We start from the raw sequence: 144,179 nt of genomic DNA, 5'->3' as shown, positions 1-144,179 counted from the left end.
TGGAGTTGTACCAGGATCCTTACCCAGCCGGGATGCCAGGAGGATAGAGGAAGACAAGCTCTTCAGGTCATTGTCTTCTCCAACACGCTAGGTGGCAGCCTCCTGGTGTTATGGGGCACATTGGGAGCTGTAGTTCTTTGGGTCAGCCCTGTTGGATTCCGTGGGTGCCTCCAGGGGGCGCTGTGGGGATTAATGAGCCCAGCTTTGTGGGGTTCCAAATGTCCCCAGAAGTACCAACAGGACACTGAAAGTGCATGACAGCCTGCCTCAATACTCAGAGCTGAAGCTGGAAGGAGGAAGATGAAGGTTGCCTGGAGGACTGCTGAGTGTTTAGCTTGTGTGTCTGGAAGCATGGTGTGCAAGGTTTGAAAAAGATTCAACTTTTAAAGCACGCTGCAACTGGTTTTTCTGTCAAGTTTTTGGGGGAAGCTGCAACGCACCCTGGTGGTCATATTGTGTAATTCTACCAAAATAACATCAAGTCGAGTTTTCAAAGCTCCCTAAAGTCTTCCTGTCCACCACAATATTTGGTCACTTATTCCATGTCTGTAGTTCTCTGTGTGAAGAAAACTTCCTAATATTTCTGTGAAATTCACTCTTAACAAGTTTCCAACTGTGTCCCCGTGTTCTCGATGAACTCATTTTAAAGTCACCGTCTCGGTCCACTGGACTAACTCCCTTCATAATTTTGAACACTTCAATCAGGTCTCCTCATCAGATCAGATATCTGAAATATGGAAATATGTGATTCAATTTAAATGTTGAACGTCTAAATATTCTCAGTTTTAATAGACACCCTCTGATAGCTCCATAGAGGGCTACATCCCTAGTAAAATCACACAGTCCCTTGTGGTTCATTGAATTCGCTAGGTGGTTGGTGAGTTCTCTTGTCTTCTTCCTTTTTTTGATTACTTTGTGATTATTAGATTTTTTTAGTTTGTTTTGACCTCTGTGTTTCGTGTTCTGCCAATTCTTTAGATTCGTGTTTTGGGACTTTCTTTGTCTTGGACCGCCTTTAATGTTTCTGGAAAATTCTTTGGATTTTAGTGCTCCTCGAAGCTTATTTTGTGTTCCAGAGCTTTTTTTTTTTCTTTTGTATAAAAAATATATTTTTTATAAAGATTCTTCATTGCCCTTTTTTGACTAGGCAGGGTTTGACAGTTTTCCCCCTCTGGTGGGCATTTTTAGGATTTTTTTTTTCGGGACTTTGAGCTTGGGACTTCTCTGGTTCTTAACAGAATGGGTGTGAGGCCTTCAAAGCACAGGCCAGGACCTTCACTGATATTTGAAAAGAGGCTCACCTTAACTCGGACAGACCCAAACACTACCTGCTGCCTTCAGCCTGAGTTGGCAAAACAACACAAAATATCCACAGTTTTATCCAAAAAGGCTCCGAAGAGAGAGGATTAACCATCAGCCCCCAAGTTGTGAACACAAAGAGCAACAAGGAATCTTTATAAATACAAAATACAAAAAAAAACACAGGAAAATGTTCAACATAGCAAAAAAGGTCCAAAAGGTCCAAAAAGGCAGTCCTCAGCAAACAAGTCCCAATACGCAATCCTTAGGCACAATCCAAGAAAACACAAAAACCCGAAAATCCAAACAGAAGGCCATACTTACATGAAACTCTAGAATAAACAGAATGATCTCCAACTCCTGGGCCTTCTCAGCTGACTTAACCCTTTAACCGCCAACTCCCTAAATATTCCCCATGCCAGGAGAAATCTGAACAATTTTCATTTTTTTACTTTACATTTATTCAAGCAGTATTTACCTGCTGAAATACCTGCTGAAATGTTTCAAATAAATGGTCAATCAAAGGACGTAGCTTGAACATGCAGTCACGGTTTGGATCATTCTTATCTGGCTCAGATAACGGGCAGCAGTCCCGTTGAGATGCTGGTGATACACCCACTCATCGCCTTCATCCGATACGTCGTCATTCACAGTATCATGCAGAGCACGTTGCTGATCATCATTGTCGCTAAAATCATCTTCAGAACTGCTACAATCATGATCAGAATTATTGTCCAAAATCGCCTTCAAAACCTCACTTGAAGTCAGTTTACGTTTCGCCATATTCACAGCTTTCACTTTCGAATCACGTCAAGTGAGCGGCCAATACAACCGCAGAGTTGTCGAAATACAACGTAGTAATAATACCCACGCCAAACTGTCAGTTATACTACGCGCCAGGCATTCATATAACCACAGGCAAATGTGCCGGATAATTCCGGCAGTAAGGCGTTAGCAATAACGCAACGATGCCGGATATATCCAGCAGAGGGCGGTTAAGGGGTTAAAGAGCCTGAAGGAGGAGGGGGTAACATCAGAGTTACCCTGCCTCCTGGGGCTCCACCCCTAAACAGCCTAAATAGATAGTACACACTTGACCAATAATAAAGAAAATTGACAGAAATAACATAAAAATATGAAATATAAAAATACACAGGAAACAAAAACACCACTTAAACACTAAACCATTATTTCATAATGATGCTCTATAAGTGAACGTACTGCTGAAACACTCAAAAGACTCCTGGGCACTGAAAGAAGTGTACCGCCATCTTATATAGGTGTAATACAATGAGATGATTACACGACATGACTCCTTTGCCGCCATCTTATATAGGTGTAATACAATGAGATGATTACATGACATGACTCCTTTGCCGCCATCTTATATAGGTGTAATACAATGAGATGATTACATGATATGACTCCTTTGCCGCCATCTTATATAGGTGTAATACAATGAGATGATTACATGACATGACTTCTTTGCCGCCATCTTATATAGGTGTAATACAGTGAGATGATTACATGACATGACTCCTTTGCCGCCATCTTATATAGGTGTAATACAGTGAGATGATTACATGACATGACTCCTTTGTCATTTAGCTGGTAACTGGTATAGCGACTGTAAACAGTATTGCCACAGCTGTATAAATGCACTACCCCACACTTTGATTCCGACTGGGTATTTGATTACATTTAGTTTTGACACGAGGAAAGTGTAGTCTCAATTCAACATGCAGTACACATAGAGCTGCCGCTAAGAGAAATGCTGTACTTTTGCTTTTAGTTATGACTAATGAAAGGTAGCTGATTGTTTGCTTGATATGTTTTTTTATTATGACATGATAAAATTGTGCCAAAATTAAATAGCCCTATTGCATATGTATTGCTTTTCAGCGTAGTTAACGTGTTTGATTGAAGTTCATTTCAGCACGAATGATCTTCCATAGCCTCCTCTGCACTTTTTGACTACCACTAATGGCCGACGGACCGGCACTACCTGCTGTGAAGACATCATTAATATTTTTTCAAATACTTCTTGTGGTTGAAGACAACCCTTAGAAATCTCCTTACATCTTTCCCTGCCCTGTGTGTTTCTGAATCGATCGCATTTGACTGAGCAACCACAGCAAAACTGACCAATCAGATTGCTGTAAGGGAACAGACACACACACACAAACTTTTAGCATTTTATTATTTTAATGTCTGCCGCCACTGTCTAATCTCAAGGTGGACAATGGGTGTCACTATCATAAACAACATTGTGGGACCTGTGATAAATAGAAATAAAAATTTAAGGCAATGAAAATGACCACAGTAATAATTCTAAGGACTATACCAAATGAATGAGAAGTTCTCCAATGAAACCCTGAGAATGACAGCATAAAAACAATTCAGAATTTCCTCTAGTTTGTAGCAGCGGTATTGCCTACAAGTCCCAGAAGCCCCTGCAGTTGTATGCCATTGAACAGATTCAGAGGGTGCAGAGGTTGCTGGGAAGAAGCAGAAAATTTAAAAGGAAACCAAAAAAAACGACGCCGAGGGCGATCATCATGCAAATTTGTTCCTATACATTACTTGCTATTGGATTACAATTACATTCTGAATTTAGGTGTATGGTTGTCCATTTCGTTGGAGTTGTTTAAACCTCTTTGTCCGAGGAGCGCCACTCCCATCTTCTACAGATCTTCACAAAACAGCTGGACGTGCGGTAGGACAAATCTTTTATAGCATCGAGGAAATCGTTCATTCGCCATCTCAGGTCATTTTCTCCATTATCCGCACCTGTCGTACCGGACTGAGTTTTGAAGTGTCCTAAGTGCTGAGTGTTTTCAACCAATGCGATGTGAGAGCTTCCCAGGTGTGTCCTGGTAATAATAGTGTAGCGGACCTGCACCCAAACCTGAGAGGCACAAGCTCTTTGGGTGGTCGTGTCCTGCCAGAGGAGAACAGAACTACCTGAGCAGCGGCCATAAGCGCAAATCCACGATCGCTATGGAGCAGACACCCTGCCTGGAGTTACTTCGGGAGCGTCTTCTGGCTGCTAGGGTCCACCTGGCTGGGGGTGTGTGGTCACCAGCGAGATTCACAGGGCAGGTGGGTAGTGGGGCATACGAGGCAAAGAGGGGCGGGAAAAGAGACGAAGCAGCTGGGAGATGCGAGCCGAGTCCTCACTTAGTGCCAAGTCTGCGATCGCTGATCACGGAGCTGCGTTTTTTCTTTTCTATTACCGTGTTCGCCGGTAGTCCGGAGCACGTGTTTGTGATATGAGGTGTTTGTGGTCCGTAGAACAGGACTGTGCCTTGGTTACAAGAGGTGGGCCACCATAGATAAAAAGGTTTGGGATGACGCTGGTGTGTCGTTTAGTGCTTCGTGTCTCGTTAGGTTTAGTGATGGGAACTTATTATCACCGCCAGTGGAACTGGGGAGGGCTTTCATGTTCACGTTGTTTAATGGTTTACTTAGTATATACTTTTTGATATCTTTTATTATTGATGGATGCATTGATCTTCTTTATCATTGTCTCCGTGTGTGCGTTCCGGGTCAAGGCTGGGTGTGTTACTGGCAGTAAAATAAATCAATCGTTGTCTGCGGACTGTGGTGAATCTTGGCATCCTCGCGAGCCCCACAAGTTTAATTCTGATAATATCGATTAAATAAATATTTTTTTTCCCTTATATGGTGCATTTCACAGCCATCATTTGTGTGTGTATATTTGTATATATATCTAGACTTCAAGTTTTCACCCTCCTCAAACATGAGGGTCCCATTAAAGGTCACCTGTTAAGAAAGCCCACTCCAGTGCATCACCAAGGCAGGTACAGTTCACATCTTACAACGACTCGCGCTCACTGCACAGATGCGTCACGTCACATATTTTTGTGCTTAATATTTCCTGTTGCTTAAGTTGAATGAATAAGCAACATCTGTAGCAATGAATCATATGACATAAAACTTTTTGCTACATTTATTTATCAAATTCCCAGTTTGTCTACCATATGGGCTTGCTTTACTTGCTTTGTTTAGGACTTTGCATTTTTTTTATACATTTTGTAATTACAGCAGCATTACAGACTAATTTAGCTATTACCTGTACATAGTAACTGTCTGTTGGTTGTATAGTGCCTTTCACACTCTTTCTCTATCTGTTATATAACACCTTTCACACTATCTCTCTTTCTTATATAGTGCCTTTCACACTATCTGTCTCTCCCTCTTTCTTATGTAGTGCCTTTCACACACTCTCTCTCTATCTCTTATACAGAACCTTTCACAATATCTCTCTCTATCTGTTATATAGCGCCTTTCACACTATATGTCTCTCCCCTATTTGTTATATAGTACCTTTCACACTCTTTCTCTATGTGTTATATAGCACCTTTCACACTATCTCTTTCTTATATAGTGCCTTTCACACTATTTGTCTCTCCCTCTTTCTTATGTAGTAACTTTCACACTCTCTCTCTCTATCTCTTATATAGAACCTTTCACACTATCTCTCTCTCCCCCTATTTGTTATAGTGCCTTTCACACTATCTCCCTCTCTCTCTCTCTATCTGTTATATAGCGCCTTTCACACACTCTCTCTCTTTCTGTTATATAGCACCTTTCACACTCTCTCTCTCTATCTGTTATATAGCACCTTTCACACTCTCTCTCTATCTCTTATATAGAACCTTTCACAATCTCTCTCTCTCTTTCTGTTATGTAGCACCTTTCACACTATCTCTCTCTCCCCCTATTTGTTATATAGTGCCTTTCACACTATCTCTCTCTCACATATCAATGTAGTATGACTAAGGGGTGTGAAGTGTTCTTTAATTGCCTTTGCATGGTCTTTGATTTTTAGCGGCTCAGATGCACTCCCTGTAACGTTCTGCTCGCCGTCTCCTCGTTTCTCCTCTGTAGATGGCTCATCACTTACTACCACTAATGCAGTAAATTATTTTTTTTTGTTTGACTGGCTGGAGGTCCGTTGTTTTAATATTAAATTCACCTGAGGACCAGACACAAAGGGATTATCAGTGACACGATAGCAAGTGACACAGTGGCTCCTGTTGTAGCTCAGAGTACCCGGAGAGTGAAGTGAGCTGCAGATGGCAAGTTTGCATTTGATTAGCTGGTCGACGGGAGGAGATCAAGGGAGGGTTAGGGGGACCGAGGATCAGCCTGCAAAATGAGGGAAGTTTAATCTGATGACCTGTGAGAGAAAGGCAATGTGTTTGAAGTCCAGCAAAACTGTTAGAAAGACTGACACCTACAAATGGTAGAGTTGTGGTGGAAATGTCAACTGTAAACGCGATGGCTGAATGGAACCACATCAAGTCATTCATGAATTCCTGTAGCTGGAATCTGGGTCATGAGGTGGTGTCCACACATTCATCTCTCGTACAGATCCGATATAAAGCCACAGTAGGAAGAAAGGAAATGCTCTTCTGTCCAGCCAGTGAAGATGTTGTTGTTGTTTATTCACCTTAAACAATTTCTTGTATTAGGAATTTGTTATTTTTCGTAGACCCCTAGGGGTCAGAGCACAGGGGCAGCCATTGTACAGCACCCCCGGAGCCATTGCAGGTTAAGGGCCTGGTTCAGGGGTCCAGCAGAGTAGAGCAGAGCAGAGCAGCTGGCAGTAACGGGATTGAAACTGAAGATGATTGGCCTCAGAGCCTCCACTCTGCCTGTTGGCATAGCTGGGTCCCATTCTAGTTAGCCATTGCAGCTCCACTTGCCTGGTGAATAAAGTTCTGAACATCGAAATGCGTTAAGGGCAAGAAGCAGTTCTGCCAGTCTGATGAGGGCATTCTGGACTGGATGCCTTCCTTGCGAGGAGGTGAAGTCCACAGTGAAGCTGTCAGACAACTGGAGAGTATGGTCAGGGACCTTCATCCAGTGGTCTCAGAAGAATATCTAATAAATCTGAAATATGAGAAGTGGGAGAGATCTATGCAGAAACAAAATGGTGTCCAGGACAGTCTGATTTGTGATTTTGAGGAGAAGCTAAAACTGAGATATCTGTGGGTTTTTAACAATGAGGTGCTCATCATTGGCAGGCAGTTCCTTTCATGTCCTATCATATCACCTCTTCGACTCAGACTGGCCGGCCTTCACCACTGGTCACAGTCCCTAACCCCCCCACCCAGGCCTCTTCCACCTCAGCCCCACGGTGTGACCCTACCAGAGTCACTTCTTACGTGTGATCTGTTCTTGTGATGTGCCTCAAGCTGGTGCACTCTACGGAAAAGGCGCTATAAAAACATCAAGGTTCTGTCTTTGTTCTTCACACAAAAGGCCGCCAAGTGGGCTGAGGGCTGGTGGTCCGTGGGGGGATTTGGTAGCCATGGCTGAGTAGGGACGGCAAGCTCTTTACCTTTAAATCAAACAGTTGGTTTAACTCACAGAGGGCCTCGTCCTCGGAGCTTCGAGGAGCAGCAAGACATTACATTATATATTTGTGTAACGCTTTATGAGGGATTTATGTTCATTATCTTAAGTAAACAGCTGCATGCCCCCGAAATGACATTAATCTGTAAGAAAATAAACGACTTATTTTTTTTCTTCATCTACATTTTTTTCTCAACTATTTCTTTTGGCTGGAGACATTTTCTTTCTCAGCGGCTTAGGCTTTGTGTCGGTTATCTAGATTTAATAAGGTGATAGCGCTCCAAAAAAACAGAAGCTGCTGCAGCAGTTGCAAGATACGGCCGCACTGTCATCACACGCATCGACTATTGAAATCCTACCCACAATGCAGTGGGTGAAAAGTTCTGCAGCAAGCCGCTGTAGAGCAGAGTGACAAAATCTGCGCCCGCTATCGGGATGGGAGTCAAATCAAATAGGTCTGTGTACCGAAAAAGTTCGAGTTACCGAGTCACACGTGACAAGCACGTCTCATTAGCTGCCATTCTCATTTACTGAACACATCAATAAATCAATACAATAAAATAAAGTAAATAAATAAATACAAGATCCTTCAGCCTGCGTGGAGTTTGCATGTTCTCCCCGTGTCTGCGTGGGTTTCCTCCCACAGTCCAAAGACATGCAGGTTAGGTGGATTGGCGATTCTAAATTGGCCCTAGTGTGTGCTTGGTGTGTGGGTGTGTTTGTGTGTGTCCTGCGGTGGGTTGGCACCCTGCCCGGGATTGGTTCCTGCCTTGAGCCCTGTGTTGGGTGGGATTGGCTCCAGCAGACCTCCGTGACCCTGTGTTCGGATTCAGCGGGTTGGATAATGGATGGATGGAAGATCCTTCAGCTACTTAATTGCTTATTAGCTGGCTAATATATAAATATGGCGCAGGCTGCCAACAGAAACAGCGTCGCTTCCGCGTAAGCTGGACGGCCCTCCGGAGAACGGGGCCTCGAACTGCAGGGTTGGTGGCTTCGACGGGCACCTCAGCCAGTAGTTTCGGTTTATACTTATATAGCGCCCCTCCTTTTAGGTAGGCTTATACAGGTAGGACTTTCTGAGGGCTTCTTGGAACTGCCAGAGGGGATGCCATGCTCGGGTTACCCCCAGGTGGCATTACCTGCTTGAACCTGAGCCATCGATACTCCTCGATGAAGAATGGACTACTGTGCATGAGGTCACACAACCAACAAGACTGGTGCAAATCGAGTGCATTGTGCTTTTATTTCGAACCAAGTGTCCAAACAAATAAAGCATGGTCTCTTTTTTTAAATACATTAACGTTCCAATAAAAACAGTGCATTTCTGAGGATAAAAAAATGACAAATAAGTTCAAATTCAGCAGTTAGACATCAAGTCCCTAATCTCATACCAGTCAAGTGTGTCTGTCTGTCTGTCTCGACTCCCCTATCACCCTTGTCAGAGACCCCCCCACACCTCAGCTGGCCAATACTGGGTTGCTCAGGCCCAGACCTCCATCATCCTACCTCCAATCCATACCCTTGGTGCACCCTTGGTGCCATCGATCGCTGCCTGAATCTGTGAAATGCTCAGTGAGTGCGATTCGCCCCTGGGGTGCTCTTCTTCAGTCACAGAGCCATCGGCTGGTCTGCCTCCATCTCACCACACTGGCCACTTTTCTTCTCTCAGTATAAAGTGTTGTTCTTTTCCAAATTCACCTTTACCCATCCTGTCCAGACTCTTTATAATACCTCTGGGCATACAGCTCTCTACTTACAACCCACAGGGTGCCCATGAGCTGATTGTGCTTGCATGTTAACAATCAACCAGCTCACCTCCACACCGAACACCCGCGACCACACAGCTCCGCAGCCACACACACCCACAGAGCCCCTGTGCTGCCATAGAGCCCCAGTACACAACACTGCAAATATCTGATGCGCCATCTGTTGAAATGACAAATGCAATGCATTTTATTATTATTATTATTATTATTCAACTCACTATGAACTCTGACCTTGCACAGAAGCTGCTGAAGGATGACCTAACAGATGACTTTCCCTCAACAAAATATAGATGTGCGACAAAAAGACTGAAGAAAGTCCCAAACATTCACTTTTAAGTTTTGATTATTTTAAAAAAAAATGACATTAACTTTGTGATGTGTGCTTTTTGTTTATTGATTTGTTTGTTGTTCCAATTAAAGCTCTTGCAAGAAATATTAAAATATAGTGGATTCAGGGGGCGGCGTGTTGGGGAATTTGGGTAGGGGGGCCCAAGGTAAAGATTCTTCTTAGGGCCCCAGTTTGGCTGGAGGTAGCACTGACTTCCAATGTCACAATCCTGACCCTGCCAAAACTCCATCCCCTAGCCCCCCGCCACCCCCCCCCCCCCCCCCCCCCCGACCGCTCAGGGGCTAATTTAAGAGACGACGTGGCCGGAAGCCCGTTGTCATTCCCTGCCCGGCTGTCGAGGAGAACGCTGCCTTCAAGAAGAAGGATAATACTAAGACCCCCCCAGCCCAATATTATTGTTCTAGTCAGCACCCGGCGGGGGGTGTCGTCTGAGGATCCTGTCTGAAGTCAGGTGAGCCAGTAACAGCCATGGCCCGCCTGAGTAGCAGCTTATGGAGGCTTCATGCTATCTTGTCATGGAGGAAAGTCCATTTCACAACAGCCATTGTATCTTTAAGGTGAAACTTTGGTTGACTTTTGTGGATTTCATTAGTAAATGGTTTTATGTCCCCCCACCCCCAGATGCGACTGTTATGTGTTTACGCTTGGATTCCTAATTTCAGTTTATTTTCTCCATCATTTTTGTTCTTTATTTTTCAATCCGTGTCATTGGTTTACAGTTGTTTCTTTTAATATTGATTGTTCTGTCCATTTATTTATCTCCGGGTGTACTTTGTGTTCATTTCGTTCAGTTTATTTATGATTTAGTTTCTAAATGTGTTATCGCATTGCGCTGCGTTCGTCATCTTTTGTGAGTGGATCCCCAAGAGGCGGGACCACCCATACCACACTACTAAGGATCCGCCCATCCCCGCCATCCTTTAATGGCTGGCTGGCAACGCGACTTCCTTGGCGGTTCATTGGCTGTTTGTCATTTAGAGAAGTTTGAGTTCAGTGTGTGACGTGTTTCGCCTTTCAATTACTTTGCTGCATTTCTGAATATTTTCTTCTGTCTTTTTGGTTTTCTATTTCTGGATTTCTTTTTGGACTTAGTCATTTTAGATTACCCCTTAGCTAATCCCTTTCGCCTCCTTTTTGTTTTATTTTTTTTTTTGCTAATAAATCCTCCTTTCAGAGAGCCTTTTTGCCCTGCTCTTTACTGTACAAGCCAGGGGTTTATGGTTATCCCCTCTTTTGAGGGTCATTTTTTGATGCACTTGGGGCCTTTCTGTATATTTTAAACTTTAAACACCTGTTCCCCATTTCTGAGGCCTTGATAGGCCAGAAGCCTGGCTGTCCAGCTGCCTCAGTGAAGCCTTTTCTGGGCTGGCCAGGGTGGGTGCTGACTTATTTATGAGTGTTTTTTAGTTTTGTTTTTTCTCTGTTCACCTGGTTTTGGACTCCTGGTCATGAAAATTACCCTTTTAGTCAAGCCGAGTGACTTTTTATTGTCATACCATCCATACACCATATTGCAACATACATACGCGTGAAATAATGTTCCCCCAGGACTGTGGGAGCTGTGAAGAAGTGTTGTTATCCACTGAGCCACTGTATTACCCACAATGCTTCATCTTTTATTCTACTGACAGGGATTGGCTCCAGCAACGTTATTTTATTACTTTCATTTTACTCCCTGGCAAACAGATAATGGATACCTTCACTTTTCAGATTTGAGGTGTGCTTTGCACACCGCTGGCAGTTCCATCCTAAACAGATTCTGCATTCAGTCCGCTTGACTGTCAAATAAAGCCTCATTTGAACCATAAAAACACTTCGTAAATGTGAAACAGAAAGCCACCTAAGCCATGGGCTGCTGGGGTCAGACAGGCGTGGCGGGAGGTCACCCAGGGGGATGTCTGACACTCCACAGCTGGACTCGTCATCTGGACGTATTTCACAATAAAACTTGATGGAGCATTGAGGCACCCAGCTGTTTTTATCCACTAAAACACCTCCGACCCCCTTTGGTGGTCCTCCATATTCTTCGCCCGTGAGCTGCGGCGCTTTGTGCTTTGGTGCTCGTCAGTGAACCTTTCAGTTACAGGCTGCAGTCGCGATGGGGACATCTGTCCATCTCCCATCTGGGGGGCGTTGGGTCTGTAAGGCCGGTCTTTGAATTCATGGCTCTGTGAACTTGTAAAAACACTTCTTCAAATATAAAGAATAATCTGAATGGAGCGGCAGATGGGGCTGTGGACTCGTGGCCCCCGAGTTTAAGTGCACTTTGAATGTTCTTCAGACCTGTAAGTGGCCCAAAGATGTGCAGATGAGGGTTAATTGTGGTTTGTTTTTAAGTCCATTTTGTTTTAGAGGTCTCTTTACCATTTTTTTTTTTCTAAATTACCGGACTTCCCTGTCTTTCCTTTTAAGAATATTTTTTTGTATTATTTGCAGTTTTTTCCCCAATCCCTTTTCCCAGAATCCGTGGTGTGTGTTGTGAATTTAAGGCGCTTGTTGCCACGGCGTAGTCGTGGTGGCATTTGTGCACATTTTGGACTTTTGTCTCCTTGCAGAGTTCTTCCTTGATTGTTGCTCTAAGATATTCAATATTTTCAAGGTTCATTTTGTCATCACGTCGGCTTTTTCGTGAAGAGTTGTGTCTCACAATTGTAAAATGGTGCACTCAGCACATTTTAGCGCCAAACTTCACTAAACTGAAGGTTAAACAAAACTTGGTCGGCTTTCTCAGCGTGTCTTCTTAGCATGTTTTTTGTTATTGAATTTATTTTATCAAATATTCATTTGTTTTGTGTAAACGTTTCAATTGGAGCCCACATTTTAAAATTTCAAATATCTGACGCAACTCTCATTGTTTCTTGTGTACAGAAGCAGAGAGAGGATGTGCAATATCATTATTTTTTAGAATTGTCTCCTCGAGATAACGGAATAATTTTATCAAGATCTCGAGAAAATGAACTTTGTTCTCTCAAGAAAACGTAATAATTTTATCAAGATCTCGAGAAAACGAAGTTTATTTTCTCAAGAAAACGTAATAATTTTATCAAGACCTCGAGAAAATTAACTTTGTTTTCTCAAGAAAACGTAATAATTTTATCAAGACCTCGAGAAAATTAGCTTTGTTTTCTCAAGAAAACGTAATAATTTTATCAAGACCTTAAGAAAATTAACTTTGTTTTCTCAAGAAAACGTAATAATTTTATCAAGACCTCGAGAAAACGAAGTTTATTTTCTCGAGAAAACGTAATAATTTTATCAAGATGTCAAGAAAACTAACTTCGTTTTCTTGAGAAAATGGAATCATTTTATCGCAATCTCAAGAAAACGAAACTTAACCTTTGCTCCTGGCATCAGGCTCGCTTAGATTGTGACGCCTATACAGCCAAAGCCTTGCTAACCGTCTTCTTAAATGACGGACACTAACGTTATTATTTTCTACACTAAGGCTTAAAGACATTTCAGCCTGCGTTAGCCCTTGATTGAACAAAAATGTGACGCACTGATTAATACAGTTCTGCTCTTCTGCCATTTCAAACAGGACGTGGCTTCAGATAAACATTAAACATTAGATACAATTATTTCATTATTTCCTGAAAACAATATCTTTTGTTTTCTCGAGATCTCGATAAAATTATTCCGTTATCTCGAGGAAACAATTTAAAAACTAACGATATTGCACGTCCTCTCTCAGCTCCTTACCTGTTTCCTTCTACCTCTTGAAGTAAACCCTTACATTTCCAAAGAATGTCCCGAATTAGGGCAGCTTATGCTAATTGGGACTTTATATTATTACGTTTATTTGATCGCATTTAAATTTGTTAATTTTCTTTATACTTTAAATGTATTACTTGTGTTAGTAGCATTTTCAGGAAAAATTGTGCTGCATTTTGTCAACAAATCACCTTTTGTTTCTGAAAAGCGACTTTATTTGTAGATTACACTTCAGCATTCTTGTAATAAACTTGTAAAAGTTTTCACTGACAGCGTTTAGTCCTAATGGCAAAGCTTATTATGATTATTTTATTTTTGTCTGAGTTGGTCTAAAATGAGCAGTGAGCATTTTGCAGTGGAACTCTTATCAGTTTATCTGATTAATTCTCAAAATAATAGAAAAACAAAATTGAAAGGGTTGAATCCTTGCAATCTGCAAATGAAGAAGCCACCCTCACCGTTTTATCGCCGATGTTCTCAGTAAAAACTCTCCCTTAACCTCCGCAGAGACAGACGGACAGACGACGGCCTCCTCGTCTTTCCTCAGATGTTCCCACTCTGTTTACAGCTTTTTCACGTTTCTTCTTCACCTTTTTTCCTTGTTTATTTCAAAGAGAGTCGCCTCCTCAGAGAATGTTAAACATCGTTTGATAAGCAAGATAATGGCAAGACCCCTAAATCTCCACTTGAAGCCGTTTTTATAAGAACACTTCGCTGGGTCTCCTCGCTGCTTCGAGAATACAAAACGGACAGCTTACTGTCAGAGTCATTCAGAAATGTCACCGCTTCATCAGAATTATCTCAATCGTCTTTAGAGCTCGTTTCTATTTTCTGTTGACGTTTCTCCCTTAGACAGTTTTCTTCATTGCCAGCTTCATAAATGGAGTAAAAAAGGAGCTTATATGTGGTACTGGTTTAAAAAGTGTTTGTTTTTTTGATAGAACTTGATACCTTTTCTTTATCGAGATGCCGTTAAATTGATTTATTTGTCATTACAAGTGCATATAAGCGCATCAAATTGCTCAAGATGGTCCGTCATGTGGTATTTACATTTCTTTATGCGTCTTTATGAGCAAATTTTGGGTTTTCATACTTGCAGAACTGAACTCTATCGTTATGCTTTTTCAGTTAAGAAGGTCGTTCTTATTATCTCGATTTTCATTTTTTACATGACGAGTCTTGTCGATTACATGACGACATCGTGTATGCCTGTGACATCGTGGGATATGATGTACAAATATTGCGACATTCGCACTTTATTATCCCTAATTCTCCTTCGTGTTCAAATTCAAGTAGACTTACCGTCAGGATTGTGTCTTTAGTTTCATCTACGATACTCTGGTTACTCATTCTCATTTTGTTTCCTCCTGGTATTTTGACTCCCACTATTTCTTTCTTGACTTCAGTTCTCCAGTTCTAAAATAACATTAGAACAATCTGGATGAGAACAGGCCCCTCAGCCCAACCAAGCTCGCCAGTCCCATCCACTTCATTCTTCCAAAATGACGTCAAGTCCAGTTCTGAAGGTCCCTAAAGTCCTACCACACTACATGGTCACTTAGTCCACTTGTCTGTTTCTCTTCCTAATGTTTGTGTGAAATTCACCCTTCACAAGTTTACAACCATGTCCCTGTGTCCCTGCGTCATTGTTGTACTGAACATAAATGGTGTGGTAGACAGGAGGATTTTTGGGACCTTCAAAACCTGACTTGATTCAGCCATTCAGCCCAATTGTCCTATCTACTTAATTCTCCTAAAATTACATCAACTCAGATCTTGAAAGTCCCACTGTTTCTTTTTGACTTCAGTTCTCCAGTTCTAAAATAACATTAGAACAATTGGGACGAGAGTAGGCCATTCAGCCCAACACCGCTTGCCCGTCCTACCTGCTTAATTCTCCTAAAATGAAATCAACTCAAGTCTTGAAAGTCCCTAAAGTCTTCCTGTCCACCCCACTGCTTGTGTCTGTGGCTCTGTGCGTGACGTCCTAACGTTTGTGTGAAGTTTACCCTTAACAAAATTTCCAACTGTGTCTCCATTCACTCATTTTAAAGTCCCCGTCACATTCCAGTGGACTAATTCCCGTCATCTTTTTAAACACTTCAGTCGTGTCTCATCTTCCTCTTTGAAAAGGCTCAACTCTTCTAATCTTTCCTGTAGCCCTGGCCTCAGCCTAGACTTGTCAATCGTCCTCCAGTAATAAACCTCAAATTTAAGGCCAGCTGGCAGGTGGGTTTCTCATTGGCGTCCTGCATATCCCCCCTCTAATTAGAGGAGTTCAAGGAGCTCACCAGTCCAGGTCCAGGTCAGTGTTGTGCGTGTTCACCTTCTCCTTCACAAGCCCTTTAAAGCAACACTCGGCACATTTCAAGGAGTTTATCTCATCGCTGAGTGTTCACGCTGCCAGCTTATCACGGCTTTACAAGACCTCTCACAAACAAACCCGCCTGTCCCGCTCTCCTCCTTGTTTGTTGTTGAGCACTTGAGGACGTATCTGCTTTACGTGTAACACGGGGGCGGTGGAGGACTGCGGAGTGGCACGGGGTCCATTCGCTGCTAACAACTGTCAGTGTGGGTCATGAAAAAAAAAAAATCAATGGATTCTGCAATGGCCGCCTGCTGCATTCACTTAGGAACCTGACGCTTCCAGTGTCTTTAGGCTTTGAACATCACTGAGGACTATTTATGCCAAATTTTAACAACATAAAAAGGCAAATAAATAACACCAGTCAACTACAATTTACCCCCCCCATGGGTTGTCATGGCTGTTCTAAGCACGGTTTACAAGGCTTGGCCTGCTCTATAAAAAGCAACTTGAGCTCGAGAGACGCACAATGTCTGAGCTAACTTATCTGGAAAGTCTACTCCATCACAAGGTGAACCCTGGAGACACTGGGGGCTGTGGTGGGGAAAAGGGGAGGGTGGCAAAATTGGATGCCGTCATGAAACATCCCCTCCAGGGGGCGCTGTCTTGGAGCACTTTAAGCCACAGGCTCATTCCAACATGGTGTGTTAAGTAGCCACTCTGGGGGTCTTTTCTGCCCCCTGCTATGAGATAATTCAATGCTTCCTCCTGACACCCCAAACTAAATGCCGATACTCTTCAAGTTTATTTTGTAATTTTAAATTCATTTTGCAATATCTGCCTGCACAAATAGACATTATTGATTGATTGATTGATTGATTGTATTACTTGCCCTGTGAGTCTGCATCCTTGTTTTTTATGTTTCTGCTACTGTATGCCTCTAAATTTCCCCTTGGGATTAATAAAGTTTATCTAATCTAATAAAACACTTAGATGTGTGAGTGTCCAGTTCTGATTGGACAGCTGGGCTTTGGTGAGGCAATCGAAAGTGGAAGTGTGAGTGGGAGACACACAAGGAGGAGTAAAGAGGTAGGAGGCACGCTGAGAGTCGCCTTCAAAGAACGGAAAGTATAAAAGCAGACAGGAGGCACCTCAAAAATGAAAGTCTGAGGAGCAGGTTTTATGGGAAGGGAAGCGCCGGTTAGGAGAGATTCAGACAGGCGAGGTTTTGCCGAGGACAGGCACTGGCAGTACACATATATCCATTTTTAATGTATTCTGTTACCTGTCTCTCGGGCTGCCAGATTTCCAAAAATCACAGATTCGGGCTGCCACCATTTTGAGCGACCGAAAAAAGATATTAAGGATCTAAGGAAGACAAAAAAATAGATCACTTTAATTAAATATACATAGATAAATATAAGGCAGCACGGTGGCGCAGTGGTAGCGTGGAGTTTGCATGTTCTCCCCGTGTCTGCGTGGGTTTCCTCCGGGCACTCCGGTTTCCTCCCACAGTCCAAAGACATGCAGGTTAGCTGGACTGGTGATTCTAAATTGGCCCTAGTGTGTGCTTGGTGTGTGGCTGTGTTTTTGTGTATCCTGCGGTGGGTTGGCACCCTGCCCGGGATTGGTTCCTGCCTTGTGCCCTGTGTTGGCTGGGATTGGCTCCAGCAGACCCCCGTGACCCTGTGTTCGGATTCAGCGGGTTGGAAAATGGATGGATGGATGGATGGATGAGGGTGCCTGGGGGAAGAGAGACAATGCAGTGAGACAGCCGCGACAGACACGGTCTTTTAAATGTCCGAAGCCCCCCACGAGATGCGGATCACACGGCACGGCAGCAAGCAGCTGATCTCGCAAAGAGGAGATGAAAAGCTCTGTCTGATTCCCATTGAAATGCTGTTTAAGAAGGCGTTTCGGAGGAGCAACCAAGTCCCCTTGGGCCGCGTTCACTGCATTCACAATATATATATATATATATATATATATATATATATATATATATATATATATATGTGTGTGTGTTTGTATATACTATATACAGTATATATGTGTGTGTATATATATATATATATATATATATATATTGTAAAAAAGACACAAAGAATCGATAAAGGTTTGGGGTTTTCCAGCCCCGTATACTGTGGGAAAAGTGCACGTTGATAATATTTGGTTTACAATTATCATAACACCGTTCGCCATCATGGCGGACGGGGGGAACATTTATGAGGGAGGGACCGGAAATGGATGAAGCGCTGCTGGGAAGGAACCGAGATGGATGATGGGACTGCTGACGTCATTGGGCTGCGGACAGAGGGAAGGCGGAAGTGGCGTGTTGAGAGTCCATGTTCAGACGTTCATGGCGGTGTTGTGTCTTTCTTTCTGTTTGGAAATAAATAGAGAAAGGTTAGTACTCCGCCATTCCCGTCTGGTATATGTCTTCGCGCAACAGTTTAGGTCGTTCCGCGGCTCCCTAATCGCGCGTGCGTGACATGACCCCCCCCTCAGCCCAGACCCATCGGGTCGGGCGGACCGAACCGAGAGGTCGTGAACCCGGGGAGAGGGCATCAGCATTGGCCTGAAGGGGACCCCGGCGATAAGTAACGGTGAACTTGTATGGCTGCAGGTCCAAAAACCACCTGGTGACACGAGGGTTCGACTCCTTGTGCAGGGCCATCCACTGCAGGGCGGCATGGTCCGTTACCAGAGCGAACTCACGACCCAGCAGGTAGTACCGCAGATGAGTCACCGCCCACTTAATGGCCAAGGCTTCCCTCTCAACCGCCGCGTACCGGGTCTCTCGGTCCAACAGTTTCCGGCTCAGGTAAAACACGGGGTGTTCGGCACCGTCGACGCTTTGGCTCAACACTGCACCCAGGCCTGTGTCCGAAGCGTCGGTCTGGAGAAGAAAAGGTAAAGAGAAGTTAGGGGTGTGTAATATAGGTGCCGACGTCAGGGCCGTTTTCAAGTCACTGAATGCCCGTTCCGCTTTCTGGTTCCATACCACATAGACAGGAGACCCTTTCTTTGTCAGGTCAGTCAAGGGTGCTGCCTTTTCAGAGAAACGGGGAACAAACCGGCGGTAATACCCCGCTAACCCTAAGAAAGCCTGCACCTGTTTCTTGGTCATCGGACGGGGCCATTCTAAGATGTCTTTTATTTTGGAGCATTGGGGTTTCACCTGTCCCCGCCCAACTAGGTAGCCTAAATATTTGGCCTCCCTTAAGCCAAAGTAACACTTACGGGGGTTAATGCGGAGGCCGGCTTTCGCTAGTGTGGCAAGAACAGCATACACCTGCAGTATATGTTCCTCCCAGGTGCCAGAATAAATGACTACGTCATCCAAGTAGGCGGCACAATAGGATTGATGGGGTCGTAGCACTCTGTCCACCAGACGCTGGAACGTAGCAGGTGCCCCGTGCAACCCGAATGGGAGGACCTTATACTGCCAATGTCCACTAGGGGTACTGAATGCTGTTTTCTCTCTGGCGGATGCCGTTAGGGGAATTTGCCAGTACCCTTTTGTCATGTCTAAGGTAGTCAAGTATTGTGCCCTCCCTAGGCGCTCCAAGAGCTCGTCCACTCGGGGCATAGGGTAGGCATCGAACTTAGAGACTTGGTTCAGACGCCTGAAGTCATTGCAGAACCTCCAGGACCCGTCTGGCTTAGATACGAGGACGATAGGACTGGACCAGGGACTATAGCTTTCCTCAATAATATTCATGTCCAACATCCTTTGGATTTCTAATTCCACTTCCGTCCTCTTTGCTTCCGGGAGGCGATAGGGTCTCTCCCTGACTATCACCCCCGGGTCTGTAACAATATCGTGCTCAATCAAGGAAGTACGGCCAGGTACTTCGCTAACCACTTCGGGGACGGCATGGATAGCATGTTCCAGCTCCAGCCGTTGTAATGGGGTTAAGTCTGGTCCGAGGTTAAGTGTGAGTTTACGTGCGCAAAGGGAGAGGGCAGTACCGGAGGGTGGAGCCTCGTCCCTATCTCTCCACGGCTTCAACACGTTCACGTGGTACACTCTCTCGGCCGGTCTACGATTCGGTTGTTTCACCAAATAATCCACCAGCCCTTTCCGCTCCTTAACCTCATAGGGGCCCTGCCAATGGGCCAGCAATTTGGAATGGGATGTGGGTACGAGCACCATTACGCGGTCTCCGGGGTGAAATTCCCGGAGAACAGCATTTTTTATTATAGGACCGGGCTTGCGTTGCTTGAGCACGGGTCATGTGATCTTTTAGGATGGGTCGGATTTTGTTCATTCTATCGCGCATTTGCGCGATGTACTCCAAAACATTACAGCCAGGCAGAGCCTCCTCCTCCCAGCCTTCTTTTAATATATCTAAAAGCCCCCGGGGCTGACGTCCATATAAGAGTTCAAAGGGGGAGAAACCCGTGGAGGCCTGTGGGACTTCCCGGTAAGCAAAGAGCACGAAGGGCAAAAGCTCGTCCCAGTTCCGACCGTCCGCGCTGACTACCTTACGTAACATCTGCTTAAGTGTCTGGTTAAATCGCTCCACTAAGCCATCGGTTTGCGGGTGATAAACCGACGTCCTCAGATGTTTGATTTTCAGTAACTTAGCAACCTCCCTGAACGTATCCGAAGTAAAGGGAGTACCTTGGTCCGTGAGGACTTCTTTAGGTATTCCCACTCGGGCAAAGAGCCTGACTAATTCCCGTGCGATATTCTTGGAAGTAGCGGACCGTAAGGGTACCGCTTCTGGGTATCGAGTGGCGTAATCTACCATGACCAATATGTATTTTTGGCCACGGGTCGAAGGTTCCAGGGGACCTACAAGATCAATACCGATCCTCTCGAAGGGAACATCAATAAGGGGAATAGGAACTAAAGGAGCGCGGTCCCTCCTAGGAATCTGACGGATCTGACACTCCGGGCAGGATTGACAGAAACGTCGGACCTCCTCATTTATTCCTGGCCAATAAAACCGCTGTTTAATTCTTTCCAGCGTTTTTTCGGCTCCCAAATGGGCGCCCAGGAGGTGGGAGTGAGCCAGTTCGCAAACCTCCCGCCGGAAGGTTCGCGGCACTAACAATAACTTCCGCGCTCCACCTTCGTGACTCGCAACTCGATACAACAGATCATGTTCTAATACAAAGTAGGGCTCCGGTGGTAAGGAACCATCAGGCAAATGGCCATTTATTGAAACGATTGCATTCCGGGCGTTTTTTTAGGGAATCATCATTCCATTGCTCCCTTTTAAATGACGCGGGGGGTAGACCGGAACTGATTGACCATAGAGTCTATTGGGTCCGCATATACGGGAGCTCTGCAGACTCTTTGACTCGTGCCCTCGCCCGGATCATCTTCCGGGTCGGGGTCCGACGCTAGAGACTCTTCCCCCCGGTCACTGTTATTTACGGCGATTGCCCGTGTGCACGGCCTGGGAGCCGCGGGGGGTAGTGCTTCGCGTACCCATAAACAAGACCCAACTTAGCCCTAGGAGTGGTTAATTGTTTCCCGCTGTTGCTATTGGACCAGTCGTGTCCCAAAATGACAGGAAAAGGTGGCTCGGGTAACACTGCGACTGTTAATCGGGACAAGCCACCATTCCATGCCAGAAAACACTTTGCGGACTTATAAGACTTGGTCTCCCCATGTACACAAGTTACACTGACGTACTGGTATCGCCATTGTTGCGGTAAAACATAACGGCGAGCAACAATGGTAATGTTACTGCCGGAATCAAACAATGCAAGCACAGAATGACCATTTACTAAAACCACTCCCGTATTCGGAATAGCCAGAGGGTTCGACAGAGCACAGTACCTTTCGGTGGTGGCCCAAGTGCAGTCCATTGGCTCCTGGAGTGGCTGATATAACGGGCAGGCAGACAACAGGTGACCGAGGTCCCCGCACTTGAAACAGCGCGGTGGCCCGGGTCTGTCCTTGGTCTTCAGCGGTGCTTCCGCCACGCGACGTGTGGGCTCGGAGTGACTGGACCGTCCCTGTCGGGCGCCACGAGCCGGCTTTTCTGATCCCCCGGCTCGGTGAACCGCAAGTTGACGCTCCAGGACCTCCAAGAGTCCTTTCATATCTTTATAAGGATGTCTACGGACCTGCTGGGCGAGATATCCTGGCATAGCATTTACTAAGCCCTCACAAGCCACCTGCTCTACTACTTTACGCGCTTGGGGACCTTCTGGTCTTAACCAACGCCCCATCTTGCTCCAGAACTCGAAAGCCTGGGCTCGGGCAGGGTGGTCGGGGTTGAACTGCCAGGTTCGCCACTCACTCGCCTGCTGGTCCGTAGTGATGCCGTAGCGACTAAGGATCTCTGGTTTTAGGAGGTCGTAATCTGCGGCCTCCTCCTCAGGGAGATCATAATAGGCCCGCTGCGCAGCACCCTTCAGGTACGGAGCCAAAATGGACGCCCACTCCGCCCGCGGCCACTGGTTGCGAGAGGCGGTCCTCTCAAATATGCCGAGGTATGATTCTATGTCGTCAGCATCTGACAACGGTACCATCGGAGGAGGCGGTGGTCTGGAGGGCTCCGGTCTTACCGCTTCTGCCGTTGTCAGCCTTGCCTTAGTTGCTTCCAGCTCCCTCGTTGTTTCTGCGTGTGCGATCCGAAGATTCTGAATTTGGGCAGCCATCCCGGTCAACACTTCGTTCAGGTCCTGTCCTTCTGTCATGTTCGGACAAGCTTTCTATCCTGCCGACTACGCCACTGTAAAAAAGACACAAAGAATCGATAAAGGTTTGGGGTTTTCCGGCCCCGTATACTGTGGGAAAAGTGCACGTTGATAATATTTGGTTTACAATTATCATAACACCGTTCGCCATCATGGCGGACGGGGGGAACATTTATGAGGGAGGGACCGGAAATGGATGAAGCGCTGCTGGGAAGGAACCGAGATGGATGATGGGACTGCTGACGTCATTGGGCTGCGACAGAGGGAAGGCGGAAGTGGCGTGTTGAGAGTCCATGTTCAGACGTTCATGGCGGTGTTGTGTCTTTCTTTCTGTTTGGAAATAAATAGAGAAAGGTTAGTACTCCGCCATTCCCGTCTGGTATATGTCTTCGCGCAACAGTTTAGGTCGTTCCGCGGCTCCCTAATCGCGCGTGCGTGACAATATATATATATATGTGTGTGTGTGTGTTTGTATGTATGTATGTAAATATGGATGTACAGGGTGAGGCAGAAAGGTCGGACGTTTTTTACAAAATCACAAAATTGTTAATTTTTTCTTACAAAGAAATTTATTGAAAGATTTGAGTTCATATTGAAATAGCATTTGACAAAATCAAGTGAGGAAAACAACATCTCCCATGTGGTGTCCGTTATCACTGATGCATTTCTGAAGTCGTTCATGGACGTTGGCCTCCACTCTTTTCAACATCACTCTGTCGATTTGGGCGACTTCCACGCGAATGGCTTCCTTCAGTTCCTCCAATGTACGGGGCTTATGCTCGTATACATGTGCCTTGAGGTGACCCCACAAGAAATAATCACACATGGATAAGTCAGGGGACTGAGGAGGCCAATAAATGTCACCAAACCTGGAAATGAGGTGACCAGGGAAGAGAGGGCGAATACCATCCACTGATGCTCTAGCTGTGTTGGCTGTCTCCCCATCCTGTTGAAACCACACACGCCGGATGGGAATACGTTTTCATCGTAATTCAGGTAAAAAGAAGTTGTTTATCATCTCGATATAGCGCTCTGAACGATTACTGAGGCCAAGTTCAGAAGAATGCTTCTGAGCAGATCGACTTGGACTGTGCAGCAGGGCTAGTCGTACTCTTTCCACATTTTCAGGGTTACGTGCCGATCGTGTAGCACCTGGCGGTCTTTTGTTCATTAGTGTACCTCATTTACGAAGTGCTTTAACCCAACATAAGATAGTGTTACGAGCGGGAACAGCTTTATTTCTGTGGATATTGAAATGGCAACGAAACTCACGCTGAACTGCGGTAATAGATTGGATGTTCTTGACAAAACAGTTGTACGCAAAAATGCAGTGTTCTATCGTCCACAGCTCCATGGCTTCAACTAAAAAGAAAATAAAAAAATGCTAAAGACTTCACGAACCTAACGCCACATTTGTCACTCCACCTAGTGGTGAGTTCTAACCATTTCAAAGACGTCCGTCCTTTCTGCTTCACCCTGTATATATGTATGTATATATATGTATGTATGTGTATTGTAAAAAAGGCGCTATATAGGCGCCCAACATGATACAGACTGACTCGGAGGCACGTATAAACACAAAGAGTTTTATTTTTCTTCACCTGTGGGGCACCTCTTCCCTGTGGACCCCCACAGGCACAACACAGTCCCAAAAACAGACCAAAACACCCCAACGCACTCTTCTTCAGCACCACCACTGCTCCGTAAGCTTCGTCCTCCTCCTCCCGACTCTGGCCTTTGAGTGGTGGTTGCTGGCCCCTTTTATAGTCCTCCCGGAAGTGCTCCAGGTGGTTGACTGCCGAATTCCGGCTGCACTTCCGGGTGTGGCGAATAAACTGCCCATAAGGGCTCAGGAGTCCCAGCTGCAGCACCCCCTTGGCAGTGCCTGTGGGACCCAACAGGGCTGTACCAACTCCAACTCCCATGGAGCCCTGCGGGAAACTGAGGCACTGCTCCAACCCAGGGAGGCTGCCATCTAGTGTCCGGGGGGAGCTATTGCACAGTTCATGGCTGCTCCCCTTGAACCCTGGCGTCCGCCACAGTGTGTATGTGTATATATTGCCTTTGATTCTTGTAAGTCTAAGCATTATCCTCTGATGAAGACCCCTGATAGGGGTTGAAAGCTCAGGAATAAAACTATTTTATGATACGTGATTAGTTTTTTTCTCCCTTCGTGGATCTCCAACTGCAAATGTATATATATGTATATGTATGTATGTATGTGTGTATGTGTGTGTGTATGTATGTGTGTATGTGTGTATGTGTGTATGTTCTAAACATATAAGTGTATGAAAATAAGTATAGGGTGTCCCACTCAGGAGTACAACTTTAAAAATGCGAATTACTCTGCAACGCGTGCATGTATCATCATGCAACAAGGTTCAAAATATTCCTTATTTAATGAAGAATTGATTCTGTGTCATAAAGAGGCGGGCACTATAGCGGGCGCCGCTACGGGGAAACAAGACGGGGCAACGTGCAATACCTCTCATGCCAGTATGGAAGAGATCCGATCGTTTTTTGCAGACGGGGTGATCTCGAAAGGTTTGTGGCCACCTCGATCGCCCGATTTAACTCCCCCAGATTTTTTTCTATGGGGATATTTAAAGGGCAAGGTTTATGCAAGCAAACCTAGGACCATCGAACAACTGAAATTGCGTGAAATTGTTTCCAGTACAGTACAGTGACATGTTGCTGAGGACATTCTCAAATATGGAGCGTCGCATTTCCTTGTGCGTGGACGTTGGGGGAGGACATTTTCAGCACCTTTTGTAATGTGGACTTGTTTCCAACTAAATACAGGTATGTTCAGTTCTTACAGCTCACCTTTACGTTCACACGTTCGCAAGTAATTTGCATTTTTAAAGTTGTTCTCCCGAGTGGGACACCCTGTACTTATTGTAAAAAGACAAAGAAGTAGGTTTTGGGGGTCCACCCCAGCGAGTAATCATCAAAGACTGAGTGATAAACAGGACTGAGTTGGTAAGCAGAGTGCTCTGGCTTTTTAAATGCTGGGCAGGAAGAGGTGGGATTTGGCCAGAAGTGAGGTCTGCAGGAGGGTGTGGTCTGGCAGAGGAAGTGGGTGGAGCTTTAGTTGGTTTTCCCTTCAGGATGTCTGTGGTAGAGGGAGAAAAGGCATCAATGCAGCTCATCAACCCCTTGACCCTGCATCTTACATTCAGTGAAGCCCTTAGACTGCCTGCCATGCACGCGTGTGACAATATATAGAAGAGAACATATATAAAATAGTCACAGAATAATCACAATAAATTAAACAAGAGCATGAGCGAGGAACATGCAACGTTCACAGACAAGCACAGACAATTAAAGCGCTCAGATTCAGCAGACAGTTACAAATTTTAGTAGTAGTAGTAAGTTGTGAACTCAGGACAGTCAGCTCAAATCGGGATGTTTGGCCACCCTGCCTGGTCTCTGACAATTAGCGCGGCTAATCCAAATATAAAGTCAGACAGTTTCCATCAGGCTTAGTTTTCTTGTGACATCACCTTCCTATTTGTATCATTTAGAACCATCACTGGATAAAAATATGAATATATTTTTTCCAATTATGAATCAGGATTACGGTACCTTAAAAAAATAATTGGCCTATGGAGACCCGTGTCCATAAACAGAATGCCCTTCTCTATCACAAGAATTAAAATGCCCTTCTGCAGCTCAAGCACCGGCTACTGACCCCCAAAGAATCGTCCGAAAATCTTCAACATCGGGCATGGAAGTGGACTGTCCGTTTGAGATGGCGGAACGACTGTACGTTTGTTTGGCTTGCGGTTCGGTGACACCAGATCCTGTTGTTTTCTCATGTGTGCAGGAGAGCAGGAACCAGAAGAACCACCATGTTCAGAAAGAGGGGCCAACACACTTCCATGTTTGTTCCAGGAAAGACAAAGAAGGAGGATGTGGTGAAGGGTCCAGAAATGAAATGGCCTTGTAGGTCTTTCAAGGTGGAACCAGAGACTTGAGTGCATTATGAACTCCAGCAGCCATCCGTCCAGCACACACCAAGGAGCAGTGATTAATGTACTTGTATGGAATTAAATCAAATAAACTTGCGTGATTAATACCCGATGACACGCTTGGCTCCCCTTTGCCCTTTAACCTCTAAATGGCCTTTCACTCAGGCCCAGCTCAGTGACACTGACGTGTAACACGTGTGAAGTCACGTTAAACCAGACTGGAGTGTTTAGACGTGTGTATAAATGTAAGCACAATCTTTTTCAGACACTGCGTATCTTCTAACAGTTGTCCATCTCTGATCTCCGGGCATTTTTTGTTTGAAAATCCAGAAAATGTCCAGATCTTCCAATAATTGCCAGCATGAAGAATCATTCACTGAGACTGGCAGCCCGGAGGAGAGTTTAGGATATGCCAGCCAGACAAAAGTGCAGAGCCATTACTTGGGTGGGGAATCATGGAGATCAGACACAACGAGCCCTGAAGAGACATGTCACCTTCTAGGTGCTCATTCTTGACTAATGCAGAGGAAGGTGTGGTCTGTCTGGCGGCCCACCCAAGGTATTTGTAAATTCTTTTTCCAGATTTGGACCCAAAAGAGTGGAGGCGCACTGGGGGCACTCTGTTTACATCTCAGAAACTGTCATGAATTGAGTCCTGCAGGGCTGCTTGGCAAATGTAACTCAAGTCAGAAGTCTTGTTGGGGGGGGGGGCGGCTCCCATGGTATACCTGTCACGTACCGGACGCATTCCCAGATCTTTAAGAGAAGTCTTTCCACCTCAGCCAGTTGAGTCAGAAGTCGGTCTTTCATCTCTTCCATTGGCAGAGATGAACACTGTGATAAAGGCGCTATATATGCGCCCGCCCAACCCAACCCGACACAGACTGGACACAGAGGCACACATATAAAATAAACTTTTATTTTTCTTCAGCTGGAGGGCACGTCGTCCCTGTGCCCCCCAGCCACAACACAGTCCCAAAGCACCAACACACAAAGTAACGCACTCTTCTTCTGCACCTCCACTCCTCTTCTAAGCCTCGTCCTCACCCACCCGACTCTGGCCAATGAGTGGTGGTCGCTGGCTCCTTTATTGGGCACCCAGAAGTGCTCCAGGTGCTTGATTGCCGACATCGGGCATCGACTTCCGGGTGTGGCGAAACCTGTGCCCAGAAGGGCCCAGCAGCTCTGCTGCAGCACCCCCTGGTGGCGCCTGCGGAACCAAACAGGGCTGCACAACACTCCAACCCCCATGAAGTCCTGGGGGAGTCCGAGGCAATGCTGCAACCCAGGGAGGCTGCCATCTAGCATCCATGCCATGCTTGCTCCTCTGGAACATACAGTATGCTGCATTCATCACAACACCTAAGATTATACTCCCCTGGCAGCAGTGTTTATTTATTTATTTATTATTGAAATATCGTCTGTTTTACTAATTTAAGTAGAACTGATCCAAAGGATAAAACGTTGGGAGAGAAAGAGACCCCAAAGAAAGTGGGTGGCGGGGGACACAAAGATCCTTCAGTGTTAAGTTCACAGTCGAGCTCACAGTACAGCCTGACACAAGTTGAGGAAGAGGGGAAAAACAAAAACGCCAGTCAGCTGGGATGTGCCAGTGAAGCATCTGGTCCAGACCCCGTGCACGTGCAGGAGTGAAGCTGGCACTGCAAACGCATCACTTCCGAGTAGCAGAACCCAAGCCTTCAGTTACTCGTCTCCACCAGCCATCGTTACAAAATGCCACCGTAGTCCACCAGCCGTGACATTGTGGGGGAAGATGGCCCCGATGAGGCTACCGAGGTGACATCATTGATGACCAAACTCTAAAGTGGAATAGACAGGAGAACTGAGCCAGGGTAAGACCCCAGACTGATACTGAAACACTGCTGATAAAAGAAACACTACCTTGGAATCTGAATGTAACGTGGCTCGTGATGATAAACTCATTGAAACGCCCCATAAGTGCAGAATCCTCTGAGGACTGGTGACAAGTGACATGGCCTTGTGGTATAGCAGGTCCGCAGCTTCACATTTTAGTGGCCCATTTCTAAATAAATAGAAAATTGAATGGCCGGCTCGATCTCCGTGGGTGTGTGTGCTCACGCAGCTGTGGGAGGTTGGTGAGGTGACTGAGGTGAGACGCACCTTTACGTAAGGGTGAGGTTTGTCTCCATTGCTCCATCAGCCTTCTGCGGTGGGTGATTGAGGCGCTGAGCCCAGAGGCATATAAGGGGGAGCCGGCATGAGAAAAAGGGGGGGGGGGACAGAGCATCATGGGGGATGAAGCAGGACAAGCCAGCCAGTGCGGTGAAGTGCAGTGCAGACGTGATTCCCTCAAAGGATGGGCACTCTAGGGGGGGATCGTCCCTGCTGAACATTGGTGAGGAGTGGGTGCGATCGAGAGGGGAGCAGGGAAGGACGAGAGGACAACCGACCCCGAGCGTCCTGGCCAGCGCCATTTCAGGCAGGTAAGACGGGGGGGGGGGTCGTAAGGTCAGGACCCCCACAGCTTCTAGCGAGCAATTTGGTGATCTAGGGAGACGAAGAGGGAGTTGTACTGGGCTCGTCTGATACAGCACGAGGGACACGTTGTCTATTGGTTTACTCTCATTTTTAATTTTGATTTTTAATCTCACAGACTGTCACCTGTTTTTTTTTTTTTTAAGGATTATTTATTTATTGAATACTTTATGGACACTTTTTTTTTTTTTGACTGGTTTAAATAAAAGCACGATGTTCACTTTTTTCATCCACCCCTTGTTTTGAGCGAGTGTCCTCAATTGCTGGCTCATCCCTCACCTACGTTATCGGCGGTCCCGGGTTCAAGATGCTCCCGGGATGCAACCAGTAGCGTGGAGCTGCTGTTGTATTTCTAGTCCGAGGTTCACAGAGTGAAGAGTAAAACAAGCAGGCAGGCAGGCAGGCGGGCAGGCCTGGTCCTTGTGCTGCTCCAGTGTTGCTCACACAGCCCTTGAGTCTCACGTACGGTGGTCTTCTGGACAGATAGCCCATCATCCAGGGCATCACAGGCTCATCCACCTGCAGATCTCTGAGCTGACCCTTTAACTGAGATGGCTGGATGGCCTTGAAGGTGCTGGGGAAATCCAAACATCATCTTCACAGTGCGGCCAGCCATCCCAGGGGTGGGGGCTCCCATGTTCATAATTTCTGGGGTCTTATCACTGCACTGTACTCTGAGATGACCATCTTGGTGTGCCTAAAGTCATAATAATAAAATAAATGTGTCAATAAACAACTGTAGTCTGCAACGGCTGTTTCTCCATTACAATTACTTAGAATATTGCAAAATTACATCTGAAAGTGATTCCACGTACTTTCGATGTTTTGCAACAGCTGGTAGTTTATTGCTGGAGAATTTTCTAATGGCAGTTTTATTACCTTCCAGCCAGCGGCTATCAGATCTGAGAACTGAAACAAAGTTGATCTTAACCAGCAGCCAGCAAGGAGAAAGGCACTTAAGGAGAGGTCCGCACACAGCCGCGTCCTCTGGCCGACGCCACCACACTGAAGACGGTCCTAAAGCGTCACAGGTACACAACTGGGCCTGTCAACGTGTAGTGAGACTCTACGTGAGCCCTCGGCGTCCCATCCAGGTGCGGCCCCTTGCTTTATGATGCCAGCATAACCTCTGCATACCCCCGCCACCTTCCCCTGGGGTTATGCGAGATCAGGATGGCTGAGCGAGAGAACCAAACAGATCAAAATCTACCCAAATTATTTACTTTCCAAACGGCAAACCAAACTATGCAAGGCAGGTGAGGTCACAAAAATGAAGAAAAATGACACAAAAATAAAAAAAGAAAACCAGCACAGGGCTGGTGCAGTTGGACAGGCCAAAAATCACCACAGAGCCCACCCGTCAAATGACCCCCCCTAAGTACCCTTCACTTGTCTGTCTGACTATTTATTATATGGTGCCTTTCCTGTCTGTCTGGCCGTCGTGGTTTTCACATCTCCTGTACATACCCCTTATGTAGGGCCAGTCACGTCTGTCTTACATAGCACCTTTCAAATCTGTCCGGCAATTGACTTTATAGCGCCTTTCACACAAATCTATGCACAATGATTTGTCTCTCTATGTATTTTATATCATCATTTACAACTACAGTGCATCCAGAAAGTATTCCCAGCGCATCACTTTTTCCACATTTTGTTATGTCACAGCCTTATTCCAAAATGGATTACATTAATTTTTTCCCTCGGAATTCTACACACAACACCCCATAATGACAATGTGAAAAAAGTTTACTTGAGGTTTTTGCAAATTTATTAAAAATAAAAAACTTGAGAAAGCACATGTCCATAAGTATTCACAGCCTTTGTCATGAAGCTCAAAATTGAGCTCAGGTGCATCCTGTTTCCCCTGATCATCCTTGAGATGTTTCTGCAGCTTCACTGGAGTCCACCTGTGGTAAATTCAGTTGACTGGACCCGATTTGGAAAGGCACACACCTGTCTATAGAAGGTCCCACAGTTGACAGTTCATGTCAGAGCACAAACCAAGCATGAAGTCAAAGGAATTGTCTGTAGACCTCCGAGACAGGATTGTCTCGAGGCGCAAATCTGGGGAAGGTTACAGAAAAATTTCTGCTGCTTTGAAGGTCCCAATGAGCACAGTGGCCTCCATCATCCGTAAGTGGAAGAAGTTCGAAACCACCAGGACTCTTCCTAGAGCTGGCCGGCCATCTAAACTGAGCGATTGGGGGAGAAGGGCCTTAGTCAGGGAGGTGACCAAGAACCTGATGGTCACTCTGTCAGAGCTCCAGAGGTCCTCTGTGGAGAGAGGAGAACCTTGTAGAAGGACAACCATCTCTGCAGCAATCCACCAATCAGGCCTGTATGGTAGAGTGGCCAGACGGAAGCCACTCCTTAGTAAAAGGCACATGGCAGCCCGCCTGGAGTTTGCCAAAAGGCACCTGAAGGACTCTCAGACCACGAGAAAGAAAATTCTCTGGTCTGATGAGACAAAGATTGAACTCTTTGGTGTGAATGCCAGGTGTCACGTTTGGAGGAAACCAGGCACCACTCATCACCAGGCCAATACCATCCCTACAGTGAAGCATGGTGGTGGCAGCATCATGCTGTGGGGATGTTTTTCAGTGGCAGGGAATGGGAGACTAGTCAGGATAAAGGGAGAGATGACTGCAGCAATGTACAGAGACATCCTGGATGAAAACCTGCTCCAGAGCGCTCTTGACCTCAGACTGGAGCAACGGTTCATCTTTCAGCAGGACAACGATCCTAAGCACACAGCCAAGATATCAAAGGAGTGGCTTCAGGACAACTCTGTGAATGTCTTTGAGTGGCCCAGCCAGAGCCCAGACTTGAATCCGATTGAACATCTCTGGAGAGATCTTAAAATGGCTGTGCACCGACGCTTCCCATCCAACCTGATGGAGCCTGAGAGGTGCTGCAAAGAGGAATGGGCGAAACTGGCCAAGAATAGGTGTGCCAAGCTTGTGGCATCATATTCAACAAGACTTGAGGCTGGAATTGCTGCCAAAGGGGCATCGACAAAGTATTGAGCAAAGGCTGTGAATACTTATGGACATGGGATTTCTCAGTTTTTTTATTTTTAATAAATTTGCAAAAACCTCAAGTAAACTTTTTTCACGTTGTCATTATGGGGTGTTGTGTGTAGAATTCTGAGGAAAAAAATGAATTTAATCCATTTTAGAATAAGGCTGTAACATAACAAAATGTGGAAAGAGTGATGCGCTGTGAATACTTTCCAGATGCACTGTAGTGCCTTTCACATGCATCTATGTATTTATCACTCTATACATTTATTTTTAGTGCCTTTCAAATCCACCTTTCTACCTTTTTATTGTGTGTTTTCATATTTATCTGTATATTTTTGTAGTGCCCTTCACGTCATTATACCCGTTTTATAATTCTTCTCACATCTATTGTTTAGTGCCTTTCCATTCTATTTAGCAATCTATGTTCAGTTATCTATGTAGGCATTTATTTTATAATGACTTTCTGTTCTCTCTATCCATGCATCTCTCTCTTATATGGTGTCATTCACAAGTATCTGCCATATAGTGCCTTTTACTTTTATGCAGCTGTCTCGTTTATAGTGTATTTCACATCTATTATTTTTATAGTGCCTTTCGCATCCATGTATTTATCGATCTATTCATTTGTTTTATACTTCCTTCCAAACCCACCTCCCTACCTTTTTTGATTGTGTGTTTTATATTTATCTATACCTTTTTCTAGTGCCTTTCACATCTATCTTTCTGTGCACTTACTTTATAGTGCCTTTCACACTCGTGGTACAATGGGCCCATGTCACACATTTCTCTTCCGTCTCATGACCGAGATGGCTCATTCTTCTACGTGTGTACATCATGTATACCAAGACCCTCTGGCCCGTCCTCTTTGCGTCCCTCTGCGTCGGACCCCCCTCACCCCCGACAGGTCGCTGATATATTCCAGCCTAGTGATGTTTGTGCTTATCGGTCAGTTTTATTTATTTTGAGACGTAGCAGTTTGTCTCATTATTTGTGTCTTTCTAACGCGGCCCTTTTTTCGTGGTGTCCTCCGTGTCACTCGCGGGCCCGCGTGCCCGTCTGCCGAGCGCTGTCGACGGTGACTTGCACGGCGCCTCTCCCCCACATTGTAACATGTCCAATCTGTCAAGTGAGCCTGACAGGGCTGAGGGCTGCTGGCTGCTCATCAGATAAGCGGGTTTGATGAATGGCACAGATTACTGGGCACAGAACCGGCCCCGGTGTGGTCCGAGTGCAAGTGCGACCACTCCAACGGCGACGTCTTTACATGTCAAGTTATAATACAAAGAACACCAACAGTGCGATATGGAAAATGCAATAATGTCATTTAAACCTTTAAATGGTTTTATTGTTCTTATGTTCTTTTCAGATTTTAATTGTTAGGAGGTAATGAATCTGTCTGACCTGACCTTGAGGCTCCGCACACTCATTTTTATTCATTGATAGCACATCTGAACAAATTCCTTGTTCTGTTTGTTTATTTTGTACCCTTTACTTCTTACTTTATTTAGGAATAAACAGTCAGCCAGTGTTTAGGGGGGGCGCATATCCCAGCCTTATTTTACATTTGACAACCCTGAAAAAAATCTGAGGAGAAGGGCAGAAAGAAAGAGAGAAGCAAGGAAGAAGGAGCAAATGTGTGTGGCAAAAACGCCTTGAAAACGGCCCTCGACTCTTCCAAGGCTTCCTCTTTACAAGAATTTTAATGGGAGCTATCCGATTTCTGCCTCACAAAGTTAATTAAGTTTTTCTTGTCAGCTCCCTGGCTCGTCAACACAAGAATATTTCAAGCGACTGCCAAAACAGGAGAGGCTACACAAATATTACCAGCCCTCTTGATGGAAAAACTGAGATGAAAAGCGGGGCGCGTTTTTACTTCATCTTACACCACCGGTTTCTTTTTTTTTTTCTTTTCAATCCCAAAAAATGTTCTTTTCCCACCAAACCAAACTTCCCCAAATTCTGGGACGCCAGTTAACCTTCATGTCAGCACTTACTAACCAAACCGCCTTTCTGGATGGACGCACAGCCGCATCTCCTGGGCTCCATTCACGAACGTCTCACTGCCTGTTATTTTTAACGGGCTTCACATTTTGCTTTCTCCTCTCGTTCCCACTCTTTGACCTTTCACTCCCCTCTAATATTTTCGTGTGTCCCAGTCAATTTACTTTTTATTTTAAAATGGCTTCTTAACCTGTAACATCACACTGCACTGTAATTACGCTGAGGTTACAAATCTCTGTATCTAAAATGCAAAGGTTGGTCTGTCTGTCACACTACTTCGCTACCACCCTCATCTTGGCCTCAACTGAAAGCTTAAGATTTTGTATTTTCTAGATGTTCTAAATGTTTCAGGTCACGGCAACCTGATGGCCATGATTTGTGGTCACGTGTTTATAGTAAGGTGATTGAGAAACCGAGTGATAACCACCATAATGGCGGAAAAAAAAACCTGCAGCAACATCTGCTTAACATCAAGCACATCACAAAAAGTGATTATTGTATATACTCGTTTTTAAGTTCTCCCGTGTATTAGTCTGGCTTGATTTTTCCGTATAATTTCCGATATTTTGTAATGTCGGTTGTATAAGTCGAATGCTGAAAACTCGCGCTATTGGACCAAGAGATTACGATATGCTAACGGAGCACACAGCCTTTTCTTTCTATATAATGCCCAAACTATTCCGAAGAGACGTTTGCACCGTTTTGTGTTTTGTGTCTCTCGCACCCTCATACACCTTTATCCTAAGAGCATCCCTTATCTACGATAGAGCGTTTGATCAGAAGAAAATATGAAGCTGGTTTTAAATTAAAATTAAATTAAATTAAAAGTGGCGAAAGAAACTGGTAACTGCACTGCTGCAACAAAATTTAATGTGTCTGAGAAACTGATGCGAGACTGGAGGAGGCAAGAAGATTTATTAAGAAAAATGCCTAAGACAAAGTGGCATTGCCTCATGTGTCGTATTTTTGAATGGGCGTATAAGTCGGGGTCTGATTTTTATGATCGATTTTTCGGGTTTCCCAACTTATACACAAGTATATATGGTAAACGGAAACAAATGGGCGGCATGGTGGTGCAGTTGTAGTACTGCTGGCTCACAGTAAGGAGACCTGGGTTCGCTTCCCGGGTCCTCCCTGCGTGGAGTTTGCATGCAGGTTAGGTGCATTGGCCATCCAAAATTGTCCCTAGTGTATGTGTTTGCCCTGCGGTGGGCTGGCGCCCTGTGTTGGCTAGGATTGGCTCCAGCAGACCCCCGTGACCCTGTAGTTAGGATATAGCGGGTTGGATAATGGATGGATGGATGGCAACGAATGAGAAAGAATAAGAAGATAAGGGTTAATACACATAAGAGAACACGTTAACAAATCAAACCAATAGGTTTTCATTCTCAATTTAGAAAGCGTAACGGAAGACGCTGATCTAACGATGACGACAGATGTTGTGTTCCCTAACTTTAGAACTTTTGTGTTTAGATGTGACTGTGGGACCACCAAGAGGAGCTGATCAGATAATCCAATTGTCAATATACAGGCATTGCATAAGGTGAGGACCATGCACGCACACCACACGGCGGCCGTTTAAATTGCTTTTTGAGTGTCTGGTTTGCCGTCCATACCGGCTATTTGTTGTGCTTTTTGAGTAAAATAAAGAATACAAAATATACCCGCTGAAAGGACCTCTCTCAAGATGAATCTGAAACCGCAGACTAATTTGATATTATTGATTTATTTATTTAGAGAGTACAAAACGTTTTCTCTGTTTTAAGGACAGGCGAGGCGTGAGTTGCTTAGAATGGATTCAATAACCCTAACCCTAACCCTAATCCTAATTTTAGCAACATCATATCTGGACTCCACAAAATGGCAGTGGAACAGAATTCAAAATGGCGTCCAAGAAGCAGTTCAGAATAGGGATAAATATTCTGGAATAATCATCTAGACTGGTAGTAACCACCAAGTTGAGTTCTGCAACCTCTAAAACGTTTTTAAATAAAAAGGAAAGGAAAAACGGGACTCAAACATGCACAAAAAAGTAAAATGATAAGACCAATTGTAACAATCCGGTCCTGGTGATTTGTTTGACTTCAATATATTTAATCTAAGCGGCACTTCTCCTTCTACAATTTCTAAAACACTAAGTAGCTCCTCAGTGGTCCCTGTTACGCCTGTGAGGTTATCGACTTGTTCACATGTATAAATTTACAGTAACATGCAAGTTTGAAGCCTTTGCTATTTCACTGTCTGTATATGGTAGCTCACCTTAACCGTTTCCCCACACTCTTCACCTCCTCCTTGTCTGTTCTTCTGTTACTAAAATATTGAAAGAATGGCTTTGGTTCAACTTCACCTTCAATTCAATATTTCTCTTCAACTGCCTTTTAGCCGTCCCAGCGTCCTTTTTAACAGCTGCTCTCATATGCCCTCCGGTTAGCTCTGAACTTCATAGTCTTGTATATTCTTTGTTGTTTGCTTTTCCCTTACTAACTTCCTTTGTGTTGCTCCTTATTTATCCACTACAGGGTTTTCTTTCATTCTCTTTCTGTTTCTAAATTTTGGATGAACCTGTCCTGCATTATATGTAGAACACTTTTACACCTGCCACACATCTCCTTAACAGTCCCCATACTTGTTCACGTTTATCATACGGAGACCTTGCCCCATCTACTCAAAGTCTGCCCTATGGAAATACAATTGTTTTAGTTTTAAGACGATGGACTCTGCCGAAACTGTGAAATCGATGATATTATGGTCACTTGTTCCTGAAGGTTCAATCAACTTTACCCCTTCATTTCTATCCTGGTTATCACAGAATACTAAGTCACTGATTACATCAACCAGCTCCCGTTCTTGTAAGACTAGCTAAGATAATACTAAAGCCCCCACCACGACTCTAATAGCCCACCTCTAAACTTCCATCCATCCATTTTCCAACCTGCTGAATCTGAACACAGGGTCATGGGGGTCTGCTGGAGCCAATCCCAGCCAACACAGGGCACAAGGCAGGAACCAATCCCGGGCAGGGTGCCAACCCACCGCTGCACCTCTAAACTTGCCTTTTCAATATCTTTCTATTATAAAAAAAATCTTGGCAGGAGACGAGACGTGATTTTCTCGGAGAGACACTTATACGTCCCGCGAGACGAGTCCACACCCGGGGCCAGAAATAAAGGACAAAGAGTAGATGACAAAGTAGAACGTCGTAAAAGATTCAAAAATGTTGGTGCGGTACACATGCAGAGCAGGTTGGAGATAATGGAAGTATGAAAATTCGAAAGTTTCTAAACAAAAACATAGGAAAGATCGCATTAGCACTAACAAATGGAAATTATTACTCGGTGAAATAACAGAACAGCGAAAAAAGATGGAATATTTTGTTTGGATTTAAACTTTAAGTCGGAGACTTGAAAATCGTGTAATTCATGTTGCCAGCGAGAATTAAAAGATTCCAAAAACGTTGGCGCGGTATGAAGTCCCGTGAGACGGAGACTTTTAACATGAGATTCTTTCAAGTCACGCCCTACTTACAACGATTTTCATCTAACCTCAGTCGTGTGAATGCTTTTGGCAGACACACTTCCTGCTCTCTCAGCTCTTATAAATTTTATCAGGACAATAATTTTATACGTTCAAAATGACCCTTCAATGACAAAACGAAGAAGAAAGAGCATGGACAAACATTCGAGAAAGGCGTTTTATTTATTAGAGAGAAAGAAACGATATTCACTCACAGGCAGTTATACGTTACGTTGTGACGATGTAAGTCCAAACACGGAATCAAAATTCAATGCAATCTTGAAAAAAACGTTAATTCCGAATGTTGTTTTTATTAAAGTTTTAAAGGAAAAGTGAAAATAATGCATATGTAACAATTCCCATGAAAATAACAATCTCTGTAAATTGTATATCCGGTTAACCAAACCCGGGGGTGGGCAGAGCCCCCTAGTTATTAAAAACATGTAACTTGGAAGTCTCGTCTATATTAAAAGAGAGAAGAACCCTGGCTGAGATATGACCTGTAGTCTGAGAGCCGTCCCTTGAAGGCCTCACCTCTTGGGGGACCACACACAAACCTCTCAGCACATAACCCAACATACACTTAAAAACTCAATGAACAACAATAACAGCATAAACAGAAGAATAAAAAATGGACAAAAGTCCTAAAGGATTGCAGACCCACCCAGGGAAGGAACCCTGGCTGAAACGTAACAACCAGCTAGTGGCTCAGCAAGTAACTGAAGTGATCAGGTGAAACATTCGAGGTCACACCTGAACTGAAAAGGGAATGGGACAAAACAACAACAACAAAATGTATTAGTATAACACATTATCATACGATGATGTAGCTCAAAGTGCTTTACAAGATGAAGAAAGAAAAAATAAAAAAAAATACATAAAAATTAGGCAATACTTATTAACAAAGAATAAAGTAAGGTCTGATGGCCAGGGAGGACAGAAAAAAAAAACAAAGAACAAAACTCCAGAGGCCTGGAGAAAAAAAACAAAATCTGCAGGGGGTCCAAGGCCACGAGACCACCTACTCCCCACTAGGCATTCTACCTCAGATCAATGACCTCAATCAGCCCTCATGGTTTTCAGGTTTCATGTGGAGGAATTCGTCGATGATGATGATGATGGTCATGTGGACCTCTGGCCTTCAAACCAGCAATGTAGGGACTGCACGGTGCCCTGATCAGGTGGTGGTGGTGCAGAAAAAAGTACAAACAATGTAATAAATGTAGACATGAGGCAAATAGGGGAGTGGGTGGGGTTACAAAAAACAAAACAAAAATATAATTTAAAGACAGAACCCTAATAATGTCAACCCTAATAGTGTCCTCTTGGAATTCAGGGCTATGTTTTTTGTAGACTTCAGATGTGTGACGTTTTCTGATTGCAGAGTGCGGTAATGAATTGTGCTCCCCACCGCTCTGTTGTTCTCGCCTTGTAATTCATGGATTCCTGTGAATAGCCCATTGAATATTTTTTTTTGAAATAGGTGGGGTAGCTTCCCGTTCCCTTCCTCACTGGTTGTGATTGGAGTTTTCCTCCATCTGCCCCATGTTGAAATGAGAATTTCCTTCTCCATGGTATATATTGGATCACAGCATCTTATTATTATTATAATAATAATCTTCTTCTTTCGGCTGCTCCCGTTAGGGGTCGCCACAGCGGTTCATCTTCTTCCATATCTTTCTGTCCTCGTCATTCTGTTACACCCATCACCTGCATGTCCTCTCTCACCACATCCATAAACCTTCTCTTAGGCCTTCCTCTTTTCCTCTTCCCTGGCAGCTCTATCCTTAGCATCCTTCTCCCAATATACCCCTCATCTCTCCTCTGCACATGTCCACACCAACACCATCTCGCCTCTCTGACTTTGTCTCCCAATCGTCCAACTTGAGCTGACCTTCTAATGTCCTCATTTCTAATCCTGTCCATCTTAGTCACACCCAATGCAAATCTTAGCATCTTTAACTCTGCCACCTCCAGCTCTGTCTCCTGTGCCACCGTCTCCAGCCCATAAAACACAGCTGGTCTCACTACCATCCTCTAGACCTTCCCTTTCACTCTCGCTGATACCTGTCTGTCACAAATCACTCCTGACACTCTTCTTCACCCACTCCACCCTGCCTGCACTTTCTTTTTCACTTCTCTTCCACACTCCCCATTACTCTGTACTGTTGATCCCAAGTATTTAAACTCATCCACCTTCGCCAACTCTACTCCTTCATCCTCACCATTCCACTGACCTCCCTGTCATTCACACACATGGATTCTGTCTTGTTCCTACTGACCTTCATTCCTCTCCTCTCATGTCTCTACCTCTCCAGGGTCTCCTCAGTCTGCTCCCTACTCTCACTACAAATCACAATGTCATCTGCAAACATCACAGTCCACAGGGACTCCTTCTGTCTAATCTCATCTGTCAACCTGCCCATCACCATTGCAAATAAAAAAGGGCTCAGAGCCGATCCCTGATGTAATCCCACCTTCGTCACTCCCACCGCAGACCTCACCACGGTCACACTTCCCTCGTACATATCCTGTACAACTCTTACGTACTTCTCTGCCACTCCCGACTTCCTCATACAATACCACAACTCCACTCGAGGCACCCTGTCATATGCTTTCTCCAGGTCCACAAAGATGCAATGCAACTCCTTCTGGCCTTCTCTAAACTTCTCCATCAACATCCTCAGAGCAAACATCACATCTGTGGTGCTCTTTCTTGGCATGAAACCATCCTGCTGCTCACTAATCATCACCTCACTTCTTAACTGAGCTTCCACTACTCTTTCCCATAACTTCATGCTGTGGCTCATCAATTTTATTCCCCTGTAATTATTGCAGTCCTGCACATCCCCCTTATTCTTAAATAACGGCACCAGTATATATAATACTAATAATAATAATAATAATAATTCTTCACATTTATATAGTGCTTTCCTCACTACTCAAAGCACTTAATATGGCGAGCGATGAGCCGCTTCATCCACCACTAATCTGCAGTACCCACCTGGATGATACGACGGCAGCCATTTTACGCCAGTACATTCGCCACACATGAGGTGTTAGGTGGTGAAGGGGCAAGAGATATTTAACTGATTTGAGACAGGAGATGACTGGGGGGCCAGAATGACCAGACCATGGTGGACAATTCGGGATACACCCTACTCTTTACAAAGGATGCCCAGGGGTCTTTTATGACCACAGAGTCAGGACCTTGATTTTATGTCCCCTCTGAAGGATGGTGCCATTTTTACAGCACGGTGTCCCCGTCACTGCTCTGGGGCATTGGGATCCACAGACACAGACCACATGGCCTCACCCATCCCATTTCCTGCAGCAACCCAAGCTTTTCCTGGTTGGCCTCCCATTCAAGTACAGGCCAGGCCTGCACATGCTTAGCTTCAGGTGGGCAACCTCTTCTGAAGATCCTTAGAAGGGTCTTCCACTATCCACCAAACAAAGGATGTGCCACATATGCTGCCATACCCCAGTGCATTAGACTGGAAGGTATTTTAGATGAAATAGTTTGGAAGAATTTGAAATGTGGCTATGGAGAAGGATGGATAAATCATCTAATAAAGTGCTGGAAAGAACTGGTGAAGAAACAGTGAGAAGAAGGCAGTAAAACTGAATGGGACTCAGAGGAGATGGACTCTTCAACACAAACTGGAGGGAAAGAAATCAAGAGGAAGGCAAGACATGTTATATTACCCGAAAGATGGTAAGCCATATCAAACAATGGAAAGAAGAGCAGATGACAGCATACAATGGAGGAACTGGTAATCAAAAGATCTGTCTTATGGCAGATAACCTAAGAAGAAGAAGAAGAAGATCTGTGACATGTCATGGCACCACTATATTCACTCCCTGATGCACAAGTGTGGTAATGAATTGAGCTGCACACCGCTCTGTTTTTCTAGCCTTGTAATTCATGGATTCCTGTGATAGCCCATTGCAGAATATCCTGATTTATAGTACATTCTTGTTATTTTCATTCAGCTTCTCCAGACTTGACAGCTGCCACCTGGCTCTTAGCACTGCATTACTTGTCCTATGACTTCACTGGTAAAAGTTCACGCAGAGGGCTGCCTGTTTGTGTCGTAGACATGGCTCTCGCGCTCCCTCTCTCCCCTACAGATTTACTCTATTTACCGATTCAGTCACAGCTAATTTAAGCCCAAGTCTGAACTTTTTTGACACTTCCCACCACCCGTTTCTCAAAGAATTCCGGCCTGATAGGCGTAACATAGTACAGCTCCTCGGCGGCTAACAGATTTCCACTGGCACCCAGGATCTTCTTTGTTCAGTAATGGAGACTATCTGGGGTTCTGGTAGGCAAAGTATTCCTGTCACTTTGCAGGCTGAAATGCAAGCATCATGTAAAATATTTTTAGATTGCTGACCTTTGCCACAGAACATTAAGCAGTCTAACAAACGGTGGAAATGATTAAGTTGTTTATTAAGAGTCGCGAGGTCTGGAGAATCTCATCGAATTCTTATTATAGGCTTTGTCCAGTAAGAATTGTACTTGGGGTCCTAAACAGCTCAGCCTTGGACAATTAGAAGATACTCTTTATGGATACTTGAATGCACTGCACTCTGCCATACCATTAATCAGCGCCACTCCATCTGTTTGAAATGTCAGGTCCACAAAATATTAAAAGCTTGCGAATTAATAATGAAGTCAGAGCCCTTGAATTACAAGACATACCCACAAAGCACCCTGTAGCTCCACATGGCTCCTGAGGCATGGCAGAAGAGTTTGTACAGGAGGGAAGGTTAGGAACAGCAAAACATGAGGATCCATCTCATTTTAACCTTCTGACCACTTGCACTTCCAGGAAACTGTAAAGTTCATAAGTTGTAACAGTCATGAGCTGTAGGGGGCGTAACGAGCCACACACACAACGTCACAAACATAAGTCCGGGAATCAAATATTTTTTTGTCTAACAAAGAACCTTCATATAGTCTTCTTCAAAATCAGCGCTAACTCAAACTTTTTCATCCTTCATCTCCTCTCCTCCACTCCACCCAGACGAGCGTTCTCCTCCTCCTCCTCCTCTTCCTCGTCCTCCTCTCCCAACTCCATGTTGCCTGAGTGGCTGCTCTAATGCTGGACCCAGGAGTACAGAACATCGCACTCAGGAAGGCCTTCCAGCTCAGGTAGATGTGCCATAAAACAAGGAGGTCCTCTCTTAATAGTACCCTCTGGGGGGCAGTCAGGGAAACCCAACAGGGCTGCTTTTTCGAACTATAAACCAGAACCATGCCAGAGTAGCACTGCCACCTATTGTACTGGTGGAACAGCTGTTCTCGATAGGTCTTCTCCATCTAAATTCTCCTCCCGACAGAGTATTGGAATGGGAACCATCCCTGCCAGGGTGTGCGTACATCCATTTTGACCTCCTGCCCGGGTAAATGGGGCACCCTTCATCCTAGTCATGATAAGAACCCATACATTACAATTACAGCACAGTGTCTCTGAAACTTATAACAGGAATGTTTGTGGTGATAATTCACTATAAGACTGTATTAGTGGCGTTCATTGCATGACTAGTGATACACCTCTCTCTTTTATTTACCGTTCTATTTATTTTATAACTATGCGATCTGAGATGTATCCCATAAAAAACACTGATGCATCACAGAGAGCTTTTGTTTCTATAATACGAAAATTTAATAAATTCTCCTCATGATACCACCGCCTCACACACAACCTGTGTAACAATCTGAGCGAGATGACTGACCAGCGTATCACGTATCGGAAAGGAGGAGACCGACAAGCTTATGAGGTGAAGGCCCTGCGGTGTCTAATGTCATATGTCGAAATGAAAATAAGGGGAGAGGCACAAGAATGTGGTGATTTTTGGGGTGTTATGGATGGGTGGGTGGGGGTATACATAGTGCCGTGGCTGCGTTGGATGCTGAATTTGGTTTTAGTGGAAAACAGAAAACTGGTCAGTAACCTCATCGTGGCTTACATTGAATCCAGATCTGCAAAGGAGATTTTACATTAAGTTTAACATGTTGACTTGTAAATGTGAGTTCATTTGTGGTAGGTGAACACCACCTAAACCGTCCTCGGGGCTGCAGCACCAAATACGAGCAAATTAGTAGGCAGCACATGTATGTGGTGGATAGTGGGCATCTAAAATATAAATTGAAAAATCTGTGCTTTTTCTAAGTCAAATTTTGAAAAATGTTTATATGTAGAACTGAAACCATCTAAATATGTCTCAACAATTAGTGTTTCATCACCACAAAAATGGAAACTGTGACCTAACTTGTTAGACCCAGCTGAATTATCGCACTGCTGGCGTTACACAAAGAGTTTTCTCTTCCACACAGTAACTACAAGATAACTCCATTTTTTGGAGAAAAATAAACTTTTATTGGGAGTTTTTCTTAATGTGTTTATATAGTCTACAGGCAGGCCCTGAGTAACGAGTGAGATCTGTTCCTAAGTCAAATTTGTAGGCAAGTCAGAACGGGTACATGCGGTTCTTATTTTTCTTGTTCCACCTGCATTTCAGAAGAGGTCATCCACCTGAAGCTACGCATGTTTGGGCACAGCCAGTACTTGGATGGGAGACCATCTAGGAACAGCTTGGCTTGCAGCTGGAAGAGGTGTTGGTAAGGCCACCAAGAGGGACGCTTCCCCTTTGGTCTGTGTGTGGATCAACTGTGCTGTGAAAATGGCATCGTTCTTGTGGATGAGACGTAAACCCAAAGTTCTGACTCTCTGTGGTCATTAAAGATCCCTGGTCATCCTTTGTGAGGAGCAGGGTGTATTCCGATGTCCAAGCTAAATTGCCCACAATGGCCTAGTCCAGCAGTTCTCCAACTGTGAAGTAACAAAAAAGGCGCGAATGTTGCTATATGTGCCGTAATTTCGCTATTCATAGGGAAATCTTAAACTTGTAGCGGTGTAACGGAAGCAGAAAATATAGGAATAAATTTTATTGGGGTTTCAAAAAAATGTTAGGGGGGCGCGATTAAAACTGTTATGAAAACTCCGGTCGCAAATACTTAAAGGTTGAGAAACGCTGCTGTATTCCATCGTGAGTTTTTACCTTTAAGTAAATCCATTTTGAAAAGATTATTTGTATTATCGAGAGGGTTTCTTTTAATTAAATACGAAGTATTTGCTTTCAATTCCAAATCAGCAAATTCTCTTGTAACTCAGCAAAAGCATCTTTTTGACAGGAGCAGTAGCATATATGCAGGATGAAGTCAACCCTGACTGGGTTCCTAACTTAAAACTAGGCTATGCTGATGATTCGCAAACAGCAATACTTAGTACAGTCAACCGATATAATCAATGCCCTACAACTAGTGATTCCAAAGAGAGAAAGGTAAATTTTTTTTTTGTTATTCTTGTGTGTAATTAGACTTTACTTGCAATACAGCATCGAACTTGCTGCATCTAACTGAGTGACGTCCATCTTCGACATTCCCTGGTAAAATGGCCGCTAATCACAAATTGTACTGTAATACAACCCATTCTGCTAGAACTTTCATTAAAACATTACAACAAGAAGAGGCCATTCAGCCCAATGAAGCTTGCCAGTTCTATTCACTTACCGTATATATTCACATTGAAACCCAAAAGATCAATCATAAAATAAGACCCGTTCAAAATGGCGACACTTAAATTTTCTTCTGGCTTCCTCTAATCTCACATCAGTTTCTCAGACGCATTGAATTTTGTTGCAGCAGCGCAGTTACCAATTTCTTTCGCCACTTCAACGACTTTAAATTTAAAACCAGCTTCATATTTTCTTCTGATCGAACACTCCATTGCAGATGAGGGATGCTCTTACGATAAAGGTGTATGAGGGTGTGAGATGCAAAAAACACTAAACAGTGCAAACGACGCTTCAGAATAGTTCAGGTATAACTGTCTGGTCACGTAGGCACAATACATAGGAAAAACAAAAGGCCGTGTGCCCCGTGGTTACTCTCTCACGTGGGCGTTAGCATATCATAATCTCTTGGACCAATAGCGTGAGTTTTCCGCCTTAGAATTATACGACCGACATTATAAAATCCCTTAAATTATACAGTAAAATCAAGCCCCGACTTATCCGCGGGAGAACTTAAATGCGAGTATATACGGTAATTCTTCTAAAATAACATCAAGTTGAGTTTTGAAGGTTCCTAAAGTCGTCCTGTCTAAACTACTAGGGGGGGTGCGATTAAAACTGTTATGTAAACTCGGGTCGCAAATACTTAAAGGTTGAGAAATGCTGGCCAAGTCATTCTCCCCCTGATCATCCCCTGTTTGTAACTGGCTATCTGATCTCACCCCTTCACCACCTAACAGCTCATGTGTGGTGAGTGTACTGGCACAAAATGGCTGCCGTCACATCATGCAGGTGGGTGCTACACATTAGTGGTGGCTGAACTGGCACCCCACTCACTGAAGCGCTTTGAGTGGTGAGAAAAAGTGCTATAAAAATGTAAAGAATTATTATTGTGATTATTTAGCGTCAGTTAGTCAAAGGTTTATCTTGGTACAGTATATAGTCCCTATTTCACCTTTCTCTGCATGCAAACACTTTAAGAAACTCTTCCAAATACACTGAAACAGTCAGTCAGTCATATCCTAGCACAGGGTCACAGGGGTCCGCTGGAGCCAATCCCAGCCAGTACAGGGCACAAGGCAGGAACAAACCCCAGGCAGGGTGCCAGCCCAACGCAGACTCTAAAACATCTTAAATTTAATAATAATAACTCGGTAATAATAAAAGTAGCTACATATGGTGCTGTACTGAAGAGCGAGAAATTCTTTATCTTTAAGATTGTTGCCATCGTCGACCAAATGAATCGAATCTTCCGCTAACCGACGGCGTGTCGCCTCTTTCCGATCGCTTTATTATTCTCACCTTCTTTCCAGTTCTGATCGTTTTCCTTTTCTTTGATGCATAACTAGCCCTTGCTTCAACTTTTTAAAGTGTCGAGTCTGTCCTGTCATGTCAACTCTGGGGGAACAAAATAATTTCAACCATAAGGAAAACACTTTCTATAAAAGTAGTATCAAAAACCAAAAACAATTTTCCACGCATTAAAAATGTATTCTCCATGCAGGAAAGATACAAAAAAGACACAAGAGAGACGGATCAGAAAAAATTTAAAAAGCAATTCAAATCATAGCAGAGGAGAGCACAGTCACTGGAAAAGGACTGAGAACACTAGATGTGTCACACCCTATCGTCTTCCTCTTTCAGGAGGTAAATTAGACAATACAAAGGCCTGGAATTTAATGGAAAGTTCCTCATAGCAGAGCCAACCCAGAAAAATCAGAAAATCAGGAAGAGGCCTAATCCATCCTGTCAAGGACCCCAGGAGGGTATAACGAGGTACCAGGAAAGATCAAATGCCTTAATCCACAAATATGCCTCCGTCTAGAAGTTAGTTTATTTACGACTGGGTAACCCTAAGCCTAACCCTAACCCAAAACTCCTGTTTCATCACCCAACTTTGTTATTCCAGATGCCAACATTAACTAAACTGTGGGGTAAAATCTGCCTAATAATAGAACTTGAAATCTTTGAAAAGGTTCCTGACGAGGTCTTCTGCATTTTAAAATGCCATGTGTTCACTTTCAGTTTACGGTGATGCCATTCGGGTTCACAAGAACTTTGCGAAGTTTTTAGAAATGACTCGATTTGGAAAATTGAAGGTCCGATGCTTCCTTCCTGGAGTGTAATTAGGTTCATTCATGTCCAAGTTACACTTCTCAATTCTTTATATGCCCTTCAACATGCAAGCTTGCCAATTAACAAACACAAAATACAGAATTTCTGAACAGGTCCTTTTGATGGATTGTTTTCAGCAGAGATAAAATGCACTTAAAATTTTGGAGTTGAAAAAGAGGAAGCAGTTAATCAGTAACCAGGCTTGTGAGATGAAGTAGCAGTTGGTTTCTTGGTTAAGTCTTGCTGGTTGATAGCATCAGTTTATACCTGTTTGTCCCACATTTCCAACGCCTTTAACGGTCAATTGAAGTTAAAAGAGACTTTCAAGCAACAAGGTTATGAAATTTTATATCAGTGATACCTGCAAAATGACACCAAAGGATGAGATGTTCGTTTATTTTGTGTAAATTGTTCTTGAAGAAGATTAGAATGGTAGAAGTTGAGAAGACCCCACTTTCTACTATTAAGTAAGAGCCTCAATTCCTCCATGCAGATCCGAATTACAGTCAAGGAATGGATTTGTTTCATATTGTCCTTGACTGTTATTCCAACATGTTGTGCCAGGTAGAACATAAGACATTTGACCAACGAGAGGAGACCATTCAGTCCATCAAGCTCAATTGCTTAACTAATAGTTAATCGGTCCCAACATCTCATCCAGATTCTTCTTAATGGTTGTCAACATGACCTGATAGTTTGTTTCAGATTCCCAAAACTATTTGAATTAAGAAGTGCTTCCTGGCTTCAATCTCAATTACACATCCCCTTCATTTTCCACAGGTAACACCACCGGGGCCATTCTGGGACATACTTGCCCGATGCCAAAACCTCCACATATGATTCGTCTTTATCCAGAGAAAGAGGGTCTCAATTGTAAAACTCTCCAGGGTCGCCATGCCATGTCACAGCGAGGGAGGTCACTGGTCTTTCAGAATTACAACATTGGTGCCATTTGTAATGTTGATCTCATTAAGGTGAATACCAAACGTTTGTGCCCATAGTTGAAGATGGGAAGTTGAGGGTTTTCTCCGTGGTCTTACCTTACGCTTTATCATCACTCTTCTGTATGTCATCTACAGTTATGAACTGTCGGAGATCGAAGGAATCAGTATGATCGTGAGATGGTATCGATAAAGCAGACAAAAGACAAAGAAGCAGGCAGCAGTCCTAAACAGGAGGACATGTGCTGACTGTCTAGAAACACAAACCAAAGCTGTACAGAAACAAACAGGTAGGGTCTTTGCACTAAGGTGGTCTTGGAGGTACCTCAACTTCTAAGGAAAATACATAAAAGCAGGACAAGATAGATACGGTTAGTGACTGCTTCCGTAAGCTGCTCTCGGTCACTGACTTCACCACTCTGGTCAGCCATGTAACTCTAAAGATCATTTTTTTTCTGCCACATCCACTACCTGCACATTCACGCTGCTGCTTCCACCTCACACCACTCAACTGAGGTCTGACACAACACAATCCCCACTCTATTTAAGCCAAAATCCTTCCCAAGGTTCATTGGCATCCACATACCGAGGCCAATGGATATAAACAGAGAAGTGGATCTCGTAAGTGCTGCTCTTTAAGTGTTTCATCATCTCTGTCACTCTGACTGTCCATCTCTCTTCCCCTCCTCACAGCTTTTCAAGATGGATCTGGTCCTTCTTAGCATATCTCTATCTCAGGTCCATGTGGCACCACCAGAATTTCAATTTCAAACCTTTCACTTCCCTCCACTTCTAAACCCCTGCCTTTAGTAGCCTAGACGTGATAATGTATAGCAGTGGGACAGTCTAGAAGACCCCTCTGCTGCCACCTATTGGACTGAGGACCAGCTTGTCAACCTGCCTGCAATTCACCAGTTTTTTGTTTATTTTTTCCTTATTTCTGAATCCCTGGAATTGCTATAGAGGTGTACTGCATAGTGGAATTTGTGGCATATTACACAATCACATTATTATTACCCACCCATCCATTATCCAACCCGCTATATCCTAGCTACAGGGTCACAGGTACATTATTGTTATTTCATTTTAATTATTTTTTAGAACCATATTGTTGAAGTCTGTGCAATGCCGCTGCTATGGGTGGTAACACACTCGGCTGTTCTTCATCCCAAAGGAAATACAGGAGAGAACAAATTCTCAAAGTGTCAGAGGAAGCCCCTAGCAGTTTGTCAGGGTCACTGAATTGTCAAGCCCACCTGCTCTTTTAAACCCACACTTCCCTGCTACAGAATGTCAGCAATGGGCTTTTGATTCATTTTTTTGTGTCCTTCTCTTTATCATATTTGTTGATTTGCCACTCATTTTGGACGTTTCCCTGGATCGATAATTCAAATCTGTTAAGTGTTTGACCTTTAATTTTGATTCTTTTTAATTATTTGCACTGTTTTGGCAACCATATCAGCCACCGCCATTCCGTCACCCCATCATTAGAGTAGTGATGGGTTGGCAAAATATGATAGGGTAGGGCTTATGGCCTCCAAATAATTATATGTAGGTAGCTCTGAAGAGAGGGAGCTCCGTACTGCTGGTTTGTCCTTTCCCAAATGAGACGTCACCTTCTGGGACCTTATAGTCCTTATACCAGAAGGGGTGGAGTTAATTGCCCTCATTGGATGTCTTCTCGTAGCTGAGGGTGGAGAAAGAGACCATAACGTTAGTGGCAGCACCCCCTTATGTCCGGATGTGGTAGTACTTACCTCTGAAGAGCCCAGAAGGTACATGCGCATGCGTGGCAGTATTTATTTCAAATCCGTTTATTGGTTTCTAATTCGTACCACAAACTACTTTTATGGATCATGTTTTGGAGAGTTTCACACTGCACAATCATTTTTTTAACCACTGATGTGCAATTTCAATAAACTCACCATGTCCTTTTGCCCCAGACTTTTTTGTTTGTGTCCTCTCTCATCCCAGTCTATCCTCGGTTTTGACTATCAACATCCCAGGAAAGAGAAGGAGCCAAAGGGTGCAGATACGCGGAGAGCATCACATTTTTTCACCTTCCCAGGTTTTGATCTCTTGCTCTCATTTTTGACGTATGAATTTTGATGATCATTACCGCTTGTTTGAAAGATGGGACTGACTTTTTGGCTCCGACCTCAGCTAAATTTTGAACTACATGTTTGTCCTGGTCCTTCACATAAAATATTACTGTCTGGAACACGACGAAAGGTCCCGCAACAAAAATAACATCCCACAAAAAAAAAAACAAGAACGGGCAGCGGCAGACAAAACACACCAGCGTTCACCCAACCACAAACCCGAAACTCAATCTGCCTACAGGTCAGTGCAGTATGTCCATCCCCTTGGATGAGCCACTTATGCACCATTGCTCACCACTTAGGTTTGTTATTCCTTACTACCCCTAGTGGTATAAATCGGTTTGCACCAATATGACAACACACAGTACAATCGTCAGCAAGTACTCGAGGGTCTTGAGGGGTACAGCAACTCAACTGCACTCCCACTCCTGACTGTCTCCTCAAGTCAGTCACTTTCTATCCCGTGGGGGTCTACTGGAGCCAATCCCAGTGAGCACAGGGCACAAGGCAAGGAACAAACCCTGGATAGGGTGCCAGTCCACCGCAGCCCTTTCCTCTATATCTCTAGCATGTCATTTAAAGCACACATTACAAAGTTATCCAAATCAGGTTTCTTCCATCTTAAAAATGTTGGGAAATGAAGGCGCTTTCTAAATAAACAGGATTCTGAGAAATTAATTCCTGCATTTCTTTCTAGTAGGATTGACTACTGAATTGCGGTGTTCACCGGATGTTTAAACTGTTCTCTATGCAGCCTCCAGTTAATCCAAAGTGCTGCTGCAAGAATTATTACAAGAACAAGAAAATATGAACACATAACCCCAGTCCTCAAATCCTTACACTGGCTCCCGGTTAAGTTTAGGGCAGATTTCAAAATCCTCCTTTGAACATAGAAAGCCTTAAATGGCCGAGGTCCGACTTACTTGTCTGAACTTATTATGACTTACAAACCAGAGCACACATTAAGATCTCAAGATGCTGGTCTGCTTAGGATCCCAAGGATTAATAAAATAACAGCTTTTAGTTACAGGACCCTCCTAAACTGTGGAGTGGTCTGCCTGCTACTATGAGAGATGCCCCTTCGGTCTCAGCTTTCAAATCCCAGCTGAAGACTCACCACTTCAGTTTAGCCCACCCTGCCTAGAGCTGCTGATTAACTGTACAGACTGCATCTCTGTGGTTAGTCATTAGCACTTAAACATAAGTAACATGATAGTTAGAATTTGTTACTCACCCTCACCTATTCTGTTTCCCTTCTCGGTATTCAAATGTGCCACTTGGTGCCACGGCCCACCTGCCAAGTTGTTTTCACTGACTAAGGTAAAGTCATCCCTGATGGAGGATTGCAGGAATCGTGGGGATAGAGGGGTCCTTTCATCAGATTGGCTGGCCCAGCGCTGTCTCAGTTGTGGAATGACCAATAGGGGGAGGCAGCTTGATGACTGAGGTCTCCAGAACTCTGAACAAATCCAAATCATATTTCGTGATATCATCTACTGTTAAATTTTACTCCGTACTTGTAATATTTTTATTTTTATATTGTATTGATGATTACTTGTGTTCTGTGTATTGTATCGTATTGACCCCCGTCTTTTTGACACCCACTGCAAGCCCAGCCTACCTGGAAAGGGGTCTCTCTTTGAACTTCCTTTCCGGAGGTTTCTTCCATTTTTTCCCTACAAGAGTTTTTTTTTGGAGTTTTTTTTCTTGTCTTCTTAGAGAGTCAAGGCTGGGGTTCCTGTTAAAGCCCATTGCTGCACTTCTTGAGTGATTTTGGGCTATACCCTTTGCTATCCCATTGTCACAATGGCCCATCATGCACTTTTGGAATCCCTCTTTCCCCCACAATCCACTATCTTTCCAATTAAACAAAAAAAAAGAGAAAAGAAATCTCTGAAAAATGATAGCCTTTTTATGAATTTTGGTAGGAGAACAACTTCACTCTGTGTTTTAACAAACTGTTTGGAGAGCCCCAACAACCTGGCCAGCTGGAAAAACTCTTAAAAGCAGCACGTTTGTTTCTCTTGGATCCACACACACGCCATAATAAACCAACAGAGGTATTTTCATTCCTCTCATTTTGGATGGGTTTCCTCCAATCTCCGCCCTTCCTTTCTCGTCCCACCTTGGCTCTCTGGTTTTTTTTTTTTATCTTATGTTTCACTTAAGGAGACCACAGTTTTGGGTGGCACCAGTCCAACAAAGGAGCCTCAGACCTCCACACCCTGCAGGACCGTCCCGTTGATGGTCAAGACTTTTAGATGTGAAGTGCCACCTGTATGTCTAGGCACTTAAATGTGACTTTTGTTTGTAACTTTTTTATTTTTAAGATTTATAGGAGAACTCTGAGTCGGTCATAATTATTCATAAGTGCTTTGGTTTTGGGAGACGCAACAGAATAAAAAAAAAAAGAGGTCGGGCTTCAGGCGGGTCACAAGGGCACAAATCTTTAAATGTTTTAAAAGGAATTGACATTGCGTTCACATTTTACTCAAGAAACTTTTTAAAATTGGAGTATTTGGGCCATGGTTCACATTATTTCTTAAAGAAGTAGACTAATGACTTGTGCTATTTTTGGCAAACCATTGAGTAGAATAATTAAAATCAAAGCCAAATGGGGTGGCACGTTGGTTAGGGACACTGCCACACCTCGGGTTCAATCCATTTTCATTTTCCATTTGCTTGCTTAGCAAATAAATGTAATTATTTTTTCTTAATCCAAAGTGATTTCCAGAAGAGGTCAACATCAATCTGGGGGTTGTTTTGGGAACAAGTGTGACTGAACAAGGTGACAAAGTTGATCATCAGAAGTGCAAAAATGCCAGCTCATTACGCTTCAACAGCTAATTTGAGTCCGACAAAAAAAGAGATCCTACTCTGCTGGGTCCGTGAGCAAGGCCCTTAATCTGCAATTGATCCAGGGGCGCTGTAAAATGGTTGACTCTGTCCCCTGACCCCAAGGAGTATGTGAAAACTAACAAATTCCTAATACAAGAAATTCTATAAGGTGAAATAAAGAGCAAAAAAATATCAAAGATGTGACAGCAGCCATTTTTGTCCCAGTATCTCATCAGAGCACCAGTTCTGCCCGAGTGACGGCCTCTGACCTCTTTTCATCTTCTGGCCCTGGAGTGGAGGAGGAGCCTTCTGAAGACTAATGACAGGAGCCCCGCCCCTTCCTGTCACCCAGCTATATAAGAAGCGACATGACCAGAAGTCAGCGTTCACGCTATGGACCACGACCCTCAGAGCCATACTTCTCACAGGAGCACTCCAACCAAAGTCTTTGATGATCGGAGATTGATCGCATTCTTTACTTTTGAATTTTTTTCTTTTCATTTAAAACTAACATTATTTTTAATGAACAAGGCTCTTCGTGGGGACTCCAACACTCAGTTTTTTCCTCACAAAGCTTTTTCTGGCTTCAGCTTTGCTTTTTGGTTTGACAAAAGATGGGACAAATTCTCCCCTCCTTTAACCGTCACCTTATCGTGGTGGAGGGGTTTGCGTGTCCCAATGATCCTAGGAGCTCTGTTGTCCGGGGCTTTATGCCCCTGGTAGGGCCACCCAAGGCAAACTGGTCCTAGGTGAGGGATGAGACAAAGAACGGTTAAACAAACCTCCTATGAAGAAAAACAATTTTGGACGGCGTTTTCCCTTGCCCGGACGCGGGTCACCGGGGCCCCACTCTGGAGCCAGGCCTGGAGGTGGGGCTCGATGGCGAGCGCCTGGTGGCCGGGCCTGCACCCATGGGGCTCGGCCGGGCACAGCCCGAAGAGGCAACGTGGGTCCCCCTTCCCATGGGCTCACCACCTATGGGAGGGGCCAAGGAGGTCGGGTGCAGTGTGAGTTGGGTGGTGGCCGAAGGCGGGGACCTTGGCGGTCCGATCCTCGGCTACAGAAACTGGCTCTTGGGACGTGGAATGTCACCTCTCTGAAGGGGAAGGAGCCTGAGCTAGTGCGCGAAGTTGAGAGGTTCCGGCTAGATATAGTCGGACTCACCTCGACGCACAGCTTGGACTCTGGAACCAATCTCCTTGAGAGGGGCTGGACTCTCTACCACTCTGGAGTTGCCCCCGGTGAGAGGCGCCGAGCAGGTGTGGGTATACTTATTGCCCCCCAACTTGGAGCCTGTACATTGGGGTTTACCCCGGTGGACGAGAGGGTAGCCTCCCTTCGCCTTCGGGTGGGGGGACGGGTCCTAACTGTTGTTTGTGCGTATGCACCGTACAGCAGTTCGGAGTACCCACCCTTTTTGGAGTCCCTGGAGGGGGTGCTAGAGGGCATACCTTCTGGGGACTCCCTCGTTCTGCTGGGAGACATTAATGCTCACGTGGGCAATGACAGTGAGACCTGGAAGGGCGTGATTGGGAGGAATGGCCCCCCTGATCTGAACCCGAGCGGTGTTTTGTTATTGGACTTCTGTGCTCGTCACGGATTGTCCATAACGAACACCATGTTCAAGCATAGGGGTGTTCATATGTGCACTTGGCACCAGGACACCCTAGGCCTCAGTTCGATGATCGACTTTGTGGTCGTGTCGTCGGACTTGCGGCCACATGTCTTGGACACTCGGGTGAAGAGAGGGGCGGAGTTGTCAACTGATCACCACCTGGTGGTGAGTTGGCTTCGATGGTGGGGGAGGATGCCGGTCAGGCGTGGTAGGCCCAAACGTGTTGTGAGGGTCTGCTGGGAACGTCTGGCAGAGCCCCCTGTCAGAAGTAGCTTCAACTCCCACCTCCGGCAGAACTTCGACCACATCCCGAGGGAGGTGGGGGACATTGAGTCTGAATGGGCCATGTTCCGTGCCTCTATTGTTGAGGCAGCTGACCGGAGCTGTGGCCGTACGGTGGTCGGTGCCTGTCGTGGCGGCAATCCCCGAACCCGCTGGTGGACACCGGCGGTGAAGGATGCCGTCAAGCTGAAGAAGGAGTCCTACAGGACCCTTTTGTCCTGTGGGACCCCGGAGGCAGCTGATAGGTACCGGCAGGCCAAGCGGAATGCGGCTTTGGTGGTTGCTGAGGCAAAAACTCGGGCGTGGGAGGAGTTTGGGGAGGCCATGGAGAATGACTTTCGGACGGCTTCGAGGAGATTCTGGTCCACCATCCGGCGTCTCAGGAAGGGGAAGCAGTGCAGTGTCAACACTGTATATGGTGGGGATGGTGCGCTGCTGACCTCGACTCGGGACGTTGTGGGTCGGTGGGGGGAATACTTCGAAGACCTCCTCAATCCCATTAACATGCCTTCCAATGAGGAAGCAGAGCCTGGGGACTCAGAGGTGGGCTCCCCCATCTCTGGGACTGAGGTCACCGAGGTGGTCAAAAAACTCCTTGGTGGCAGGGCCCCGGGGGTGGATGAGATACGCCCGGAGTTCCTCAAGGCTCTGGATGTTGTAGGACTGTCTTGGCTGACACGCCTCTGCAACATCGCATGGACATCAGGGACAGTGCCTCTGGATTGGCAGACCGGGGTGGTGGTCCCCCTCTTTAAGAAGGGGGATCGGAGGGTGTGTTCCAACTACAGAGGGATCACACTCCTCAGCCTCCCTGGAAAAGTCTATTCAGGGGTCTTAGAGAGGAGGGTCCGTCGGATAGTCGAGCCTCGGATTCAGGAGGAACAGTGTGGTTTTCGTCCTGGTCGCGGAACAGTGGACCAGCTCTATACCCTTAGCAGGGTCCTGGAGGGTGCATGGGAGTTTGCCCAACCAGTCTACATGTGTTTTGTGGACTTAGAAAAGGCATTCGACCGTGTCCCTCGGGGAATCCTGTGGGGGGTACTCCGAGAGTATGGGGTACCGGCCCCCCTGATAAGGGCTGTTCAGTCCCTGTACGATCGGTGCCAGAGCTTGGTCCGCATTGCCGGCAGTAAGTCGAACCCGTTTCCAGTGAGAGTTGGACTCCGCCAGGGCTGCCCTTTGTCACCGATTCTGTTCATAACTTTTATGGACAGAATTTCTAGGCGCAGCCAGGGTGTTGAGGGGGTCCGGTTTGGTGGGCTCAGGATTGGGTCACTGCTTTTTGCAGATGATGTTGTCCTGTTTGCTTCATCAGGCCGTGATCTTCAGCTCTCTCTGGATCGGTTCGCAGCCGAGTGTGAAGCGGCTGGGATGAGAATCAGCACCTCCAAATCCGAGACCATGGTCCTCAGCCGGAAAAGGGTGGAGTGCCCTCTCAGGGTTGGTAGCGAGATCCTGCCCCAAGTGGAGGAGTTCAAGTATCTCGGGGTCTTGTTCACGAGTGAGGGAAGAATGGAGCGTGAGATCGACAGGCGGATCGGTGCGGCATCCGCAGTAATGCGGGCATTGCATCGGTCTGTCGTGGTGAAAAAGGAGCTGAGCCGCAAGGCGAAGCTCTCAATTTACCAGTCGATCTATGTTCCTACCCTCACCTATGGTCATGAGCTATGGGTAGTGACTGAAAGAACGAGATCGAGAATACAAGCGGCTGAAATGAGTTTCCTCCGCAGGGTGTCTGGGCTTTCCCTTAAAGATAGGGTGAGAAGCTCAGTCATCCGGGAGGGGCTCAGAGTAGAGCCGCTGCTCCTCCACATCGAGAGGAGTCAGATGAGGTGGCTCGGGCATCTGATCAGGATGCCTCCTGGACGCCTCCCTGGTGAGGTGTTCCGGGCACGTCCAACCGGGAGGAGGCCCCGGGGAAGACCCAGGACACGCTGGAGGGACTATGTCTCTCGACTGGCCTGGGAACGCCTTGGGATTCTCCCGGAAGAGCTAGAAGAAGTGGCCGGGGAGAGGGAAATCTGGGCATCTCTGCTCAAGCTGCTGCCCCCGCGACCCGACCTCGGATAAGCGGGAGACAATGGATGGATGGATGGATGGGACAAATTCTCGGTAATGACCTGCCTGGCTTGTGTTTTTTGACGTTTCTTCTCCTACTCACATCCTTTATATCAGCGTTTCTCAACCTTTAAGTATTTGCAACCCGAGTTTTCATAACAGTTTTAATTGCGCCCCCCTAACATTTTTTTGAAACCCTAATAAAATTTTTTCCTATATTTTTGCTGCCGATACACCGCTACAAGTTTAAAATTTTCCTACGAATAGCAAAATTACGCCACATACAGTGCATCCAGAAAGTATTCCCAGCGCTTCATCACTTTTTTCACATTTTGTTATGTTACAGCCTTATTCCAAAATGGATTCAATTCATTTTTTTTCTCAGAATTCTACACACAACACCCCATAATGACAACGTGAACAAAGTTTACTTGAGATTTTTGCAAATTTATTAAAAATAAAAACACTGAGAAATCCCATGTCCATAAGTATTCACAGCCTTTGCTCAGTACTTTATCGATGCACCTTTGGCAGCAATTCCAGCCTCAAGTCTTTTTGAATATGATGCCACAAGCTTGGCACACCTATCCTTGGCCAGTTTCGCCCATTCCTCTTTGCAGCACCTCTCAAGCTCCATCAGGTTGGATGGGAAGCGTCGGTGCACAGCCATTTTAAGATCTCTCCAGAGATGTTCAATCGGATTCAAGTCTGGGCTCTGGCTGGGACACTCAAGGACATTCACAGAGTTGTCCTGAAGCCACTCCTTTGATATCTTGGCTGTGTGCTTAGGGTCGTTGTCCTGCTGAAAGATGAACCGTCGCCCCACTCTGAGGTCAAGAGCGCTCTGGAGCAGGTTTTCATCCAGGATGTCTCTGTACATTGCTGTAGTCATCTTTCCCTTTATCCTGACTAGTCTTCCAGTTCCCCACAGCATGATGCTGCCACCACCATGCTTCACTGTAGGGATGGTATTGGCCTGGTGATGAGTGGTGCCTGGTTTCCTCCAAACGTGACGCCTGGCATTCACACCAAAGAGTTCAATCTTTGTCTCATCAGAGCAGAGAATTTTCTTTCTCATGGTCTGAGAGTCCTTCAGGTGCCTCTTGGCAAACTCCAGGCGGGCTGCCATGTGCCTTTTACTAAGGAGTGGCTTCCGTCTGGCCACTCTACCATACAGGCCTGATTGGTGGATTGCCGCAGAGATGGTTGTCCTTCTGGAAGGATCTTATCTCTCCACAGAGGACCTCTGGAGCTCTGACAGAGTGACCATCGGGTTCTTGGTCACCTCCCTAACTAAGGCCCTTCTCTCCCGATCGCTCAGTTTAGATGGCCGGCCAGCTCTAGGAAGAGTCCTGGTGGTTTCGAACTTCTTCCACTTATGGATAACGGAGGCCACTGTGCTCATTGGGACCTTCAAAGCAGCAGAAATTTTTCTGTAACCTTCCCCAGATATGTGCCTCGAGTCAATCCTGTCTCGGAGGTCTACAGACAATTCCTTTGACTTCATGCTTGGTTTGTGCTCTGACATGAACTGTCAACTGTGGGACCTTCTATAGACAGGTGTGTGCCTTTCTAGATCATGTCCAGTCAACTGAATTTACCACAGGTGGACTCCAATGAAGCTGCAGAAACATCTCAAGGATGATCAGGAGAAACAGGATGCACCTGAGCTCAATTTCGAGCTTCACGGCAAAGGCTGTGAATACTTATGTACATGTGATTTCTCAATTTTTTTATTTTTAATAAATTTGCAAAAATCTCAAGTAAACTTTATTCACGTTGTCATTATGGGGTGTTGTGTGTAGAATTCTGAGGAAAAAAATGAATTGAATACATTTTGGAATAAGGCTGTGACATAACAAAATGTGAAAAAGTGATGCGCTGTGAATACTTTCTGGATGCACTGTGTGGCAACCCCCACAGTTTGAGAACCACTGCTTTATATAAAAGTTTGCACTTTTTCTGGGCAAACAAAATATGTTGGTATTTTAATAATTATTTTTTGATTTTACAGCGACTTTTGCTTTGGTGTCTGTGGCTAGTAGAGAAGTTGTGTTGGTCACCCGTGGTTCCGGATCATTTTATTTTTTTCCCTTAATCACCCTGGGTCTCTGCAGCTTATAATTGTGCCAGCTCATGGAGTGGTCTCCCCTGTAACCACAGGCCATTGTGCGTGAGGAGCTGTGATGATCGTCATTTGATTTTGCCGAACAATACATTAATATTAAAATAATACAGTTTAATTTTTTTTTAGGAGATACTTTCTGATTTGTTTCTTCTCATGTTCAAGGCAAAAACACCCACAGAGCCTCTGACATCAGCAGTGCATGACAAATGAAATGACTTTAACGACGTAAAAGCTTTTGTGATCGTGTGTCTTTAATAGCTGTAAGAGGATTGAAAGCTAATGAGGCTTTGATCCGGACTGCAAATTCTGCTGGATGGAGCCCCACAGCTGTGTGTAACCTGAGACGCCCCACCCTAACTAGTAGCACGGAGACCCCCCGGCAGAGCAATTAGTTGCATCAAGGGGGAGACTCTACATTGTGCTTTCCCAATCTGCATCTTCAGGGTCAAAAGGTTGTTATGTAATATTAGAGTTAAGACATCTGGGATGTAGGAAATGCCCCCTAGAATCTCAAGAACCTGTCCAGGTCATGGAGCTCTGTATTCAGTATTAATTAGAAAGTGGTCTGTATATTATTTAATACTAATTTGTTATAGTTTGCCTTTATTTCATCTACATCTACATTATTCCTTCATCCTACAATGAAATTATAGAAAGTGGTGAAATGCTGGAATGGACGCTGCCATCATTTGGCTTCATTGCTCATAACTATTAAAATAAACAAACGACCCCACAAACACACATAAAAACTTCTGCCTTAGAGAATAGGTGAGCTGCTGCCGTCTGATGACCAGCTTGCAGGTGGCAGTGGAGATGTGGTCAGATCTGCCCACTTGTGTCCCAGCTTTATATTTAAAGTCACAAATGTTTGGAAAGAGCAGGTCCGGTTTGCAGTGTCCACAAATGGAACCTGACACGTGCTGACAGACATTCGTTCCCTGGTTGAAGTCCTCAGCATTCCAGGGTCAGAATGATTCATCATTAGAGTCTTCATAAGAAAGTGAATCGTTTCTGTAAACACTCACCAGGATGAGCTCCCTGGGCAGTAATGTGAATGAATTCAGCCAATATGTTGATGTCTGTTTCTTTGTAACATGTTCGCTATTTCACTGCTGCTCAGTCATATACACCTCCACTTCTCCTCCTGCCTTTTCCACTCCGGCATTTAAAACAGCATCTGAAATAAGACGTTTAAGCCGGGTCTCCACAGTACTCAAAATGCCACAAGACCTGAAGTCACAGTGTCTCTCCATGAGATGTGTCCCTTCATCCAGCTTACTTAAAAGTAATCAAACTTTCCACAGTTTTGGAGGCAGGCTAGTTCTGAATCCTTTCCATCTTACTTTTTTCTTCACTTGGGATCTTGTTCTATCTTCAGAGAGATAAAGTGTAACACAGCTCCTTTGGCAGCGGCGATCGTGGAGCTACCAACTGAGTACGAGAATATTTAACATACCCATCTTCACATTGTTAGATCTTGTAGGTAGCCTTCAGATCCTCGTCACTCACGTCTGTAACATTTCTCAAGTTCACAGCTTGTCCCAAAGGCAGTTGAGGTGGTTTGGCACTTGGATCTGCGTCTGCGATGACAGCAGCAAATCTTCAATTTAAAAATCCACTTAGAAGTTTATAGTAACAAGCCAGAGGACAAATCTTAACTACTTCTTCTTCTTTAGGCTGCTCCCATTAAGGGTCGCCATATCGGACCACCTTGTTCCATATCTTTCAATGCTCATCATCTTGTTCTGTTACACCCATCACCTGCATGTCCTCTCTCACCACATCCATAAACCTTCTCTTAGGCCTTCCTCTTCTCCTCTTCCCTGGCAGCTCTATCCTTAGCACCCTTCTCTCATTATACCCCTCATCTCTCCTCTGCACATGTCCAAACCAACGCAATCTCGCCTCTCTGACTTTGTCTCCCATCCGTCCAACCTGAGATGACCCTCTAATGGACTTGTTACTAATCCTATCCATCCTCTTCACACCCATGTGTCATTAATAATAAATGAAATCATTAATTAATGACCTGCATCAGTGCGCACTTTTTAAAATACTGGGTCTTTAAGGGCATCAGAGAGCAGTATGAATAAGAGCTATGGAAAAGTTCAGTCACACCACAAATCAGGCTAACTCTTCATCCACATTTTCAATGACCACAAGGATATGTAAGGCAGGTATGTCCTCATTAAATGGAGAAAACTCACGGCCCGGGACTCGAACATCACCCTCACTCCACAGTTCCATGGAGCAGAGACATGGGAGGGCCACCCCATTCACAAGTGGTCTTACATGAAAAAATGCTGCTGAGCGGGGCTTGAAATTTTATTTTGAAAAAGCTACTTTGGGGAATCTTTGAAAATGGAAATTTCAGCATTGAATATTAAAGCTGTTGAGAAAATGGATGTAAGGTGCAGGGGTCTGCGAGTCCTTTCCGGGTGTGGCTATCCTGGGTGCTCCCCAAGAGGACGGTCATAGTCACGTACTTAACGTGGACATGCTTGAGGTTTTATGATTCATTCATCGCTCCATCCTTGCAGAGAGCAAATGACTCACACTTGAGAAAGTCAGCTCGGGAATTGCGTGTGGATGACTTGAAAGTAGAAGAGATGCTAGGGGGGTGGAAATCATTTTCAGCATACGTTTCTTTTAGAAATATTCCTCTTGGAATGTGAGCCTCAAACTGCAATTCCATACGGTTACATCTGTTTTGCCCATGATGGGGCCTCAGCTTCACAGTGGGAACACAAGTAAGTGGATTAACTGTTCCAAACTGCGTTTGCGACTGTGTCATTCATGTCTTTTTAATGCACTGCAACCATACTGCATTCGGAGGGAAGCAGAAATAGGAGCCCTCCTAAGATATTATTATAAAGATGGAAGCTTTATACAGCATGGCCATTGATTGGTTGACTGCTGCAAGTGCAACAATCAGTCTCTTAATGTGGACAAGAGGAAAGGCCCACCCTGTCCATGTCCCACCGCACATCGAGGACTCTGTGCTGGAATTCCTTGGTGCGCACCTGGCAGTGGATCTTTCTCTGTCAAGTAGCAGCACCTCCATAGCCAGGAAGGTGCAGCAACGTCTCCACATCCTTTGACGGCTGAAGAAGGCGAGCCTACCACCCCACCATTCTGCCCTCATTCTACAGAGGCGTTCTGACCAGCTGCATCACTGTCTGCTTTGGGAGCCGCATTGTCTCTGAACCTGAAGTCCTACCACTGATAGTGGGCACAGCAGAAAACATAACTGGGACATCGCCGACCTCTTTATGGAGTGTTAACCTCTGCAAAGCCTACACCTTGTGAAGGTACTTGAGGGGTAATTGTTCGTTCTCCTCTGTTCCGTCTGGTTTTCTCCTGGTACACTTATCCCTCATTATTCCCATTCCTGAAAACGGATCAGAAAGTGAAATATCAGATGTCCAATAAGTTTTTTCCCATTATTTGAAATGGTAAAAATATAATAACGTGCTCCCAACCCATCAGAAAACCCCCAACTGTCCATAGCTTGAACATTTTCCTACTTCAATAAATTTTCTAACCATTGGCCTAATTTTTTACCTAATTATTGGTGTTAAGGAGATTCATTTTCTGTTATTTATGCTAATACATTATCTATTAAATAAGTTCTATTTAATTGTTCATACAAAATTGATTCCAAAATAATAAGAAAAAATGTTTAACAAGGCAAAGGATAATAAAGGAAAACAAGATAAAGGAGTAAGAATGAGGGTGTAAACAGATGTAGAAAACCTCTTTCTGTTCAGGACAGCAATGTGAAGTCACTCCAGTCACTCGTGTTGGTTTCAAACGTGTACCCGAGGGGTAAGGAGAAGGCCCAGGGTGCTTCGGGGAACCTCCAGGGCTTAAATCTGAACTCAGCAATGCTTAAAAAGACAGAGTAGGAGAACACAAGCAACGATACGTCTTTGGTATCGGCGTCTTAGTTTTCAAAATTCAGTGTGTGGTTTATTTGCATTTATACTTGTACTCTAAAAATAAAAGGAGACGATAAGGTGGTTTGGGGCACCGGTGGGCAAACCCTACAAAACAGACATTTCAAAAATAAACAAAACACGATTCAAAGCGGTGAAGTACGTCTCTTCAGACAGGACTCAAAGATGGCTGAGATACCGGTGATGATGGTTTCTGACAGGGAGAAGCAGAAGGAACACTGGAAGTGATGTTGAGGTTGGAAAAGCCGTCAATCTTCTGGTCTGCAATGGGAGGAAAAGAGAAGGCATTATTACAGAGCGCCCACCCCTGGAGTGGCACAGAAACACCTTCACCAGAGCCCTTAAACTGTTGCCTAAGAGCATGTGTGAGACAATCTATGTATATAAATACATACTGTACATGCAATTGTGTGTGTGTGTGTGTGTGTGTATGAGGAGAGACACAAAAATAACAGGACTGGGCTTGGGGCTTTCCTGGAAAACCGTCTGGAGGTCAGCTGGACGTGTATCATACAACTATATCCCCCATATCCTACACGCCCTCTCAAACCGCTGACCGGCCAGGTATATCCTGTGAAGAGCCCAGTCAGTATTTGAACAACAGTCGCTACACGAGTTGTCAGGTGAAAAAAAATCGAACAGCGGATCAACATCAAATTTCTCGCAAAATTGAACAAAACGGCCACAGAAACTTATGAAATGATAAAAACAGTGTACGATGATAACAGTTTGTCACTCACACAAGCTTTTGAGTGGCACAAACTTTTCAAGGAAGGACAAGAAAATACGGAAGACGTTCAACACCCAGGTCGAGAGGGCGATGGGTGCTTCACCAAGACAACATTCCCGAGCACAATGCTTTTTCCATAAAGCAGTTTTTGACTGTCCTCGATTATCCTCCCTATTCGTGCCGATTTACCTCCCTGTGATTTTTACTTGTTCCCAAAAATCAAAAGGGACCCGAAGGGAACAGAAACGGCAAACCTGTTGAAGAGCCTCAAGCAAGAAGACTTCCAGCACTGTTTTAATCAGTGGAAGATACGTATGGAGCGGTGTCGAGATCGGGAGGGGGAGTATAGAGAAGGTGACAATGTTTAGAATGCTGTCATTCAGCAAGAAATATTTTTTTTTACCAATCCATTTATTTTTGTGTCTCACCTCATATATGTATGTTGTGATAAAATCAGGGGCATTAGCAAACCCCAAACCCCAACACGAACACACCTGCACAGTCCTGAGTTCAAATAATGGAAGACTTTATTATAAATACCTCCAAAAGTGACACAAGCACAAACACAAACACAGCTCTTCCTCTCCACAATACTTTCCTTCTCCCTACCACACTACCCTCATCTACTCAAGCGTTGCTCCAGTACCTCCCGGCTCCGACTCGCCTGGCTAAGGGAGTGCGGTCCTTTTTATGACAGACCCGGCAGTACTTCTGGTGCCAGGGTGACTGCCCGATGAAAACACTTCCGGGTCGCATTGAAGTCCATTACAATAGGGAGCTTGCCTCCCTGCAGCGCCCTCTCATGGCACCCAGCTACATCACATCTAGCTACATCTCCTGGCATGCCCTGCTGGTTTCCTACTGTGCATTGACATCCAAGGCTGCTGCCGTCTAGCATTCTGGGGGAATAAAAAACCTCCAGGGACATCTTTCTTTTCCAATGGGCTGTCCATCCATCCCTGTTGGTTCTTCCTTCCGAGTCTCATCTCTTCTTCCTCTGCAGCAGGGATGCCTATATGCCTTTTGGGAGCCTCCAATCTGAGCAAGGAACCATCCCCTCTTCTTTATATATACTGTGTATATGTATATATATATATGTGTGTGTGTGTGTATACCTACCAGGTAACACATGTGATTGGTCTGCAGTCTGCAAACATCTGCCACGGGCCCTCTCAGCGTAAAGGGACTTCATCTCTGATGCTGATGTCCGAGGTTCGATCCCCACGAGGAGTGTAATGGAGTGTGTATGTCTGATGAGCCCAAATAAGAGTGAAACACGTGTCGTGTACTCTTTGCATTATTTGACAGTAAACTATGTAACATATATATGTATATATATAAATGTATATATATATATGTATATTGTCACAGCTGGCAGAGGCTATGAAGGTACGAGTAGCTCCAACCAAAGGGACACGGAAACCTTGGAAGGGGCACCGAAAGAGTAGGCCCCGGGATGCCGGTAGGAGGGAGGAGCGCTGCCTGTGCGAGGCACGACAGGATACCAGGTGGTGGTGTCCAGCCAGCGTCTCCGCCCCTGTTTCTGTTCTTTGTTTAACAGGACCGGACCCTGGAGCTTCAGGAGTAGGACCCACTTTGGGGATGAGCTGCCCTGGTTGGGACGAGCCGCTCTGCCTGACAGGTCTTCGCTGGCGGTGGGGCAGTGTCACAGGTGGCTGGGGGGGAGACCCGGCCTGGATGCCCCGGAGGACCGGAGGAAGGCTTACGCCTCCTCCAGACCATGTGGGGGGCAACCGCCCTGGCAGATATGGGGACCACGGGTACTGAACTTTGAAGCTCAACTCTGTAGAGGCCTGTGGTTACTGCCAGGAGGTGCCCCAATGCCTTGGGAGCCCTGGACCTCAGCACTACCGCCACACCCGGAAGTGCTGGGGGGAAGAGGATCGGGGACAACCAGAATGTTTCTGGGTGCGCAGCTGGCACTTCCGTCACACCAGGGAGTGCCTGTGGAAGATTGTCGGGAGGAACCTGGAGCACATCCGGGTGAGGATAAAAGGGGCCGCCTCCCTCCATTCAGAGTCGGGTGGAAGAAGAACAAGTTCTGGGAGGAGGCAAGGAGGCGGCCTGAAGAAGTGAGGCATTTGATGGTGGCCAGGACTTTTGGGGACTTTGGGCTTGTGAGCACTTTATTGTAAATATAGACTCTGTAAATAAATGTGTGTGGGGTGATTTAAACGTGTCTGCCTGTCTGTGTCTGGGTCATGTTCCACAAAATATATACATATATATATATATATATATATCTGCGATGGGTTGGCGCCCTGCCCGAGATTGGTTCCTGCCTTGTGCCCTGTGTTGGCTGGGATTGGCTCCAGCAGACCCCCACGACCCTGTGTTCAGATTCAGCAGGTCGGATAATGGATGGATGGATGGAGATACATATATATATGTATATGACATAGAAGAACCATTTTTGGAGCCCAAAAAACCCGCCCGCATGAATGTTCCAGAAAGATCCTTTTAATTATTTAAATCTGTAATGGATCCATACATAAATAAGCTTGCCTAGATGTTGACAGACTTGTAAAATATCAGTGGGTTCCTGATTTCAAAAGCACTCTTGGCGCAGACAATAACACAGACTAAGACTCCTAATGTTGTCCTGCTAAAGTAACCTGCCATACTTTCAATATTTTGCTTTTCCATATTTTAGGAAGTTTTTCAAAGTGCAAAGAACCAACTTCATATGCAGAGAACCCGTCCCAAAAAGGAATGGCACTCAGTCAAACAATGGAGCTGTGAGGAACCACACAACCCCGTAAGCATCCAGCATTATTGAAAGTGCAGCCTGCCCAGCGTCCAGTGCTGTCTGGATGGGCTGTGGCCCCCCATTGGATTAAAAGGATTTGAAAATGTTAGGTTATTGTAATCCTCACCATCACTGTCGGTGGTCACCATCCTAATAAAAACTGCCAGCAGTGCAGATGAAATCCATCTTGCTTTGGCCGCTGCTGATTTCTGCCTGCGGGTTTACATCTTCAGTACTCCAGCATGTAAACTGTTTGGATTGTCATTACGTTAATATTATTGTTATTTAAAAATAAAAGCTCAAAGCGTATTTAGGCTAACTGTAGAAAGATATTAATAATTACCGTTTTTCTATCACGAATCAAGTGTCCTAGAAAAATAAATAACTAAATAAATAAATAAGAATGTGCTTATCCTACAAAAGAAAGCACTTCGTTCCCTAGCAAGTAGGACCGAATATGAAAGATTCCCGAAGTCTCAGATCACCACTTTATTTGTCAAGTTGCTGATGTCCGGATGCTCGTCTGACTTTCCTTTTATTTATTTTATTTTATTTTGTTTTATTTTAAATATCAAGTCTCGTGTGGAACTTTGACACGCAATATGGCGTTCACGAGTGTAAGTGCACGCCATGGGGGCGTGAAGAGCAGGACGTCGTCATCTGAACGGACATCTCACAGTTCTTTCTTTCTTTCTTTCTTTCTTTCTTTCTTTCTTTCTTTCTTTCTTTCTTTCTTTCTTTGTCTCGCGTCTACTGAAATTCTCCATAATTTATATTAGCTTCAGGATTTGCCAAAGCGCTCCAAATCGGCGACATAACGTAGACGTAAATCCAGAATGTGACTAGAGCCCGTCAGGGGGGTCCTTCCAGTTAGCGTACAAAGCTGTAGTACAGTTCAACAGAAATTTAGACTCCGCCCGGTTGGGGGGGGGGGGGGGGGGGGGGGGGGGGGGGCGTTTGGGTTGTGCAATTTTACGTTTTCACCGAAGATACTACAAAAATAAAAAGAGGACTTCACGATTAAGAGAGGCCCGCTCATTTGTGATTTTTACCGCGAGTTGATCATTATGCTTAAATCTTTGCTTGATAGATAATGATAATAATAATAAACAATAATAATAATAATTAGTAGTTGTAGTACTATTATTATTTAAATATATTTCAAATATAGAAACAGTTTAAAGAAGCCAACCCGGTTTCCCACACCCGTCCCTATATATCCCAGAGGCCATACTGCTTAGTCTCGATGAAGGCCTGGGCCACATTTCAACAAAACAGCGAAGCGTTTCAGAGAATTCAGAGATTCTAAGGGGACGCTGAGGAAAAACCGACCTGCATCTCCGAAAAGGAGCGCAACTCCTCCATACAGAGGATGCATTCGAGTTCTTTATGCGCCGAACATTTCAGAATTCAACTGCAAGTCCTCCATCGAGCAAATTTATCTCCTTTAAAATTGTCTAACGTGTAAACGGGACAAGATCCCCCCACCTGCTGTCCTGCACCGGCAACATCAGATCATGTGTTTTAGGAAGGCATTAAAAGAATGCCTTCCTGTATGGATTCATTGCGAAGCAAATCCCTTTACACACCTCTCAGACCAACTCGCTTATTACAATCACTGCCGATCCGTTAATGGCGAAGTGACATTAAAATGCACGCGCGGGGAGAAGTCGATTGTAGGAGCGGTCAGCACGCCACGAGCACGGCGGCTTAAATGGAAGAACCCCAAACACAGACCTTCTGTAACCAGTGGGTGGGTGACGGTCTCGGTTACCTCAAATTTTAAAAAAAGAAACAAACGAAAAAAAAAATCTAATTCTCTCCTAGTGGATATTCCTGTGTAAAAGTATTTTAAAATATGGCAGGAATTCGTTGGTATTCTTTTAAATAAGCATGACGGGCGAGTGATCGGCTCTTCACGCCACTAACAATTCTATTATACTCTTTATTCATTTTGCTGTTTCTGCACAATTCACATTCATTTTTATATTTATGTATGTATTTGTCTATCGATTGAGTGTATTCCTTGTCCTCTGAGTCCGTATCTTTATGTATGCGTCTGCTGCTGTATGCATCTAAATTTCTTTAGGATTAATGCATTTTATTTAATCTTATCTAAATCTAATGTAAATGTTTATATAAATTTACATATATATATATATATATAGATAGATATAGATATAGATATATACTGTATATTTATAGATATACAGTATATATATATATATATATAAATATAGATATAGATAGATAGATATTATATATATATATCTATATATGTAGATATAGATAATAGATATATAGATATAGATATAGACGTGAATGTATGATATGTATATATGTATGTACAGTGTGTGTATATATTTATGTATACTGTATATACACACATATAATGTACACATGTACCGTATAAGTGTGTATCCGTATATACAGTGTGTGTGTGTGTGTGTACAGATGGCTTAAGTCTTTTTTTCTTTTTGTCTCTTGACGGTTGAATGTTTTTTCTTTGTTTTTCTATTTCTTTTTTTCTCTTAATTAATTGTGAAGTAATCTGTATCTGTCGTTTTATTATTTATTTGAGGAGCATTCCATTGTAAGTCACTCTTAAAAATGCTGGTTCTTTAACGGCATTTTATGGTTCTGGGGTTGTGTGGTTCCTGGTAGCTCCATTGCTTGTTCAAGCACCATTCAATTCCAGGACGGGTTCTTCCTAACTCCTTAATATGTACAAAAAATAAAATTCTGACATCTTTAATGGAGGTTTAGGTTACCGAGCAGGAGTCTAGCGGAATAAGAAAGTCAGAATTTCGCCTGCACGATTGTAATCAGCGAGAGTGCCTTTAAAGTCAGGACCCTCTGGTATTTGACAAACCTGTCACCATCCGTGCTGGGCTGTGTGGAGCCTGCATGTTACAGATCTAAATATATTTTTCTGGCCCCTTCATATGGATGTGTCTTTTGTGAATCAAAGATTGTTCCTCTGTGGCATCGCTCTGAAGAAGCGCTCTGTCACTGTGATTTTTAACGTTCTGCTTTCTGAAAGTCAATCCAAGCTAAATTTAAGAAAACAGAAATGAAACTTGGTAATAAAGTCGTTATAATACATTCATTGCTATAAGAGAAACGTCAAAAGTCGCATTCTGTGTTCGTTCTTGAGTGATTTCGAGGAGGTTTAATGAAAAAACTCGTTACGATCGCATTAGCACTTCAAAGAAAGTCTTTTCAGCTTCGTCTACCTGTCCGTCTGTGCCGCCACTTCTTTTGGACTCCCCGCCTCCCGTATTTATTATAAAGTGTCGACTTCTACCAGTCTGGCTTTGAAATCGTGCCTTTAATATCCATTTGCCAACATCCTTTTTGTCATTATAGCTTATTAATGGCAGTCTGTTTAAGAAGCAGCCGCCATCACCGCTTGTCGTCTTTTATTCTCTGTTGCGCCTTTTCTTTCTATTGATGCCTCTGTCTGTTTACAGCAAACAAACCTTCGGTTACACATCAAGCAAGTTACAAAAAACACATGTTTCCACCTTAATTTTTAATCGTAGAGTTCTATAACAGAGAATGTGAATTTCCCATTGGGATTAATAAAGTATCTATCTATCTATCTAACAAGTCGGAGGTGGTGATGGCAGGTGAAATATTTTACTCTGCTCGAAAGGTTTAGGGGGTTAATTGGTTGGAATGGCACGAGGCTCAATGTGTCGTAAACTAACAACTGCATTCTAAAGAGCGACGCATTAAAGATTTGTTTATTGAGAAATTCAAATAAGATGTCGGGCTTACATTACACTGAGCAAGAGTCACTGTTTAAATAATAATAATAATAATAATAATAATAATAATAATTATTAAGTATTTCTAAAGTCCGTAAGGAAACATTATTAACGAGAAAGCTGCATGGTAGGAGAAATTAAACATCAGCTTTTCACAAATGTCTTATCTATCTGTCTTATTAAATTCATGGTTATGTATGTCAGACATACGTTTTGAGATTTACGATGGGGATCATAAATATTACTGAGAAGAGTATTGTAGAAAAAAATTGTTTTCTATAATAAAGTTTAATTGTAAGAAAAGCAGACTAACGGACGCCAAATTCTGTCTATCCAAAGGTCACGCGAAAAGACAATCCCCCCCTTGGGGGTAAATACAATGTACTAAATACCAAAAAAATCTCTGTTTATTATACAGTGTCTTTCCTAAGCGCCTATCTATTATGTAGGGCCTTTCATATCTGTCTGTCCAGCTATGCATAAATGTTTATCTGTTTATATCTACAGATTTTAAAGTTGCTATACAATGAATATCTATCTACAGATCTATATTATATATATATATATGTCTGTGTGTGTGTATATAGATATATTTATGTGTGTGTGTATATACATTATATATAGTGCCTTTCATATCAGCTATATACCCTCTCGTTTACATAGTGTTTTTTCTTGTCTGTCTCCCTGCCTACATATGATTATCTGACATTTATGAACACACACTTTGTAAAGCCCGTTACTGCGATACAATTCGTTTTCACCTCGCGTGTGTGTTTCGCACAGTCGAGCGGCGCTTTAGCTCTCAATCACATCTCACTTTATTTTCTAAAGGCGGTGAAGATATCGATGCTTAAAAACATGAACTTGGAATGATTCCGATTTAACAAATAAAGAATTACACCAACGGTGTACACAGAAATCTATTTAAAAATGCACAACTGTCATATTGTGTTTCATTCTCGCCCTGTGGGAAAGTCGCCTATTTTAAGTAAACTGCTTGTAATTTCCTTACGCAAACAGCGTAAGCTGCCGCACATTCATTACGGGGTGCGGCATCTTGTTAACTTGAATGAAATGTCGAAACTGGAGCGACTGCTGCAACTCCAGCTCGAGTTTACTATTAGGGGGGCGCACGGCGGGGGGTTTCCGTCTAAAATATGGAAGTCTTTTTCAGGGCAGAATTTGGACTTCCTAATCGTCTTCCTCGAGTGTGTTTTATACAGTCCGTCGCTGAGGTATCGTACCTCACTTGATAAATGGAGACATGCAGTCGCTTTGATTTGAAAGAGCAGCGAGCGCCCGTAATGTGAAAAGCAAAGCAGCAGGTAAAAAAGAAAAAAACAAAAGTAGTCAAGTTAAATTCAAGATGCGCGCTGAGGCGGAAGGCTGCAGCTCTCAGGAGGTCGTCCATCTTTCTAGAAGGCTGGAGAAAATAAGGCCGATCAGGAGCGAGGAGAGAGCATTTCTGGTGGTCTTGGGGAGACTGCATCAGTCAAAGAAATTATTTTCCCAAAGTCCAGAACTGATCAACATTAATGACATTTTCTTTTGAAGAATAAGTCCCGGTCTTAATGAGCTCAGTATTACTCTTCATCTTGAACGAAATGAATAATATTTTTGATTACATAAATAGGTGAATTATAATCGAAATAATATTAATGACAAATATAAATATGCCATTTAAAGCGTCGTTTACTTTAAGCGCTTCATTTTACGGTCGCCAGGTATATTCGTATATGAAGCTTGAGAATAAACGGCGCACCATCAGATTTATCTTAATAAAGAGCGCAGCCGCCCTCGGGGTCCGCACTCACCAAAGGCCTCCAGAAGGTCGCGGCCCTCGGAAGCGAAGCGAACACCTGAAATGGCCGGCGACTCTGCAACGTTTGTAATGCCGCGACGGTAGAAAGCGCCTTCACGATGGGGGAGACTTAAAACACGCAATCGCACATCAAGGAATTCATCTTTGACAAAAAGCGAACAAGTCCACGAGGCATCATCTACTGTGAAGGGCGGACTGGAAACTCCGAAAATGTGCGCAATGGAGGCCAAAGCAGTGGGGTCGAATATGGAAAGAAATGGGTGGCCTCGGCGGGGCTAAACGGCCCAGTTTGGGATTGTGTGGGACTGGGAATGAAGAAAAGACAAAAAGGCGTAATCCGATTTAAAAAACGACATACCTGCAGTGTGAATTGTGACTGCGCTTCACATACAAATATGTTAAATATACAGCGCGTGTACATTTGTGTTTTATAAATATATGTGTGTATATAATGTTATGAGGGTTCATTTTAATGTTGACCCCCTTTGTAAAAAAAGGACTTTTCATTTACTTCACTTGCTAAAGAAAATCTCTGAGGACCTGAGCAAATTTTATAGCTTTCCTGTGATGTAACCTGCAGACACTGATTGATTTTACAGCTTTTTTTTTTTTAACAAAGCAAGTTTATTACCATATGCTTTATTTTTGATCTTCATTCCTGACTGAAAGCGGTGCGATTTAGGTGGAAATGTTGCCAACGTGTTTTAATATCTGAAATAACGATAATATAATTACATATGAATTGGTAAGAAGCTCTTTTCTAATCTAGACCGTCATTTTTTTTTTTTTTTGCATAATTACTTTTTTGCACTCATAATTAAAAAGCTCATCTTAGACTTTATGTCCACTGCTTCTGTTTTAAGAATTTTAATTGAAATAACAACTCGTACAGTACATACATATCTATATAGACAGGTAAATATTTCACACTCAAGTATTGTTTTAAAAAATGTTAACTTTCTCCAATTATTGCATGAGGTCAAAATACCGACCTCGGCTTTTGAGGATCTGTTTGTTTCACACTGCAGTCGGCCGATTGCTGTCTGTGTGTCAGTCACGATGAATGGAGAAAATGGACTTCAATCCGAATTAAACGCGCTTGGCATGCACGGCGATTACGAAGCGGTACACTCTGAAGAATGCTGCTGCATTTTATGGCCCTTTACTCGGTTGTGTGGTTCCAGTGTTTGACCAAACACCAGTTTATTATGGAATTGGTTATTTGCCTATAAAACTGCGCTTCGAAAGACTTCCTAATATGTATGGGGGGGTTTGGGTGCTGCTGTAATCTTTAATGTATGGTAGGCTATCTAGAAAGACACTAACTTATTACGAAAAGCTGGGCTGAGCCCGTGTTAACATCCGTATGCTGCAAGAGTCCTTTTACAGTAAATTCATCAGCCATTGGTGTTTCACGAATCTATGGAGCAGTTACAGAAATAAATACATTAAGGTTCTTTCAGGAACTGTCATGGCTCTTTTGGAAACTAAGAATGGTTTCTCTATATAGCCTCAATCTAAAGAAATATTCGGGCGCCTTGATTTTTAAGCGTGTAGGAGAAGAAATAATAATACATGTCATCCTTCCAGCATAAGTACATTACATATCCACACATCCATTTTCTAAGTCCTGCTACCTGAGCAGAGTCATGAGGAAGATGGAGCCTCTCCCAGCCTGCATCGGGCTCAAGGCAGGACAGAGCACCCCCTACCCACGTCCCTAATATGGCATGGTGGTACATCATATTATATCCATCCCCCCCTTTTCAGACCGGCTAATCCTGAGCAGGATCTGGGGTATGGGGATGGAGCCCCCTGTCTTATAGCAAGGACTGGAACAACACATGCACGTATATGTCTGTGTATTAATAGAAAATGTGTGTATAATAAATGTGAAAATAAATATATTTATTAAAATGCATATATATATATATATATATATATATACATATACACACACATTCTCTCTATATTATAGATAGATAGATAATTTGTTTCCACTGCTGCCGTGACTGTGTCACTGAGGGTCTCCATTGCGGTCACTTGTTGCTTGTGCTGTAAGTCGCTGACTCGCAAATCTCAGCCTTGTCAGTTTCTTCGTATACTCGTTCGCTAATAATGAATGCTCGTCTGAACAAAACTTCTACCGGCGAATTAAAACGAATTTTGAAATAACAGCTCTGGAGAACCCGTTGAGAAACAAGTCGAGTTTTAAGAGTGTTTTGCACACAATGTGTCATATATCAAGATGGCTCTAGTGTGTGACATGCCCATTGCTTACACTCTACTTGTCCTGCACAAACTCAAGCATCGTGATGCTTGTTGTATTTAATTAAATGCAATTTCTTTGTGTTTTTGTGGACCTTTGGGCCAGCGTAAGTCCCTAAGGAGTCATTCGGAAGAGGTAAACGTTTCTGGCTAACGATAAAATAACTAATCATTGAGGTGCTGTGTGAGAGACGCCAGTCTGTGCACCGTGCAGGGCGCTATACAAAATTATATTGAACCGCTGAAATCCGGCCGCCTTTAATTTCGACTCCTGCTCTTAGGAAGACCACGCGCAAGGGGTTCTCAAGTCCTGGGGTACCACCTGGACTTCAGGTTTTAACTCCAAATACTTCCAGTAATTAATGGGTCAGAGTCCCGTCACATTGATTAATTTTTTTTTTTTCTTGTTTTGCATTCAAAAAATGTTCTGAAAATAAATGCAAATTTTAGATGCTTACTTCCTTCACTCCTAATTTTCCATTTAAATCGCCCTTTGCTGTGGACGTTTGCGCCTTAATTGTATCCAAACACAGACAACTGTGGACAAGCAGTACAGGCACTGAGGCAAAAAAAAAAATGCTAAAGCGCATGCGCGACTTCAGGTTCACTTGTATGCTAATTAGGAAGAAATCCGAGTTTTAAAAAAGCCAAATCTTCAAGACAAAAATAAATCCCCTAGTGTAACACACACAAACAAATACATCATTGACACAGTAAACATTTAAATAACCCTTTTTGTCAGTTCTGGATTCAAAGTAGAAACTGAATGGGAAATAAGAGCTGGATAAATGGAGGCAGGAGTCCAGTTAAAAGCAGACTTCGTGGGATCAACTTTTTTTTTTTATTTTATTGATTTTATTGTAATCATTCCATATCAAAAGAGATCAATTTTTACAAAAAAAAAAATAGGATTGAAAACAAATCAACCCCCACCCCTGAGAAAGAGAGCATGGTCAACGGACTAAAACTTAAAAATAGTAAAATAAATAAACTGATGAGTTTATTAGACGGGATGAACTTGACCACCTGCGGGTTCAAGCGCCCAAATCAGCGGGACACGAAGTCGGCGGCTCGTCCACTGTCATTTGCACCCGTGTCTGTACTGGCCGTCACAATAAGTCGGCAGCAGGATACAATTAAAGGAGCAAACCACGCTGTAAAGGGTTAACTAAAGTCAACGTGATAAAATTACGCATTTAAAGCCCTGGAAAAATAGAAAAGTTGGCATTTTGTCATAAAGTAAATATTACACATTTTTCTGAAAAAGAGCAAGTAAAAAAGCAATCTAATCAAACAATTAGAAATACGGGTGATCCGTGGATCTTGGGGGAATAAAAACCTGTGAAGAAGACCCCGTGACTGAGGTTGTGACCCCTGACCTGCAATCAAATCAATACGCTGAACTCTACGTGTAATGACGAGCCATTAGCATTCCAATTATTAAGATTGACGTTTTCTAAAAGGAAAAAAGCGCGTTTCTGTAAAAAGTCTTTGTGGCAAGATGGTTTACTCAAACTCCACAAAGCGTTTCAAATGCAATGTAACATCCTTGGCACGTGAACCTCCCGAAGTCGGCCAACCCGTTAGCGTTCAAGTGGCGGGGGATTTAAACAATACTTTAAATACAAATGTTTGACTTCGCGACAATATAAATTACAGCCGTCAGTTTTCAAATTGCGATTACTCTGCGGTAATTACTGAAACATTAAACTTCATGGACTCACCCTAACTCGCATATAATCTTAACCACTTCCGAAATACATCACAATCATGAAGAGCGCGTCTCTGGTAAAAACGGAATCCTGCGGATTTGCATGGAAGACTCGCTTAGAATACACGCGTGTTTTTCTTTGTCTTATTTTGAGTTTTTTTTTGTAAAGAAACAGAAATGTGGAAGGCGCGCGTATGGCATCGATCACAGCGCCCGGGTGAGCAGTGACGTCATTGAGGGCATCGCTGAAAATAAAACCCCCGAGTGGGCACGGCGGGGACCTCCCGGCCTGTCCCTACGGGCCTAATGAACTAATCAAGTTCATGAATGGGCTGCGCTAATAAAGCAGTCGGGTTAACAATGGACACATACATATACAATTTAATATACCGCCCTGCAGTGGGCTGGCTCCCAGTCCTGACTTGTGCCCGATGAATGATGGGAGAGGCTCCAGCTTCGGGTAGCGAGATTTTAAAAACTGATGTACAGATATATGATGTTCTGGACTGGCAACATCTCCTGAAACGGTTCTCCTCCTACCGTTTTTTAGTGATAATCACCGTGCCAAGCACGTTTAATTCGGATTGAATTTCGCTCATTTACGGTATCGCGACTGGCACACAGACTGTCATCACTCCAATGTGATTGGATTGCTTCAGTGATATTCTAAAACAACTAATTCTTGAAAACCTGAGGTCGACATTCGTTTATACAATTTGTTATATAGTGTCTTTCCTATCGATCTACCACTCCACGAATGACACACATCCCTCGAGACAAATAAAGATCTTTTATATTATAGATAGAGTGCCTTTCATATCTATCTATCTGTAATATAGTGTGGGCGGGATAAGAGGTGGGATGGAGTGTTGGAGTTAATTTGAAGGAAATGTCATATAAGAAAGCATCTCAATATTGAAAAAGATTTATTTGTTTAAACGAAGCATATGGAATAGCATGTCAATTATATTGAAATTTGCGCATTTTTTGAGTAACTGAATAAGGACCATTTTTAAACAGGCACTATATTAAATAATTTTTATCTATTATATTGTGCCTTTCAATCTGTCTGTCTACCTATAGCTCAAAGCGTTAAGAGTAATTTTAAAAAATTTCGATTTTGCGGTGTTTGGCTACAATCGAAATCTTTTTTTCTTCTTTTTATAAACATGCCTTGTGTATTATAGCGTCTCGGGGAGCCGCTGCTTACCCCGACTGTATCAATGGCGAGGTAGGGACCAATCTCGAAAGAACGCCGGCCCACTGCAAAGCATATTTGCACACCCTGACCGATTTGGGGTCTCGAATGAACTTTTGGCACGCGAGAGCAAAATGAGCGACACGCCCACAAGTGACAAAGCGAACCGTCTTAGAGTGGCTGCGCTAACCACTGCGCCACCACGCAGTCCAAAGTCCTTTCTTTATCCTCCGTGCTGCTCGTTGCACCTCACAGCCTATCCGACTGCCTTGCCTTTAAGTTTTTGATTATTTTCAATGTAATATTGCAGGGTTGTTTGTTTTTTTTTTGCTTATTTGATCGCTTTGAAAATGCCATTTTTGTTCGATCGATTGATTGCTGGATTGAATGAGTGAATATTCATTTAGTGACAACATCTCTGTAATAAAAGCCAATCAGACATGACTGCCACGTGTCAGAGTAATCCATTAGGCTGCTAATCGAAACCCGATTTCTGATTTGGAGAAAACTACTGGATGTAACTTTGTTTCCTGTTCAATGACAAGAAAAGAAATCTGAACAGCAGGCAAATTCAGGGCCAAATCTGCGATGCTTCATCAAAGACGCCAGCACGGACTCGATGAGTAATCGGCGGTTTGATATCGCGATGGCGTGCAGTCGTCGCGCTTTGTCCATCAGAGTCATTAAAATCAATTGTTGTTTAAGAGGGAAACGCTAGAAGGTGAAGTGGATTTCCGAATTACTGTTTAATGCATAATTTTGCTTTATTGCCTGCTCTACTCGTGGTTTCTCCCTAAGGCAATTTAAGGATTACGTTCTTCTGGTAAACGTTTCCACCCAATATCTTTATATTTTCTTTCAATACAAGAGGAAAACCAGATGTAGAGAGCTTATGTTTTAACACACAGTAAAAGTGTCACGTCAGACCTTCACGTATATAAAAAGGTTGAGGATAATCATCTAAATCCTCCTTGAGTAATATTTTATTAGCATGTTATTTCCGTTCATGTCTATATAAACACTTTGGACGAAGTCCACTCCGAAGTCGGGATGCGGAATGTTTCGGGAGATCGTCCCGGACGATCGCTGGTGTTTATTTTAGAGCGCATATCTAAAAATCAATAAAAATTTCTTGTTATCGTGGCATACATTTAGCCCCAAATTTTATTGTCTCTTCGTCGGATTAAGAGACGGCATTAGTGCACCATAAATGGACTGACTTCTGATTCATAGATCTGAGAAAAGATTTATAAAATATAACCATCCATTACGTTGCTGATATCTGGAGCCAGGAAATATACACAGACTATAAATTTGTGAGCCCTGCACTCTGCCGCTTGAAGACATAACGTTTCCAACGGCTCGCATTCTTTGGAGAGGGCGGCTAAAAGGGATTAAATGAGGCCGCTTATGAAAGGATCTGGGCAGCCAAGAGATGGCCGTCGTGTCATCCATCAAGCGCTTATGACTCTGATATTCAACAAATGGCTTGTGTAAAGTAGCGAGCCCTGACAAGGTGGCATCGTTATCCTGTCGAAATGATGCATAATATTAGTGTTAAGCTTAGATCATCGCATGCTTTTTAAAATCATCAGCGCTAACTATGGAGCTGAAACTCGGGGGGGAAAACATTTTTGTTCGGGGGGAGGGCGACTGGGCTTTAAATGAAAATATAATAATCGTCATCTGTAATGGAGCACATATTTTGTTTCAAGGGAGAAAAAAAAGATTTGGTTTGAATATAATCTAACAATAAACTGAAACAAATATAGCGCAGTTAGTACACGAGTGCTGCTCGAAAGCGCCGTCACTTAGGACAGTGGTTCTCAATCTGTGGGGCGGACCCCCCTAGGGGGGCGCAAAGTAACAAAAAGGGGGGCGCGAAGATATGGAAAAAAGAAAACAAGAATCAAAAATATGAAAAATCCATCTATTGAAGCCAAAACAAATTAACTTAAACTATATTCTGATACTAGAAAAATAAATAGAGTTAGATAAACGTCGATAAAAGTTAAGTAGGTATAATAAAAATATGCATCTATGATATATCATTATTTAAAAGGAACAAATTGGTATTAGTGGGCTCCTTTCAAAAAAACCTTGGGGGGGGGGGGGCGATTAAAACTGTTATGAAAACTCGGGTAGCAAATACTTAAAGGTTGAGAAACGCTGATTTAGGAGATTAAAATAGCATTCAGTTTGAAAATACCGATAGCTCGAATAGTAAACTGTTAATTCTCTTAACAATAATAATAATGTTTTAATGTGTACTTTGCAATTCTGAATTATCGAAGTTGACTTCATATTCATCAACCCATATTTTTAATAATTATCTGCAATAAATGGACAGTGCAAGTCCTCCCCCGCTAAGACAATAGACATATGTCCGGTCTCCTCTTTGCCCAGCCGGCCCCCTTCATATGAATCAGATCGCGGGGTGCCGACTGAGCCTAACCAGGCAGCATCAGGTTTATGCAGGGTTCAACACTCTTCAAAATCCGGGTTCTCTCGTGGCACTTTAAGGTTCTTTATAGGGTTATGTGGTTCCTCTCATTTCATTCTGGGAAGGGTTCTCTGCATATTAAGTTGGTTATTTGTACTATAGGTCATGTCAGTCATCGTCCAACCCGCTATATCCTAACAGAGTCACGGGTGTCTTCTGGAGCCAATCCCAGCCAGCACAGGGCACTGGAAGACACACACATAGGGACAATTTAGGATCGCCAATACACCGGAAACCGGAGCACCCGGAGGAAACCCACGCAGAGAACATGCAAACTCCACGCAGGAAGGACCCGGGAAGCGAACCCAGGTCTCCTACCTGCGAGGCAGCAGCGCTACCCACTATGCCACCGGCTTTCCAACATGTAGAGAAAAAAAATCTGAAACGTTTAGGCTACCTAGCAGGACACTAACGGGTTAAGAAAACCCAAATTTAGACTGCTTGACTGTATTACAACAAGAGTCCTTTAAAACTCATGACCCAGATTCGCTGCCATTTATGCGGTGTTACTTAATGGATGGCGCCTGTTTCAGGTCCAAACAAATAAAGGTTCTTTCTGGATGGGTCTTTTGGGATCCAAAATAGGTTTCCCCCATGCCAAAAGCCGCCCTTTATTTTTAAGGGTGAACCCAAGGTCCGTCAGCTCAAACGCTAATGCGCGATATTCCGGACTTAATGGACGTTCCGACGGTAGAAATGCCAAAAAGTGAATCAGCACAGTCGTGAATGTCGGATAAGACGTGACCCGCCACTCCAGCCCTACCTATTATCCATCCATCCATCCATCCTCCAGACTCGCTTGTCCTGGGCAGGGGAGCTGCGGTGCACCCCAGCTAGCATAGGGCACGAGGCAGGAACAGTTCAGGGCGACGTCGGGGGTTCTACACACTGACATATTGTGCCATTAACGCAAAGCCAATCTCCACCTGGATGTCTTTTGGACCCGGAGGAAACCCCCTAGGAGCCGAGACATTCCCGGCGCTATACGCTTCGCCACCGCGCCACCCGCCTGTTATAACGCACATAAACGGCGCCGCTCCTATCCCGTCATTTACTGCCCGGTTACCTTCTTTTTTTTAATGAGCACGAGCTTCACATGCGGACAAACACCGAACGGATTCCTTAACGTATAGCAAAGAGAACGCCGTCGTATTTTCACCTAATCCGTTTCGCTTTGACTCACTTTCAGACAAGCTGCCAGCAATGAAAGCCGTAACTGTCTCTTTAAGTGATAGCCCCTCTTATCACTAAACACGCACTTTCAAAACACGTCGTAATTGTTTATTTTGTATCCGCCGGGTCCGTTAATTAGCCGGCCTATCAGATGGTAAATAGGCCTGGGGGTCACCCACTCAGCTCTATTTACCGCATTCCTCTGGGCGTAATTAGGCGTTTATAAGCCGTGACACCAATTAGACGGGGAAGGCTGGCACTCCCACGTGCAGTCTGGGGCCGGGCCAGGTGGTGCACATCAGCAGACCTCACACAAGAGCCCCCCGTCAATGACTCACTTGACGGACTTCATTAGCTGCGGCCCTGCGAAGGAGCGAAGACCCGTAAATGAAGACGACAACCTTGCGCCATCTACGGCCGCTCCAGCTCAGTGCCAGGACGTCCAGTTCTTGGTGACACCCTAAACGGAGATAAGAAAGATAACGATAGACAGACAGACAGAGAGAGCTGGTCGGGTAGACAGAAGTGACAGTGACTATATCATAGAGTGACAGATGTGAAAGGCGCTATATCAGAATGGCGTGAGATACAAGGATACATGTGAAAGGCGTTATATGATAGCTCCCTATAGTTCAATAAGTCCACTCTTGAAAAGCCTGGTCCTCTAATGGTATTTTATGGTGCTTTGTGTAGTCCCATGCAGAACTCTCGTTTGACAAACCGTCTTTCCAGTCTGAGAAGGGTTCTCTGCACATTGAGTTGGTTGTTTGTGCTTTCAAAAACTTTCTTCTATGTAGAAAAAACAAACTGAAATCTTGAAGGTAAGCCAAGGTACTTACCACAATCACAGAAGGCGTCGCCTTAGCAGGTGTTAGTGAGACTCCTTTTAAAATCACCAGCCACTTGTATTTCATAAATCTCTTACCATCCAGTTAGGGGGTCTGCATGGTGCAGAGCTAAATGATTTTTTTTTGTCTGGACCCTTCATGGATATTTTCTTGTGAACTAAAAATGAGTCCCCTAAGACATCGATCTGAAGAACCACTGTGTTAAGGGTGTGTAATAGATAAATAAATAAAATGATACCTCTGTAAGGGAGCACTGTGTAGCTGAGAAATAGATGGATGAAGCAAAGGAATTATGGTGGGGTAGATATAGCTAAACCTAGACAGATATGAAAGGCACTATACCGTTTAATAACACACAGATAGGAAAAGTGCTAGATAGATGGACAAGGCACGATATAATATATCTGAAAGGTGATAGATGGGAAAGACGCTATAAAATATAACAGTAAGGCGCTGGACAGAGAGATGGGATAAGTATAATAAATACTTGAGAACGGTACTATAGATAGACAGGGAAAAGCCGCATATATTAAATCTGGGAGGTGAAAGACATAAATAGTTAAGAATGGCACAATTGATAAATAAATAAATAGCTAGGAAAGACACTTTGCTGTATAACAGATAAGAAGGCTGCCAGACAGATAGAGAAGGTACTGTACAATGTATCTGATGGACACTAAATAGTAGAAAGATTGCTTGATAGACGGGAAAGGCACTATATACTCGATATGAAAAGCACTCGTCTACAGTTTATCTCAGATGATATTCGTTATTTGCTGAAAAAGGAGCAGAAGCCGTCAGATTATTGGTGGACCTTCACTTCCAAGTGTTTTTCTCGGAAAAGCTAAAAAAAAAAATCAATGACTTTTCTCCTGTCGTCCCAGAAACATTTTATTTTTCACTAACTATTTGCCTCGTACGTTTTTTGGGGGCCTCACCTTTTCTGAAAGAGTGAATGAGAAAAACACACTACTTGAACCTGCAATGTGAATGAGTGTAACAGACACAACGGAATGTGTTTACGACGTATGCCTATTTTGAGCTTTTTTTTCTCATTTCGGTCATTAAATATTACTATTAATAAGTTCCGCAGCAAAACCCCAATCTCCTCGATGCAAGCTTGGCTGCCCACCCTCAGCCGTCACTTTTCTGAGCCCCTCAGCCCAGCGCAGAGCTCACTTGGAGCGGCCAATCAGTCAGCCGGATCGGCTCCGGTGTGCACCGAGTGGGGAACAGAAATAAATAAATAAATAAATAAAGCAAGAGAGCTATGAGACACCCAACGCAGTATGGGACCGTCTGATTAAATGAAATGAATTATGAATTTCGAGCTAACCGAATATGCTGCGTCCTCATCCTTTTCTGCGTCTGTCACTTAGAGCAGCACCTGTCACAACGAGGCAGGGTCCACGCTGGATTTCATTGCAAAGACCCCCGCAATACGCACGTCCCTTCAAAGAGGACAGAAGCACAGGGTGAAACCCTCCAGACTGAAAGCGACTCACGAAGCCCTGAGACGGAAATACCAGGACGCTGTTTCCGTGCTTAAGGGGGTCAACTTTAACATTGGAAGTGTGAACTTAACACTGGCAAGGACAGAACTGGAGGGAAAATAAAATAAACAGAAAACAGACGGATACTCAGCCAACGACCCCTGACAGCGACACACCGACCCCCGCCTTTTTTTTAATAATATTAATAATTTGACTGTAGTACTGGGGTGTTGTGCCGTGTTAGCCATTATGAATGTAGTGAGAATTATGATTACATCTCGCCTGATGAAGGGGCCCGAGTTCCCCCCAAAGCTTGCATACTGTAATCTTTTGTAGTTGGCCAATAAAAGGGTCATTTGACTTGACTTCTCACTACATTAATAATTTGACTTATACATTTGGGGCATATAAAACATAGAACCACGTGTGCTTTTTAAATTGTCGTTTAAATTGCCGACAAGTTTTTGACCAAAATTATAGGCCAATTAAATAGTGTTGTTTTAGAAAATGAATGAATGAATGTTGTATGTTTAATGGCTTTTCAGTATTTTGTAACTCCCTGATAGTCATATTCATAAGTAAAAATTAACGTTTATAACATTCACTACTTTAATGTTTTTTTTTTTTTTTAGCATTATTTGTTTAAACCTGAACACTGTTTTATTACCTTTTTGGTATTCGCCGTCTCAGATTAATATAATTTAAAAATTTCAGTTGTTAGTTCGGAATTACAGTTGTAAGGCTGACGTAAGGCAATTTAAAATGTTTAAGTTGGCAGTTAGTTAAGATGACATCTAAAAATATGACAAACGTGCAAAATGAACAAAATGAACAAAAAAAGTAAAATAAATGTAAAGAATGTACTAAGAATATAAAACTGCGGACGTAGCATTCAATACAACAAAGACAGACAAGTATTATTATTATTATTGTTATTATTATTATTGTTGGTGGTGTTTTTTTTTTTTATTTTATGATAGTGAAGCTGTCTCTAATGTTGCTGATGTTGGTTATTTTATTATTATTAACATTGAGATGTTGGTGACTCGTAATCGAAATTGTATAATCAACCTTAATGTTGTGATAAAGATTTCTTGGATAGAATTAGTTGAAACTTAAATAACGGTCTTAATTTCCTTTACCATTTAGAGAAGCGGCCCTTTATTAATGTTAAAGATTATCTGAGATATTCCATACTTTTCAGGCTCGTCAGCACACGACACCTTCGGATTATAGCGTCTTGCATGGCGTCTTCAGCGTTTGCATATTGCGCTCCTCTAAAGTCGGATGAGCTGCATGTTATGCGCATCTGCAGAACTTTGTTATAATAATATTAATCCTGTAAATTGTCTCAGTTGAGCGTATAAACAGCGCCTATACGTGACTTTATACAATAAGCAGGCTGTCTTTTGAAGTGCTCATAAATACTAAATATATATTTTCTTTATCCATTTCTTAGTCCTTCTCACAGAACGTTTCGCGGAGACCCAAACTGCAGTCCCCCCATTTAAGACATCTCTCCGTATTGACTGCCACTATTTAGAAATGCCCTCCAGCTGTTTTATTCTTATTTGTACGTCTATTTCTGCACTGATTTCCCTGATGCCCCTCTAAACTCAGCAGTTTGAGATTTCCCTTTACGTTTCCGTTTTCCTAGCATGTGAAGATGGCGCAGGGGTCCACGGCTAACTGGCCGGCGTTGAATTCAAATTTCTCTCTTCATTAACACAAACGCTTTGTCCCGAAACTCTCTTTTAACGATCACTTTCAAAGCGGTAGCAGTTCGTTTATATTTGTTGGCTTTGCTTTGTCCTCAAACTAAGTAAATCCGCTTTTTGCTTTTTCAAAGGAAGCGCCATTTTTTTTATTGCTAGATCAGGTCTTTGTTTATATAAAGACTTAGTTTTAAAAAAATCTCCTTTTAAAAACCAATAAGAAATATTTTATTTACAATGTTTTCAGTGCAAAATTCCTAAAAATATATTACAAACCGAACATGAGTTTATTATAAAAAATAAAAAGTCACGTTCTGGCCCAAATGATCCATTTCAGCTCAGTGTGTCCGCGTTATCCTTATTATGGGATACAAAACCACCTCGTGTTACTACTAAGAGAGACACGCCGGGGGAAAGTGCGTGAACGTTTTAGAAACACCGGCCACAGCCCGTCCACTCAAGACGGCTCATAGTGACGAAAAGGTCAAGTCCGGCCGGCTGGGACAAGAACAACGACGTCTGGGACAAAGTGAAGGAATCACGAGACGGCGTAAAGTCACTGCAGATGTTCACTCGCAGCTTAACTCCTTCGGCGTCCATGATAGCAAAGTCACTGGACGGGCCTCTCGAGGTCGTCACCGCGTTTGGTGTCTTCATTGCAGTACAATCTGTGTCGTTGATATCGCTGTCGCAGGCTCCGTTGTCGCCTCTTTGCCCTGCAGCGTTGGCTCCTCGGGGGTAGCGCCCGACTTGATGACGCTGGCCGTATGCTGCTCTGTGACGTCACAGTCCCGTTTCTCCGGCAGGACCTCGAAGTCGGACGCGCTGCCATCACTGTCGGACTCGGAGCTGCGCCGCCGCGCTTCTGCCTCCAAACACGCGGAGCTCGGGGACTTGTCGCTCAGCTCCTTCTCTTTCTCCTTCTGGGCCTGTGCCTCTTTTGAGTGCCTCCATTTCATCCTTCTGTTTTGGAACCACACCTTCACCTGGAGCCGAATGGAAGAAGAAGAAGAAAATGAGCTGTCAATGCGCGGTGGTCGAGTTACTTAACGGGGCAGAAGGCTGGCGGCTCTACCGACCATCGCAACTTCAAACCACCGCAGGCTCAAATTATGTCAATGCCGCAGTTACAAGATACACGTTAAAACAATTGTCAATAAATGTGTTTGTATATATATATATATATATACTAGTGTGTATTATGTGTAATAAATATATATTTATACCGGCTTTAGCAATGAGCTTCTGCACAGGAAAACCAAACGTTGCCTAACAAACCATAAAATTGTTATAACAATTCTAAGAATCATTAATCACAGTAGTCTTGTATGCAATTGCCGTGCATAAATGTGTTTCACTTCCCTAATAATAGACATTGTGCAATATTATAAACCAGTGGCTTAGAAGGCGAACCATTTTGAGCTTTTCTTTTAATTACACCAACGCTTCATCTTGCAAGTCTCTTAACAATAATGGTGGAGGAGAACATTTCAAGAAATGCTGATTGCGTCTTAAGAATACAAATTCCTCTTTTTGAATTAGCAGATGGTTTCATTGTTTTAAGCTGGGAGTCAAAAAAGGAAGGAGACTAATAATAATAATAATAATAATAGTAATAAGCTGCTCGTAGCACAACATCTCACAAACCACTCTCGGGCCCTCTTGGACAGCAGCCTTTTCTGGCAGCATCGGGTGCAAGGCAGGAAGCAGCACCGGACTCGCTGGACGAGTTTAAAATCGACCGTCAACCTAAACAACACTTTAGTGAGGACTTGATTGGAAAATCGGAGTAGTTAGTGGAAATAATAATAATAATAATAGGGTTAAAACAGGTTTGAGAATGTAATAAAAACAATAATTCCTGCATCCACTTTCTAAACTCGCTTTACCCTGAGCAGCGTCACAATGAAGCTGGAGCCTAAACCAGCAAGCATCTGGTGCAATGCTGGAACAAACCCTGGACAGAGCGCCAGTCCAGTGCAGGATAATCATCATCATCATCATTACATTATTACTATTATTATTATTATAAGGCAGGAAGCAGCCCAGGACTTGGGTGTCATTCCGTTTCATGTCCCGCACACACACTTGTTGGGCTAATTTAGAACCGCCAGTCAACCTAAACAGCACGTTTTTGGGGTTTTGACTGGAAATTGGAGTAGCTTGGCAAAATAATTAATAATAATAATATATTAGTTTAATAATTGCCTTGACTATATTAATACTCATGTTGTCGTTCTAATAATTATATTCTACATTAATTAAATTAGAGATTATTGTTGTTGTTGTTATTATTATTATTATTACATTCTCAAACCCGTTCGTTTAACGCAATTTCAGGCTCATGGGAAGAATTGTAAATTGCAGCTGCATTGGGCGCAAGGCAGAAAACTGCTCTGGATGCGGAGTGTTATTATTATTATTATTATTATTATTGTTGTTGTTGTTGTTATTATTATTACAACACAAACATTTTAAAGTAACAAAGTTAACACTTTCATGATCGAATATCAGACCCGTTAATTAAAGAAGGAACACTTAGTTGAACAGTTAATTAATAGACAGATATGGTTAGTTTCCATTTATGTTCATCATCTTCAACCCCTTTCGTTTTCCCCGTGTGTTTTCACAAATCTGTGCCTTCATGTGTACTATAATTCCGTATTTCATATTTTGTAAAACGTACCCTTGCTTTTTACATGACACCTTATCATAGCGCTCTGTGCCTGCACCCAGTGAAGGGCGCTATACGAAAATGAAGGGAACTGACTTGAACTTCTTTTAGACCATTCATGCTACAACAGGACAGGCGGTGTATAAAACTCAGGTCGAGGTTATTTTGCCAAAAGTCCCGGACTGCTAGGCTGAATGGCCCGTTTTTTTTCCCGAATTGTTTTAATGCTCTATTAATTGCGCCGTACACTCTGCCTCGCTGTTTTATTCTTGTCTTCAAGGCGCTATACAGGTACAATCTCATCTCTGGCAGGTTGAATGAGCGGCACACACTTGTCGTACGCCAATGTCAAGTCCAGCTCTAAGTCGGACATGGCCAGACTACAGAGCCTAGGACCGTGAACCCCAGCCCAAGGCGGGACAATAAACGCGGCACACTGGGGTCGCTCCGGTTCATTGGATCGGCACTTTTTTAGGTCACAGTTTCACCCCGCAGCCCCTCACCGTCATCTACAGACAGGCATGCAAAAAGCCCACGGCGCAGACCATCTCACCGAAGTTAAGAACCACCACATTTCAGTTTAAAGGTCCAACGTGTTCCACTTACTTGAGCATCGGTGAGGCCCAGCATCGCGGCCAGTTGCTTTCGGTCTGGTTTGGTGACGTACTTCTGAATCTCAAATCTTTTCTCCAGGCCCTTTCTCTGGAGGTTAGAGAAGACCGCCCTGGACCAGGAGCGCTTCCGTTTGTACGTCTGAGGCATTGTGTCCTTTGTGAGAACAGCATAAGGACCTACATTGAAAAACAGAAGAGAATCAAATCAACTGGAATGATCGGTACACTCGTACGTTTGCATCACACCATGACTGCGCCTTGCTCGCATGCTCTTGTCGTCCTTTATGCCCTCAGTGTGTGTCCAGTGCTCCAAGTTTTGATTTTTTGTTTGTTTTTTTTCTTTCGAAAACCCTCTGATTCATCATGTATTGTAATTTATTCACTTTTACTAGAGTGAAAGACGAGATCCGTGAGTACCGGAGCGAGCGTCAGTAGGTCAGCACAGTACCTGGGAATGTGTCCTGAAACTGTTGCTGTACTGAGTGCCTGGCACCGTTGCTCATGATCGACGGTGGCTCACCGATTCCAGTCTCCAACGACGCGAAGAACTGACTCGCTGAAGGCTGTATGGACAAACGCACCCCCGAATGGCGATTCGCACCGATAACTGGCGTGAGATCTGCAACAAAGGGCGGTCAGATACATGCATCAGGTCAGCGGGTCATAATCATGGCAAGCGCCTTCTCATCTGCGAGCTCGGACTCTCGAGAAGACAACGCAAACTAACAGCACGGGCTCCGCCATGTCCTTACCTCTTAGAGGAGAACAGTCTTTTGGTTTAGAATCGAATTCCGAAGATAGGATGCGATCAATTCCAAACTTGAGGTCTTTGCTGGAAGGAGCCGGGGCCTGTGGTGGAGAGCCGCTGAGGTGCACCCGGGACGAGGCAGAAGGAGTCGCGTGCATCCCGGAGTGACGCTGGTAAGAGACCGGGGACATTCTGGAGGCGAATACTGAAGATTCTGGGGTCACCGGCGAGGGTCGTAGAGGTGATCCCGAGCTCTGAAGCTGTGCGTGGTGTCCCAAATGAGCGACAAACGTCGAAGAACCGGGGACGTTCTCGGATTCTCCATGCAGGATGTCAGCGATGCAAAACGAAGGCTTTTTTACGGCGTCCAAAGCAAAGCCACCGGAGCAGTACGCGGGCCACAGATTAAAATTGGAGGCATAGAACGGGTTCAGTCCAGTAGTATACATCCTAAGACTCCGTTTCAGTCGAAAAGAAATGTTGACATAGAATCACGCGAGTTGTTCACACGGTCGGTTTCGTTCCTCGTTGGGACCAACAATCGTTCTCAGAACTTGGAAACTTTGGCAGCTGTCTGATACAGGCTTGTGCTGAAGTTGCTGCCGGGCCCACTCGATTGGCCAGATTTTCTCCAATAGCATGCGAGCTGCCGCTTTTCTAGGCCCGCCCCCGCGGCGCTAATGTGGAGGCTGCAAGTGTCCTCGATGGCAACCAAATGCTGCTTAGTTGTGAAAACGCTCGGGTGCAAGTGTCGGACTCCGGGTTACAGTGGCGGGCAGATGTTACTGTCAGGGATCTGTGGCTTTACACCATTGGCACGGCACCCGCAAACAACCGAAGAGCGAGAAGACGCAGCGGACACGGCCGCCTCTGCTCTGACTGTGCCATGAAGCGCATTACTTTACACGGACTGGGGGCTTTGCCGGCTCTCTTTCCACCTGAGAATTGCTCTTGTTGTGCTTTGTAATATGTACGAATATGTCGCGATTTTTATTGTCCCTTCAAAACGGAACGAATAGATGGATAATTAATTATTAGTTTACACCACTCCTTACAGCACATAACGCTAATATTGTAAATACACACATACATAATTATTTAATACAATTCAGAGATACGGGGGGCTTGGGGCTTATCTGGGCAGCACTGGGCACAAGGCATGAAACAACCCTGAGCAAGGTGCCAGTGCATCTCATGGCCACGCTCGTGCCACTTTTGGGTCTCTAGTTCACTCATCTGCACATTTTGGGGGACTTTGGAAGGAAATCGGATCAACTGGAAGAAAAACCCACGCGAGCTCAGGGAAAACTTGAAGAGTCCACACCCACCGTTTCTTTTTCTGAATCCTGGATAGATTATTATTATTATTATTATTATTATTATTATTATTATTAAATTTACTTGTACCTAAGACCTTCAGATATCACTCTTAAAAGTTAATAGTTCTGTGATGGCACTTTACATGGCTGTGTGGTTCCTCATTACGTGAGAACTTGGAAAAAGTTTCATAAAAGGATAATAAAAAATTTTATATTTCATATATTCAGTAATATGCCACCTAGCAGGATACTAAAAGTCAAAAAAGCGTGAACTCAACCTGTGTGTGTTACTGTATACAGACAGAGACCTTGAAAGAAATTAGGAAGTTATTGGTATTTCATAAATCTGTTAACTTATGTTCGAGGTTATTTATGGAATTTGTTTCGGATCTCAGTAGAAGGATATTTCTGGATTCTTCATGTGGATGAATGTTTTTGGGAACCAATGAGTGAGCTGTGGCATTACTCTGAAGAACCACTTTGGCATCTTATTTTTTAAGAGTGCTGTATGCGCTCTCTCGGGAAGTCTCTGCAGCAGACATAGTTTAATAGCAGCTGAGAAGAATTCCAAAGTAACTATAATAATAAGAAGAATATTATTGTTATTATGATTATTATTATTACTGTTATTGTTATTAATAATCATAATAACAATAATAATAATACCGGTAATAATAATACTTTTAGCATAGCATTTTCCAGCCCGCTCTTGGTCACGTGGGTGTGGGTGTAAGGCAGGAAGTGGCCCCGGACTGGGGGTCCATCCATTGCAGGGTCCACACTCCACACATCTACACTGGGCTAATTTGGAATTACCAGCCAACCAAAGCAGAACGTTTTCTGGGCTTTGAGAATAAAATCCGAGTGGCGACGGAACGGCAAAGAAGAAGAGGAACCAGCGCTAACCATTGCGCTATAGTTTCTTCTTCTTTTATTATTATTATTATTATTATTATTATTATTATTATTATTATTATTACCACTGCCTGCCAGCTGTGTGGATGTTAATCATCCTATTTTGCTGTTGTTGTATTTTTCTGTCTGGGTCTGCATAGTCAAATAATCAGAACGTATTGGTATTTCATTAATATTAGTATTATTTAAAATATTTTTGAATGTTTAAATAAAAACGAAAGCTTCCCAGCTCAGAAACGTGTTTACTAATCTTTTTATTTTATTTTTTTTTCCTTTTTTACTAAAAATAAAATAGCTTGGAGTATCAAGATAAAAGGTAAACACTGGACTACATTCATAAAAACGGGGCTTCTAAAATGTCACTCCATCCGATTGTGTGTCTCCAACAATGCTTGACAAAGAACCGTGTTGTCCTGCGAAGGGTCCTTTATATATGAAGTTGGTCCTTTGAGCTTTGAAAATGTCTCGAATTTGTGTCCAAAAACCCTAACCCTAATTTTTAGTTAGCCAATTTTGCTTTGCCAAAAACATAAAGCAAACAAGTCAAGAAAACCTGAACTCAGCGTTATTGTATACAGCGAGAGTCCGTACAAAAATTAGGAACTCACAGGAATTTCACAAATCCATTATTATTATTATTATTATTATTATTATTATTATTATTATTATTATTATTATTATTATTATTATTATTATTATTATTATTATTATGCGCTGTTGTTGTTTCATAACAAGATTTTGATACGACACGGTGACCGCAGACTGCACGTTCATCTCCATCATTTAATGGTTGATTTCATGGTTGTCCCCACAGCCTGTTTAGCAGCATGTTGCACAGCGAACTCCCCCGCGTTAAACTAACACTTAAAATGTTTCAGATATTTTGTGGGCCCACCCTCTTCCCATGTGCACTTTTAACGGTTACTTTGAGTGCGCGACACACCGGCGGTGTTCTTTTCTACGATCGCCGCACTTGTGACTTGTGGCTCAGATTTCTTCTAATGGTTCATTTCTGGTTGTTTTTTCCCCTGCAACTTGCATCTTGCATTTTATTTTCTTCGTTTGCTTTCTGTGAGCAGGAAAATCTAATCTCTATTAAGTCTGTCATCCTGTTTTTGATGGGCCTCGACTCCAACTAAATGAGCGGATACGCCTGCTAGATTTATCCTAAAATAGAACTTGTTTCAGTATTTTAGGATACAGCAGAAATCCTTATTTCTTCCGGAGAAAAACTTTATAATGAGTGTAAGAACTTCCCTTTTCAATATTTGTGCAACTTTATCTCGAGCACAACTTGCGTTTGTGACGCAAATCCGTTCTTAAATGTGAAAAAAAGTCTAGGAAATTTATTTGCTCCTGGAAATGAAAACAGAGCCATTCAAGAAGTTACTTCTGATTAATTTAAAGCAGAAAGAGACACGCAAGTTCAGCGATGTGATCTGGCAGTAAATGTGACCACTGAAAATGAGCTGTTCATGTGCAAAGAACTGTGCGATGCAGTGCTTTGGAAATAATCTCATTATTATTATTATTATTATTATTTTTTTTTTTTTTTTTTTTTTTTTTTTTTTTTTTTATTATTATTATTTTTATTATTGTTATTATTATAAGAGTAAGGCTCCATCTTCCCGGCGATCCTGTTCTGATGATGGTAAAGGCTACATAAACAGCACAAAGACCAGAGTTAAATGAACTCTTCTAGTATTAAAGCGCTCATTTAAAATTTAAATGGATAGAAGGAGGGTCTCCACATAAACACTGTTAAGTGTCACTTTAGCAGTAGTGCACGTCCCAGTAATAAAACATGTAGTTTACACGTAAAGGGCTAAATAAAGAGACCCATCGATGCCAAGCATTCCAAGACGTCGCCGTGTGGTCCTCTCGCTATTCCACGCTGGCATTGTCACCGCTGCCACTCCTCTTTTCCTTTACGTGATTGGATGCTCCGGTGACAGTTTCGCGGGACTCTGCACACGTGACAATACTACTTATTCGAATTCCCTCTGGAAAGAGCCATCCACATGAAGGTTCTGGAAAGAGCTTTACTTTATTTATTTCGATCAGTAACAAGTTATAGAATACCTTGAATATTTGATAACTGATTTCTGAAATTCCAAAGGGTTCTTAATTTTAATAGGACTCTCGCTGAAGGCTGAGTTCAAGTTCCCGTCATCCTGCTGGTCGCCTACTGGACATTAAAGATTTCTGTTTTGCCCACATTAACCTTTCCAAACCCCAAAGGATCAATTGCATATACAAAGACCCCTTCACAGAATTAAAGGGTTCTTGGTGTCGCAAAGCCCACTGAAGTGCCAATGCAGAGGCAGTGATTTGAGCGGTGGACTGTCATGAGGGTTGTTGATGAGGCCGCCTCACCGAGTAACAGTAAAGGAGCGTCTGCAGAAATAATAAATACACACACACGTGTATATATATATATATATATAGGAAATTTATGAAATTAAAACACAACATTAAAAGATTGCAGTTCTTACAAAAAGTTATCATGCATAAGCAACATATAACGAACTTAATGTTATATACTTTTCAAACCCAATATTCCAGCACCCCCAAATTTAAATAGCCCCGACCCTCAATCTCAAATCACTGACGTACCCGAGTTTGTGGCAAGCGGATCAATGACGTGTGTCACGTAAATTAAAAAAAATATAATTTTATTTTGAACTAAATATAATAAATTTAGTATTTGTTTCAGCAAACAGAATCTGATTTAACATGCGCATACTGAGTATACAAACATAGATAGATAGATAGATAGATAGATAGATAGATAGATAGATAGATAGATAGATAGATAGATAGATAGATAGATAGATAGATAATGAAGTTGGCAGGATTAGATAGATGATAGCGTAGTTGGCAGGATTAGATAGATAGATAGATAGATAGATAGATAGATAGATAGATAGATAGATAGATAGATAGATAGATAGATAGATAGATAGATAGATAGATAGATAGCGCAGTTGGCAGGATTCAATAGATAGATAGATAGATAGATAGATAGATAGATAGATAGATAGATAGATAGATAGATAGATAGATAGATAGATAGATAGATAATGAAGTTGGCAGGGTTAGATAGATGATAGCGTAGTTGGCAGGATTAGATAGATAGATAGCGCAGTTGGCAGGATTCAATAGATAGATAGATAGATAGATAGATAGATAGATAGATAGATAGATAGATAGATAGATAGATAGATAGATAGATAGATAGATAGATAGATAGATAGATAGATAGATAGATAGATAGATAATGAAGTTGGCAGGATTAGATAGATGATAGCGTAGTTGGCAGAATTAGATAGATAGATAGATAGATAGATAGATAGATAGATAGATAGATAGATAGATAGATAGATAGATAGATAGATAGATAGATAGATAGATAGATAGATAGATAGATAGATAGATATGTGAAAGGCACTATATAACAGCTCTGAAATGTACAGCTAAGCCACCAATGAACACTCTGAGAGTATGGAAATGTACATATTCTGGAAAGAGGATGGTGACAAAATTGGGTGCCATCATGAAAATTCCCCTCGATCCCCTCCAGGAGGTGCTTTCCCTTGCAGCACATTTAGCCACAGGTGGGCTCATCCCTCCATGGTGTGCTAGTGAGTGCCTCTGGGAGTCTTTTCTGTCCACTGCTATCAGTCAATTCAATGCTTCCTGCTGATGTACTTGTTAAGTTCATTTTGGAATATCTTGCACCCAGACTTTTTATTTTTATTTTCTTCCTTACTTGAATCACAAGTAGCACTAGACACTTGCTCGGATTACACTGATAAAAATCAATTTAGCCTACAATTTATAGCGCCTTTGATACTTGCTTTACATGATCTCTCCGTGTTCATGTGGGTTTCCTCTCACAGTCCAAAGATGTGCAGGTTATGTAAATTGCCAATAGTGTGTGTGTGTGTGTGTGTGTGTGTGTGTGTGTGTGTGTGCGTGCGTGTGTGTGTGTGTGTTCATTCACCCCATAATGGACTGGCGCCCTGCTCGTGTGTTGTTCCTGCCAGGCCTCATATGATTGCTGGGATTGGCTTCAGCTGCTCTCACCCTGCTTTGGGTAAGAAATTAAGGAAGAGATTGTTGGATAGATGGGTGGTCACCATTAAAAAGAACGGTGCCAATGTGGTTGTTCTGAGTTACACCGCAGGAGAAATACTTTAGGCTAACAAAGGAACTACCTACAGGAAGGATCCACAAAGAGCCTTTAATTTATTGAGACCTGCAGCAATTCCCATAAATAATCAATCTGTGAAATCCCACTGGGCTCCTGATTTTTAACAGGACTCTCATTGCATAATCACGGAGGCTCAGTTCAGGTATTCGTGGTCTGTTGTATCATTTTAGGTCACCTCATGGACATTAAAGATTTCTGTTTTGTCCACATAACCCTTCACAAAATGAAGTACGTCTTTGTCAAGGATTGGGGCTACGAAGAACCACACGACCCAGTAAAGTGCCACACAGCAAAATTACAGTGCGCGTTCACCAGTGTGTGTGTGTGTGTGTGTGTAGCTATATAAACATATAAAGAGGTAGAGCTTTTAGTTTAGATAAACTTTTGCAGTCTCATGAGAAATTCAGATGCATACAAGCAGCAGAAAGATAAAAAAGCAAGAATACCGACTCCTGGGACAGATAATAAAACTAATCAATCAATCAATTCATACATAAGTAAAAACTGAATAAATGCATATTGTTCAGCTATTTCAAAATGAACTAAACGACTACATCAGAAGGAAGCATTAAATTGCCTAATAGCAGCGGGCACAAAAGACCCCCCAGAGGCGCTTCTTAGCCCACCATGGAGGGACGAGCGCACCTGTGGCTGAAATTGCTGCAGGAAAGGATTGAAGGGAATTTTCATGATGGCACCCAATTTTGTCACCACTCTCTTTGACACAATATGTAGATTTCCATACTCTCGGGGTGTTGGTTGGTGGCTTAGCCTTACATATTTATCTATTTATTTATTTCATGGTTTACGTGCCTGTTAAATGATTTCCTCTTAGTTTTTACAATTCTGTTAAATGTGTATATTTAGTTCAACATGACATGACTTCTTTACGAGACACACGTCGTTGTTCCTGTTGCCACAAACTCGGGCACGTCAGTGATTTTAGATTGAGGGTCGAGGCTTTCTAAATTTGCTGGGGGTTGCTGGCGTATTGAGTATGAGGAATATACAATATTGAATTCGTGATATTGTGTGTTGCATATTCATGATACCTTTCTCTAAAAACTGCAATATTTTGATGTTTTGTTTGAATGTCATCAAGAAGTAGTTAAGATGCGTCACTGCCCTTGAATTTCATCCGCCACATTCCGTCCATCACAATACAAAGGCAACCCCAGAAAACCCCTGAGCGTCACGTGTTACGAGCGGGGCTCCCTGAGACAGGGCGTTGTCGCCCACCGCACACAAAGCCAGTTGGGGTCTGCTGAGGAGCACTTCAATCGTGCGAAGTGTCCCTGCAGTGCTGGTGTGTGTGTGTGTGTGTGTGTGTGTGTAGGGTGTCATTGAAGAGTTTCGAGGTTTCATGTCGAGTGTTTGGAGTGAATTTCAAAGCCGTGTGAAGCGGTTTAAGTTACACTTTCACGATCGCCCCCTCCCTTTATTGCCACCATAAGTCATGATTCATATCCGGATGGGGCTTTTCTTTTTTTTTTTGACCCTTGTACACTCACATCTAAAGTGACATTTTTTCAGAGTTAAATATAGAATTGAAAGGAATCGACTGCTCTCAATCAGCAGACATAACAATCTGGGGAAAGGATGTCAGGAGGGCCCAGCAGGCAGCGAGATGAAGTTATTTCAGGTGCGGGACAGTCCGGCCACGGAAACATTAAAAAGACGGAGGGGGAGAGAAAGTGAGCGAGTGGGCGGGCGGGTCCCGGTCCCGTGGAAATGCGTGTTTAGTGACATGCAACGCGAGCGCGCGACACTCGTGAGACCACCGGGACCCGGTTTATGAGTGTGGGCACCTGGGAAAGGGAGCGGTGTGTTTGTAAAGGCCCTAAAGGAGCCTTGTGGGGGCGCCGAATATGAAGGACTACACTGTAAGAAAACCGGGGGTTGGGGGTTTGAGGTTCGAAAAATAATATATGGCACCTTCCTAAAATGTCTACAAACAACCCAAATAGGAATTATCAGTCGATGTCTTTCATTCTTTATATCTTATCACATCTCTTAACAATGCTTTTTCTGTCCATTTCTCTGTCTCGTCATATTTTACAGTGTCTTTCATGTCTGTCTATAATATACCGCCTTTCATATAAGTATCTCTATCAAATGACATTTGTACTTTCCTTTTATAGATCTATCTATCTATCTATCTATCTATCTATCTATCTATCTATCTATCTATCTATCTATCTATCTATCTATCTATCTATCTAATCCTGTCCTGCCAACTACGCTATCCAGCTATCTATTATAAGGTGCCTTTCGTATCTGTCTTTCTGTTTAGTGCCATTTGTACTTTTCTAATATATCCTTTATTATATATATATTTCATATCTACCTATAGCGCCAATTGTACTTTTAAAATATTTTATAGTGCCTTTATATCTATTTTTCTATTTAGTGCTATCTATCTATCTATCTATCTATCTATCTATCTATCTATCTATCTATCTATCTATCTATCGCATTTTAATATAATAATATAATAATAATTCATCACACTTATATAGCGCATTTTACGTTTATTGCGTAGTCGCTGAGTCGCTGCTGGCCACTGACATGTCTGTTTTCAGATACTTCGCGCTGCAGGCCACACGTAATGCTGAAGTCTCACCTCGCACATGAATTTTAGAGGCGATATCATATTGTAATGCAGATTTGGTTCCCGGGAAGTCCTGTCAAGCCGTTTCTTTCGTGTACTTATACTTACTTACCGTACCTGTGCACGCTGCAACATATTATTATACTCTTTTGTTTTGTATTATAATATGTAGTTATTTTGCAGCCTAATTAGTTTATTGCTCATCCGGATGAATTAGATGGCAATAAAGTTTTCGCACGAGGTACAGCCTTCATGTGAATAAGTTCCTCCAAAAATGTGCCAATCGGCATCAAACCATTGAGCTGGGAAAACACAAAAGGACTGTAACTGTTTATGGCTTAAACGGATAATTTTAAAAATGTACAAAATCCCCTCAGCGAGTGCGCGTTTTTGCTGATCTTTATTGCGAAGCGCCAGTCCGCCTCGCGGTACTGATTCATCTAAATCAGTTGTTCCGTCAAAAATATGAGGCTTCATGTTCTCATAAAAACTTTGACAATTTTTAAGAACTTAATAAAATACTTGAGTTTTGCTTCATCATTTAAAAAACAAATTGCACTCGTTAATCTATCGTTACATTTGTTTAGTAAAATTGTAACATTATGAATCTTTTTAAAAGCTCTGTTAATATTATCTTGTTTTAAAGATATTTCACACGTTTGTAATGAATAGGGTTATTCTTATTAAAAGTGAGAAGAAAAAGAAATCCGAAAGACAAAAGATGTTCAACAGAATTAAAACCGAAGGATTAAAAGGAAAATGGTGCGTGTCACAGTACAGCAGGAGACACAGCGGCCTCTGCTGGCCGACACGTGTAAGCGTCTGTGTGGAGTACTCCCATCTGACCGCCCAGAAATAACGCGAACACCGGGGAACAGGAATTGTTTTTTAATGTTATTGATTAATTATGTGTTGCGATTCCATTTTTCAACATACTCTGCTTTAACTGGGTACAATTTAAGTGTACGTTAACATTACTTTGTGTCTTCAATTTTGATTTTTCATTTTTTCAAATGAGTTGCAGGGAAGGAACACGAAAGACAAGGAGTGAGAGTGAGGAGTGAGATTAGGGCATATTGGACCAAGGCAAAGGCAGTACAAATCCATTAGCTCTATTATTATTATTATTATTATTATTATTATTATTATTATTATTATTATTATTATTTATTATTATAAGACCTTTGATATGTAAAGATCTTGCACTGCACGGCAACTGTGATAAATGTTGCTGCTCATCATGCACTCGCATCCATTATATAGTGCCTTACATCTGTATATGTCTATTGTAGGCATAGGCTGCAGGAGAGTTTTTACCCCCAAGCTGTTAGACTCCTTAACACCAGGCTGCCCCCTGGGATCTTCCACACGGCCTCAACCATCTCTAAAAACAGAACTTTTATACATGCGAGCCACTGTCCTGTAAAGACGAGAGTGCGGGGAGAGAAGAACTGAAAATCTCAGACTGACCTTGAAGGATCTGACACTCTTGATATCCTTCTGCTGTGAAACATTCTGACCTGTCATTGTTTACATGTCTTCAACAACTATTATCATACACTGATCACTTCTGTATTATCTATATTTATTTATTAATTAATTAATTAATTAATTAATTAATTAATTAATTAATTTATTTATTTATTTATTATATTACATAGCTATTGACTATATTTATGTATCTAGATTGCAAATACCATACATTGCATCAATGTTCATATTGCTTACTACATGTTAATATTGCTGCTACTTCTTTGTCTTGTCTTTGCACAATGCCGTGTCTTGTTTGTGTTTTAATTTTAAATTTAAATTTAAATTCTATTTTTAATTTATTATTTGCATGTCATGTTGTTACACTGTGGACGCTGAGCTTCACAATTTTGTCTATCTGTATACTTATATATGGTTGAGATGACAACAAAGTTCACTTTGACACTTTGACTTGGTGTGATCCTTGGCTACTGGTACTTAAATGTCCCCATGGATCAATAAAGTATCTATCTATCTATCTATCTATCTATCTATCTATCTATCTATCTATCTATCTATCTATCTATCTATCTATCTATCTATTGTGCCTTTCACATCTATCTATCTATCTATCTATCTATCTATCTATCTATCTATCTATCTATCTATCTATCTATCTATCTATCTATCTATCTATCTATCTATTATATAGTGCCTTTCACATCTATCTATCTATGTATCTATTATATAGTGCCTTTCACATCTATCTATCTATCTATCTATCTATCTATCTATCTATCTATCTATCTATCTATCTATCTATCTATCTATCTATCTATAATATAGTGCCTTTCACATCTATCTATCTATCTATCTATCTATCTATCTATCTATCTATCTATCTATCTATCTATCTATCTATCTATTATATAGTGCCTTTCACATTTATCTATCTATGTATCTATTATATAGTGCCTTTCACATCTATCTATCTATCTATCTATCTATCTATCTATCTATCTATCTATCTATCTATCTATCTATCTATCTATAATATAGTGCCTTTCACATCTATCTATCTATCTATCTATCTATCTATCTATCTATCTATCTATTATATAGTGCCTTTCACATTTATCTATCTATGTATCTATTATATAGTGCCTTTCACATCTATCTATCTATCTATCTATCTATCTATCTATCTATCTATCTATCTATCTATCTATCTATCTATCTATCTATCTATCTATCTATCTATCTATCTTATAGCACCTTTCACTTATATAGCGCCCTTCACATCTCTCTATCTGTATCTTCTGTAGATGTAAAGCCCTTTTTCTCTCAGTGACTTTCTGATGGTGTTACCTAACAAAGGTTTCTGTTGGATTTTGAAGGACCTGTCTAGGGTGTGACGCTTTTCCTTTCCCAGTTTGTGTATTTCTGCTTTTGACTAAGAAATACGCAGACATTCAGGCCTTCATCAACTCCTTTGAGTCCTGTTTGTTAATGTCAAGTTTCCACTAATGTAATGGTTTCTTTACACACACACACGCACACACACACACTCCAGGTGCAGGTTACGCTCTTTCCATTCCCATTGTTTGACTGCTGAAGTGGACTTGAACTTTTCTGAGAGTGAATTCATAAGCTGATCGCGCCCTGGAGCAGACCTTGGATGGAATATTCAGATTTCCATTCGTTTATGGGGCATTATTGCTCCCTGCTGCAAAACGGAGAAGATGGCCAAGATGACTATTTCTGGCTCTGTTTGTTTTAGGAAGGAACTTTCCCAAATTTACTGGGATTGTGCTATTGTTGCTTGCCTTCTGTTTGGCTGGTGGCCAGTTTTAGGTAAGGAGGACGCAGCTTGTGCTCTTATTCCTGCCCTACTGGACTGCGAGGTCTTAGACGTCTTCTGCAGACCCCCGTATCATGAAACATCAAAGTGAGGGGCTTGACGTGCCTGAAAGTGTTAATTACAGTCTGAATTAGTTGTCATTGATGTGATGAGCGCGTTTTGTGACATCCCACAAATTGCTTGGCAACAAACAAACACAATGACCCTGCACTCTGAATTCTAAAAATGAAAAATGAAATATGTGTTATTAATGTTTTTATTTTTGTTTAAGACAGGCAGCAAACCTCTGTCATTCATGACATTCCTGTATTCGAATGTTAAATTCTTATATAACAATCAAACACATGCGAGTAGAAAACATCTGCAAGGCTCCTGCTAGGGAGGCAACGCCATCCCAAGTCAAGAGGGGGCGCTGTTGTTAATGCAGTCGCCCTTTTCTTTCACAGTTCAGAGTAGACAGCCAGAAGGTGAATTACATCACTTCCTCTCTAGCTCAGGAGGCCCCGCCCCTCCCCACAATGACAACAACCAGAAGGAGGCGTTCATTGTGGTCCTGCGACTGACAGAGATGGAGCTCCAGCCATTTATTTGTGTGAGGCCTTTGTCTGGATGGCGATTGTTGTTATTTTGCACCTTTTCTCATACCTTGTTTACCATTCTTTGTTTTTACCAACATTAAACGAGGTTTTCCTACAGTGGCACCCCAAATCTTCTTGCTGCCTAATGTTCATTATTTTACAACTTACCTATATATATATATAATGCCAAGAGTGTAATCCATCTGTCACATGATTACTCGCAAACCACTGGTTTAGAACCTTGATCTTCATCTTAATCAAAACCTTCTGACGTGATACACATTATTGAAGCAAAAAAAATAAATAAAATGTGGCTAGCGGCATCCACCACAAAGTTATCGGGGTCTGTGACTTTCTTATGGCAAACTGCATGGGCACACTGAGCAAGAAGGTGATATGGAAGGGACACAAAGAAGAGCAGCAACATCTGCTGAGCATCAAGCAAATTCCAGAAGATGACTACGCAATAGAAAGAGGAAGAAAGACTGAACACAGTCTGAAAACAGCCTTTTCTCAAATGTTATTCTGTAGTTCTTTCTGGTTTTTTGACTCATGCTTGATTTTTTTTTTCTTTTTTCACCTTGAATTTTGTCTCATGTTTTGGCTTTGGCATTTAGGGCAGTGAGACACAAGTTACTCTTCTTTACATGAACACGTTTCACAAAGTTTGCCACTGTCAGGCGTTGGTCACCTATCAATACTATTTATTAGACTCTCTCTTATTTTCTTCTCCAATGAATGAGGGAGAAAGGCGGTCTTCAATTTTAAAAGTGTGATTTTGTGTGATCCTGTCGTTTCCTGTCCGAGGATTAGTTCAATTTTCCGGAGCTACTCATTTAAGGAGTTGTGCTCCCTGCCTAAGATGGGTTGAAATCTAATTAACCAATGTAGGCCTCAGCTTTAACATGCACATGTTAACATGCAATGCACATGGCTCTGTTATATGCCATTTGGTATGAGAGTCATAAAAGCAGTGTTAGTGTTTGTAATGTGCCAACTGTTGGAATAACAAAAAAAATAATTTTTATTAGTACAAATGTTTGTGATGCACCATCTGTTGGAATGACAAATGCAATGTATATGTCTCTATTATATGCCAATTAGAATGAGATTCTTAAAAGCAGTGTTATTGTTTATGATGTCCCATCGGTTGGAATGAGAACTGCAATGCAATGTATTACTACAAGTGCAATACTTTTTATTATTATAAATATTTGTGATGCACCATCTGTTGGAAAGAGAAATGCAATGCATTGTATTACTACAAGTGCAATGCTTTTAATTATTACAAATGTTTGTGATTCACCATCTGTTGCAATGGCAAATGCAATGCTTTTTAGTATTACAAAATTATTTGTGATGTGATCTGTTGGAATAAGAAATGCAATGCATTGTATTACTACAAGTGCAATGCTTTTTATTATTACACATGTTTGTGATGCACCATCTGTTGGAATGAGAAATGCAATGCATATATCTCTATTTTACGCCATTTAGTACGAGATTCTTAAAAGCAGTGTTATTGTTTATGATGTGCCATCTGTTGGAACGAGAAATGCAATGCATTGTATTACTACAAGTGCAATGCTTTTTATTATTGCACATGCACTGGCAATCGGAAGGTTGCCGGTTCGAATCCCGTAAATGCCAAAAGGGACTCTGCTCTGTTGGGCCCTTAAGCAAGGCCCTTAACCTGCAATTGCTAAGCGCTTTGAGTAGTGAGAAAAGCGCTATATAAATGCAAAAAATTATTATAAAAAAATTATTATTATTATTATGTTTGTGATGCACCATCTGTTGGAATGACAAATGCAATGCATCTGTCTCTATTTTACACCATTTAGTTTGAGATTCTATAAAGCAGTGTTATTGTTAATGGTGTTCCATCTGTTGGAACGAGAAATGCAATGCATTGTATTGCTACAAGTGTTTGTGATGAGCCATCTGTTGGAATGACTGAGACATAGCAACCAGACAGACACTTATCCTTTTATTAAGGTGGATATTTTAGCAAAAAAAAAAAAACCACACGTGTTTTGTCTGGTGTGAGCATACGAATGGATGACACAACATGTGAATTATGCGACACGAGAAGCGTGCCTTTTTCTTTTTGTGGACTATTCTTGCTGCTGTCCAGTACGATTCTGTTCATTCTTCATGAAAACTGAAGATTAAAATTTTTTCACCACCACTACAATCTACATGGGGTAAGTAACATACAAATGTCATTTTTTGGGGTGTTGTGTTCCTTTAAATGCTTTTAAGATGCCATTTTGTTCAGAGGAGCAAAGGGCACGCTCAAAACCAGTAGCCAAGGAGCGAGACGTGAGGAGAACAAAGCTCGACTGACAAGTGCTGGAGAGAGACAGAGGGTCTGTGAAATGGCGGCCTACACATCAGGCGTGTGAATTCAGTGCAGTGCTTGGCGTGTGGCAAATTCATGTTTTCCTTTTAGGAACTTTCTAGAATTCTTTTTTTTTCTTCGATCCGCAGTGGGTCGAATCCGAGGATGTGGACATGGAGGACGGGCTGTATAATAGTCGTGAACAATCATTAAAATGAGCAAAAAAAAATGTCCAAATGTCAGAGGTGATAAGAGGCCGTGGAGGGCCGAGGCCCGTTTATGAGTCTTCTTCTTCTTCAAGGCCCCGCACCATCTGGCCATTTTCTGTGCTGCTCAACAGAACAACTGCGTTAAAATTAATAAGTGGAATCATTCATATTATTCTTCCCGGTGTAGGCCCTTCTGCCCAAAACCATCCCTGTAAAGCAGACACGCACAACATAAGCCGTCGTTAAATTATTTAGAAGCAGGCCTACAGCGTGAGGAGCTCTGAAATCGGTTGGTTTGCTTTGAGTGAATTGACCTCCTAAAGGGTTAATTCCGTTTGTTTTGGTTAAACGCGAATGTTAATGTCATTTTTGGCTGCGCTGTCCCTCAGGGGACAGCATTTGCATTCCTTTGGCATGTTTGTAGGTTCTTGTAGTGACCTTCTTCACAATATTGCTAAACTACAGCCAAGCGAAGCCCACACAGTGATTTGTTTGCATCTAGAGATTCGTCTTTTTATGAAATGTAAATAAACAGGCATATGAAAATTATTTGCAGCTGACCATGAGAAACTGTAAAAAAAAGAACATCCAGACGCGCTCATTTTCTCTTTGCATAAATATCAGTTTTCCAAAAGGATTCAACTGTACGCCCGTCATGAAGAGAAACGACTTGTCCTGTCACTTTATTCACCGGCCTCATCTCTACATGAGGGATATGCCACCGGTTATAAAGGTCAGGCTGGCACCCTACGTGAATGAAGGGAAGTGTGACCTGGCCATCTACCAGGTCCATGTCTAGTGGCAGTCGTGGAAACCTACCTCCTCGATTTCCACGCGAAGTGGGGAGCATCTTGAATTAGGACCTTAGTAGGACCCAACGAGTCATCGGACGCTCAGCTGGTGACACTCACTTTCACAAACAAGTTAGGAATATTGTGCTCCAAGAAGGACTTCTGAAATCAGCTTCTTTATGTCCGGCGCCTCCTGACTCACCGCTATGAGAAAAGCCCACCATATGATGTACCACTCGATACGTGCTAATGTCTGGTAATGCAACTCTTTGAGAAGATCAGAAGAAGGTGGACAAGATCAGGCCACTCAGCCCACCAGAGCTCACCAGTCCTCTTCACTTCACACTTCCCAAATATCATCTAGTTGAGCTTTGACGGGTCCCTCAAGTCCTACCATCTACCACACTCACAGGTCATGGTGGGCAATCTAGCCAGGACTATTCTTTACGAAGGACGCCCAGGGATCTATAATGACCACAGAGAGTCAGGGGCTCATCTGAAGGGATGGCACCATTTTTACAGCACAGTGTCCCCGTCACTACACAGGGACATTGGGGGTCCATGCCCAGACAACAGAGTCAGCGCCCCCTCACCAACACCTCTTCCAGCAGCAGTCCAAGCTTCCCTAGGATGGTGTAATGAAATGAAAGAGAGGAACAACAGATCAAGTGTTGGGGGAATTCCCCGTATAATGGCGGAGATCCTGAGAAATCGTGAAAGACTGAAACAACGGTCAAAATCTGTGAAAACAGGTACTTGACATCGAGATGATAGTCTGCGGGTCTTTTATGTACAAATGACAGGAAATTACAGAGATACAGGAAACGGAATTGAGTCGGGGAGGAAATGATGTTGGGGGCGAAGGATGGAAATGACGTCTTCGTTCTTCGATGACAGGGAGCCGGAGGTGAAGTCATCAACCAGGGACCGGAAGTGGAGTCTTCAGGCAAGCAGGAAGTGGTCCTGTTGCGCTCATTTAGGCCCCTTGGCTGCCCCCGAAGCACACGTGTGTGACAATAGTCTCCCATCCAAGTACTGGCCGGGCCTGAACGTGCTGAGCTTCAGGTGGACGACCTCTCCTGACGTGCAGGTGATGTGGATGCTTTGTTATTTTTTTGGGGTAAGGGTCATGCAATAAAAATGTCATTTTTTTGGGTGGGGGGGTGTATTCCTATAAGGCTCAGCCAATGAGGAGCACAGCGACGCAGGTCACATGACATTGATAAGTCAGATGAGACTCTTGACCAATGAATGAGTGGGACAGGAGGACCTTAAATTCAAAATGACAGACAGACGTAGACTTCCCGTTTATCATGTGTGTTGATTTTTTTTCAGAAGTATCTATTTAAGAATATTTTAGCAAAAAAAATGCACGTGTTTTAGATATTTTGTGCATACAGCTGGATAACCAACATGTGGATCACACGGTGCGAGCAACGTGAGAATTTGTTTCCATGAATGTTCTTCTCATCATTTGCTGTTGCACACCATTGGTCACCAGGGGCTTGTGTTTGATCTTAAACTTCTTCATCTGCATGAAAGCATGAGATTAAAATTTTTTTCTCCATCATTATAAAGCACGTGGGGTAAGTAACATATTTTTAAAAAATCACTTTTGGGTAGGGTGTCCCTCTAAGTCAGGGGTCCTCAAGTTAAATCCCAGAAGGCCGCACTTTTCTTCCAGCTCTATTGCTTAATTGGCGATCAACAGAGCATTTTTCATTGGATGGCAAGTCGATATTTTCTTCCCATGTCAGGTCATTCTTCAATGGTAGATTCTTTCTGAGGATATCCAGCAAAAGGATTTGTGGTCCAGAGCAGATGAGAAGTTCTCAGTCCTTCACTTTATTTTTCCTTGTCTGTTTGTTTCCACATCATTTCTTTAAATGGTGTCACGCGTGTGGGCTTACAAGGCCGATTTTGGGGTTACACGGAGCAAGTAATGGGAGAAGTTCTTCAAAGAGGACCAATGACGGTCTCTTCAACCGAATCCAACTCCATCATTTCTAACAGCAGCGTTTAAAAGAGAGCCATGGCAGGAAGCCATCGTCACACACTGGAAGACAGTTTGGTGGCATTGGCTCACATATGTTTTTGCTCATATTTATCTGCCCCATCCTTTGCTTTGTGGGTTCCATTTGGGACCCCAACTCTTCATGCGACTGTATTTTCATTGTAGAAAAGGTGAACATCACCAAGTTTGATGATGAGGCACTGGCCCCTTTCTCATTTGCATGTGTCAGTCTTTGTTCTTTATTTATTCATTTCCTATTTGTTGAAATATTTTTTATTCGAGGTTTGGAACTCCACGGATTTTAAATATTCAATTATTTCCTTTATAAATATTGTTATTCACTTTGTTATATTTCTTTAATGTTATGCTTTGAATTCTCCTGCAATGCCAATGTTATACGCTCAAGACTCCCAAACAATTCCAAAAATTCCTATTAGAGGGGGAAACTCTGTGAAAAACCCCAGCCAGAAAGTCTTTTGTTTTTCTCTATTGCATCTTCCAAAGCAGAAGCACTCATTAAGATGTTGATATCTCAGATTATATGAATAATTCAGACTGCCTCCATGTGATTAAGAAGCATTTGAAGACCCTCTTGTTCGGTGAATTCCTCTCTAATGGCTTTAACAGCCAAGTCAATGTGACATTCTGGTCATTTGTGAGGGTCAATTTTGTCTCTTTGTCCTGTCACACTTGCTCCTTAACAGACCCCCAGACTGATGTTTCCTCAGTTATGTTGACTTCTTTAGTAAGTGGGTTTTGATAAAAGCTTCTACTAAGCTAACAAATGTGAGTACTTCTTACCGGAGGACCCCTGAAATTTTAGTCCTGTCCGAGTCCCTCCGGTGCGGACCTCATGTTCACGTCTCAATACCTTCTTTAAAAAGTTGTTCAGAAATAAGCCCAAGTTAAACTTGTACCCGTCAGTAACACCATCATTTGAGCGATTCCGATGGGACAAAAATTAGGGAGGTCCTCCCATAACAATCATCTGGTAAGTGAAAAAAATGTCAGGTGTGCCGCCTATTCTGTGTTTGTGCCGCTGACCGTTTTCAGTGGAGTTGCTGCGTTTTCTTTAACGTGTTAGCTTGAGAACCAGGACAGCTCGGAATTCCATTATCCACATTAGAAATACCAAAAGCAGAGCCAAAGCTGAAGAAGCTCTTGACACCATTCATCACACACGTCCGTTTAGCGATTAAACTCATCGATATCTCTGCAGAAGCGGAGTCTCCTCGGCGCTCCCCGGGCACACAAGTGTTTAACGTCAGTCGAGTCCGCTCCGGCCGTGACCTTCCTCGGTCATTCTCGCGTCACGTTACGGGCTCTTCTCTCCCAAAGTGGAATTCTGGTCGGCCAATGCATTAAGTTCTTTTCAGTTTACATTTGGCGCCGCAGCAGTGAAGATTAAAGTGCTTACGAGCCCATTCTGTGACACGATAGGACTAATTGGTCCCCGGGTCAATGTACATCGGGTGAAAACAAAGCTGCTAATGTGTGTGGAGGAAGAGAAAAAGTAGGAAAAGAAGGGAAAAAAAAAACTAATGGAAAACTGAGGTCATCATAACAAATCATTACTGCTTCTTCTCGCGACTCCCCTGGCAGCGCTTATGAATCTCCGCAGCACAGCCATCATGGCCTCGTGGTGCGCGGAGGACTTGTGCCATACGTAGCTCTCGATTCACTTTGTGACGGAAACCAGAGCTCTCCACGCTGGAGCCTTTTAGGGCGGTTCCAGGATTTAAGGCCTGGTAATTTAATGACACAATCAGCCATCTAATGGGCCCTGATGCTAAAACCAATGGAGAAGTGATGGCCACGGGTGCGAAGAAACACAACAGGGTGGGTGTCACTGAAAAGAAAAAAGTGCAAATCCCCGACAAGGAACTTGGACTACGGACCTCACAATGATTTAGTTCGGAGCCCTCGAAGATGGCATGTGTCAGGTGTGACCGAGGGAAACAAAGAATGTTGGGGCACCAACTGGGCAACACCACTTAATTGAGAAACAGGCGATCAACACACAAATGGTGCCCTGGGCACAAATAAAGGTGGCTTGATTCAGCCTGGCATTAAGCAAAATGAAAGCTCCGGCAGTGGGGAACTGCACTGAAGGCTCGGGTCTAAATGACTGGCATCTTTTTGGCAGAAGGGGCGGAGTCAACTCTGGGCGGAGCTAGGCACCCTTGTTGGTCTTCATTTTGGAAATGCGGTGGGAGAGAGAAGACGATACATTTAGGGTCTGCACCCCTTCTCACCCCAAAATGGTATCACTTACCTCATTCGAGTCGGGAAGGTGGTCCCCCGGCACACATGCATGACACAGGCTAGGGTGGGAAAAATCTCAGTGACCACTAGGGGGCAGTAGCCACGTACTCTTAAGGCATTGTGTCATTGATTCCAAGTCATCGTCTCAGCTACATGTCCTTGGCTGCATGGAGTTGGGCAATTTGTCATTCCCTGATCAACCCTCCCCGGTCAGTTGCTGCCCTTATGTTTGACAAGAAGCCATTTAGCATGTGTTATATTTAGGGCAGGCTTCCTCCCTTGACTGTTTTATGGTAACATTATTTTCATTTATTGTCTGCTTTATTCTTTATGGCTGTGCTGTGTTCCATATATTTTGTGAGTGGTCCTCCAAAGGGGTGGGGCCACCTGCCAATCACCCTATAAAACCCAGAGGGTCTCCCACACTTCCTAGAGGTTCATTTCAAATGTGCTCGGCGAGGCCCGCGATTCTTCTGGACTCATTGTAACTGATGGATTTCTGACCCTGTGCTCTGTTTTTTGAATTCGCTTTGGATGTTCTGTTTAGGAACTTTGGATTTCTTTTATTGCTTCAGGCAAACCCTTTGTGTGTTTGTGCTCAGTGCAGCTTCATGTTGTGTCACAGCATTTTCATTAAGAATAAACCTTCCCACTTTATAAAAGATTCTACGAGGCTCTTTTTGTACTGAGCCGGGGTTTTTAAAGGGGTTTCCCCCTCAGTGGGCATTTCTGGAACTTATTGGGTTTTGTGTGATTTGGGACTCCTAGTCCATGACACCAGCCAGCCATATTGTAAAGCGATTGATCAAGGGACAAACTTAAATGACAAAAGAAAATGTAACAGATTCAAGTTTGTTTAATTTGTGCTGCTAATAGCCCAACATACGTGAGGAGTACAAAACTTTTACACGATTGAAATTACAAAGATCAAAACAAAATTATACTTCATCTCTTAAAGTTTTAGTTTTGACCAAAAGAGTGTGTTAAGAAATCAGCAAGTTGAGTAACCTCTATGAAAATACAGCACTAACTATAAAAGGGTGTCACAGGCTTTACAGTTTTTACCGAATTCCCAAGTAATACTCAATATAAATTTCATACTGAATGATGACAAATTCCAAAGGAAAGCACGTCCTGTCAAATCAATGTCAGCAACATGCAGGGGTCAGTCACATCAAATAACCCTGTGGTCACAAATCCAGCAGCGTCCCCATGTACCTCTTCGATTTTATTTTGCCATTATAGAAGGCAGGGATGTCACTCAAGTAAAAAAAATATATATATATATATCGTTCATCAAGAAAGGCTGGTAGAAATGTCAGAAAGGGTTAAAACAAAAATCAATCAGACAAGAAGCGTGAATTCTATTGTGCCGAAAGGTCTGAACAAATAGAGATGACAGAAACTGAAATGACACGCATTATGAACATCACATTTGACACACTGGTTCCCCTCAACAGTCATTGTGGTAAACTCTTCTGCCCAATCAGCAAGTTCAAGCATATTTTTTTGGACTGAAATGGAACTAGATAGAGGATATTAATTACAGATATGCCAGTTTCACTATTATGCGGACTTCCCCATTTTTGCTAAATTTGCTCTTAAAATGAATGAGGTTACAAATATGAAAATACAGAAGCTTGCATGTTTTGTCAAAAAAAAAAAACAACAAAGAAAAAAACAAAGCTTTAAGAAGAGGCAACGGCAATGGAGTCGGGCACTGAAAGCAAATCGGGTCCGCCGTCTAGTAGGTTATCATGTAGACGGGATCTCCAACCTGAAGAACCCCAGTCGTGTCGACGCTGTAGTACTGTCCAAACTTGGGTGACGTCTTGTAGATTTGCTGCTCCGCTGGGTCACACTGACGGTAGCTGTGGAAAAGACATTCAGAAATCATCAGTACCAGTAGGTGTGTTGAAGGAAGCTCCACAACTGAAGCTCAAATGAAGCGGTGTAGGATAGGAGCAGGGCTGTAGAATGAAGTGGTCGGGTTAAGAGGTCACTGACAGGAGGCGCAATGCCCCGATCTAATACACAAAGAGCATTCAGGGCAAGCCCCTCAACCTGGCAGGAGACCCGTGAGCTTATACATGGGTTCCATTTTACTTTGTGTTTCAGAAGGGGTGACCTGTGGTTTGGTCCGAGTCTGCACAAAGGAGCTGAGGACCAGCTGGGGGAGTTCTAGCAGGGTGGCGCCAGGAGTTCCCAGAGACATTTCAATTCCTTGATGCAATTCCGGGGTGGGCCATAGAAGTCATTCCTGCTTGGGGAGCCTTCAAAGGCTCCTGAGATTGTAGTTGGAAGGATTGGTGTGGAAAACGGGTAATCTGGTGGGAGAATGAGAAAGAGAGACCAGAAAAAGAAAAAGAGTGGAAGGATTCAGGAGGAAGGCCAGTGGGTCAGGCAAACTTCTCAGGAGACGTGTTAACCTGTTACAGGCCATGGCACATTAGACAGCCTTTCCAAAGATTTTCAATTGTAGTTTTCATTTATACAATCCTAGCCAGTCAGAGGCAGTCGCAACATGCTGCTGTGAAACTGATCACCTAATGTGACATAACCAACGACCGAGACCAACTAGTCTGCGAATGGCTAGGATAAAATCAAACCAGCCTGATATTCTGGTCAGTCTCTGGTGAGCTGACATGCAATGACTGCTCATTCAGAAGTACAAAACACAAAATGTATTGACTAGGTAAGGGACCTCACAAACAGAAGAGAAACTCACCTGCCTGATGTGTTGTATTTTACATACCATAACAGAATGGAAAAAAGAATTAAATAGCAGAGGTTACTATTAAACATCCCTCAGGCAGGACACTACTGGCTGTCTGAAAAAGGGGCAACCATGACGGTAAATGTGACACGGGCTGCAATTCTGTCATGTAATTAGACCTGGTGAAGCAACAAAATTGGCAAATCTGACATGCCATACGACACAAAGTTGCACAATGCGACATCGGCTTAAATTGAACTCCGAGAGGAATGCCAAACTATTGTTATCTTAATGGATTAATTTGGATTTGTTTTAAAAAACCGACATGACAAACACATCATCTCTCTCTCTCTCTATTAAGTGATTACATGTCTGTTCAGCTGGCATCCGTGCCCCATGCAATGGGTGTAATGTTGTCAGGTGTCCACAAGAGGCCAGAAATGTCCAATGAACAAAGTCAAGTGGCAGGATAATAATAATAGTAACCCGCATTGTGTACATCCGTGCGTCACGTCATCCGGCATCCACAACAGTACTGGCATATCCGATGAAGAAAGGCAACGAGATGTACAAAGAAAGGCATGTCTGGTCAACAGAGGTTTGTAAACGCACAACGCGATCCAATCAGACCGACTGTACCATTAGCTATGTTAGGTAATCGTAATTTAAAAGAATCAAAACATTTTCATTTGATTCAACTGTATTGTTGCTGCAGGTTTCTTTACCAGTTGGACGAGTAACAAATAACTCTTATTGTTTTGTGGGGATAATGATAATGAAGTGAACTGAATAATTTATAAACAGAAATACCGAGATTCAAAATCCAAGTATGCGATAAACCAGAATCGACCTTCCACACGTTGTCATCGTCATTTTAACTTCTGAACTAACAAACAGGCGTACCTTTTTAGTGTTTCAAGCGGCTGCTTTCTGTCGATGATGCCAGTTTCAGGGTCCACCGTTGTCATAATGCATCTGAAAAGAAAGAAAGGATGAGCAGAACTTTAAAAGGTGGATGTGGCTGCGTTCACTCACTCACTTGATTGCTTTTCTAAAGGCTGTTATTCCAAAGCATTATGGTGGGGGGGGGGCCGAATTCTGGCAACATTTCACACAAGGTGGGCATCGATTCTACTCCAAAACACTCTTTTGCAAGTTTTGTCCTTTCTCCCCCCGTTTTTTTGACCAATGAATGTGGGAGAAAGGCAGATCTTTCATTTTAAAAGTGTTATCTTGTGGAAAAGGGCTTTCTGTCGGAAGATTACTTTCATTTTCCAGAGCTATTTATTTAATGAGTTGTGCTCTCTGTCTATGGCGGGGTGAAATCTAAGTAACCAATGTAGGCCTCAGTGTTAACAAGTGTAGTGCACCATCTATTGGAATGTATTTAGTAATGCATGTAGTAATAAAATATATTGCATTTTTCATTCCAATAGATGGCACAACGCAACCATTTGTAGTAAAAAATGCATTGCATTTTTCATTCCAACAGATGGTGCAACATAAACATTAGCACTGCTTTTACGAATCCCAAATCAAATGTCAGCTAACAGAGACACACAAACACACATTTGCTTCTATTAAGGTAGACAGATAGCACAGTCAGGATGAAATCTAAGTAATCAACACAGACCTCAGTGTTAACGTTTGCAGTGCACCATCTACTGGAATGAATTTTGTAAAGCAAGAAGTAACTAAATGCATTACATTTCTCATTCCAGCAGATGGTGCATCACAAACATTTGTAGTTATAAAATGCATTGCATGGTTCATTCCAACAGACGATGCAACACATGCATTAGCACTGCTTTAATGAATTCCAAATTAAGTGTCAGCTAACAGACACATACACACACATGTCCTTCTATTAAGGTGGACTAGCTGTTCTACCTGTTAAACTCTAAGTAATCAATGTAGATGCGTTGGTGTGCTGGGGAGGCAGCATTAAGAGGAAAGACGCCTCACGCCTGGACAAACTGGTGAGGAAGGTAGGCTCTATTGTTGGCATGGAGCTGGACAGTTTAACATCTGTGGCAGAGCGAAGGGTGCTCAGCAGGCTCCTATCAATTATGGAGAATCCACTGCATCCACTAAACAGTATCATCTCCAGACAGAAGAGCAGCTTCAGCAATAGACTGCTGTCACTGTCCTGCTCCACTGACAGATTGAGGAGATCGTTCCTCCCCCAAACTATGCGACTCTTCAATTCCACCCGGGGGTGTAAACGTTAACATTTAACATTATACAAAGTTATTGTCTGTTTTTCACCTGCATTATTATCATTCTTTAATTTAATATTATTTATTGTATCATTATGCTGCTGCTGGAGAATGTGAATTTCCCATTGGGATTAATAAAGTATCTATCTATCTATCTATTGGAATTATTTTGTAATGCATGTAGTAATTAAATGCATTGCATTTGTCATTCCAACAGATGGCACATCACATACATTTGTAGTAATAAAATGCATTACTATAAATGTTTGTGATGCGCCATCTATTGGAATGACAAACATAATCCATATGTCTCTGTTATATGCCATTTTGGTCTGGGATTCGTAAAAGCAGTGTTAATGTGTACTGGAATGACAAAGGCAATGCTTTTTATAAGTAAAAATGTTTGTGAGGCGCCATCTTTTGGAATGACAGAGATATAGCAACCAGACAGACATTTATTTTTTTTATTAAGGCGTAGTACTAGGGTGTTGTACCGTGTTAGCCATTATGAATGTAGAGAAAAGCCAAGTAAAATGACACCTTTTATTGGCTAACTAAAAAGATTACAATATGCAAGCTTTCGAGGCAACTCAGGCCCCTTCTTCAGGCAAGATACATCTTGCCTGAAGAAGGGGCCTGAGTTGCCTCGAAAGCTTGCATATTGTAATCTTTTTAGTTAGCCAATAAAAGGTGTCATTTTGCTTGGCTTTTCTCTTTTTATTAAGGCGGATATTTTAGCAACAAAAAATACATGTGCTCTGTAAAATGGATGCCTTAGCATGTGGATTATGCAACACGATTAACTTGAGATTTTTTTATGGTCCATTCTGGTGGTTGTCCAGAAACCAAAATACCCTTTGGGTTCCATTCTATCAGAAACTTTCCTTTGCCCATTCTCCATGAAATCATGAGACTCAAATTTTTCACGGTCATCACTGCAAACTGAACCGGGTAAGTAACTTTAAATAAATAAATAAGATTGGGCGGCACGGTGGCACAGTGGGTAGCGCTGCTGCTTCGCAGTAAGGAGACCTGGGATCGCTTCCCGGGTCCTCCATGCGTGGAGTTTGCATGTTCTCCCCATGTCTGTGTGGGTTTCCTGTGTGTGCCCTGTGGTGGATTGGCGTCCTGCCCAGGGATTTGTTCCTGCCTTGCGCCCTGTGTTGGCTAAGATTGGCTCCAGCAGACTCCCGCGACCCTGTGTTAGGATATAGCGGGTTGGATGATGACTGACTGACTGATAACTAAGATTTCCGAGTGGGGTACTCCTCGAAGGTCTTATTGCATAACACCACGTGACTGAGATGAAATGCACCCCCAGGTTTGTAGCCGTGTCTCATGTTCAGAGTAGCAGCCTGGACCCACAATGCTAAATTCCTTCAGAATGTTAAACCCTTTGATTGTGTTGCTTCTAAATCTCCATGTGTGGAAACTCAAAAGGCTCAAAGAAACGGCACTGAACTTCAACAAACACACACATTGGAGGCACAGTGATTTAAACCAACGCATTGACTTACATTCGATTAGCATCACACACATTTTTTTTTTTTACAGATTAAACTTTTCATGCAAGGCTGACAGGGGAGACTTGAGAGGCAGATTTAATTCTCACTTACTCGAATGAATGAGACTTACCTTCCACATGACATGACGCGGTGCAGTCTGATGCTGCCAATTTGAAGTTCGTCCCAAGAGTCCTGAGGATTACAAGTCAATTGTGAGAACAAAGCCGAGTGCCTACTGGGTGTAAAGCCATAACCGTCATTTACATGCTGCATAGTAGAAGTGCCATTCCGTCTGGTGCCTGTATTTGTAGGTTGTGATAGGAAGCTGACACCAACGGGACTTGGAAAAGTCCCATGGAAAAGTTTAGCATCACTAGTTAACCTGCCCTACTTATAACATCGATATTTATATGCATATACAGCCATTAAAAAGGAACCATTTGAATGTTGTGCGAATGTTTAGATCCCTATGCGGCCCCGTTTGTTTGTTTTTTATGCCACTGCCCAGTCCAGCGCCAGCACCCAGGAATTGGAAGGCACCACCTTCTTATATGATAGGACCGGTTATGTGGTCTGCTCCAGCTTATCTAGTAGGACATGACGTGTCCTCAGAGTTGTACCTCTGCAAATGGCTCACACCCTGCGACAACGATGTTGGGTCTGAAGTTTGCCACCGACGCCTTCTTCTCCAGTCTACCATTGAGGTCTTCCACTGAAGCTTCGGAGAGCAGCAAAATAGGACTGCAGTCTGGATACATGACCTGAAAAAAAATCAAAAACGACAAAAATAAATGCATTTCTGTAATCATGGGTAGAGCAGGTGTGACCAACGTGGAGTTTATCCGAGAACAAACGTATTGTTTGTACATTTAGTTTTAGTCTGGAGGATCAAAGGCTGAAGATGCAAACCAAGACCTAAAACCAAAAAAAAAAAACAAAAAAAACGAGTGAAGGCGAGACGATTGTGCAAACCTTTCTAAAAGCAGCAAGAAGAGAATTGTGACTGACAGAGCGTGAAACTGTTAGAGACTCAAAGAAACAGGAAGGCAGCCAGATCAAGAAAATGGAAGAACTGGGAGATGAAGGGTCAACATGGGCTGGTAAGATTGTGGATGATGGTGAGAGAAAAAAGAGAAAGAACCAAAACGAATTGTTAGGCCGAAAACACAAAACCAAAGTGGATGGCAACAAAAAAAACAAAAAAAAACTACAAAGCTGTTTGAATTTCCTCTAACTACTCTACCACAGGTTTTTAGAAACAAGATACTAGACAACTGCACGCCGCCATCTTAAATAGGGACAGCACATTGAGCAACTTGTGTGTCCTATGAGCAGCAAAAGATGCAGCAACAGTAAACTATAAGCGGACAGCCAAGTAGCAGACGACAGAAAATATCAGTGACCACACCAAAGCCAAACTAATGATATCAACAAGAAACAACAGGCACTTTCCAACTGCAGGAACTTTTGTCAGGGACGTTTTAAAAACTTTTTAGCATTCCCATTGCAGGCACTTGGGTCATTTGGAGTTCCTGGTACCTTTTTTTTTAGCTCCTAATCCAGAGTGTGTGCTTTCTGGTCAACCAGGAACTATCGAGGGTGGGGCTTAGGCGAGGAATTGTGCTGATTGGCTGACCACAAGCACTGGTGCCATCTTACAAATCTGTAGTTTGCACAGATAACAGGGGAGTTATCAGCGACGATGGAGTGTCGCACCGCATCACTCTCCACAATCGTCTTCCTGGTGCGCCATACACTGCAACGAAGCCATAATCTCTCACGTGAAGTCGCAATCGCTTCAAAGCAATAAGGGGGAGGGATTCCCTGTGGATCCCCTGATTGTGTTGAACTTCACATTGCTTCACTCTTCGATGCGGTTCATGGTAGGAGGCAGCTATGAAGCAAAAATCTCCCGTGAAGTCGCAATCGGTTTGAAGCAACAAGTGCGTTCCGCTTCACACCGCATCACTTTCCATCGCTGGCACCATATAAGGCAGCGGTTCTCAAACTGTGGGGCGTGCCCCCCTAGGGAAGTAACAATAAAAGGGGGCGAGAATGTTGCCATATGTGGCGTAATTTCGCTATTCGTGGGGAAATTTTAAACTTGTAGCGGTGTATTGGCAGCAAAAAATATAGGAATAAATTTTATTAGGGTTTCAAAAAAACGTTAGGGGGGCGCGATTAAAACTTATGAAAACTCGGATCGCAAATACTTAAAGGCTGAAAAACGCTGATATAAGGGGAGGATTCGACTGGTAATTACAATACTGATAATTTATGAGTGGCATTAATCCTTGGTCTGCGAGTTAGTAATTTACCCTTTAATGAATGAGACATCAGAATCGAGTGGTGGACGTCGCTGATTGGGGGTCTTGGTGCATTCATTCAACTTTCATCTCAGATCCTTTAAGATTTACTCATTCTGTGCTTAACATGGGTGGGATTATCAAGCAGACTTCCCCTGAAGAAGGTGAGGACCACCTAGCAAGACCTGAACTTAGTCTCATATCAGCCTGTGAATTTTGAAGGCGCTTCACTATGCACCGTGTCACTCTTTGCATGTCACATATTTTGCATAAAAGGTTGCAGCTCCTGTTGTGTGGTGGGAACTCACCACATGAAAGTAGTCAGAGACCACAAGTGGCCCGGGGTCTACCATCGTACACAAACTCAATGGTTCCTGAAAACAAAGTTCCTGTGGTGGCAAAAGGATTAATAAGAAAAAAAAAGTGAGTCTAGTGATTCTAGAAATAAATCAAACTACCGTGTATATAAAATAAATCCTGATGTCAACACTAAGATTTATCACAGAAACAATCCATCCCACTTCTTAACCTGCTTATCCAGGGTAGAGCTTTGGGAAGTGGTAGAAGTTGCTGACATTTTCTGTCGACCGCTACTTTGCTGCCCCCTTATAGTTTACTGTTGCTGCATCTTTTGCTGCTCATGGGACAAGGAAGTTGCTTGACGTGCTCCCCCTATTTAAGATGGCGGCGTGCTATCTCGGCAAGTAACGGGCACAAGACAGGATTGACTCAAAAAGGGTGCCAGTCTATCGCAGGGTGAACACCCACACTTTTGGTCTTGAATGCATTTATTTCTTTAGTTAAACTTTTTTTTTTTTTGTCCAAAAAGTCCCCACACACTGATGTCGAGAATGTCATTGACCAGCTTGTGTTCTCACCACAGGCCAGCGTCTGCAGCAAACAACGTAACGAAAAAATTAAATGACATCATTAACACCGATTTAAAAGAAAAAAAAGTATAAAAAAATGAATAAAAAAAACTTTCAAAACTATTTTAAAACAATTGGAAATTATAACAGGCGTCTTCATGGTCTTTAAACTTTAAGAAGAAAGGAAGTTATATCAGTCAGTTCAAGGTAAATGGCAACGACTGTCCAACTGCACTTATGATGTTCTTAGAAGAGGAACATATCTCCATTGACAATGTGATCCTCCAACGATAGACACTGACACCATTTGGCCAGAAGGGGGCAACATCTGCCACTTTATCCACCATAAGTTCCTAACATCACACTGTGAAGGCCTCCTCACCCAATTTCAAGGGCATTGAAGACGACGCTGTACTGGAGCGGCTTACAGCACAGAGCGGGGCGACATTCTAAGGTAGGGCCCACTCAGACCTGCGCCACACGAGCACGTGATACATTTGAAACTACAGGTACGTTCTTTTTTAAAATTTACTAATAACCTTCAATCCACTTTGAAAACGCCCATTTGACCACTAAAATCAAACTGTTTCAGATGTTTCCCAAACTTTATAAACATTTGAGAACACCAGAGGCCTCATGTATAAACGGTGCGTACGCTCATTTCCACGCTCACACTGCGATGTATAAAAACTAAACTTTAGTTTTTGTTAGTGTGAATTCTCCACACTGCGTTATACATGAAGCCCCAGGTCTGGTGTAACAGTGCGGATGGCAAGAACAAAGCTTTTCGAAATGCGGACATTGTTATTGCTTGGACCGATTAGGAAAAGCGTTCACCCGTCTATAGAAGGTCCCACAGTGGAGCAAAAACCAAGCCATGAGCTCAGAGGTGTTGCCAGGTGAGCAGGCAGTTGTAACGAGGCACAAATCTGAGGAAATGCAACCGAAAACATTTCTGCAGCCTTGATGGTTCCCAAGAGCATAATTCTTAAATGTAATAAGTTTGGAACAACCGCGACTCATTCTAGAGATGGCCGCCTGTCCAAACTGAGCAGTCGGGGCAGAGGAGCCTTGGTAAGAGAGGTGGTCAAGAACCCGATGATCTTTTGTGGATATGAGAGAAACTTCCAGAAGGACAAGACAACCACCACTGCAACACTTTATGGTATGAATGCCCACTTGGAGTTTACAATAAGACACCTAATGGACTGTCAGACTGTGCTAAGGAACATTCTCTGATCCGATGAAGCCTACACTGAACTGCTTGGCCTCGATCCCACGTATCAAGTCTGGAGGAAAGTAGGCACTACTCACCGCCTGGCTAATGCCATCCCAACAGTGAAGCTGCATGGTGTTGGCATCATGCTGTGGGGTTGTTTCTCGGCGGCAAGGGCTCAGAGACTAAACGAGGCTGAGGGAGAAGCTGAACAGAGCAAAGTACAGAGAAACCCTTAATGAAAACCTGCTCCGACTGAGCCAAAGGTTTAGCTTTCAACAGGACAAAGTGAAATCAACACAAGAGTGGCCAAGGCACATCACTGGGAGTGCCCAGCAGTGTCCCAGTCAGAGTGCGGACTTGAAGCCAATCTAACAACTCTGGAGAGAATTGACGACAGCTATCCGCCGAGGGTCTCCATCCAGCCCGACAGAGCTTGAGAGGATCTGCGGAGTAGAATGGCAGAATATCCCCAAATCCAGGTGTGTGAAGCCCATCATGTCACACCCAAGGAGATTCCAGGCTGGAATGGCCGCCACAACTAAGTACTGACTAAAGGTTCAGGGGCCTCATGTATAACGCCGTGCGTAGAACTCACACTATAACATGGCGTAAGCACAAAAGCGGGAATGTGCGTACGCACAGAAAAATCCAGATGCAGGAATCTGTGTACACACATACTTTCACATTCTTCCACTACATAAATCCCGATCAGCGTGAAAAGTAACACACGTGCACGCGCCTTCTGTCCCACCCAACTCCTCCCAGAATTACGCCTCTTTGAATATGCAAATCGATATAAATAGCCTTCTGTGAAAAGGCAATGGGAAAAGCACAGGGGAAAATATAAGAATTTCAGCGAATACCAAGTGGAGGCAAAGGAAAAACGTACTATTTGTTGGTTTAAACAGTGGTATAATCAACAAAAGAAAGCTGATCGAGTGACAAAGTGTCGGAAAAACTCGAAAGATCAAATTCACAAAGTCGCACAGTGCCCGAAATAAAAAAGAAATCACATATCAAAGTCGCTGTGAAAAGGCGAGTCGTAGCCCACCGTCTGAGTGTCATATGAAAGCTTATTAGGGTACAAACAAAAAACATAGGCACACAGTGGGAAAAAAGCACGAAATGTCAACTTTAATCTCAAAATTTCCACTTTAATCACGTAGTTTATTTTGCCATTAAAGTAGAACATCATAAACTTCATCTTAAAATCGTTTATTTTACTAGTTTCTCAAGTAGCACGTTAAATGCTTTGTTCTGTGTTTGATCTTCTATGTGCTCTATGTGTGTGAATCACTACGTGCTTCCGTTCTTTCTCTTTCTCCGACAGGACACAGAATCCATTACATTCGTGATATTACAGCTCTCTGAATAATTAAAATACTGAGATGTATACGTGATATCTTTTTCATGATGATAGGAATGAAAGCATGTTATTAAACATGGGAACACGGTGGCGCAGTGCTTGTTCATATCTCACGCAAGAGGCTTGCTGCGCCATGTGCGACCTTCGATGAAATAATTTATTACAGAAGTACTGTCTCTTTCAAACGTACTAACCTCCAATTCCTGTCCATACTTTTCTTTTTCCAATCGCAACACAATCAGCTCTGTAATAGACGTTAAGCCAATTGTAAGCTTAGAACGCCGATTCTTCAAAACTTTTAAGGAACATTGAAATATCTTCATAGTACATGTTTAATTATTCTATCCGTCTATCCTTCCAGTGTCGCGTCAGCACCAGCAAGAATACAGCGCAAGGCAGGAGCTATCCGTGAACTAGCTAGCGCTGCGGCACCGTGTCCTCACGTTTAATTATTAACAACACAGATTATTTAAATGAAGTTAAAGTTTTATCTGTATACTATAACATATTTTGCTGCATTTCATCTTAAAAATTATATTGTCATCATACGCGCTTTATAAAGTAGCGCAGGTTGTGCAATATTATAACTGTAGTGTAAGTTTACAGTGAGGTGATTGTACTTATAAGTACTAACAGTTCTACAAGGAGCACTTGATGGACTGATTGAGTGCGTTTATAGTTCTTGGGATGAAACTGTTTGTGAAACGCGAGGTCCGTACAGGAAAGGCTTTGACGCTTTTTGCCGTGGTTGAGGTAGTGTGTACTTGAAACTGTATACCGATAATTCTCTTTCCGATCATCTGCTGCTGTGATTCACACTCAGATACAGTGATATAAATACTCCGAGTGGTGCAGTGAGAGTAATATGGAAAAAGATGATCCGCAGTGGCAACCCTTAACGGGAGCAGCAAAAAGAAGAACAAGATGCAGTGAGCGTAACAACGCTACATCAGTTATGGTATTTGGAATACTATGGCTATTCCCTGGACCATTATATTGCTGCAGGTTAATTACAATCAGATGTATTACACTAATAAACAATATGCAGTTAATTTCAGTGTATTTATAAAGCCACGTCAGGAATGTGGGTCTAAGAAAGAAAGGGTGATCACACAGGAACAGTAGCACTGCTTTGACGCTGGGTGCCGCCAGTCTGCAAAACCGAGCGGAGAAATTGCGTACGCCAAGGTATGAGTTACCGTGGAAATGTGCATGGCTTTACGCCAAGTTTAGGTTTTATACATCGCGATTTGAGCGTGGAAACGTTCGTACGCAACATTTCTGTGCATACGCACCGTTTATACATGAGGCCCCAGGTCACTTGTGTCATGCCGATTGTTTTAGCTTTTTATTTTTAAGAACTTGGTAACATCTCATTTTTCACTTTGTCTTTGCGATGATGAGTGAGTGTTGTTGGATGAGGGAGGGGAAAAAAGGATGAATTTAAACAATTTTAGCAAACAAGACTGCAACATAAGAAAGGGTGTAAAAATTCAAAGGGTCTCAATATTTTGTGAAGGCGCCACAGAACTTACCTTATCTTTTGGACTGAAAAGCTTTTCGGTATCCTTGGAACTCCTGGGCTTCATGGAAAGTTCAAACTGCACCAGATGCAGGCGTGTTTCACTGTTTGCGTAGCGAGTGAGCCACTGAGACGGCTCATCCCCACAGTCTCGTCCTTGGATGTCACAACCCCACACTCTGAAAGACAGTTCAACAGTCGCCCTTTTTAAACATAAAAAGCACTGATTTCAAAGTCAGACAGTCATTTTCTAAGTCAATTCATCCTCAACGGGGTTGTGGGGGGGTGCTGATGCCTATCCCAGCTAGCAAAGGGCGCAAGGCAGGAGCAAACCCTGGACAGGGTGCCAGTCCATCGCAGGGCTGATTTCAAAGTGTCGACAGTTAAGTGCCATGGTAATCAGGAAATGGAAATATGAAAAAGACTGAGAAACCCTTTTTTGTTTCTTTCAGTACAAAAGCAGCTCATTTAATTACTTGAATAATTATAAAAACAACAGCATCTGCCTTTTATAAATTAATCTTCCTCAATCTGGAAACTCCATCCATCCGTTAATTCATTTTCTGAGCCCGTTTATTTGATTATTAAGAGTTGGAGGTGGGCCTGGCAGCACTGGGTATAAGGAATAAGTCAGGCCTGGAAAGGACAGTAGGGCAGGGCAGCACAGGACGCCCTCACACACAATGGGCCAGTTTAAATCCACTGGTCAAACAGTACGTCTTCGGATGGCAGGAAACCGGAGTGCCAGTACCAAAGGCTTATGTGGCAAACATTGGGCATGCAGGGAAATTCAAACATGCTGGGGTTTCGAATAACTCCTGTGAATTATCAATCAGTCGGCTTTAACTCTGGTAATTTTCTAAACCCAAATTTCCATCATAGGGTTGTGGAGATGCCCAGATAATATGGGCAAGAATGGACCCCGGATTGGACACCAGTCAAACACCGGACTTACACACTCACTCACATCAGGCCAGTTTGGAGTCATCAATCAACCTAACCTGCATATCTCCGGGATGTGGGAAGTACCCGGAGTGCTGGTACAAAAGCCTTGTGTCTTGTATATCTGCTCATAAATTTGGCAGAAAGTGAAATCCATGAACAGGTTCGGGTTCTACACCTTGAATCCAGATCATCCAACAATAAATCCATCATTTTTTCCTCTCGTATAAAGCCATTCAGAGCATTTATGCTTGTGACCGGAGGTTACAATAAGGTTAAGGTCCCTCGTGTGTTGTAAAGGCAATCAAACGATGCTGGCATCTGGGTGGACATCCGGCTGTACAAATATACCAATGAAACCCGATGGGGAGGGCAGGTTTATGGGCAGAGAGGGTGAGACAGAGCTATTCAGGGTGTTCCTCGGGTATCCCAAAGAAAAACTAGGTGAGGATCCTATACATTTCCAGATGGCACCACTATGAGCAAGTATTGATTAACAAGGATTGAAACAGCCAAGTCTCATTTTACATACGGTTTTGTGAAATTGTCCTCAAAATTTGTTTTTCATGAAAAACCTCATCAAAATGAAGTTTTAAAGAGGTTTTTAATTTTTTTTTCAGTTGTAAAGCTGGGTACATTGCTCCGTAAGTGATATGCCACATCCAAAACCACCCAGATCTCTCATCTGCCTCACCCACTACCTGCACATTCACGCTGCCGGTTCTACTTTGCACCACTCATTTGGGGTCACAGGTAACACAATCTGCACTTGCTGTCCCAAACAGGATCCCACTAGAGACTCGCCGGCGGTCACACAAACAGGCAAATCGATTTTAACAGTAAAAGGGCACCACTAAAATACTTGTCAGTGTAGGATTTCTGCCAGGGTTCTTCCATGGCTGGAGTTCCAATTTTTGTTCATGTTTCATTCTTTTGTCTAATATTGTGAATTATGTTAAGAGTTGTGCTATTACTTGTGTATTTTATTGGTCTGGGCTATAGTTGGGTTTCTTTGCGTAAAGACTGCCTTGGTTATGTACCTTGCGTTTTCTGGGTGGTCGCCCCAGAGACAGGGCCACCTGCCAATCACCGTCAGGAACTGCCCTCCACTCTGTATATCTGCAGGGTCCCCCACAGTTCCTGGTGGTTCATTTCAAATGCGCTAGGAGGTCGGCGAGTTTACTTGCGTTTTGCTTTGCTCGTGCTTTTTGGCATTACTGGATGTTTTTGACCATGTTGCACCATTTTTGGACATCACCACTGGATTGTGTATTGGGGCTTGTTTGCCATGGATTGACTTTGCCAGCTACTCCTTTTTGCCTTTTGTGCTCTGTGGAGCTTCATGGACTGACATGTGATATTATGTGATTGTACACAGCCCTTTTTGTTTGTTGCCGGAGTTTTTGATGGGATTTCCCCTTTTAGTAGGTACATTTGAAAGTGCTTTTGGTACTTACAGTGCATCCGGAAAGTATTCACAGCACTTCATCACTTTTTCCACATTTTGTTATGTTACAGCCTTATTCTAAAATGGATTAAATTCATTTTTTTCCTCAGAATTCTACACACAACACCCCATAATGACAACGTGAACAAAGTTTACTTGAGGTTTTTGAAAATGTATTAAAAATAAAAAAACTGAGAAATCCCATGTCCATAAGTATTCACAGCCTCTGCTCAATACTTTGTCGATGCACCTTTGGCAGCAATTCCAGCCTCAAGTCTTGTTGAATATGATGCCACAAGCTTGGCACACCTATCCTTGGCCAGTTTGGCCCATTCCTCTTTGCAGCACCTCTCAAGCTCCATCAGGTTGGATGGGAAGCGTCGGTGCACAGCCATTTTAAGATCTCTCCAGAGATGTTCCATCGGATTCAAGTCTGGGCTCTGGCTGGGCCACTCAAGGACATTCACAGAGTTGTCCTGAAGCCACTCCTTTGATATCTTGGCTGTGTGCTTAGGGTCGTTGTCCTGCTGAAAGATGAACCGTCGCCCCAGTCTGAGGTCAAGAGCGCTCTGGAGCAGGTTTTCATCCAGGATGTCTCTGTACATTGCTGCAGTCATCTTTCCCTTTATCCTGACTAGTCTCCCAGTTCCCCACAGCATGATGCTGCCACCACCATGCTTCACTGTAGGGATGGTATTGGCCTGGTGATGAGTGGTGCCTGGTTTCCTCCAAATGTGACACTTGGCATTCACACCAAAGAGTTCAATCTTTGTCTCATCAGACCAGAGTTTCTCTCTCATGGTCTGAGAGTCCTTCAGGTGCCTTTTGGCAAACTCCAGGCGGGCTGCCATGTGCCTTTTCCTAAGAAGTGGCTTCCGTCTGGCCACTCCACCATACGGGCCTGATTGGTGAATTGCTGCAGAGATGGTTGTCCTTCTGGAAGTTTCTCCTCTCTCCACAGAGGACCTCTGGAGCTCTGACAGAGTGACCATCGGGTTCTTGGTCACCTCCCTGACTAAGGCCCTTCTCCCCCGATCGCTCAGTTTAGATGGCCAGCCAGCTCTAGGAAGAGTCCTGGTGGTTTCGAACTTCTTCCACTTATGAATGATGGAGGCCACTGTGCTCATTGGGACCTTCAAAGCAGCAGAAATTTTTCTGTAACCTTCCCCAGATTTGTTCCTCGAGACAATCCTGTCTCGGAGGTCTACAGACAATTCCTTTGACTTCATGCCTGGTTTGTGCTCTGACATGAACTGTCAACTGTGGGACCTTCTATAGACAGGTGTGTGCCTTTCCAAATCATGTCCAGTCAACTGAATTTACCACAGGTGGACTCCAATGAAGCTGCAGAAACATCTCAAGGATGATCAGGGGAAACAGGAGGCACCTGAGCTCAATTTGGAGCTTCATGGCAAAGGCTGTGAATACTTATGTACATGGGCTTTCTCAATTTTTTTATTTTTAATAAATTTGCAAAAATCTCAAGTAAACTTTTTCATGTTGTCATTATGGAGTGTTGTGTGTAGAATTCTAAGGAAAAAAATGAATTTAATCCACTTTGGAATAAGGCTGTAACATAACAAAATGTGAAAAAGTGATGTGCTGTGAATACTTTCCGGATGCACTGTATATGCTCAAGGACTCCCTGTCCCATAACAGTAGGTAAATTCTCTCTAGCAGTTCCTCCCCTTCCATGGTCAAAACTAGAATAAACATTGGCTTACTTTTGCACATGGGGTAAAAACTGGTATGGCATGGTCCATGCAGAACTTTCAATAAAATTACACTTAAGTGATACGTGAGAAATCATTCAATGCAAGATTTTACAATACTCTATACTGTGCAATAATCTAAAATCAAGAAAATTAACTTATAATATGTACCTGTTCCTTGGCTTCTAAAAGTTACACGACTATGGTTTTTGGTGCTTATGAGACCAAGAAATCTACTGGTTATATTCACCTTTCCTTTGTTCTGTTTATAACATTGTTAAAAGCAATTCATTTTCCCCCTATAGCTCGTGCATCATGACGTCGATCGCTCAACATTTAAGAAAGCCATCGTCTCGCATGCCTAGTCATCCAAAATTTGGATTTGTGAAAGAAACACCTTTGTATCACTTCATACTGTTAGTTCTAGCTCTGCCGATTATGCTCCTAGTCTTGTGTTTCTTGGCTCTGGTTACGTTTACCGCATTTGGTTTACGACTTACCGCTCAGTTCTCGGATCACAATTCCAGCTACACGTTCTGAACTTTATTATTGAATTATTGTCTACTCAGTTTTGATGCCTCCATGAATTCTGACTTCTCCCTGTCATCTCCCAGTTCCGTTTCCAAGAAGTAAGTCGTTCGGCCACCGGGCTGAGAGGCAACCTACTGAGATACACTTTACTACCCTGCTCACTGGAAATTTACCCCTTTATACAAACTGTGGTGAACGGGCTGAAATCGAAGAGCAGCCATCAACACACGACAAACAGGCATTTGTAGGCAAAAACACAGTAATCTGAACTACACAAGGACCCCAAATGATCAAGCTGAACGTAAAACACACAAATGCCACAAACCTCCAAAACCGAGGTCACCCACACGTGCCCCGATCGAGGGAAATTTATTAGTCAATAATCTGATATGTGGTTTATGTTCTTTCAGATGAAAATCACAGCCCAGTCTTACTACAAATCGTATGTTACGTCTCCAGTGGGTCCTAAATTAGTCATCGGGTCTTCCACACAGAAGGCACACTGCTGCCCGCTCGATGGCACCTACCGCCTTTGCTTTCAGTGGGCAGTAAACCGCGGTGGCATCTGATCACTCCTGGAACCAAATGTGTGCTCGGAAAACAAGCTGTGGAAAAAATGTCCATTTATATCTAACCTGAGAAACTGGAGAAGTATGTAGGGACTGGGGGTCGTGTTTACTCAAGCAACATTTTACACGTCACCCCATGAGAGCACTGGAAAAAAGGGACATTTCCTGAGAGGTCAGAAGTGCAGATGTCACAAAATACACAACTACTCTGGGCCTTGAGGACAAACAGATGGCCGACGTGGGATTTGTATCTGCCAACTGCTGGATCTCAAACAGTAAAGGCTGCCTTCCAAATGCTGCGTGTCATACAGTTTAGTCACCAGAGGGAGCCAATAAGCTCACCGTAGTAATTACACCGATGGACTTCAGACCACGATGTCGAACTCAGGGAGACCCCAAGTACGTCTCCTAAACTGACTGTGCACCTGTGGTTGGGAAATGGCAACAAGTTTACAGGTGAAAGGCCCCGGGATGACATCTATAGAAAAGCTGCTCGTCACCATAAACCAAGAACAAATTAAAATAGACAAATTCACTTTATTTCATTGGGCGCTCAAATCAGCTTCCCTGATGGCCTGTGGAAGAATAATTTTAGGGTAACATAGCATTCATCTTAAAGAAAGAGCATGAGGGGTTAATAAACGTTCAGAAAGCTTTTCAGGAATATCAGGAAACCAGATAGGAGTCAAGTGAACAACAGAATGTACTGATAGATGACGAAGAGATGACTAAGAAGTCAGCTGATGTTGTGTAAAAATCATCCCGAATGGGCAGTTGTTACGTGCACAGAAATTTCAAGGGTCAAAGGCATAAGAAGAACCAGAATATATTTTTATTTTATTTTAGGCATTTGGGTGTAAACCCACGAACCAAATCAGAGTAAAATGTATGCATTGATTGACACTGCATGTAAATTCAACAGTTAATAAACCCTAGGACCCTAACCTCTGTTCTTTGTTTCTCTGATCATTCTGACCAGGCTGTCCCAGACTACGTTTGAAGAGCGCTCCCTCCAAGGCATTGCACTGAGCAGTAAATCAAAGACACCATGAACCGCTTTTCTCCTGCCTGATTACTGACTAAAAAGTTTTTATCTGACTTGTCCCATTAGAGGATGAGTTTCTTTCTTTCCTTAAGATGTTGATTTCTACCACAGTTCTTCTCAGATCTTCTACCAAAACTGCTGAACAGCCGATAGCTGGAACACGGGCTTCACTGTCACGATGGGCTTACTTTTTAAAACCAGTGAGGAGAAATTCCCAATAGTTTAACGATCCCTTCACTTCATACACACTTTGTGTTGTACTTTAAATCTTAAACAGATACCTTTAAGATCATCAAACCCATCAGTTCTACACTCAATAACCCATCGTGACAAAGTGAAATATGTGACCGTAAAATGGTTTGCTAATTTATTACAAATCAAAAATTGAAATCCCTCATTCTACGAGCATTTAGACCCTTAACTCTTTTAGGGCGGATGTCGAGTTTTGTCGACAGCAGGGGTTGAGGGCAGATGTCAGGGCGGAGTGCGATAATCAGCCGTAAACGTTGACAAAACTCACCGTTGCATGACAGGTACAGGAGGACTTTCAGACTTGTTGTTAGACTTGACATTGAATCCCTGTGTGTGCGTGAGCAGCGTACAGCAGGGGTCACCAACTCCGGTCCTGGAGGACCACCGTGGCTGCAGGTTTTCATTCTCACCCATTTCTTAATGAGTGACTGGTTTTTGCTGCTAATTAACTTCTTTTTGAATTAATTGTAATTGACTTGCTCTGGTTTCTTTTTCCTTAATGAGCAGCCAAACAATAATGAGATACAAAATGAGCCAAAACAACTGGTGTCCATCATATAATATCTGAAAATAAAGAGAGAGGAGGGTCTGAGGAATGTCGATCTGCTCAGGACCCCAAAACATTTTAACGATGCTCTTAGAAAAGGGAAACTCAGCAATTTCGTAAATGTCTGCTTTTACACCACAACAAGCCGCAGCAACAAGCCTACAGAATTAAAGAACAAGTTTAATTAACAAGAATCGGCTCCTCATTGAGCAGCTGGTTGGAGTTTGAGGCCCTGACTGAGTTGGTCTTCTGTTGGCTCCCTCACTTCACATTTCATTTCTGTTTGGGTTCCATTTAAGGAAAGAAACGAAGCAAACCAGAGGAACGATGAAGAAATTCAGGGGAGCAAATCTTAAAAAAGCAATTCAATTAAAATGAATTCACGAGAAGCTTAATTAGCAGCATAAATAAGGCACTCATTAAAAAAAGGGTTAGAATGTAGACCTGCAGCCACGGTGGTCCTTCATGACTGGCGTAGAGTAAAGAACGTCTGGAATAGCGTCGACGCTGGGCGAGAGAGCGGAGTGAAGGAGCAAAGCAAAATTTTTGCGCATGATTTCTTTATTTTTTGTGTATTATTGCTAATTCGGACTCTGACTTATCAAACTCCGATTTTGATGCTGGCGATCTGGAAATTGAAAATAAAAGATAGGTAGCTGTTATTGTTTTTTTTTTCCCAGTAAGTGCCTTTCAGCTTATGAGTGATAAGACAAACAGGTATGTAATAAGTATGTGAATTTACTTACAGTAGAGGCTCATGGAACATATAATACAGTGAAATTTAAATAAATATTGTATGTTGATTTATGTGTAAAACCATTGCTTTGTGTGCTTTTAGGATTTTTTGAAAAAACAATATTCACCCCTGGGAGAAAAGGCAAAACAATAATCATCCCTAAAAGAGTTAATCCAGCATTTGTAGAAGCCCCTTCAGCAGCAATTTCAAGTGTGAGTCTTCCTGGGTAAGCTTCTACACTCCTAGGTTTGACCAGTTTATCCCATTCTTCCTGGCAGATCCCCTCAAGCTCCATTCGATTGGTTGGGGAAGCGTCTGTAAAAACGGCCATCTTTAGGTCTCTCCACACACGTTCTGAGGGGTTTCAGTCTGGGCATTGACTGGGCAAATCAATGACACCCGCCAGGATTGTCCCAAAGCCACTCCAGCTTTGTCTTGGCTGTATGCTGAAACCATCGCCCCAGTCTGAGGCACCCGGCCCTGTGCAGCAGGTTCTCTTCCAGGACCTCTCTGTATCTGGCTGCATTCATCCTTCCGTCCATTTGGACCCGTCTACCTATCCACACACCCCCATCCTTCCCCATAGGGATGGTATTAGGCAGGTGGTGAGCAGCACCTGGTCTACAGCAGACAGAGTGCTTGCAGTTTAATGTTCATCTCATCAGACCACTGAATTTTGGTCTTCATGATCTTCAAGAACTTTAACCTGCCATCTACTTTTAACCCAACAATCGCCACCATCTAGCAACTCTATCATAAATGTCTGATTGATGGAGTGCTGCTGAGATGGTCGCCCTTCCAAAAGGTTTTCCTATCTCAGCAGAGGACCTGTAGCAGGATCATTGGGTTCTTGGTCACCTCCCTGACCTTAAGCCATTTTGCCCAGTGACTTAGTTTGGCCAGACAGCCAACTGTCTGAAGAGTCCTGGTGGTTCCAAACTTCTTCCTCCATTTCACAGTTCATGAGGCCCCTGTGCTCTTGGGAACACTCAAAGCTTTACAAGTGGTTTGGTCCCCTCGCCCTAATCTGTGCCTCACCACACTTTGAGAGTTCCCTTGGACTTCATGGCTTGGTTGTTGTCCTGACTCAGTGTGAATTGTGGCACCATCCACACACAGGTCCACTTGTGCCTTTCTACATGACGTATAATCAAGTCAGTTAGTGTCAGGTGGACTCCAGTCAAGTTCTGCGTGCATCTCAAAGAGAACTAAAGCAAAACCGGGGGCCCTGGACCACCGTCTGAAGTGCGACATCAAACGCTCTGAATGCTTCTAAGGAGGACAGAGTTTTAATAAATTTGCCAGTCCTTCTGGTCATGCTTTCACTTTGTCATTTTGGGATATTTTTGAATGTTGACCGATAGACAAAAATGGCAGATTTATCCATTAAATCTACGACACAATAAAGTGTGCAGGAAGTGAAGGGGTCTGTAAATAACAGAGTGTCGTCGTGGATTAGTGTATGAATGACCCCCTTCACACACTCAATTATTCTGTAAATATAAGAAAAAGGAGAAATACCTGCAGGTTTTCACCAGGAGGGAAGAAGGAAGTCTAAATGGAACTCGGAGTTCCTCCATGCCCTGGGCATTAAGGCACAAACAGGTATCATCAGCAGACACGGAGACCAGCACTAGCTGAGGAATTTGTCTTGCGGTGACCATATGGCCGTCTTCTTGGATTACAAGCCACTGCCTGCCATGAAAAACAAAAAGTGAATTTATTATTAGGGGAGGCCAAGAGAACACAAAGAAACCAACCATCAGATTTGCACTGAATTGCTGGCCAGGTTGTCAAAAGTTGCTTAATCTGGGGCAGGGTGCCTGGGACTGGTGCCCATCTCGGAAGCATTGGGTGCAATGCCTTGGATGATGTGCCAGTTCATCAGAACAAACTAAAAATAATAAGAACCAACGTCCAAAGGGATGACTGTTGGGATCAATGCATTGGGCTTTGAAATGTGCCCCCCTTTGCGAAACAACACCACATGGGTGACCCAGTGATGAATGTCCATCCATCCACCTTCTGGACTCATTTTTTTCCCATAACACGATTCCAATACTAAAACCAGTGGGTGCAAGGCATGGAGTAATCCTGAAAGGGATACTCGGACCACCCACATCAAGAGTGACCTGGGTGGTCTCAAGTGGGATGAGAGGAGGACCTGGGCCTCTCCCACCAAGGCCCTTCTTTCACGGTCGCTCAGTTTGGAGAGATGCGTTTGTCCCAAACTTCTTCCATGTCAGAATTATGAAGCCCACTGTGCTCTTGGGACCCTTCAAAGCTGTAAACCCTCCCCAGATCTGGGTCTCCAAGCTCTGCAGGCAGTCCCATCACCCTCATGGCTTGGGTTTTATCCTCATCTCTGAGCGCCTTTCCTAAGACAGACCTCAGTAATGTGCGTCTCGGGAACTGCAGGTCTGAAATTGTGGTCAGCAACACAGGAGCGCCACAGGGGACTGTACTTTCTCCGGTCCTGTTCAGCCAATATACATCGGACTTCCAATACAACTCGGAGTCCTGCCACGTGCAAAAGTTCACTGACGACACTACTATTGTGGGCTGCATCAGGAGTGGGCAGGAGGAGGAGTATAGGGACCTAATCAAGGACTTTGTTAAATGGTGCGACTCAAACCACCTACACCTGAACACCAGCAAAACCAAGGAGCTGGTGGTGGATTTTAGGAGGCCCAGACCCCTCATGGACCCCGTGATCATCAGAGGCGACTGTGTGCAGAGGGTGCAGACCTATAAATACCTGGGAGTGCAGCTGGATGATAAATTAGACTGGACTGCCAATACTGATGCTCTGTGCAAGAGAGGACAGAGCCGACTATACTTCCTTAGAAGGCTGGCGTCCTTCAACATCTGCAATAAGATGCTGCAGATGTTCTATCAGATGGTTCTGGCGAGAGCCCTCTTCTACGTGGTGGTGTGCTGGGGAGGCAGCATAAAGAAGAGGGACACCTCATGCCTGGACAAACTGGTGAGGAAGGCAGGCTCTATTGTTGGCACGGAGCTGGACAGTTTGACATCCGTGGCAGAGCGACGGGCGCTGAGCAGACTCCTGTCAATCATGGAGAATCCACTGCATCCACTGAACAGGATCATCTCCAAACAGAGGAGCAGCTTCAGCGACAGACTGCTGTCACCGTCCTGCTCCACTGACAGACTGAGGAGATCGTTTCTCCACCACACTATGTGACTCTTCAATTCTACCCGGGGGGATAAACGTTAACATTATACAAAGTTATTGTCTGTCTGTATACCTGCATTGTTATCACTCTTTAATTTAATATTGTTCTTTATCAGCATGCTGCTGCTGGAGTATGGGAATTTCCCCTTGGGGTTAATAAAGTATCTATCTATTGTCGCAGTAGAGGCCTGGAGCCACCTCTAACACCCTCAGGTACCACTCTAAACACCAGGTAAAAGTATAACAACTATTTATTTTTCTATTATACTGTGCACAAAGCACCCTCCACTCCACACTCATTAACTACAATTCTCTAAATACAAATAACCAATCCTCCTCGCCCAGACACTTCGTCCTCCTACCTCCCAGCTCAGCTCAGTGTCTGGACTTTCCCACAGTCCTTTTATATCCCCTGACCCGGAAGTGGTTCCTGGCCAAACCCACAAGTCCTTATTCCCTCCGGGTCAGGGTAAACAGTCCTTTCTTCAGGCCGGGAGCATGTCGTTCCATTCCTGTCACGTGATGATGACGCACTCCCGGGTTATAGGGCACATAAGAGCCCGGTAGCCCCACTACAGCGACTCCTGGTGGCCCCCAAGGTATCCAGCAGGGCTGTGTATACAAACTACAAAGTCCATGAGGCCCTGCTGGAACTCGGGGCACCAACATGCTGTCCGGAGGGCTCCTCCTGGCGGCCTGGGGGTGGCGACCGGAGTCTGTAGCCGGTCGTCCATCACATTATCTATCTATCTAATCAGTCCCAGCAAGTGAACTGAACACAGGTGGGCTTCAGCCATCTCAGTGGCGACCAACAGAATGAGATGCACCTGAAACAAAGCGCGGGATCTTAACACTTGTGTCAGTGGGATATTTCAGCTTTGAATTTGTGATAAATTTGAAAAAGTTTCTAAAATCCTGTTTTCATTTTAGGGTATTGAGTGTCATTTGATTGGGGGGGGAATCATTTGAAGGGTATTAGCATAAGGCAGCAGCGTAACAAAATATGAACAAGGGGGTCTGCAAATGGCACAAACCTGTTTAGGTTTTGCCAACTTTGACACACAATGCCTTTATATTTTAACGTTCCATTTCCAGACATCCCTTGGGCCCGCCAGCAGGCTCAGTTCAATGTTCCCTTTGTTCGGATGCGGCGGCTCGTCTTCAGTTTCGTTGAACCACTGCAGACTCGTCCTGCGGGCAGGCGGCTTTTTCTTTTTTTTTTTTTCTTTCTAGAATGTCTCTTTGATTTTTTTTGGAGGAGTCAGAAAAAATACATCATGTTGATTCAAAGACCCAAATGTGAATTTTACAAATGACTATGGAACTAACACAATGGAGGGAAGTGCTCTCCTCGAGCTCTTTAAACTTGTAAGGCCACACTCTGGCTATCACGACCACGTTTTTACATGAAATGCAATCCATCTTGTAAAAGCAGGGTCATGTGGAAGCTGGAGCCTATCCCAGAAAGCAGGAGGCATAAGGCAGGAACAATCCCTGGACACACACACACACACACACACATCAGAGGCCAATGCAGCAAACCTGCATGTCTTTGGACAGTGTGGGTGAACCGGACCACCCAGGGACAAAAAAAATCATAAACCTGCTTAATCCAATTCAGGGGAGCCCAGAGAGGAACCAACCCTACACGAGGTACCAGCTCATTTCAATGTCCACACACACACACAAAGAGGGAATCACCAGTGAAATGAAACCAGACCATCTATGGGAATCTGGGAGGAAAGCCCACATGCTCACATCACACAGATAACCGCTGAACGCAGGATTCAGACCCCCTATGCTGCATCGTGAACTGGACGTACTAACCACTGTGCCACTGACCCACCCATATTTTACACATCTACAGTAAAATAAAGTCAACTTGTCAGAATTTCAATTCCAGGTATTTCAATGGCCAAATGCTGGTCTGACACCCGACCATCCCACCTACATGAGCACGTCAGACATGCCGTTCCAAAACCGTAGGAATAAATACACAGAGCTGGGCTCCTCATAACTGCCATCCTCACTCATCTCCGGGAGTGTGTGTCCATTTGTGAGGTTTAGGAACTGATGCTGGTTTGCTATCGGAGTTCCAGTTCTGGGCTCTGTGCAGGCCACTCGAGCTCCTCCATGTCTTTATGAACCGCAGGAGCAGGAAAGGGCCTTCAACCTACTGAGGCACACAATGGTCTAAAACTTTTTTGTCTGCTGTAGCATTAACAGGATACAAGAACTCATGCCAAACCCTGCCATCCTCTGTCCTCCACCAAACCATACAGCAGGCACTACGCAGTGCAGAAAGTAACGATCCCCTGATATCTGCCAACCCCACAATGGGCCTTCCAAATGGTGAAGTGCGACTCCTCTGTCCAGAGAAGATGTTGGCACTGCTCCACAGTGCAATGGCGGCTGCTGTTCTTTACTCCACTCCACTCCAGCCAACCCTTGGCATTACATGCAGTGCAATAGGCCCGGCCATGGAAACCCACCTTGTGAAGCTCCCGGCGCACAATTCTGGTGCCAACGTCACTCCCAGAGGCAGTACGGACCACCGTTGTGAGCAATGCCACAGAGAATAGGCCACACTTTTGCACGCTTAAGCCCCTCTCTGTGAGCTTACATGGTCTGACGCTTTGTCGCTGAGCTGCTGTTGCTCCTCAGTGCTTCCAACTTGTGTTAACCGGGGACATCCTACTGTGTGACAGTGCCAAGTTTAAAGTCACTTCTGTAGCAGCCAACGTTTTCCAGTGGGGACTGCATGGCTGTGTGCTGATTTGCGCCTCTTAATAATGATATTTGGAGTGGGGGTCCACATACTGCATGCTTGGCACTTTCACATCGCAGGCTCTTTGTTTTCAGGAACCACCAATGCAGGCCCTGGTCCACCTGTTGTCCCTTGTGGTCCCTGGTCCACTTTCTCATGCTGCATGCCCACTGCAGAAATGTGATGTGCAAAGGTCAAAGGTTAAAGTGTTGACATCATTTCAGGACAATGGAGAACGAGGTGTGGTTAGTGCCTGTGCTGCATGATATCGCAAATGTATTTATTACTGTTTTTAGAGAACTGACTTAACAAAATAGGATTAAAGAAAGTCACAGAGTAAAAGAGAAGGCAAATTTTACATTGCAGCACAGGCATTCAAGAGCAAGCTACTCATTAATCGTACATTCTTTAATACTGTCATGAAATTCAGATTTAAAAAGAGATGGTGCCAGTGCTTGTGGTCAACCAATCAACACAATTCACCATCTGAGCCCCACCCACAATAGTTCTATCCCATAGTGAACACACACACACACTACTGCCAATTTAGCGTCACCAATCCACCCAATCTTTGCATTGTGGGAGGAAACTGGAACACAACAGGGACACGGGGATAACATGCAAACGCCACACAGGGGCACCAGAAACGCAAACCCCGGTCTCATTACTGCAAGACAACGGTGCTACCACTGTGCCACCATGCTGCCCTTTACAATAGTAATGGAAAACAAAAAAAGAGGAATATATGGGGAGTGGCACAGCGAATAACACTGTGGACTCTGCCCACCTTGTGTGCCTTCTGTAAGCACATGTCAGGTTTACTGGGCAATTTAAACTGGCCCAGTGACTCAATGTGTGCCCAGACATGCCCTACAATGCACTGGCGCCCCCGTGTTAGGCTTTAAGCAGAAACTTTTATTAAAACAGGGTGATTGAAATGGCAGAGAAAAAAAAATTAAAGTTAATAGGAGAGGTTGGCACAGTGGCACACTGGGTAATGGCCTGGACTTGCGGTCACGGTCTGCTGTGCCGTCGAACGACTGTTTTGTATTAATAACGTGGCTACAAAAGCACGTCGACAAAAGTTAATTATTATTTGCAATTATGGAGAACGCTGGGTCTTCTCTGGTCACCTTGTTTTGTTTTAGGCGATGGTGGTAATGGATGACAGCCAAAAAAAACAAAGAAAACGAACCACATGGCAATTTCCGTGCTTTTACTTTCCTAAACGACGCGACAAATCATTAAACAAATACTTGTCACAATGCTAATAATAGAAACAATGCTCATAAAGATCATTTCACATCCTGCAAATCGTCTAAATCCGTTACGACGCGTCACTCCATTAAACAAACGAGCGAATGCCGGCGGGCCGTCAACTTGTCGAGCCGAGCAGCCTCCGCTCACCTGCAGACCCGGCGCACTGCACTTACCTGTCTCTCGTCTCCCCGTATTTCAGTCCCATCTCGAGGCACGCGGCTTTAGACACTGCCATCCCCTTGCATGACTTTACTGGGTACACAAGGACCTGGGACACGGTGCCAACTTGGACAACTCTGCTCCGCTTTCTGCCGACGAGCCTGTTCAGCAGGACGCCCACTCCAATGACTCCAACGCCGACGCCAATCGCGAAGAGCACGTTCTTACCGCCGAGTGCCCCCGAATCAAACAGGTGTCGCTGCATGGTCCTCGTCCTGCACTCTGTCGTTATAAGGCAGCGTAGGAACCCCCAGCACTCCAGAACTTGACCGCTGGTGCGTGTGTGGGTGAGAGAGAGAGAGAGAGAGAGCGACTGGGAGGCGTGGTCACGTGACTCGCCTGCCGCTGATCTCGGCCGGGAAAAACACAACTCGACTACGAAGAGTTCCACCGGTAATAGCGGAACGCGCTCACACGTGCGGCTGCTCGGCTGGTCGTTTTAAACTGCGTCCACCGACGGCATTCGTGAGGCGGAAAGAGAGAAAGATAAACTCCACTGACATCTGCTAGCAGGCTCCAGTCGCTCGCGGGGACTTTCCAAACCAGCCAAGGGACATTTAATCTGCGCCATTCACACGACACTGCGCTGCAACTCGGATCGGGTTATCTAAGGAGTCCGCGATGATCCGACTAACAAGCCGCAGAAGACCCTGCGGGGGACTGGGCAGCGCACCTCGCGCCGGCAGCCTGGCACCGTCCGCTGATGAACCACAAACTCACAGTTATTGTAACCTTTTGTCAATTATTAGCTATTATTATGCTTATAATGATTTCCAAACACAAACGGTAAAGAAATTGGCATAAAACTGTTAATGTGTATACTTTCATAATAACAACATTTATTTATATAGCACATTTTCATACAAATAATGGAGCTCAAAGTGCTTTACATGATGAAGAATGAGGAAAAAAAGACAAAATAAGAATTAAAATAAGAGAACACTAATTAATAAAGGATAAAAGTAAGGTCCGAAGGCCAGGGAGGACAGAAAAAAAAAAGCAAAATCTGCAGGGGTTCCAGGCCATGAGACCACCTGACCAGCCCCCTCTAGGCATTCTACCTAACATAAATGACATCAGTTAGTCCTCATTGCCTTCAGGGTTCTCATGGAAGGACTTGATGACGACGGTCACATGGTGATGATGACGGTCACAGATTTTAAACAGATAAATGCATGTACCTACTGACACTGGAGGTATATTTATGGATAACTGTTTTATTGTCATAGAGTCAAAATGATGCTGTATTTAAAGCATTGAATGCTTGTGAAACTATATATATATATATATAAACTAGCAAAATACCCGCGCTTCGCAGCGGAGAAGTAGTGTGTTAAAGAGGTTATGAAAAAGAAAAGGAAACACTTTAAAAATAACGTAACATGATTGTCAATTTAATTGTGTTGTTATTGTTATGAGTGTTGCTGTCATATATATATACATACACACACACACACACACACAAACATATATACATATACACATATATATACATATCTACATATACACATATCTACATATATACATATATCCATCCATTTTCCAACCCGCTGAATCCGAACACAGGGTCACGGGGGTCTGCTGGAGCCAATCCCAGCCAACACAGGGCACAAGGCAGGAACCAATCCCGGGCAGGGTGCCAACCCACCGCAGGACACACACAAACACACCCACACACCAAGCACACACTAGGGCCAATTTAGAATCGCCAATCTACCTAACCTGCATGTCTTTGGACTGTGGGAGGAAACTGGAGCGCCCGGAGGAAACCCACGCAGACACGGGGAGAACATGCAAACTCCACGCAGGGAGGACCCGGGAATCGAACCCAGGTCCCCAGGTGTCCCAACTGCGAGGCAGCAGCGCTACTATATACACATCCACATATATATATATATATATATATATATATATATATATATATATATACACATATCAACATATATATACACATACATATACACACGTACATACACACACACATATACATATATACATATACACATACACACATACATACATACATACACACATATATATATATACACAGACACATATATATATACATATATATCTACATATATATACACATATCTACATATATATACACATACATATATATATACATATCTACATATATATATATACATATCTACATATATATATATACATATCTACATATATATATATATATATACATATCTACATATATATATATATATATATGTATATATATATATATATATACATATATACATATCTACATATATATACAGTATATACATATCTACATATATATATATATAGCTGATTACCCAGTGGATTCGCTCACTGAGTGCAAGAGAAAAAAATAAAATGTAGTATGTATAAAATAAGTTTGTTAATTGCCAAATTTATTTTTCCACAAATAAAGAGCACTTACAATAACATAGAAATCAATATAAACAACATTAACATCATTATCATATGAGAATATGAAGTAATATATAAGAAGCACATTGCATATAAATATAAATTATTAAACAGTAAAATGTTCTTCTATAAAACAGTACCGTGGCTATTCGTTTGTCTGTCCAGGATTTTAAATCAGCTGTAGCTCGCAAACCGTTTCACCTATTGACTTGAAATTTGGTACACATATACTACGTCACGTCTACTATTCGCTTTCCCACACATATGAACATATATATATATATATATATATATATATATATATATATATATATATATATATATATATATATATATATACACATACATATACACACACATACACATATATACATATACATACATAGTGCGTTGCAATACGGGCTGTGATTGTTACATGGGAGGACGACGACAAATCACAGCTTCCCGCTTTCTAATCGGGCTTGTGATTGCTGCTTTGACGGATTCCCAGATCCCACAGCATTTCCCCTTAGGAGAGGCGTTAGGCAAGTGTAATTGAATAGCGGTGCTGCAAGTTATTACTCTTTTTATCTTTATTTTATTTTATTGTAGAATCAACTCACAGCTGCGCGCACCAGTGCGTCCGTGGCGGATGCGTACGGCTGCCATTTTCATTCTCTACCACCTTCGCTAATCATTCTTGAGGCAGATTGAAGACTTAAGTGCCAGCTTAACTGAAAAATTAAAGAAAACATACTAAGTTTTAAAAAAAATCAGTTTTAACGGGAAAAGATGCCGACGAAAGAAGAGAAGCAGCGGGACGCTAGGGTGAAGAGCTGCTCATTAAGCAGCAAGCGCATCAACCTCTGAGCAAATGAATGGTAAACGTACAGAGAAAGAGGATAAATAACATGAATGCTCATGTCAAGTGTATTCACTCCACATTATCGTGCAGTGCGCTGTTACTGGTATTTTGATAAAAGAATCTGAACAACATATAAGAATCGTATAAATTATTAAACAGTAAAACATTAACATTTAAGAAGTAAAGATACACTGAGTACTACTGTAGTGCTTTCGGGTATAGTACATTTTTTGTTTGCCCATTACATGCATAAATGTATACATTTTTTGGTGTACCTACCCAAGAATACGCGACATGACCCGGCAGTTAAAAATTTATCACTCCAGCAATTTTAACTCTGTTACAAAGTCATCTAATATGGTATTGCAAACGGCAGCGGGAGCGTTTCTATAAACTCAATTTAAACTTACTGTTTACACCGTGCTTTGAAGATGCATAGTATGCGACACGTGTTTTGCCGTAATTGTGGGCTCATCAGGCGTACACACTCACTGCACTCCCTTACGGGAATCGATCCTCGGACGTAGAGGCGAAGCCCCTAACGTTGTGCCACGGCGCGTGGTTCGTTCATTTGACAGCATGTAGATCGGGGTAATTACATTGCAGGCATTCGTAGTCTGATTCACATTCTGATTGTATGGGTGGTTACCTACCAGGTAACGCTTGTGGTTGGTGAGCAAGTCGGCTAACTTCTGCCACGGTGCCCTCTTTCAGTTGCGAGAAGCAGATCATAGAATGGTTGAAATAGTTTAATATATATAGCAAAATCACCGCGCTTCGCAGGGGCGAATATGGTATTGCAAACAGCAGCGTTTCTATAAACTTAATTTAAAGTTACGGTTTATATCGTGCTTGTTTCATATTCTTTTCCTACCTTATCAGTTGTGTAATGTGTTTTTTGAACAGGTTTGATTCATCGAAGTGATCACTCCTGCTACGTTCAGTCACTTCACGTGAGCCGCTCTCTTGTGTGATGTTGCGATGTCCATGGCTTTATTTAATGTTAGCTAAGACCCGGCAGTTAAAAGTTTCTCGCTACAGCAATTTTAACTCTGTTACAAAGTGATGCAAACTCTCGTTTATACCTCGTGTCTTCTCATTAAACTTGAATCTCATGAATATGGTATTGCAAACGGCAGCAGGAGCGTTTCTATAAAGTTAATTTAGACTTAGGGTTTACACCGTGCTTTTTTATACCTCGTGTTTTATGAAGATGCTTGTATGCGTCACTCACTCGCTTCTTATTGTTTCGCTGCCTTGTCAATTGTGTAATGAATGTTTTCTTCAGTGCTCTTTAGGGCTCCTCCTTCTTTTCTACGTACTGAGTTCACAGTCAGTGCACGTGATTACGTGGGAGGCGTGATGACGCGACACGCAACTCCATCTCCTACGGCCATCTTGCTGCCTTCCATTACAGTATATGGACAAAAAAGAGGTTCCAGTTATGACCATTACGCGTATAATTTCGAAATGAAACCTGCCTAACTTTTGTAAGTAAGCTGTAAGGAATGAGCCTGCCAAATTTCAGCCTTCCACCTACACGGGAAGTTGGACAATTAGTGATGAGTGAGTGAGTCAGTCAGTGAGTGAGTCAGTCAGTGAGGGCTTTGCCTTTTATTATTATATATATATATATATAGGGGCGAAGTGGTGGCTCTGAGGCTAAGGATCTGTGCTGGTATCCCAAAGGTTGCAGGTTCGAATCTCTGTCACTGCCAAAAGAGATGCTACTCTGCTGGGCCCTTGAGCAAGGCCCTTAACCTTTAATTGCTCCAGGGGCGCTGTACAATGGCTGACCCTGCACTCTGACCCCAAGGGGTATGCGAAAAAACTAAGTAATTTCCTTCAGGATTAATAAAGTATAATAATAAAAAAAAATCGGTTATAATATGCAGATATCACAGTAGCCAAAGTGACTTGTCCACGCTGCTGACTTTTTTAGTGCAACACATCCTCGCCGAACACAAAGTGTCACTTTCACGGCAGGAGATCTGACATGCAGGAGGCAGAAACCAACGGACATCATCATCATCATCATTCATTGGTTTTGGGAACTGTTGGTGATCAGCATTCTTCCATTCAGGCAGATGTTAGGAAACAGTAACCATCCCTCATTCACTCATTTATCTATTTTGCAAAGGGTCAGAAATTGTAAATCAACATCCATTCGTTTTGGGAACTTCACTAAATACTAAACATCGTCCAGTTA

At 43.3% G+C, this 144,179-nt stretch overlaps 2 protein-coding genes across 4 annotated transcripts; both read right to left on the bottom strand.

Moving 5' to 3' along the window:
* Nucleotides 1–85,341: 85,341 nt before the first annotated feature.
* hlx1 (H2.0-like homeo box 1 (Drosophila)) lies at nucleotides 85,342–89,753 on the bottom strand. Of its 3 annotated transcripts, none has more exons than XM_028820688.2 (4): nucleotides 89,181–89,753; nucleotides 88,877–89,047; nucleotides 88,421–88,605; nucleotides 85,342–86,126 (listed from the first exon to the last, which is right to left on the bottom strand). In XM_028820688.2, the coding sequence occupies exons 1-4, from the start codon at nucleotides 89,623–89,625 to the stop codon at nucleotides 85,794–85,796; spliced, it is 1,134 nt and encodes a 377-aa protein (XP_028676521.1). In that variant the 5' UTR covers nucleotides 89,626–89,753; the 3' UTR covers nucleotides 85,342–85,793. The 3 variants fall into 3 exon arrangements, with proteins under 3 accessions (XP_028676521.1, XP_028676522.1, XP_028676523.1); XM_028820689.2 differs by having other exon boundaries at nucleotides 88,949–89,047; XM_028820690.2 differs by lacking the exon at nucleotides 88,877–89,047.
* Nucleotides 89,754–110,607: 20,854 nt separating this feature from the next.
* On the bottom strand, nucleotides 110,608–139,195 carry marc1 (mitochondrial amidoxime reducing component 1). Its single transcript, XM_028820573.2, has 7 exons — nucleotides 138,669–139,195; nucleotides 132,794–132,967; nucleotides 123,505–123,670; nucleotides 116,830–116,970; nucleotides 116,340–116,401; nucleotides 113,389–113,460; nucleotides 110,608–111,640 (listed from the first exon to the last, which is right to left on the bottom strand). Exons 1-7 carry the CDS (start codon nucleotides 138,917–138,919, stop codon nucleotides 111,514–111,516), a joined length of 993 nt encoding a protein of 330 aa, XP_028676406.1. The 5' UTR covers nucleotides 138,920–139,195; the 3' UTR covers nucleotides 110,608–111,513.
* Between the last annotated feature and the right edge of the window lie 4,984 nt (nucleotides 139,196–144,179).

This window comes from Erpetoichthys calabaricus, chromosome 15 (assembly GCF_900747795.2).
Source record: "Erpetoichthys calabaricus chromosome 15, fErpCal1.3, whole genome shotgun sequence".
In the NCBI taxonomy this organism is placed as follows: domain Eukaryota; kingdom Metazoa; phylum Chordata; class Cladistia; order Polypteriformes; family Polypteridae; genus Erpetoichthys; species Erpetoichthys calabaricus.
Note: the sequence above shows the minus strand (reverse complement) of the source record. Positions and strands in the feature narration are given on the sequence as shown.

Coding starts and splice junctions, on each gene's coding strand:
- hlx1 (XM_028820688.2), bottom strand. CDS start 89,625: ATGTATACTACTGGACTGAACCCGTTCTATGCCTCCAATTTTAATCTG. Junction 89,048..89,180: donor AGACTGTTCTCCTCTAAGAG/GTAAGGACATGG, acceptor CCTTTGTTGCAG/ATCTCACGCCAGTTATCGGT. Junction 88,606..88,876: donor GTTTCAGGACACATTCCCAG/GTACTGTGCTGA, acceptor TTTTCAATGTAG/GTCCTTATGCTGTTCTCACA.
- marc1 (XM_028820573.2), bottom strand. CDS start 138,919: ATGCAGCGACACCTGTTTGATTCGGGGGCACTCGGCGGTAAGAACGTG. Junction 116,402..116,829: donor GGTGTGAGCCATTTGCAGAG/GTACAACTCTGA, acceptor TGTAATCCTCAG/GACTCTTGGGACGAACTTCA. Junction 113,461..116,339: donor CGCGTCATGTCATGTGGAAG/GTAAGTCTCATT, acceptor CTTTCTTTTCAG/ATGCATTATGACAACGGTGG.